General features: G+C 41.0%; 2 protein-coding genes across 2 annotated transcripts in view; both read left to right on the top strand.

The window, feature by feature from the left end:
- The window catches only part of LOC135193086 (betaine--homocysteine S-methyltransferase 1), a 20636-nt gene extending 3117 nt beyond the window's left edge, over positions 1-17519 (top strand). Inside the window, exons 2-8 of the mRNA XM_064176563.1 lie at positions 1088-1220; positions 5682-5800; positions 7848-8039; positions 10070-10217; positions 11577-11759; positions 16218-16446; positions 16991-17519. Coding sequence (XP_064032633.1) covers positions 1088-1220; positions 5682-5800; positions 7848-8039; positions 10070-10217; positions 11577-11759; positions 16218-16446; positions 16991-17165 — 1179 coding nt within the window. The 3' untranslated portion in view covers positions 17166-17519. The remainder of the gene's footprint in view (positions 1-1087; positions 1221-5681; positions 5801-7847; positions 8040-10069; positions 10218-11576; positions 11760-16217; positions 16447-16990) is intronic.
- A 45729-nt stretch (positions 17520-63248) lies between these two features.
- Positions 63249-135828, top strand: JMY (junction mediating and regulatory protein, p53 cofactor). Its single transcript, XM_064140624.1, has 11 exons — positions 63249-64556; positions 84119-84292; positions 98904-99054; positions 100701-100870; positions 104961-105126; positions 108292-108479; positions 122343-122429; positions 124615-124710; positions 125962-126499; positions 128504-128814; positions 132229-135828. Exons 1-10 carry the CDS (start codon positions 63666-63668, stop codon positions 128809-128811), a joined length of 2769 nt encoding a protein of 922 aa, XP_063996694.1. The 5' UTR covers positions 63249-63665; the 3' UTR covers positions 128812-128814; positions 132229-135828.
- The last annotated feature ends 8351 nt before the right edge of the window (positions 135829-144179 follow it).

Raw genomic sequence — 144179 nt, 5'->3', positions numbered from 1 at the left:
ACAGCGTATAGAGTTACAGACAGAAATATACAAGGTAAAAGGTAATACAGAAACACAACTTCCCTCCCAGAAACCTGAGTCCCCAGGAGGGGCTCTCAACTGCCCCTTCACCTTCTCCATACCCCTCTCTATTCTTCCTTGGGACTGGGGTAAGGTTGAGGTTCAGCCAGGGGGTTAGGAAGCAAAGTGGATTAGTCCAAAATAGAGGGTGAGGTTAGAGAGCCAGCAGCCCAAGCAGGAGCGAGAACTACTTTATCTATGTTTTGCTTTTATTCTTATACATCTCAGCAAGCCCATGTGCAAAGTAGACATCACCATTGTTTTCCTTTCACTGCTTGTAATCTAGTTCTTCTCACCAAAACATTCTAGCTAGCTTCCAACTAGCGCAGACATTCAAGGCAGATGCAAGGTTAATGCTGGGGCGCTGTAATGTCTGTAATTTGGCATTTTAAGAGTATTTAAGGGTTGTACGAAACAAATAGGATTTTCTCTCATTTTGGAAGTCAAGAGAAGCAAACCCAGGCCAGTAAAAAAGTCGGTCAGAAAATGGACTCCAGTATTTCGAGATGTATCTTTTCTTGGAAGGAAAATGTTACATACTTACTTGTTTGTGATGCCTGTTGTGCCATCTTGGGTTACCACCTGCTTGTGCTGAGGCTCTGTCAAGATTGCATCTGCAACTGAAGAGCAAACAAGCTAATAAAGAGGTCAGCAGTACTAGGGTTTCATTTAAAGAAGTTTCTCATTTATTTTACAGGAGCATTTGAGGTAGTGTTTTACCTTCATAGCAATGGAATTGGACTATTCTAGTTCTGGGAACTGTATCACAAGTATGATAAAACTGATTAATGAAAAGTGTTATCTAGCTTACATGAACATATTAAAGCTTTATATTGCAAAGTCAATCATCTGCTGTTAATCAAAGAGAATTTCAAGAAGATTTATTACTTACTATGGCTGAAGTGGCTCTCGTAGCCCACAAATATTTGTCTTATTTGCAAATACAGGAAATCATGGCAATAAAGGCAAAGGAGGACAACAAAAGTAAAGAACTGCAATTATTAACCTTTCTTTCTGTTTTCTTCAGGGTATCTTGGAGCGCTTAGACTCTGGAGAAATTGTGATTGGAGATGGAGGCTTTGTCTTTGCTCTTGAAAAGAGGGGATATGTAAAGGCTGGGCCTTGGACTCCTGAAGCAACAGTAGAGCATCCAGAAGCAGGTCAGTTTTACTGGTAAAAGGTAATCCTGTTGTGAAAATAAATGTGGTTGGCTAAATAATAAATATATAGGAAGCTGTAGTAGATTCCTTGATGCTGTAGAACTACACTGTAAAGAACAGTCTAAGAACCTATGGAACAGATGCTTATCATACCACTTTTTCTCGCTCTTACACTGGCCAAGTACTGTCTGGGTAAGAGTAGTGCAAACACAATGACACCTGTCCAGAATGCTTTCCTAATTTCAGTCACATGCAGTCCAGGGAGTTTTTGACATTGATATCCTTGGATTTAATAACATTCAGTGATTTCTCACTCATAAACATGTCTAGTCTGTCCCTAAGCTGATATAAAGTTTAGGAATTAAAGCATTTTGTGGAAAAAAAAGCTGCAGTTAACTATCCATTTTGTTGTATTCTGGTCATTCTAGAACTTTTGCTATAGAACCTTTATATTGTTATAAATCAATATAGTTTGCTCATTAATTATTTCAGGAAAATAGAGAGTTTAAATAAACAATGGAATGGAAGAGGAGGATTTATTGTATCTGGTTCCACTGTGAAACAGGGAATGACAAATCTCATAAAAACCTAAGAATTGCAATAAAAAAATTAATGGACTAACTCTCTTAAAGTGGACAAAGACAAAAGGAGCAACCATTCCATGCCTTCCGGCATAATGATCGTAGCGTTTAGCATACAGAGTGCAAATGAGATACTTTTATCTATTTATGTGTGCTTCATTACAAGAAAGCATTTGCCATAATTATAAGATGTGCTGTTAATCCCAAAAAAAACAATGCAGAACATCCTGGAGAAACATAATGCATTTGATCTGTTTTAGGTGTCTGTCCTTCCAAATTAATCTTCTTCCTTTATACAGAGGAGGCAGAGAGATCTCTGTGTACATCGCTTTGAACACTTCGTTTATATGTCCTAATCCTTCTCAGCCTTCAAGTGTCACTTTATGTGTAGATGGCTAACTTAGGGTCATGGACAGCCTTAGATAACGCAGAGCTCCAGCAAAGGTTTAAAGGGTGATGAGCCAATTTCTTAACTCTTGTCTCCCTAAAAGACATCACATCATCTCTCTGTTTCTCTCCACTCTACATTTACCTGCTACTACATATTTCACCTTGCAAATCATAGCACTTATTCCATACTCTTTATTCACACCTCAAAAGCTCTTGACCTGCTCCCCTTGTGCTTTTGGGAAGTGCAGGTCTCATTTTGGGGGGATGTTAGACAGAGGCAATTGCAGATGGTTTAAACTGGCTAAATGGGTGCACAGGTTTGCTCTAAAGATGTGAGTAGTAGTCATCAGTTAGAATACAACTTTCTAAGCATTGCTATTGATTTGCTATAATGTTATTGTTCATGTCTGTAACATAGGTAAAAGGTTTTGGTATTTCTCTTAAACTATTTATAAATGCACTCTTCAGTGGTAATGTGTTCACTTACTTTTGTACACTGTGCTACCTCCTCTCTGTTACTGCTCTTCGCTCCTGTGTGCTCAGGGACTCTGTTGCTTTGAAAAAAGGTGAAAAGACCAGAAGAAGAAATAGTCTGAGCCAGTGGTGTGAAAACCATTCAACTACCGGACCTCCTTGTCCTTGTAAGGAAGAAGGGAAAATGAGAGAGGTTCTGAGAATTCCAGCTAGGAATTTAGAGAGGAAAAGAAAAAGGGAAAAGTGAGTTCAAGACTGTTATTTCCATTACAGGAGAAGTTTTGCTAGACTGACAAGTTTAAAAATAAGATCTAAGTATTTCTTCTGAGTCAGATCAATGTTGCTCAATAGTGAGCAGTATGCATAGGCATTTATTGCCCACCTCTCCTGTTAGTTTAATCTGTGTCTTTTGTTAAATGTCTAGCTCATGGCAGATTGAAATGAAATTCATCATTATGCATCTGACACATAAAATGTATCTAACCATTAATAATTGTTTAGCCCTATGTGTGGCTGTTATGGTGGAGAAAAACACGAGTGAAATGTTTGAAGTCACACCAAAGTTAAATTACAGGGTGAATTGGGTTCTTGATAGTGCAATCTGCCATGGGCTTGATAACAGTAACAGGGTATTGTATTAAAAACAGTTTGCCTGGAGTTGAATGAGATTCAGGATGATAAAACATCATTCTTTCCCTGAAAATGGAGACTCATTCAAGAGTTTACTGTTCACCTATCTGATAGTTTGGAATATGAAGTTCTGTATTCATGTATGTTTGGTTGTTTCATTTGCTTACCTATGATGCTATCCTTTGTCTCAGAAGGAGACAGATAACCATAGGAGCGAGATAACCATATTTAAAGATCACTAACCACAGTGGTAAACAAATCTAGTTTATTATGGGAATGTCATAGAGCATTTGTGAAAATATTTGTAGATTCCTTTTCCCATTTCCTGCCTAGTTTTCATTAATGATTTTTCATGAAAGACAATAGATAAACAAGCTACAGAACACTAGACACATACAGAGACAGCCCTTTTAGTTGGATCAATACCCTATTTCGGTTCAGTAGGAAAAAGAATATTCCCTGCACTCAGAATGTTTGGACTCTGAGTAAAGGTTTTAAGACTGAAATTTGACCCAGGTAGTTCAGGCATATTTCCAGGGGCTTTTTGAACTGTAGTTCTGCTGTAATCCGTGTTCCTGGATAAGCCTTTGTGACTGCTGGGAGAAGAAGCATTGTGTTAAATTGTGTGGTTACCCAGGGCTGTAATTAGAAATGGAGTAAGATACTAGTAGAGAAAAGCAAGTGACAATACACTGTTACTTCAAGGAAAATAGAAATGCTTGTGTGTACTCAGATTGACTTGAGCAATTCACACTGCCAGCCGACCTTCTCCAGCATAGAAGACCGTCTCTTGCAGCTGAAGAAAGTGACATTAGTCTCATGACACCTTTATAGGCTTTCCGAATGACACAGGTTGTCTGCAGACAATGAGGTGTGATAAGTATTTCCAGGGATAAGGCCTCAGCTACCTCCTTGGGCAACTTGCTCCTGTGTTCCACTACCCTCATGGTAAAGAACCTGTTCCCAAAATCCAATCTAAATCTGCTGTTCTGTAGTTTGAAACCATTACCCTTCATCCTATCACTACAAGCCCTTGTAAATAGTCTCTCTTCATCATTCTTGGAGGTCCCACTCAGGTACTGGAAGGTCCTTATTATGTCTCTGTGGGGCCTTTTGTTTCTGCTGTGGCTACTGCAGGGTACTGCTTACAACAATGAAGTAAAAGCTACCATTACAGACCCTTCCAAAGTCCTAATATAAGGAAATTATCCATCAAAATATTTCCAACTTTTTCTTTAAAACAGTGTTGACACTGCAGTAAAATCATCATATGCTGACTTCTAAGAAGAATTAAGTTTGTGTTACAAATCACTCTTCTGGAGCAAGCTATCACTTTTTAATTAAGAGATGCATTTAGAATTGTAGAATGGTTTAGGTTGGAAGGGACCTTAAAGGTCATCTAGTTCCAACCCCCCCACCATAGGCAGGGACACTTCCCGCTAGAACGGGTTGCTCGTGGCCTCATCCAACCTGGCCTTGAACATCTTCAGGGAGAGAGCATCCAAAAGCTCCCTGGGCAACCTGTTCCAGTATTTCACCACCCTCACTATAAAGAACTTCTTCCTAACATCCAGTGTAAATCTCCCTTCTTCCAGTTTAAACCCATTACTTCTCATCCTGTCATTACAAGACCTTGTAAATAGTCCCTCCCTGGCCCTCCTATGGGCCCCCTTCAGAAACTGGAAGGCCACTATAACATCTCTTTGAAGCCTTCTCCTCTCCAGGCTGAAAAGCCCCAACTCTCATAGGCTGTCTGCATAGGAGAGGTGCTCCAGCCCTCTGATCACCTTCATGGCTCTTCTCTGGACTTGCTCCAACAGTTCGATGTCCTTCTAGTGTTGAGGGCTCCAGAACTGCACACAGTACTCCAGATGAGGTCTGATGAGAGCAGAGTAAAGGGGGAGAATCTCCTCCCTTGCCCTGCTGGCCACACCTCTCTTGATGTAGCCCAGCAGACGGTTGCTGTCTGGTCTGCATGTGCGCACTGCTGGCTCATGTTGAGCTTTTCATCAACCCAGACCCCCTGGTCCTTTTCCTTCCTAAACCACTCTGAAGCTACATAAAATGAAGCTAGGAGGTCTGAAGCGAGAAGAAGACAGGGAGGGTGGCATGAAATACTGAATGTACTGAAACGAAATGGAAATCATTCGTCATTCTTAGCAAAGTGTACTCAAGGAGAAGGTTTTCTTCTCACTCTCAGAATATTAGGTAGGAAAAAATTCTATGCAGACTGGAGCATGTACTTCTACTCTCTCAAAGTGGCTCTTCAAGTAAACACAGTATCATTTATTTTACAGTAATGTTACTTCAATAAGCATTTTCTGTTCCACTAACAACAGCAAAGACTGTACCAACCACCTCTTGTTTGCCTCTTAATTCTTTGCAGTTCGTCAGCTTCACCGGGAATTCCTTAGAGCTGGATCCGATGTTCTGCAGACATTCACCTTTTACGCCAGTGAGGACAAACTAGAGAACAGGGGCAATTATGTAGCTGAGAAATTAACTGTGAGTAAAACTCTGTTTTGGTGGAGACATGAAACAAGTGGCTTAATTGCCAGAGGTTTAGTAGAGAGATTATTGAGTACTTTTTGTTGTAATACTTTTGGCTATACTTGAGATCCAAAGAATAAAACGATGCCATTTCAGAATTTGGGATAGCAAGAAAGAGAAGGTTAAAGGTTAAAAAAAATAACAAAACAGGGCAAGAATGAAGAGAAGAGAGGGGACACCTACACTGTGTTTTCCCCATCTCAGTTTACTGGAGTTTTTATACAAGAAGTATAGGGAGGAGTGAATGCACAGACAGAAAAATCACTGGGAGGGAAAAGCCCTTTAAATTTTGGAGAAACAAATTAACTGCAGAAAATGGTGAAGAATGCTAGTGAATTATCAGTGGCTAGTGAGAATCAGATTTTTTTTAGAAACACGTCTTTCATAAAGTAACAACTGAAAAATCCAAGGTATGCAACGTGGTCAATATTCCTCCTTCTGTGTAAGTTGGTGTTTTCTTACCCCCTACACAAAGGAGCTGTAGAGCCTGGGCATGTTCATGAGTTCTCAACTCTACTGGGACCTCTGGCACAAAAATTTCTAGATGGTTCCTCTGACACTAGATGATGTGCCATTGAATGTTTTCTTTGGTCCTACTGTCTATTTCAGCCTCTGCAGAACAGAAAAAAAATCTCTAGGGGGATGGAAGGAATATCTTTGTGTTTGTGGAGATATTCCAAGTCAGAAGAATCTGGATACTAAAGGAAACACTTGAAGCTTAAATATGAGTTCATACCAAAATGCCAAATATATCTGAATTGCTGTACCTTTACACTGGCCAAGAGAGCCAATAGCATCCTGGGGTGCATCAGGAAAAGTATGGCCAGCAAGTCTAGGGAGGTGCTTCTCCCCCTCTACTCTGCCCTGGTGAAACCACACCCGGAATGCTGTGTCCAGTTTTAGGCTCCCCAGTTCAAGAGAGACAGGGACCTGCTGGAAAAAGTCCAGCAGAGACCCACAAGGATGACTGTGGAATTTGAGCATCTCCCCCACAAAGAGAGATTGAGAAACCTGGGGCTGTTTAGCCTGGAGAAGAGAAGACTGAGAGGAGATCTGACCAATGTATACAAATATCTGAGAGGTGGGTGTCAAGTGGATGGCAGCAATCTTGTTTTGCTGGTCAAAGAAGCAGTAAGACAAGAAGCAATGACTAAAAGTTTCACCTCAACACGAGGAGAAACTTCTCCACAGTGAGGGTGACAGAGCACTGGAACAGGCTGCCCACAGAGGTGGTGGAGTCTCCTTCTCTGGAGACTTTCAGAACGCTCCTGGATGTGTTCATGTACAAACTACCCTAGGGGATCCTGCCTTGGCAGGGAGGTGGGACTGGATGTTCTCTGGAGGTCCCTTCCATAGAATCAAGCAGGTTGGAGGAGACCTCCAAGATCATCCAGTCCAACCTATCCCCCAGCCCTATCCAGTCAACTAGACCATGGCACTAAGTGCCTCATCCAGGCTTTTCTTGAACACCTCCAGGGATGGTGATTCCACCACCTCCCTGGGCAGCCCATTCCAATGGCAAATCACTTTTTCAGAAAGAATGAAAAAATCAGTTGCACTGACTATTTATTTTGTTCTCTACCCACAAAATGACAGATAAAAGCATACACTTAATCACAACAAACTCAGTTTCTAAGGAGCAAATAAAATTCCACTTTTTATAGACTATTAAGAGATGTTAAAGGTAATATGGCTTTGTAGTATTTGACAATAGGATGACTTAGAAGTGGGAAGAAATTTATTTCCCAATGTTTGGGTTTTTTTGGGGGGAGGGGAGGGTTGTTGGTGGTGCTTTCTTGTTTTGGTTGTTTTGCTTTTTTTTTTTTTGTTGTTGTTGTTTTTTTAACACACTGCTCTTCTTAATCAATACTATGTTAAAAAAATAATTTAAATTATAAAAGAATAGGAGGAAGACATGATGCCTGCTGTCTGGTTTTGTAGTTTTTACACTCTGAAATTGTGCATATCTCTGACCAGGTAAAACTGATCTATATTTATACAGTGTCAGAAAGTGAATGAAGCTGCTTGTGATATTGCAAGAGAAGTGGCTAATGAAGGAGATGCTTTAGTGGCTGGAGGAGTCAGCCAAACACCATCATACTTAAGCTGCAAGGATAAAGCAGAGGTTAAAGCAGTCTTCAGAAAACAGTTAGATGTCTTCATGAAGAAGAACGTGGACTTCCTAATTGCAGAGGTAGGTACATAAAGAAAGTACATGCCCTTCAACTTGAACAGTGTGATTTTAAAATGTTAGGGGAAAGCTAGACATCTTATGTTATGCTTTTATGTGAGCAGTATTGGGTGTTTTTCTAAATACACAGCAGCATATGCAAGCATCCTACAACAGGACACTTAAACCAAATTTTCTACATTGCTCAAGTCACACTCTGTGCTGGTACAAAGAGGATACATGATTTTGATCTTGACTAGTTCAGATTTCTTCCCAGATACAATAAGCAATCAATGTAAGATGACTTTCATAGATTAAAATAGTTATTTGGATATAGAATCATAGAATCAACCAGGTTGGAAGAGACCTCCAAGATCATCCAGTCCAACCTATCACCCAGCCCTATCCAATCAACTAGACCATGGCACTGAGTGCCTCATCCAGGCTTTTCTTGAAGACCCCCAGGGACGGTGCCTCCACCACCTCCCTGGGCAGCCCATTCCAATGGCAAATCACTCTCTCTGTGAAGAACTTCTTCCTAACATCCAGCCTATACCTACCCTGGCACAACTTGAGACTGTGTCCCCTTGTTCTATTGCTGGTTGCCTGGGAGAAGAGGCCACCCCCCACCTGGCTACAATGTCCCTTCAGGTAGTTGTAGACAGTAATAAGATCACCCCTGAGCCTCTTCTTCTCCAGGCTAAACAGGCCCAGCCCCCTCAACCTCTCCTCATAAGATTTGTGCTCCAGGCCCCTCACCAGCTTTGTTGCCCTTCTCTGGACATGTTCCAGCACCTCAACATCCTTCTTGAATTGAGGGGCCCAGAACTGGACACAGTACTCAAGGTGTGGCCTGACCAGTGTTGAGTACAGGGGCAGAATAACCTCCCTTGTCCTACTGGCCACACTGTTCCTGAGGCAGGCCAGGATGCCATTGGCTCTCTTGGCCACCTGGGCACACTGCTGGCTCATCTTCAGCCTACTCTCTATCAGTACCCCCAGGTCCCTTTCCTCCTGGCTGCTCTCCAGCCACTCAGTCCCCAGCCTATAGTGCTGCTTGGGGTTATTATGGCCAAAGTGCAGAACCCTGCACTTGGCCTTCTTCAATCTCATCCCATTGGCCTCTGCCCACCTGTTCAGCCTGTCCAGGTCCCTCTGCAGGGCTCTCCTACCTTCCAACAGGTCCACACCTGCTCCTAGCTTCGTGTCATCTGCAAACTTACTGATGCTGGACTCAATCCCCTCGTCCAGGTCATCAATAAAGATATAAATCCCCGATCAACCTCCTGCATAGGCATTCTTATTCTGAAACAACAGTATCATTTCTATTTGGTTTTACTTACTGACTTACTGACTTCTAGAGTCAGTGAACTCAATGGAATTCTACCAGTGTGTCTTGGTTCTAGTTTAAATTTCCCAGAGACTCAAATATAGTTAACAGAACCAATAATACTTTATAGGATTCCTTTCCCTCTCCACCCCTTTTTTCAAAGAATAGGAATTTGACATGGAGAGTAAAAGGTAAAGCACACCCAAACAAAGAGTCTCACTTCTATTTGGAAGTTAAAAGAGAAAACTTAAACAATAAATAAAAGGTATTTGAGGTAGGGGAGTTACAAAGAGGTAAAGGGAAAGGAAAACAACATACTATATATATATATACACAACCAGATTGATGGCAATGGGCTTGTCCACCCTCATGGACTGATGGCCACACGGTAAAACAAAGAGCAGCAGGAACAGGTGGGTGATGCTGTCAAGCAGGGAGCCAGGGCAAGAGGGAACAAAACAGGCAGTTCCTCTGTTTTTATAGGGGCTAGACAGGAAGTGGGAGTGGGCTAACCACTGCACCTGGAGTAGGGCTCGGACCCACCCCTGGGGAGGAGTCAGGAGGACCTGGAGCCTGGGTCAAGACCACTCCCCCAGGAGGATTAACCCTTTACACATTGTGGAACAGAAAATTAGTCATATTGCTGGTGAATTTGGCGTCTGGGTTAATGTGTTTTAGTCTCATGCAGATGAGGACTAAGTAGCCGAGTTGTAATTTCTTTCAGTATTTTGAACATGTGGAAGAGGCTGTCTGGGCAGTTGAAGTCCTAAAAGAATCTGGAAAACCAGTTGCAGCTACAATGTGCATTGGTCCAGAAGGAGATATGCATGGTGTCCCCCCTGGACAATGTGCTGTCCAACTCGTAAAGGCTGGTAAGAATATATTTTAATATGCCCTTTAAAAGGTTGAATCAAAGTGAAGTCATTAAATATTGAGATAAATAGGTATCTCAATTATATCTGATAAAACTTTTGACCTTATAAAAAAGTTTTTTATCTGTACTTTACTAGAGCAGTCTTAAAAAGAACATACGAAAATGCTGCTCTGAAATCCTTGTTGAGCAAGATGGTATTGACAACAGTAGCAACAGGCAGCTGATAATGAATAGAACAAAACCATAAACCTACTCAAATTTGGTTTCAGAGCCAACCCCAGATTCTGAAGACATAATCAGAATTCAAAGTCACTGTGGTAGTTTGAGCTTAGCTAGAATGTTTTGGTGTGAAGAACTAGATTACAGGCTGTGGAAGAGAAACAAGGGTCATGTCTACTTCACTCACAGGCCTGCTGAGATGTATAAGAACAAGAATTCAAATGTAGATAAAGGAGTTGCACTTCTGCTTGGGAGCTCTGGGATGTATTTCTCTCTCTAGCCTCTCTGCCATCTCTCTGATTAATCCACTTTGCTTCCTAACCCCCTGGCCAAACCTCCATTCTTCCTTGGGACTGAGGTAAGGTTGAGAGGTGTGGGAGAAGGTGGAAGGGCAGTTGGGAGCCCCTCCTGGGCACTCAGGTTTCTGAGAGGGGAGTTGTGTTTCTCTATTACCTTATATCTTGTATATTTCTGTATATAACTGTATATACTGTAAATATCTGCTTGTATATTGTGCTAGACTGTAAATAATAAGCTTCATTCAAATTTCCAGAGCCAGCTGGGTGATTTCCAAAGTGTGAGGGAGTGGGTAACACCCAAACCATCACAGTCACCTTCAATTATCTGTTCATGCTTTTAGAATTCTATGGAGCACAGTTCAAACACAGGATGCAAGAATGAGAGGATGAAAAATTAAGCTTTCTGCCTATCAAAAGGCTGTGTTTTCTGCAGGACAAAGGGAAGGGCAAAAGAAATTATCAGGAGCATGGTGAAAGTCACACATGGTGTTGTTATATCTGTTCTGAACAACTTTTTCCTGTGGAGTTAGAACTGAAATCCAAAATCAGAAGCTGTGTTAGAAACCTGCTAGGTATTGGCATATATGGCTGTAAGTAATTAGATTAAGCACTGATAAAAGCAACTGTATGAGAGTGAGAGTTGTGATTCATTACTATAAGGGAGGTAAAAAGAGTGCAGCTGAGTTATAAATGGAATTCAGAGTTGAGACTGGCTGTTGTCCAGCTGACTTGTTTTCGTAATGCCAGTGAAAGATGGACTGCTCTGATTCTGTGGTGCTGCTGCTGAGAACTTTCACCTCCTGGAGATATGTGACTTGAAGTTATTTTCCTCCTTCTAGGTGCTTCTATTGTTGGAGTCAACTGCCATTTTGATCCAGAGACTTGCCTGAAAACCGTTAAACAGATGAAAGAGGGCTTGCAGGCTGCTAAACTGAAAGCCCACCTGATGTCCCAGCCACTTGCTTTCCATACACCTGATTGTGGAAAGCAAGGCTTTATTGATCTTCCAGAATTTCCCTTTGGTAAGACAAGGGGGGTTGGGGTTTTGTTTGTTTGGGTTGGTTTGTTTGTTTGTTTATTGGTTTTATTGTATGTTCCTTTTTACCTCCAGATTTTAGTGAAGCTCAAATACAGTAAGTCAAAGTCCTGTCTCTCATTATTCATAGAGGGACTGCAGTGCAATGTTGGACTAAAGGTCAACCATATGGAGTATTTCAGTAGCATTTTAGCACTTGACTGACAGTGAAGTTACGATCAAAACAGTTAAAGTGCCACAACCTAAACTCAGTTGAAACATACAGTTCTCTCATGCTGTACCTTGTTCAGGACAACTATGAACAGTCCAAAGAGCAAGCACACTAACAACCTTCCATCATTCTAGGTTGTGATATCTATCCCACAAGTCCTATAATGTTAATCTCTATAGGGATTTAAAGTACAATGAATATGCAGAACTACATAGAGGTGCATGATTATTGCACTCATAATGGTTAGGCCTTGCAAGTATAATTGTAAAGATTAGAGATAAGCCTGAAGAGGGAATATGTTATTTGATGTTGCTGAACAATTGGATCAACAGTTTGGAGATGGAGTCACTATGTGCATGCTCAGGAGAAATTCTACAGTGACAGAAAAATTAAGATGTTCTCTGTATATAATATGCATTTAGGGTTTTTTTTCCCACCGTGAGTGTGGAAAACCACATGCCATTGAGATAAGAGAGAAAAAGTCAGGTTAAATGTTTTCAAATTGGTTAGGAAAATGCTTTTATTTTTAGGTATCATGCATTTTTTTTTTCCAAAATCAGACTCTAAGGTATTAAAACATTACAAACTTCAATTTGTAGCAAAAAGATTTGAAAGGGACATGTGACTTTCATGGAGATTTTTAATTCTCTTTACATAAATGAAGAAGAGAGAATCAAGCATGAGCCCGAGGCATTCATTAAATTATAATAACATGTCTGAGTTCTGAAAATATATTGAGATGTTTGGAAGTGTTAGGAATTAATTTAGCCTGTTCATTCCTTCATATAACTCTTCTAATTGCAGAAGAGGTGCAGCAAGTAATCAAGAGAATTGGAGTAATTTTTTGTTATAGTCCTTGGCTTGTGTACTATAAAGAAATCCTTATGAGATCACAGTATCACAGTATCACAGTACCACAGTATCACCAAGGTTGGAAGAGACCTCACAGATCATCAAGTCCAACCCTTTACCACAGAGCTCAAGGCTAGACCATGGCACCAAGTGCCACATCCAATCTTGCCTTGAACAGCCCCAGGGACGGCGACTCCACCACCTCCCCAGGCAGCCCATTCCAGTGTCCAATGACTCTCTCAGTGAAGAACTTTCTCCTCACCTCGAGCCTAAATTTCCCCTGACGTAGCTTGAGGCTGTGTCCTCTCGTTCTGGCGCTGGCCACCTGAGAGAAGATCACAGCCTTCAGAAATTTTGAGTCAGTTGGAGAAGTCTGATTATGTGAATGCTTTCAATATACAGAAGGAGCAGCTGATCACTTGATGGCAGATGAGCAGTTTGGTAAATCATTGGTAAACTGACCCAGTTAACTCTGTCTTTTGCGGAAAACAATAAGCACAAAATGGTATTTAGCTATGTGAAGTGCACATAACCTCTGTACAGGCTAAGAAGACCTTGGTTTCTGTGAAAGCACTGGCCATGTCGTATTGTCAAACTACAACATCTGGGTGCCAGCAGTATTTACTTATCTGTAGAACTTTTTCTGGGTTTCTGTGTTTTCCTCCCTGTATTAATGCAATTGCTCTGGAATGACAGAGAGATGGCGGAGTCTCCATCTCTGGAGTCATTTAAAACCCACCCAGATGCTGTCCTGTACAACCTGCCCTGACTGAATCTGCTGTGGCAGGGGAATTGGACTAGATGATCTCCAGATGTGCCTTCCAACTCCTATCAGGCTGTGATTCTGTGACACCAGTTAAGCAAGGACAATGTTTTAGAAATAAATGTCCCAGTGTGTCAAAGCACACCCAAATAAGAGTAGATACATAGAGAGACTAAATCCAGGAGTGGGATACAATTTTCTCATAAAAAATTATTAAAACATCAGTGTCTTTTTATTATACGTGTTAGTGTAAGTTATTGAGCTACAGATATTTAATTCTCAATAAAGCCAAAAGACAAGAGTATTGACAAGCATGGAAAACAGAACATTAGTCAGTTTTGGGAAGGGAAAAATCCCACAAGAATTGATCTATGTGGCAATTTCCTGTTATGATATACTGTGTGTTTTTTAACCATAGAATCACAGAATGGCTTGGGATGGAAGGGACCTTAAAGATGGTCTAGTTTCAACTCCCTTACCAGGGGCAGGGCACACCTTCTATTAGATCAAGTTGCTCAAGGCCCCATTCAACTGAAACTTGAACACTTCAGGGAGGGAGCATCCACAACCCCTGCAAACCTGTGCCATTGTCTCACCTCCCTCATCATATTTTTTTTTCCTAATATTTAATCTAAATCTCCTCTCTTTCAGTTTAAAATACTTTGTCCTATCACTGTGCTCTTTTACAAAGAGTCCCTCTTCATCTTTCCTGTATGTCTCCTTTAAGTACTGCAAAGGCATTATGAGATCTCCTGAGCCTTCTCTTCTCTAGGCTAAACAACCACAACTCTCTCAAGCTTTCCTGGTAGGGAAGGAGCTTTAGCTCCTTGACCACCTTTGTGGCCCTCCTCTGGACCCACTCAAGCAGATCAATGTTTTTCTAATGCTGAGGACACAATACTTTAAGTGAGACCTCATGGAACAGAGTAGAGAAGAATCACCTCCCCTGACCTGTTGGCCACACTTTGTTTGATGTAGTCCAGGATGTGATTGGCTTTCTGGGCTGTGAGCACACATTGCTAGCCCATGTTCAGTTTCTCATCCACCAATATTCCCAAGTCCTGCTCTGCAGGGCTGGTCTCAGTCCACTCATCACCCATACTGTATCCATGTTTAGGATTGCCCTGAGTCAGGTGTGGGATGTTGCACTTGTCCCTATTGAACTTTGTGAGGCTCACACAGGCCCATTTCTCCAACCTGTCAAGGTGCTTGTGGATGGCATCCCTTTCCTCCAAACTGTCAACCGCACCACACAGCTTGGTGTCATTGCCCGACCTGCTGAGGGTGCACTCAATCCCCTGTCCATGTCCCTGACAGACATTAAACAACAGACCCATGAGGAATGCCACTTGTCACTGGTCTTCACCCATGTGTTGAGCTGTTGACCATAACTCTTTGAATGCAACCATCCAGTCAATTCCTTATCCACTGAATGGTCCACCCATCAAATTCATGTCTCTTCCTTTTAGAGACAAGGATGTGCAGGACACTATCAAACGATTTGCACAAGCCCCTTTGCCAGTCACTAGGAACCTCACCAGGCTGTCACAGCTTCTCAGATAAGATGAATATTGGCTGGGCAGCCTCATGTGACAAGTCCCTCAGGACCTGTGGGTACATATACTGAGGTCCCATAGGCTATGACAGCATTGGTAATGGAGAAGACAAGGAAACACACTATTCTGTTCCCCTGGAGTTTATTTGCTTATAAAGGTATAACATTCTTTATAAGCTACATTCTTACTGCTCAAAATTTGGTACCAATTTAGCATTACTTTCTTAATGTTACTTTCTACATGGTACAAGGAAACAATGAATTTGTTTCTGTTGCTTTCTCTTGCATCTGCAGGACTCTACACAAGGTTATTTCTATTTAAACAGCACACTTCTGCCTTTTTTCCCTCTGAAGTGTGCTTTTCCTCATTGTTTTCACTTTCTGTTCCTTTCTTTTGACAAGGTCCTCATTTCAGCCCCATTATTCCTTCACTCTGCTCATCACAACCTGCAGCTGGATGAAGGGTTCAAAATAAAGATTGCACTCTGACTTAACGCAGAACTTCCCACGTGGAAGTGGTTTGAGGCAGCATGGTACTTAAGGCTGGGATTATAAACTAATTAGGGTGTGGGCTAAGAAATAGCTGCAGACCCCAGCTGTCAGTGAAATAAATGGCTACCACAAGCTGATAGTGGGGAGAAGTGTAGTAGGCATTCTGAAAGAATAATATGTAGGCTTGTTCCTGGTGCAAGTCGGCTGATTGCTTCCTCTTTCAGAGATGGCAGTACTGTAATTGTATTTCACAGGTACTGGAAATGCAGGTGTAACATTGAAAGTACTTCAATACTGCAGCAAAGTACTCTATCAGAATGGCAAGTATGTGACTTTGGGCATGATCAGTCTCAAAAAACATTGGGTGCTGTTTTATACGCTTACCACAGGCATAATTCAGCAGAGCACGGCAGAATCTCTAAGTTAGACCTGTGAAAGTTTGCATCATTAATTCTTACACAGACAATTAAAACATCTACATGCACGCAACTGCTTAGACAGTGTGACTCCTTACCAAAAGATGTGCTGAAATGGAAGACGGTGGAAAATTACAATACAAATGTCTTTGCAGGTCTGGAGCCAAGAATTGTAACCAGATGGGATATTCAAAAATATGCAAGAGATGCCTATGACTTAGGAATTCGTTACATTGGAGGTTGCTGTGGGTTTGAGCCATATCACATCCGAGCAATAGCTGAGGAGCTGGCTCCTGAAAGAGGATTTTATCCAGAAGCTTCTGAGAAACATGGTAGATGGGGTGAAAGTCTGAGCATGCATACCAAACCCTGGGTTAGAGCAAGGTATGTAGATCTGCCCCAGAACGTGCACCCACATACTTCTTGTGAAGACTGGTCCATGCAGCAGACTGGTTTAACTGATGATGTGAGGTTTAAATACCACTCTAAACATTTCACACGTAAATAATTTTGGAAAAAAAAAAAATTTAAAAAGTAAATAATTTTGAAAAAAAGTAAATCTGATCTAGCAGCACACAGAGGTGTGAATCAGCAGTAGGAGAGCTCCTGAAATTCTTACCCTTCTGTAGCATGAAGATTTGATCTGAATTAATTTCAAAGTAATTGATGAATGTTCAGATCAAAACCTGACAGACTGCTGTTAAAGTTCCTGCACGGGAAGTGGCTTTGCAGTGCTGCTTTCAAGGATAAAAAAGTATTTTTAAAACCATGTAGCATTTCACTGACTGCTTGCATTCATACTTCAGCATCTGAATACAAAGCCAGTCTGTGCAAGTTAGAGGGGCCTTCGCAATGGTCATTTAAGTCGCGTTTCCTTTAGTATCATGAGGTGGTGGCAAAACTTCTGAATTTCCTTTTCTTTCTTTAGGGCAAGAAAAGAATACTGGGAGAATCTGAAGCCTGCTTCAGGCAGGCCATATTGTCCTTCGATGTCAAAGCCAGATGGCTGGGGAGTAACTAAAGGAGGCAAGGATTTGATGCAACAGAAAGAAGCAACAAGTGAACAGCAGATGAAGGAGCTCTTCCAGAAAAAGAAGTTCTAATCTGCTGGAGTTGTATCAATGTTAGAATGATTTATCCACAGACTTTCTCATGCTTCATGAGAAAATCTGTGAAAACCCTGTTGATTTATCAGTTAACATGTAATGAAAGGGACAAAATAGAGAAAAAAAAATGTGATTACAGTTTAAATATTTCAAACTTCAATGATTATTTTTTTCCCTCTGGACAAATAGTTTAGAGAATACACAGACAGAGGAGGTTGGAGTCTCATAACTCAGCTTCTTTTAGCTAAGTGCCATTAATTGAACCAGCACAGAAATACATGGAAAGTACCTATTGGCGCAATGGATCTGTAATAAGAGAAAGAGCCACCTATAAATACATTATCAACAGCCTTCCACTCCTGAATCTGTTTTCATTTGGGGATTATGTAGGAGCTTCCTCAGACCTCATTATTTGTTGAGGATTGCTTCATGGACATGCAAGCTGCTTTGGAAACACAATTATCTACAGTCACTTTATTGACTTAAAGACAGCAAACTAGAAAATACATCCTTAGAACTAGAATCAAGAGATAAGGAGAATGAGATCATGGCAGATATTTCTTACATGCAGGAGAAAAGTTCAGTGAACTTTAAGGAAAAAAATATGACTGTTAAGTAACTCGCTTTTCTTTTTGTGTGTGTGTGTCAAGATACCATGTACACAAAAATTACTCCCCTGGAGACTTAAGAAATTATTCTGAAATTAAAAAACAAACAAACAAAAGAACCAAATAAATAAATAATAACATGATGCAAGAGTGCTGTATTCTTCTCAGACCTTAAATCACAAGAGCTCGAATAGAATAACATACAGCCAGTAAACAAGTAATTTTCAAATTAATCACCTGATTTCTGGTTGCCTGATTTGAAACACTTGGCTGTCTCACAACAGTACTTGAAAACTGAAGCTTCCTTAAATACAACTCCTGTTTTTCAAAGCTGATTTGCTCTGGAATCTTAGTTATAAAGTGACAGCAGTGTGCCCAGGTGGCCAAGAGAGCCAGTGGCATCCTGGCCTGCATCAGGAATGGTGTGGTCAGCAGAGCAGGGAGGTCATTCTGCCCCTGGACTCTGCACTGGTTAGACCACACCTTGAGTATTGTGTTCAATTCTGGGCCCCCCAGTTTAAAAGGGACGTTGAGATGCTTGAGCATGTCCAGAGAAGGGCGACGAGGCTGGTGAGAGGCCTTGAGCACAGCCCTACGAGGAGAGGCTGAGGGAGCTGGGATTGTTTAGCCTGGAGAAGAGGAGGCTCAGGGGTGACCTTATTGCTGTCTACAACTACCTGAGGGGTGGTTGTGGCCAGGAGGAGGTTGCTCTCTTCTCTCAGGTGGCCAGCACCAGAACGAGAGGACACAGCCTCAGGCTACGCCAGGGGAAATTTAGGCTGGAGGTGAGGAGAAAGTTCTTCACTGAGAGAGTCATTGGACACTGGAATGGGCTGCCCGGGGAGGTGGTGGAGTCGCCGTCCCTGGGGCACTTCAAGGCAAGGTTGGACGTGGCACTTGGTGCCATGGTCTAGCCTTGAGCTCTGTGGTAGCAGGTTGGACCTGATGATCTGTGAGGTCTCTTCCAACCCTGATGATACTGTGATACTGTGATACTGTGACATGGAAAACCCTGTCTGGAAATAGAACAATTAGCTTAGTTAAGAAAACTCATAGATGTTTGTACACTGAATTTATTGAGAAGAGTTTTCTTAGGAAGGGTATCACTATACTTTGAACCCAGAAAGGACACATTTCATAGGATTGTTGGTTTGTTTTTAAACATCACACAACTTAGATGCTTCTCTAGAATTCTGTCCTATCCATTCTACATTAAAGCCACTACCTTCATGAAAATGTCATTCTCAGAGTGATCACTGAAAGCTTTTACTGGACTACATCTTACAGATATTTCATCAGTTTATTTCATCAGTTTTAAATACATTGACATGGTGCAGTTCAGGAAACATTTAATATATGTCACTTTAGTGGGGAACTTCAGGTGTCCTTTTTAGGCTGGTAAACAGATTTTAGAAAAAGCTGCCTGCTTTCACAAAGCTGAGAATAGGCTGAAATAGGTACAAGATGGAAATTTTTCCTGAAAAGCAGAAGTAGACAAAACAAAAAATGCAGAAGCTTTTAAAACAGAATATTTGGAAAGCATCCATGTGCTACATTAAACACCCTCTTCTTCCTAGCCTCTTCTGGATCTCCTTCCCTGTCAGGGTTTGGGCAGAATTGAGCAGTCTGAAATAATGAGAGTAGGAAGGATAATGTTAGGTTATTCTGATAAGGAAGTGCAGCTGCAGGGCAGTGGCCTTGGGAGGGCTGGCAGAGAGGCTGCTATCTGGAAAAGTTAGCTGTAGTTAGCTGTGCAAGGGGGATTAAGGGAGGTCGATTGGTCAGCTCTGCCTCTATGTGTGTGGACAGCCCATATTCCTGTTATATAACCTATCAGAACTATACACATTGTATTAGCCACTATATAAGCATCACTCTTAGCTTCAGTAAAGGGGGCACTGACTTACGCATCACACTGATGTCTAAGTGTGTCATGCTGGTTCCCTGCAAGGAATCTGAAGAGAGACAAACATGGCACTTCCCAGAGAGAGTGGAACAATGCAAAATCTAAGACAAAAAGGACAGATCTTTGATCACCACAAAAGTGAATGCAACACTAAAGATGTATACATAATAAAGTGGCTCAAAATACAAGCTTCAATTGGTAAGAACGACTTTGAACAATCACTACCAGCAGGCACTGCCTGTGGTGTTGCTACAAAGGATGCAGCTTGACCATCATATTTCCTAAAATCGACTGGACTGATTTTAAACTGTCCAAACATGAAAAAAAATGAAGTAACTTTAAACTCACAACACAGAATATTGAAGAACCATGGTATTTAAGATGATCAAGTAAGACAGGGTGACAGTGCAATCAGTTCTAGAATACTTGCTTCTTTTGACAACATGTCTTAAAAAGGAAGTGAAAGGGACTTTGGAAGCCCAATTCTTGTATTTATTACTCCAAGGAAGGATTAGCTATTCATAAGGCATTGTAGTTGTTTAATCTGTTTGGAAACACAAGTAATGGAGGCCCTTCTGTGCCAGACTGGGTAGCCTGGTTACTTCACTTAATTTTTTCCTAATTTGAATATTCTTTCATGGAACTTGAATTCATTATTACTTTCCAGCTCATTACAGATACAAGGAATTCATTCCCTTTATTTTTGCTGAACTCTTTCATACCTTTGAAGATTTACATCTATTCCTTTTTTTCTCTCTGAATTGTGCAGATCCTATTCATTCACAGAATCACAGAATTAACCAGGTTGGAAAAGCCTTTTGAGATCATTGAGTCCAATCTATTACCTAATACCTTCTAATTAATTAAACCATGCTGTAAGTGACTCATCCAGTCTCCTTTTAAGCATCTCCAGGGATGGTGACTCTATCACCTCCCTGGGCAGCCCATTCCAATGCCCAATCACTCTTTCTGTGATGAAATTCTTCAAAACGTCCAGCCTAAACCTGCCTTGGTGCAGCTTGAGGCTGTGTCCTCTTGTTCTATCACTGGGTGCCTGGCAGAAGAGACCAACTCCCACCTGGCTACAACCTCGCTTGAGGTGTTGTAGAGAGCAATAAAGCTGAACAACTCCAGCTCCCTTAGCCTAGAGACCTCATACAGCTTGTGCTCCAGCCCCCTCACCAACCCTGTTGCCCTTCTTTGGACACACCCAAGCATTTCAACATCTTTCTGAAATTGAGGTGCCCAAAACTGGACACAGGACTCAAGGTGTGGCCTAACCAGTGCTGAGTACAAGGGCAGAATAACTTCCCTGGTCCTGCTGTCCACACTATTCCTGATACAGGCCAGGATGCCATTGGCCACCTGGCCACACTGCAGGCTCATGTTCAGTCAGCTGTCGACCAGTACCCCCAGGTCTCTCTTTACCTGTCTGCTCTCCTGCTGCTCTGTCCCCATCTGTAGCACTGCATGGGGTCCGTGATTCATAAACCCAGAGAGCACAATCCTCCATTAGATCTTTTCCCACAGCTTCCTATCTTTGTGTTTGTTTATTGTGTTTTGGTGTTTTTTGTTGTTGTTGTTGTGTGGTTGGGGTTTTTTTTGTTTGTTTGTTGTTTTGTTTGTTTGTTTGTTAAAGTGCAAGTTAAATTCCAGTGATTTGAAACATGGAAATTGTGATGGTTTGGGTGTTCTCCACACCCCCCCCCCCCTCCCCCCACTTTAGAAAATCACCCAGACTAGACTCAATCAGCTCTGGGAATATGAATGAAGCTATTTATTTACAACTAGCACAATATACAAGCAGATATTTACAGTATATGCAGTTATATACAGTAATACACAAGGTAAAAGGTAATACAGAAACACAACTCCCCTCCCAGAAACCTGAGTCCCCAGGAGGGGCTCTCAACCATCCCTCACATTCCCCCTGCCCCTCTCAATCCTACCCCAGTCCTAAGGAAGAATGAAGGTTCAGCCAAGAGGTTTAAGAAGCAAAATGGGTTAGGCCAAATGGAAAGTAAGGTTAGGGAATAAGATGTTGCTCAGCCAGCAGCCCAAGCAAGAGTGAGTGAAAATGGTGAGACTGTTATCTAATGTTTTCATTTCTTGTTCAGCAAGACTCTGAGGGAAGTAGACATCACCACTGTTTTCCTTTCACAGCCTGGAATCCAGTTCTTCTCACCAAAACATTCTACCCTTCAACTTCAAACTAGCACAGAAATTTAGATCCAGAAGAGCAAACTCAAAATGTTCATTATCTAAAGAAGAAACTTACACTCACAAGGTTGAATGTGGGGACAAGAGGCAGCTGAACAAACCACAAACTTTAGAAACTACAAGCTCTTTGTGCTGTACATGAGAAGATGGGTATGTTTTCAGTCAGGTCTGAAATTTTCCCGAACCCTGTGCAAACTAAGGCCTAAATACCTGCTCTTTAAATGGCCAAGTGCTGGCCTGATTTATTTTTATACCACAGGAAAGCGAAGAGAGAGTTTTTGTAAAGAAGGAAATTTAGGAGTAAGGTACAATATCACAGAAAACCCAGGGGTTTATGCTGTTCTTTTGGAAAAAGAAAAAAGAGTTTTCTAGAAAGCCTACTAAATCTGAAAAATCCTTGTACCACAAATTTCTTCCTAAACTGGTTTGTCTTCTTTTTCAACTCTATACAAAATAGCAGTAGCAGGTTCAGTGACGCTATTTAACCTAAGCATTAAAATAAGGATGTTCTTACATCTGTCTCTTTCTGACTTTACAAAATATCAAACATAAACTAATCTAATTTCATCCTGCAATCTGCTACATTAATTTGTGCTCTAAGTTATTTCAAGTATAGATAACATTGAAATAAGATGGTGTGGTGTTTCTGCCCTGGCTGGGGGCCAAACACCCACCAAAACTGCTCTACCACTCCCCTTCTTAGGTGGACAGAGAAGAGGGGAAAATACAACAAAAGGCAGTTACAAGATAGAAGCAATTTAATAATGATCAGAAGCACAAGCAACAGATAGTGCAGATGTGAAAGCTAAGAGAGAGGTTATTCTCTGCTTCCCATCAGCAGACAGTGATCTCCCTCAGGAAGCAGGGTTCTATGTGTTAATGGTTCCTCTGGAGGGCAGACACCATGGACAAATGTCTTATACTTCCCTTCTTTCACTTTGTTCTTATATCTGAGCTGACACCACATGGCCAGGTTGGGTCAGCTGACTTGCCTATGTCCCCTCTCAAGGTTCTGCCCACCCCTCAGCATACTCTTGGGGTGGAGAAATGTTGGAAAAACACAGCCTGGGTGCTTGTTCAGCGGCAGACAAAACACTGCTGTGTTATCTACAGTGCTGCAAAATGCAGCACCAGAAAGATGCTCTAAGGAGAGCTAACATCAGCTCAGCCAAACCCAATACAAACCTAATACAGATAAAATACATTATTTCAGCATTTTGCCTTATTACAGAAACTTTTCATTAACTTTTCTTTATGTTCCACTTTATTTAATGAGATGGTAACTGGGATAAATTTTACATGAGCTAACACTTGTAGAATCATACTAAATTTGCTCAGTGGTGGATACCTGTGCTGGTTTGAGGTTAATATTTACTCATAGAAATTAAATCCTTAGCTGTGAGCTGCAGAGCCCAGAGAGTGGTGGTGAATGGTGCCACATCCAGTTGGCAGCCAGTCACTAGTGGTGTTCCCCAGGGATCAGTGCTGGGCACAGTCCTCTTCAGCATCTTTGTTGATGATCTGGACGAGGGCATTGAGTCCAGCATCAGTAAGTTTGCAGATGACACCAAGCTAGGAGCAGGTGTTGATCTGTTGGAAGGTAGGAGAGCCCTGCAGAGGGACCTGGACAGGCTGGATGGGTGGGCAGAGGCCAATGGGATGAGACTGAACAAGGCCAAGTGCAGGGTTCTGCACTTTGGCCACAACAACCCCAAGCAGAGATACAGGCTGGGGACTGAGTGGCTGGAAAGCAGCCAGGAGGAAAGGGACCTGGGGGTACTGATAGAGAGTAGGCTGAAGATGAGCCAGCAGTGTCCCCGGGTGGCCAAGAGAGCCAATGGCATCCTGGCCTGCATCAGGAACAGTGTGGCCAGTAGGACAAGGGAGGTTATTCTTCCCCTGTACTCAGCACTGGTCAGGCCACACCTTGAGTCCTGTGTCCAGTTCTGGGCTCCTCAATTCAAGAGAGATGTTGAGGTGCTGGAAGGTTGTCGTGGAGAGGTTTTCTCTAGTCCTCCCCTGTTAGGGGGAGGAGAGAAATTAATTTGAGGTGGTTTTGATTTTTTATAAAATTATATATTAAAATTAATATTTACAAATTTACACCACCCCCAACCACTATGAAATCTGGTTCACTGCAAGTTTATGAAAATAGCTTGGGATATTTATATTTACAGGGATTGATTATTAAGTGGAAATATCAAATTATTAACAATTATTGACAGAGAGAAAGATTTCTTAGGCTTAATGCCTCTTAACCACTCTAGTGTTTGCCCAGCAAGGGCTGTAACTGTGTGTGCTCTTTAGGTAAAGATAACTTATATTACAAAGGTTTAAAGCTTACTTAGGAGTGCTGCTCTTGAGTATTAATCATTAATCACCCTTCCGGGAATCTGTCTCTGCGTGTGCCCAGCATTGGGGTCTTGAGGCTGGCGTCTGTCCCGGCTTGCAGGAATGATAAAGGTTTTCCCAGTCTTCCTAGTCTCTGGGGTAAATAGAGTTTCTCTAACCTTCTCTCCTGGGGTGATCTCTGCCTCAGAGCTGCTGCTTCTGGAAGCCGTGTGTCCAGGTGTGCTAGTTTGAAGCAAGCTAGAATGTTTTGGTAAGAAGAACTAGATAATTGGCTGAAAAAGGAAAACATGGTTGTGTCTCTTCTCTTACAGTCTTGCTGAGGACTGTGGGAACAAGAAATAAACATTAGATAACATTCTCCATTTTGTTCTCACTCTGCTTTTGCCTTCAGACTGAGCAACATCTCATTAACCTCGCTGCCACTAACCTTCCTTCTTAACCACTTGGCTGCACCTTTTTTCTTCCTGGGAACTGGGGTGAGGTTGAGAGGGGCAGGAGGAGGTGTAGGGGTGGTTTGAGAGCCCCTCCTGGGGACCCAGGTTTCTGGGAGGGGAGTTGTGCTTCTGCATTACTTTTCCTTTGTATATTTCTGTATATAATTGTATATATTTTAAATATCTGCTTGTATATTTGCTGCTGTAAATAAATAGCTTCATTTATATTTCCAGAGTCCGTCTGAGTTAACTGGGGCATTTCTAAAAGTGGGGGGGGGGTGGGTTACAGCCTAAACCATCACACCAGGGATGATCAGCTAGCAGGAATTCCAGGTGCAGGAGAAGGATTTGCCCATGTAGCCTCTGACACGGTCTCACAGCTAGCAGGCTGCATTTGCAGGTTTGCAGCCCATCTGGAAAGGGGTCTGCTGGCTCTGGGTCTTTCCAGAGTTGCAGGATAGCTGGCAAGCAGTATTTGTGCTGGGCAAGCAGGGTCTCTGCCGTGCTGCATGGAGATTTAACTCCGTAGCTGAATCAAGATAGCTCTAGGCTTTAGGCAGGGGGTTCTTGGCTCCCCATATATGTATGGCACAGGCATGAATGTGCTCTGCTTCTCAAAGGGCTTGCAGGTAGCTTGACCGCGCCTTGAGATCAATGCATGAGGTCTAAGCCTCTGTAATGCTTGCAGGTGAATGAGGCCTGATCCTGTGTCTAGGCCATTCAAGCAGGGTCAGGGCAGCAGGATGCTGCTGTGGATCAGAGCTGAGTCTAAATGCTCTAAGCTTCTGAACTGGTAAACAGTCTGAACCGTCTGAGCAGACTGAAACTCTGGATGGGCTGAACGTCTGACCACGTGGTGCTGATGTGCACCCCTCTTTAAAGGCTCTGGGCCAAGATTTGTGGCTCATTGGACATCCAAAATGACCAATCAGGTTGACCATAAGCTAAACCTTGCCCCAATAGGCAGCAGAGATATGCCTGGACCCTCCCAATAGGGGATTACTTGAGTAGACCCCAGGGGTACATGGGCTGGGCGTGTGTGTGTTACACAATTTGTTTGCTGCCTCATGGGTCCTGGCAGAAGAACATGTCTGGGCATGCAGAGGCATAGAAAAGCCTCAGTTTTGGGGCTGCTGCCCCTCCACCACAAAAGTGTCCAGAGAAGGGCGACAAAGCTGGTGAGGGGCCTGGAACATAAACCCTATGAGGAGAGGCTGAGGGAGCTGGGGTTGTTTAGCCTGGAGAAGAGGAGGCTCAGGGGTGATCTCATTGCTGTCTACAACTACCTGAAGGGAGGCTGTAGCCAGGTGGGGGTTGGTCTCTTCTGCCAGGCAACCAGCAACAGAACAAGGGGACACAGTATCAAGTTGTGTTGGGGGAGGTCTAGACTGGATGTTAGGAGGAAGTTCTTCACAGAGAGAGTGATTGGCATTGGAATGGGCTGCCCAGGGAGGTGCTGGAGGCACCATCCCTGGAGGTGATGAAGAAAAGCCTGGATGAGGCACTTAGTGCCATGGTCTAGTTGACTGGCTAGGGCTGGGGGATAGGTTGGCCTGGATGATCTTGGAGGTCTCTCCTAACCTGGTTGATTCTATGATTCTATGATTCAACTCAGATCTCCAGATTTATCATGTGAGATATACGTAGGTTGATCCGGTTATTTCTTAAGGGAAGGAAAGAGAGAGGGGGAAGGGAGTTTGGATTGGGAGTCCTCATGGGTACTTTGTTTCTGGGAGTGGTATTGTGTTCCTGTGTTACTTTTAATTTGTATATAACTGTATAGATTTATGTATATATGTCTGTATATTGTGCTAGGCTGTACATATAGCTTCATTCCTTAACTTCCAGCTTGGCTGAGTGCAGTCTGGGTGATTTCATAAGGTGGGGGCAGGAGGAAAGGGGTTACAGGTAATACCCAAACCATCACAATTCCTCTGTTTGTACACAACTCCTGAGACAGATAGCAATCAATTGCATACCAGCTTTAGGAATCCAAGTGGACTTTACATATATTTTGGTCAGCCTCACCTCAGCACTTCTGCGTCCAAATTTGGGTAACAGGACTTGATGTAATCAGAGTAGAGGGTAGTTGCTAAGAAGTGAATTTCAAACTACAGTGAAGAAATGTATGCTTGGAACAGGGAGAAGCATCATCACAGTATCACAGTATCATCAAGGTTGGAAGAGACCTCACAAATCATCAAGTCCAACCCTTTACCACAATTCTCAAGGCTAGACCATGGCACCAAGTGCCACGTCCAATCCTGCCTTGAACAGCCCCAGGGACGGCGACTCCACCACCTCCCCGGGCAGCCCATTCCAGTGTCCAGTGACTCTCTCAGTGAAGAACTTTCTCCTCACCTCAAGCCTAAATCTCCCCTGGCGCAGCCTGAGGCTGTGTCCTCTTGTTCTGGCGCTGGCCACCTGAGAGAAGAGAGCAACCTCCTCCTGGCCACAACCACCCCTCAGGTAGTTGAAGACATCATGATTCTATTAATGACTAACAAAGTCATGCAGCAAACATGCAGCTGTCAAATTAGAAAAAAAAAAATCCTTAAAAGCATAACCAGTTACCTGTGGGTGGTTAAAGACTGGTTTGTAGCATTTGTTTACAAACATTTAAATGTCAGCACTGCAGTGCAACTGAAGCACTTCAGACAACTGAAATAACATCAAAAGCAAATAAAACTCTGCTTTGTAATTTACCTGTTTGCAAATCAACAGAGTGATGAAGAAAATCTGTTCAGCTCAGTAAGGTAGTCTTTGCCTGGCAGCAGGCAGAGTGGAAAGCTTTATGGGTGGAGTTGTGCAAAACCCTTTGACTGATTTTTTATTTGTAATCAACAAACAAAAAGTAAGGCAGCTCCACTCAAGAGAAAAAAAAACAACCAAACAAACACAAACAAACACACACACACCCTCCTCCAACTATATAATTATTTGGGTGATGCAGCAGCGTTCTGCCACGTATGGAAAGGAAGTCTTTTCCTTTAAAAGCACAGGCCTGTATGTAGGAAAGCTTGCCTGTACTCTTATTATATCAGCAGATCCTGACAGCTCTTCCTACAAATCTTCCTGTAGAGAAGCACTTCTCACCACTACTGCAGTACTACAGCTGCATGGAAAGTCAAAGATCATAGAATCATAGAATCAACCAGGTTGGAAGAGACCTCAAAGATCATCCAGTCCAACCTAGCACCCTGCCCCATCCAATCAACTAGACCATGGCACTAAGTGCCTCATCCAGGCTTTTCTTGAAGACCCCCAGGGACGGTGCCTCCACCACCTCCCTGGGCAGCCCATTCCAATGGGAAATCACTCTCTCTGGCAAGAACTTCTTCCTAATATCCAGCCTATACCTACCCTGGCACAACTTGAGACTGTGTCCCCTTGTTCTAGTGCTGGTTACCTGGGAGAAGAGGCCACCCCCCACCTGGCTACAGTGTCCCCTCAGGTAGTTGTAGACAGCAATAAGATCACCCCTGAGCCTCCTCTTCTGCAGGCTAAACACCCCCAGCTCCCTCAGCCTCTCCTCATAGGATTTGTGCTCCAGGCCCCTCACCAGCTTTGTTGCCCTTCTCTGGACACCTTCCAGCACCTCAACATCTCTCTTGAACTGAGGGGTCTATTAAAGCAAAAGCCTTTGTAAAAATCTTGCATTTCACTTTATAATTTCTGCTCAAACTTTCCCTGTATGCTGAAATCTCATCCAACCGCTCTTCAAATAACCACCAGCTCGTAGAACATCTGTGTAAATGCTGCCTCCTGGCGACTCTTTCATGCCTACCAAACAGGGGAAAGTGGAACCTCGGACAGGTTCTCAGGTTTGTATATACAGACAGGAATCAGAAGAGCAATTAATTTCCAAACAGGCTTAATTACATCTGTATTTTTCATGTAACAAAGTAGTGTTTTCTTTAGAAGGACTGTGAAAGCTAATTAAGTCTCCATCTGTCCAACGTTTCAGTCTTTATTTCACAGCCACAACAAAAGAGCTAGACTGAAGTTTTCCTTTGACTACAGCCAGCTCAGCTCTTTAAAGGACAAAACCAAAACCACGTGGCATACAATGTAAACAGATATTTCAAACGGATGCACAAATGGTCCTGTCTCCACCAGAGACAAGTGGAGAAAAAAGCTGGGAGGTAGTTAACCACTAAAAAAACTAAAACTATCTAAACACTGCCTTCTCCTTGCCTCCACTCTAACACTACTCCAAAGCCCTGGCATTAATAGACTATAGAATTTCCAAAGTTTCATTCTTAGTAGCTAAAGAATTTAACTAGATGACCTTAAATCTGCCTACTTGTTAGTCCTACACAGTGAGTAACACACAGGCAAGGAGACACTGTGCATAATTGTCAGTGCTGCACAACACAAAGTGGAGCAGAATTTAGATGATCGGACAGGCATGCAATGCTGCATCCACTGTAGCCAATGCTTTCTGCAAGGCTAGACTTTGCCACCTTTCTGTCTGTGATCCTGGCAAGGGTGCCTAATAATCCAACAGCAGATTGAGCCTACATTGTTTAAACTGTCTGCTGCCTTTCCCGATGCTTTCATCCATATAAGAATTCTTGTCTCAGGCAAGTCATCATTATTCCACCCTGCTTTCATACTGCTACACCTGTGTTTGATGTGACTGGTTCTGCTGGTTCTGCTGGGCAGACAGGACTCTTAAAGATAATTAGTATTTGCACCACTGACCTGACAGACAATTTGCCTTTTTCTTCTCTTGTATCTTTTTTTTTTTTTCCTTCTTCCCTGACCTGAAGGGGTCTGTGTCCCACTCCATTCACAGTGACACAGCAGCCCAAAAGGACAGCATCTGGATTGCCTGTGTATTTGCCTGAAGTGAAGCAATCCTTGAGGCACATACTGATAATACATCTGAATCTTACTTACCAGCTTCTTTCTCACATGTGGGAATGTGGAACATTGCAAAGGTGTGAGACGTGGCCAGGACAGCTCACACACCAGGCACATTTGTCTAGAAAATTAAAAGAGGTCAGCAGATTTGACATAGAAGTTGCATAGGACAACAAAGGCTAAACTGAGGCAGTGTGGTCTGGTTGAAGGAAATAAGTCAGGGAGTTGTGGCCAATGGGATGGAGTCTAATTGCAGGCCTGGATCTAGCAAGAGTCCCTCAGGGGTCAGTACTGGGACCAGTGCTGTTCAGTATATTCATCAATGACCTGGATGAGAGCACAGAGAGCACTGTCAGCAAGTTTGCTGAAGACAGCAAACTGGGTGGAGTGGCTGACGCACTGGAGGACTGTGCTGCCATTCAGTGAGACAGGCTGGAGAGTTGGGCAGGGAGAAACACAATGACACTCAGCAAGGGCAAGTATATAGTCTTGCACCCGGGAAAGAACAAGCCCAGGTGTCACTATAGGTCGGGGACTGATCTATTGGAGAACAGTAAAGGAGAAAAGGACCTGGGAGTCCTAGTTGATGGAAGGTTGAGCATGATCCAGCAATGAGCTCTTGTGGCCAAGAAGGCCAATGCCATTCTGGGGTGTATAAGAAGGGCTGTGGTTAGTATGTGGAGAGAGGTTCTCCTCCTCCTCTACTCTGCCCTGGTGAGGCCACAGCTGGAATACTGTGTCCAGTTCTGGGCACCTCAGTTCAAGAAGGACCTCAGGGAACTGCTTGAAAGACTCCAGCACAGAGCCACAGAAATGATTATGGAAGTGTAACATCTTCCTTATGAGGAGAGACTGAGGGAGCTGGGGCTCTTTAGCTTGGACAGGAGGAGACTAAGGGGTGACCTCATTCATGTTTATAAATATGCAAAGCATAAGTGTCAAGAGGATGGAGCCAGACTCTTCTTGGTGATGCCCAATGACAGAACAAGGGGCAGTGGGTGGAATTTGAGGCACAGGAAGTTTCATGTAAACATGAGGAGGAAATTTTCACTATGAGAGTGACAGAACACGGGAACAGGCTGCCCAGGGGAGTTGTGGAGTCTCTCTCTGGAGATATTCAAAACTTGCCTGGATGCTTTTCTGTGTGATCTGCTATAGGTGATCCTCCCCTGGCAGAAGGGTTGAACTAGATGATCTTTCAAGGTCCCTTCCAGCCCTAACCTTCTGTGATTCTGTAAAGAATTCTAGTCTGTTCATGCTGGACAGAACTGCTACAAACTGACCAATGTGCAACAGCACAGCAGCCCAGACTTCTGCTTCTTACTTCTAATTTTCACCAAAATATTTACCTTGGAGCACCCTGAGGTGTTGTTGAAAACTGTATAAGGAAGTTGTCCTCAACTGAGGATAAAAAGGAGGTAGGAGTATGTCCAAATGGTAACTGCCAACACTTTTCAAACTGTATGCAGAAAATTGGTCAAACAAGGACTTGGCCCTTGGTTCAAAGTTTCATGCATAAATTATGCAGAAATCTTTCACAAACCTGCTTAGCTATTCTGTTTTCACTAACATCTACAGGAAAAACATGGAAATAAATCACTATTTCCTTGGGTTATTAATAGTCAGGCTACCACACAGGTGAGCATTCAATACTGATAGACTAGAGCACTTCACTTCAGAACTCTGTGCACAGTAGAATAGGCAGGGATCACAGCAGACAGACCTTACATAATCTGAGAATAAACCACCTCCCTGGGCAGCCCATTCCAATGCCAATCACTCTCTCTGTGAAGAACTTCCTCCTAACATCCATCCTCGACCTCCGCCAGCACAACTTGAGACTGTGTCTCCTTGTTCTGTTGCTGGTTGCCTGGCAGAAGAGACCAACCTCCACTTGGCTACAGCCTCCCTTCAGGTAGTTGTAGACAGCAATGAGGTCACCCCTGAGCCTCCTCTTCTCCAGGCTAAACAACCCCAGCTCCCTCAGCCTCTCCTCATAGAGTTTGTGTTCCAGGCCCCTCACCAGCTTCACGGCTTCACCCTTCACAAAGGGTAGCTAACCACAGCAGAGACACCTGTAGTAAGGATGGATTGAGTTTAATATTAGGTATGCCTTTGCTGGTCATGGCTCACTTTAGAGTCTGGCTAGTACAGGACCTGGTTTGATACGGTTTCTGGTTAACAAACAGTTATTCTTCTGAAGCATGAAGAGATTTCAGAGTAACCTAGCCTATTCCATTACTCAGCTAGCTAGTGGTAGCTCATAAATCAAAGCTTTTCTCATTCTTTTGTCCTGATATCTTGGCCTTGATTCTAAAAGTAGTGCCTAAAGGTGTGTTGTGCATGTGACAGATTTACCTATGAATCCAGCCCTGCAGGCACCCTGCAGCTGCAAAAGGTGCTTTGCAGATACATCTGGCAGGATATTCTCCACCTTTTTGTTTGTTTGCTTCTCTTCAGAGAGAACCTCTACGTACATGGTATACATTGCTGTAGTGCTGGATTTACAGTTGGACATGATAATCTTAGAGGTCTTCTCCAACCTTAAGGATTCTATGATGAAGCATTCCTAAGCCAGTAAAAATCACATTGATTTACAGGAGCATAAAGTACGTTTTTGTTATAATCTTCTGTGACCTGGTGAATGTAATTAATTAAAATGTTAAAAGGTGTGATACTCACAGCTCAAAATCTCCTTTCATATGAAAAAACAGTATTTTCCATGTGAAAACCTGCTGCCCCTCAGTGGTTTCTAAGAAAACAGACCAATGGCTTTGATCTCTCAGGACAATTATGACCTGGTTATAATCCAGTCCTTTTGGTTAAAAACTAAATTAACAGTTAATTATTTGGTTAATAACGAAACTACAGTGTGACACCAGGGAACAGATTGCAAACAGTGAACTGGCAAGGTGCTCTACTTGTTTCCTGAGCCCACTCCTTCCACCCAGACATCCATTGTCATTTCTCATAGGGTGACAATGAACGTTGATTTAGATGGTAGCTATAGGTCACAGTGAATCCTGGAAATATTAAGGAGGGAAATGCTACAGTAAAGAAATTCTGAAATTATTCAGAAAATTGCCTCTGATATTTAAAGTGTTCAGTGTTTGCAAGTACAGATGGAGCCAACGTGACCTGCAAGCAGTATGCATGACCAAAACAAAATTGTCAGTTGACTAAAGAAAACAAGACTGAGATTCCTCATCTGAGACAACATCTAGTCTAGGCAACCACTACTAGCATGAATAAACAACACAGACATAGCAGAAATTTATGGTAATGAAAGTGCAATTCATCAGAAGAAGCTTATATAATTGAATTACATTTATTTAACCTCCCTTCTTGCAGTATCTCAGTGCTTCTTTTAAACTGTTTAAAAGTGTTTAATTATACAGGAACCCAGTGAGGTAAACAGCTACTGACCATCTATGTTACCTCTTCCAAGCCAAAGAGAAAGAATGAACAGGGCCTACATTCAGACTGGCTCATAGAAGTTAACTTCACTGTCATAAATGCCTACTCCACTGATGCCACTAAAAGCTGAATCTTACAGCCTTGGATAAACAGTGCTGAGCTAGATGCCACAGCAGTTGTGAAACCAAAGGCCTGTACTGATAGCAAGTGGTCTGGATACAGCCCTAAAAAAGAGCTTTTCCATAGTCATGCTGAGTCTGAAGTAGAACAGAAAGTTGACATTGGATGCTTCCCAAGCCCCACAGGGCTGGTAGGAAAAATTCTGTGGAAAGCAGAATTTCTGAAAATAATCTTTTAATGTAGTGGATGTTCTAGGCAAGTCGGAGGAAAGCACAGTCACCTTACCTAGCTTCATCATAAGGCCCTGTAGAAGCTTCTGGCAGATGTTCACAAACTCTCTTTGTCCTGAGATTTCTTTCTTCCCAACAGCCAGTCAGCACTCTCTGCTCTCTGTGACTTTTTTTTCTTTTTCTTTTTCTTTTTTTTTTTTTTTTTCCATTTACAAGACCAAGAGTCTCATTTTCAGTTCAACTGAAGATGATTATAATTGATGTGAATTATGCAAAGCCTTTTGTTGCATTTTCCATTCTGGCACACTCAAAGCCCTGGATCTGAACCATCAATCTGTACTGCTGTTCCAGGTCCGAGTCTGCAAAGCAATCCCATTTATAGTTTGAGAAATCTTTGTCTGGTTGATCACATTAGTAATTACGTTCTGTGTGAGTATAAGTCCCTACATTTAAATTTGAGTCAGTGGATTAATACCATGAGATGAAACTCTCCTTTCGCAAGTCGTTTGCAATCCACAAATAACTCTGCTGAGAGCATAACAAAGGCCCTTTGTGTTATTGCACAGTGGAGCCAAAAATGTTCTTGAAACAAAGTTTGTTTTCAATATAATTACATACAGCTCATACATAAAACAGCTTGTTGCAGCCAAGCCAAAAACGTAGTCCTTTAGATTCTATGAACATCTTCATCTGCCTGTATTAACAGAAACAAATGCAGAGTAAGACTGTTTATATTTCACTGGTTCCTTTCTTTTATGCTATTTGATACATTGCTTCTTGCTTAAGAATACAGCATTGCAAGAATCTTACTGCTGGCACAAATGTCTGCCTGTACAAATGGCCTTGCAGGACTGTGAGTTCAGCGAGTGAATTCAGGACTTTTGGGATAGTGCCTGTTGATCCTGACTGCAGACATATAAATCTGCAGAAAATGTAGCAAGCATACTTTCTAACACTGTAGAAAAGGCTGAAAATAAAGACTTATATTTTATCTTTTAATTTATTTTTCATATATATATATATATACACATAGTGTGCATGCTAAGAACAGGAGGATGTATTCAAACTTTCCAGTGAAATCTTGCCAGCCTAGCATTTTATTTTAGGAACCCTGACCATGTCTTCAGCCATCTCTATCAGCTGAAGCATTCTGTCAGCATGATACATTTAGAGACTTCTCAACAATTAAATAATCATTCTGCACTTGAAATGATGGAAACAATTTTCGATCCCCCAAATGTTGTTGGGAAAACCAGACTCCCTACAAGAAAGCACTATAATTCACCTGGGAAATTTTGTTTGTTGGTCATTTGTCCTCACACCCCTGAATACCTCCATCCTGCAGAGCAATATCTGTAGAGCCACATGCCAATAAGATTCTGATTCTCCATGCTGTTCTCTCTTGTATTTCAGTATTTAATATCTTTCTTTTTGAAAGCAGTAGTGGGAAAACAAATGTTAATAATCCACAGTACCACTCAATTCTTCAGCAGTGTATGTATCTCTGCCACCACACCATTGCAGTTTACATGATTACTGGAAGAATTCCTTTTTACAGGTGAATTTTCCATGGATAGAAAGCCCAGTGAAGGGCTGTTACAGTGATTCATCTCATCCTCATCATTACTCCTACTGAATGGACAGAATGGGTGTGATGGCTGTGCCACAGTGAGAGGTGGAACACACTAAAGGACAGTGCTAGCTGAAGCACTCAAGTTAAAAATAAATGCTGTCCTTCTCTTCTGAGGACAGGTCAAATCCCTGGAGGCCTCAGATCAAAGCAGGCAAGAGTTGTGCAGAGCATAATTAACTTTGGTAAGAAAGCACAACCAGAATGCTAGTACTGGAAAAATTCTCTTACCAAAGGCCTTTTCAGTCTCAGTTTCTGATTATTTTTTTCCCCAAGAAGCAAAAGACAGTTCTGGCCCTGACACAACCTACACAACTGGAGAAGTATGTAGCTATTCTTCCCACCAACAGGCTAGGAAGCTGCATCACCAGAAATCCATAGCCCTCTGATTCTCCCCTTTGACTTCCTTCCACTACTTTGGGAAAGAAAAAGGTTTTTGAAAGTATGCCACATTACTGTTACATAGTCTGGCACCTATCCAGGGCACAGCTAATGCTCAGCCACTACCTGGCCCAGCTCAGTCAGAAGTGCCTCAGCACCTATGCAGGCACCACTCATAATAAAACTACGGTAGTAGCTTTGTACCCTCTGCTGCGATCACCTGCATCTGCTTATGCTCCATGCTCTACTCACTCTGCTAGCAGCAACAACTGGAAGCAAGGAAAGGCATCCAAACTCCTCTTGCATTTCACATACACACAAGCAGGTTACACCAGTCTTGTCTGAAATCAACATCTATACAAACACAGCCTGGAAATCATAGAATTGTGTAATCATATACATTGGAAAAGACCCTTGAGATCATAGAGTCCGACTGTGAACACAGAGGAGCCAAGTCCACCAACAAATCACGTCTCTAGGCACCACTCCACACGTCTTCTAAATACCTCCAGGGGTGATGACTCAACCATGTCCCTGTTCCAATGCTTGATAACCCTTCTGGTGGATAATTTTTTCCTACTATTGATCAATAATGCTAACATAAAATCGTGACATAGGGCATGTAACAAATTCCTCACTGGTTTAGGAGCTTGGCTCTGATAGCAAAAAACAAATCTCTGGAATACTTCCTTCAGTTCTAATAGGAACAAGCGAAAAGAGCATATATTACAAAGGCACATCCAACACAAAATCTAGAAATTACCTGACCATTACTTTGTCTAAGGGCTAAAAAGTGTCAATTCTGTAAAAATGAGTAAGTACAGAAACATAAGCTCCCCAGCCTTGACAGATATCATTGCATGGAAAGTATAACTTTGCCTATTTCATAGTCAGGAACATCACAATGGAACAGGTTATTTTAGTGGTATAAATTAATTAGAAGTCTTCAACAAAAGAAAGAAAGGCTTGCCCCAAGAACCAATATGCATTTCATTTATCATTTCATTTCTAAATCTCTGTAAGTCAAATAGTTGAAATGTCTACTTGTCTAAGCAGTTTCAAACTAGTTCTAAGCTAGGCAGTAAGTTGTCCTAACTGAAATATTTCATTTGAGAGCCAGAGAAAAAGTATATTCAGCCATGAGGAGTTCTGTGCTAGAGAAAGAAAACTATTCCCTATATACATTCAAATGTGAGTCACAAATAGAAGTTGACAAATATCTGATCTAGCAGGGAAGAACCTACAAGACATTCCTTATAAACTTATAATTGAAGCAAAACAAAATCTAAAACTTAAGAAAGGAATTTTTGACTATTGAAACTTTCAACAATGGTAAGAGTGTGCTGAAGCAGGACTAAATGCAGCAAACCTCAAGGTAACACTGCTCTGCTGTCTCAACACACATTATAAACTCTCATAGCAAACTTCTGGCAAAGCTGGCAGCCTGTGGCTTGGACAGGGGCACTCTGGGGTGGGTTAAGAACTGGCTGGAGGGCCAGGGCCAGAGAGTGGTGGTGAATGGTGCCACATCCAGTTGGCAGCCAGTCACTAGTGGTGTGCCCCAGGGATCAGTGCTGGGCCCAGTCCTGTTCAGTATCTTTATTGATGATCTGGACGAGGAGATTGAGTCCAGCATCAGTAAGTTTGCAGATGACACCAAGTTGGGAGCAAGTGTTGATCCGTTAGACGACAGGAGGGCTCTGCAGAGGGATCCAAACAGGCTGGACAGGTGGGCACAGTCCAACAGCATGAGATTTAACAAGGGTAAGTGCTGAGTTCTACATTTTGGCCACAACAACCCCATGCAGCACTACAGGCCAGTGACAGAGCAGTCGGAGAGCAGACAGGTAAAGAGGGACCTAAGAGTACTGGTCAACAGCCAACTGAACATGAGCCTGCAGTGTGCCCAGGTGGCCAAGAAGGCCAACGGCATCCTGGCCTGTATCAGGAACAGTGTGGACAGCAGGACCAGGGAACTCCTTCTGCCCCTCTACTCAGCACTGGTTAGGCCACACATTGAGTACTGTGTCCAGTTCTGGGCCCCTCAATTTCAGAAAGATGTTGAAATGCTTGAATGTGCCCAGAGAAGGGCACCAAGGCTGGTGAGGGGGCTGGAGCACAGCCCTAAGAGGAGTGGCTGAGGGAGCTGGGAGTGTTTAGCCTGGAGAAGAGGAGGCTCAGGGAGACCTTATTGCTGTCTACAACTACCTGAAAGGAGATTGTAGCCAGGTAGGAGTTGGCCTCTTCTGCCAGGCACCCAGTGACAGCAAAAGAGGACACAGCCTCAAGCTGCACCAAGGCAGGTTTAGGCTGGACGTTAGGAAGAATTTCATCACAGAGAGAGTGATTGGCATTGGAATGGACTGCCCAGGGAGGTGATGGAGTCACCATCCCTGGAAGTGCTTGAAAAGAGTTTGACTGTAGCACTTGGTGCCATGGTTTAGTAGATAGATGGTGTTAGGTGATAGGTTGGACTTGGTGATCTTAAAGGTCTTTTTCAACCTGATTAATTCTGTGATTCTGTGATAACTATCTGTACGTCTCTGGAAACTAGTAACACACAGGCAGTCTGGGCCCTAAATTCTATGTCTAGGCATTGTCTGCCTGTAGTTCACTGAAAGCTTCAAACAAAAATAATGAAAACAAATATCAAATTCACTAGATACTCAATGGGAAAAGAAGAACTAGAAAAGCTGACTTGAAATTTTTACTAAAAAATGCCATTAAAGTATGTGTTAGCCAGACAACCCTATGCTTACCAAAAAGCAGCCCCAAAGCAGAATTGAATTCCCTGTGTTTTACCTAGTTCCCTATGACAGTCATAAAGAATACTCTCCAGCTAAATTCCCAGTAAATGAGTTTTAGATCTGTGGGCAATTGCAGCACTTTGCTGAAGTTGCTGGTATAATTATCTTCCACTGAGCCTATTTTGGGAAACGTTTTAGAGGGACCTCTATGTTCAGGGTGGCTAAAGCTGCAGGAAATCAGTCCCACACAGATTAAGCCACGCTGAGGGTGCGGCAGCAGCTGAGCTGTAGAATCCCATGGGTTCTCCTCAAGCGTGGAAAACAACACAGAGATATGGAATTGCTTTGAATGTAGAACAATGTGTGCATATGTAGGCATTAACATGTACACGTGCTTTTAACAAAGAACAGTGAAAATAAACTCTGCAGATGCAGACAAATAAGTTGGCAAAAAAAGCAGGACACAAATGGCAAACCAGGAGCAGGAACACAACCATAAACAGAATAAAAGCAGCTTCTTGGCTGTCTGTGCTGAAAGACTTGGAACTGAGAAGAGAGGAACTTGCTCCTGTTACTTGAGTTCAAGCACACTCAATGAAATATGCTCAGCCTCTCCAAAAAGCCCTAGTCTGCATCATAAAATACCTAGCTGCATCTTCATTTTATTCTTTTGCTGGAAATACCCTGGGAATCCTTGCAAGTTGATAAATCATTCATTTCAAAATGAAGAGAAAAAATAAAGTAAAATTTTCAAGAAGCTGCAAAAGAACTGGATCTAAAATCTAATATCAGGAGATTAACTGGAATGTATCTGCAACTAGTTTGATTTCTGAGGTTTGGTTGCATACTTCTGACATTGAAATAAAGAATCTACTTGGTTTGTGAAAGTTGCACAATATGAAGCCTATACTTTATGTCTATATAAAACTGTTGCATAAAAAAAACCCAAACCACTAGGTTGGAATTTAGTTTTCACGCAGGCAGATTTCTTTAATGCCTTCTCTAATAGCCAAACTGCTACCTCCAAAATACAGATTGAGGTACTGGGTCTGCATGCCCCTTCTTCATCTAATAAGTCTATCAGGAAACAAACTGAACACACATATCAATAGCGTGAGAACAGTTGCTGTTACTGAACAAAATCACTGCATTGGAAAAGAAATATAACACATATACATTATAAATTAATTACACAATTTGCTTGATTTCTGTTAACCACCACAACAAAAAAGTTAAGAAGAAGAAACAGCTCAGTGATTTAACCAGACCCATGGATTAAATTGTGTCTTGGGGTATCTTTGGTGCTCTAGACACAACCACGACTGAGATACAACCTTTGTATTTGTTGAACACTGGAATATACTTAGAATATTTTCCTCCCCATGATTATCACAAGAGTTTACAAGAGGTTGTAAATGATGTCTCTTGCATAGAGATGGCTTCACATTGGAATCAAAAGGATATAAAATGTCTCACAAGCATTGGGAATTGTAGAGAGAAATAAGAAAAAAAAAAGAAAACCCAAAACCGCTGCAGCTGGCAGTGACAATTTCAACATGAAAGCAAATGAAAGTAAAGAGTATGCCAAGACCTATTGCTTTGATTTAAATGCTAGTGATTTTAGAAAGAAGATAAGAAAACAAATTATTTTTATTCCTGTAATTGATATATTAATAATCAAGAGAGAAAACAACATGGAGCTTTAAAAAATATTATAGCCTTAAAGTTTCAGTCCAATTTTCTCATACATTTAAAGTCAAATGTACACTAACAAAAACGCAGTAGAGAAAAACTCTTATTTAATCCAGAAGTGTATTTAGATTTTTATTGGAGCACACAAAGAAGGCCAAGCAACAAGAATACAAGTGGTGGAATCAGGGAGGAAAACAACAACCAAATTAGGAAGAAAACAAATGCAGCAAAATGAGAACAGGAGGAAACAGTGAGATAAACATCTTACCTCTTGCTGCAGTGTTCGGAAAGCTTTTCTCTTACTACTCTTTCACACTCATCATGTCTTCCCAAAGGACTTCAGCATTTCACAACTGTAGAATAATAACTTCATCATAATAAAAATGCATTTGCACCACAGTGTATATCTTTCAACCTTCCTTTTTCTCCACGTGCTCCATCATTGACTGCAGTCCATTAAAACTACTTAGAGTGCATTTTGGAAACATCAGTCTTTCTCAAACAAACTCATCACTGCAGATTCCTACCCACCAATTTTCTGCCCCTCTGCAGCAGCATATTCCATTTCCCTCTAGGGGGCATCTGCCCTTGCTGACAAAATTCACAAGTGATAAAATGTTTTCATGAGGCTAAAGTGGAGAAACTGCTTCTTTCAGGGTTTTACCAAACAGTCATTTGGCGGTTGTGGGTTTTTTTTTTTTTTTTTTTTTTGGTCACAAACTAATTTTTCCTGGGCCTCAAGACTATTTTCTCTTTTAGATTGAAGCCAGATTTTTTTTTCTAGCAGGGGGGTTGTTTAAAGCAATCTTTTAAAGTCCTTTTTTAAAGTCCTTTCCACTCAATCCATTCCATGATTTGTCTTATAAAATTAGATTTTTCTCCCATGGTAAAGAATAAAATGGTTAATGAAGGCTAGCTGATGTTTATCCTGTATACATTCCACCTCAACTAAAAGTGTAAGGTTTCTTTAAAGAAAACACAGTCAGTAGCATAGCAAATCATGGTATCTGAAAAGTTATGCATGGATCTTGAACTATAATAGGAACAGCAGCTCAGATTATCTGTTTATCTGATACTCAGAGGCGTGCGCCCTGAGAGATGCTTAGACAGACAAAAGACAGGCGGGAAACATTAGCACTGAGCAGAGGTAGCTGGCTGTAAAACAGCATTATCTACACAAGTCATAAAAGATCAAAACTAGAGAGTTCTCCAGGAACCCATACAAGGACCACGAAAAGACTGTATGGAAAGCAAGTAGACAGATTGTGACCCTGTGGGGGTTTTCTTTTCTCAGTCGCAAGACAGACCCTGACTAAAGCAGTGCCCAAAGGAGGGGTAAGTGCATGATACTGCCTCTTGCTCCAGCTTCAGCAAATGCAGCTGCTGGAAGACAACTTGTATTCCTGCTCTCATCTTTCTCTCCTTTTCTGCCCCAACACACTCTTTCTGCACTTCTTCCAATGTCTTCAGCTTATGTCTTAGCAGGCTGGATCACTCTTTTTGGCAGCACTGGTGAAGTCTGAAACAGGAAGGCAGAGTAAAGCAATGTCTTTAAATAGTTCATTGCTCATAAAAGCCAAATCTTGGAGTCACTGTGTTCTAAACTCAGTCTCCTCTAGCAATGTTGCACATTAAAGTCAGGAGTGGAAACAGAAGGTACATTTTCTAACTTGGCTTTTTTTTCTCTGTCCCCTCCCATATGTACTTCTCTTAACTTAGTGAGGAGGCTTTTACCATAATAGTAATAACACCAGGTCTGGCTCATCATCTTAACCTCTTCTTCATCCAAGAGGAACAGTTATTCCTACTTTAATATGATATAAGAGGCTGCCAAATACATCAGTTTCCTTTGCTGTAAGATAAAAAATAAAACCAATAGCCACTACCATTGCTATGAAGAAAAGATGGTTTAAAATCTCCCTCAATCAAATTCCCTGCCATATTTTTTTTTACTTTGTGGCTAATAAAGGTTTAAACTTCTGGGCGTTTGTTTGTTGTTTGAAGGACACTTGGGTGTCTCTAAATGCCCAGACTTTTAACTATTCACTATTGTACTATGAGTGGTATAAATAAACACCTTTGACCCTCCTGACTCATTTGTTCCAGTAAACCAGGCTTCTAATTAATACAGGATGTCACTATTATCTCTCCATCCCCCATAGATGACTCTATAAACACTGTGCCATTGTTTCTTCATTATCTTCTTCTTCCCAGCATTCTTCCTCTCGCTGTTTAGTTGCCATTTCTTTGGTTACCTCCCTATCCTTACTGACTTAAGAGCACCAACCATCTCTGCTCTCCTGGGGGAAGAGCAGCTCTTACCCTGATAGCCTTAACTGAAGTGAAAGGCAGTCCTTTATGTTAAAACTCAGAATCTTTAGGTTACATATATATGAAAAAACAGTTCTTCCAATAATGATGAAATGAGACCACAGTGCCTTTCTATAGTCCTTATTCTGTAGCCTAATCCCTTCAAGATTATGGTCTACAGCTATGGTACGATTTGTTACTCTGATGAAGCTTGCCCTTCCATTTTGGCACCACTCTGCCCTATCTTCTGAGTAGCCACTTTCCTTGGAAAGACTGTCATGAACCCCAGGCTCCCAGACATCCCCATTTGTTATTCCCTGCTAATGTCACAGATTCTAGTCAATAAGAAGCAAAAGGACTTCAACCAGTGTTGACACTGCAGAAGGTAAAAAGGTCAGACACAAGAAAAAACTCTTCCCATCACAACAAAAAGAGGAGGAGGAGAGGAAAGAAGAGGAGGAAGAGGAGGAAGAGGAGGAGGAGGAGGAGGAGGAGGAGGAGGAGGAGGAAGAGGAGGAGGAGGAGGAGGAGGAGGAGGAGGAGGAGGAGGAGGAGGAGGAGGAGGAGGAGGAGGAGGAGGAGGAAGAGGAGGAGGAAGAGGAGAAGGAAGAGGAGGAGGAAGAGGAGGAGGAGGAAGAGGGGAGAGGAGGAGAGAGAAGGGAAAGGAAAAAGGAAAGGGAAGGGGAAGCAAAAGGGAAAGGGAAGAAAAAGGAAAAGGGAAGGGAAAGGGAAGGAAAGGTGTCCTTACTTCCTTTCCCCATAGCTACAGTAGTGGCTGTTGGTTTTGTTTTGTATATTATAGTAAGATAAACTGTTATACTTGGCGGCCTTTTAAGTGGTATTAAAACTTTTTGGTGCACCTAATAAGACTGAGGAATCACTGCTGGACATATTAGACAGAAGATGGCAGGAACACCAGGCACAAATGGATTAGTGGATTATGTTCTGGGAGAATGGATGTTCTACCGGATTTATTGAGATACTTCCCAGACACAGTTCCTAAGTCTGTAATAAAAGTAGCAATATCTAACTCCATCTAAGCTGGAGAAGCCCACCCTTAGTTCTGTCCAAGCTGTGGTGAAATCACATTCAAGTCAGGCACTTGGTAATTATTTTTAAAAGTATGATGCCAACACCACCTACGGCCCCGTTGCAGGTTGCTTTTTTTTACTAACTTCTTTCAGATCCCTTCCTCTGCTTCTTAGTGTCTGCTCTGATTGCAAACACGTTGAAAGAAACAGCATATGTAGAATACTTGTCATACTGCTTGGAATGGAAGACAATTCAGGGTAGTAAAGCTAAGCACATACATGTACATAATGTATTAGTATAATAACAATGTAGATTTGAGCGACTGTGGAGACATTCAGACAGCTGAAATAAGGAACTACAGATGAACTATGCTGAAGCTATTTTTTGATGTATGAATGACACTGATGCTTTTGAAATGTCACAAATTCAAAATTGGGTCCTACAGTAAAAACTAACTTTCATTGTCATATAAATGTATTCATTTGCTGTATGTTCAGGAAAACTCCAAATACAGTTTGAGAAATTTGACTCAGAAATTCTGGACTTCAGCAAGGCCTTTGACACTGTCCCCCACAGCAAACTGCTGGCTAAGCTGTCAGCCCATGGCTTGGATGGCAACACTCTGTGCTGGGTTAGGAACTGGCTGGAGGGCCGGACCCAGAGAGTGGTGGTGAATGGTGCCACATCCAGCTGGCGGCTGTCACTAGTGGTGTCCCTCAGGGATCTGTGCTGGGCCCCATCCTCTTTAACATCTTCATAGATGATCTGGATGAGGGCATGGAGTCAGTCATCAGCAAGTTTGCAGATGACACCAAGCTGGGGGCAGATGTGACTGAGTTGGAGGGCAGAAGGGCTCTGCAGCGGGACCTTGACCACCTGGACAGATGGGCAGAGTCCAATGGGATGGGGTTCAATAGCTCCAAGTGCAGGGTGCTGCACTTTGGCTACAACAACCCCATGGAGAGATATAGGCTAGGGTTGGAGTGGCTGGAGAGCAGCCAGACAGAGAGGGATCTGGGGGTGCTGATTGATACCCACCTGAACATGAGCTAGCAGTGTGCCCAGGTGGCCAAGAGAGCCAGTGGCATCCTGGCCTGCATCAGGAATGGTGTGGTCAGCAGGAGCAGGGAGGTCATTCTGCCCCTGTACTCTGCACTGGTTAGACCTCACCTTGAGTACTGTGTTCAGTTCTGGGCCTCCCAGGTTAAAAGGGACATTGAGATGCTTGAGCGTGTCCAGAGAAGGGCGACGAGGCTGGGGAGAGGCCTCGAGCACAGCCCTATGAGGAGAGGCTGAGAGAGCTGGGGTTGTTTAGTCTGGAGAAGAGGAGGCTCAGGGGTGACCTTATTGCTGTCTACAACTACCTGAGGGGTGGTTGTGGCCAGGAGGAGGTTGCTCTCTTCTCTCAGGTGGCCAGCACCAGAACGAGAGGACACAGCCTCAGGCTGCGCCAGGGGAGATTTAGGCTGGAGGTGAGGAGAAAGTTCTTCACTGAGAGAGTCATTGGACACTGGAATGGGCTGCCCGGGGAGGTGGTGGAGTCGCCGTCCCTGGGGCTGTTCAAGGCAAGGTTGGACGTGGCACTTGGTGCCATGGTCTAGCCTTGAGCTCTGTGGTAAAGGGTTGGACTTGATGATCTGTGAGGTCTCTTCCAACCCTAATGATACTGTGATACTGTGAAATTAGAATGAAGGGATGCTAACAAAGGCATCAGACAGGAAATCTCCTGTTATTAACAAAGTCACCAGTGAAACATTCTTTCTCAGAAGGAAATGACCAGCATCTCACTGGAGCGAAAGTAAACAAGAGATGAGGTGACACAAAATTTTTATTAAAGATGTTTAACTCCTCTGACATATCCAGTAAAATCATAATACATTGCAGATAACTTGAATGCATTAGGTGAAGGTCTTGAGTAGATCCATTTCTGTCAGTAGACATATTCAACATTTAGGCTGAAAATGAACAAAATATTGAGAAGGTTTAAGTCCATCAAAGCTTACAGAAAATGAGAAGCCAGTAAAAAAAAGAATGCAGCTTCTAATTACAGAAGAACCAGTGACATTTTAAATAACAAACATGATTAATGCAGGAATTATTTTTCTGTGTTGGCAAACAAACAAGGAATTACACAGTAAAAGAAACAGTGTCCTTCAGTCTTGAACAAATAGAAAATAACATAATCATTAAGAACATGAACCTTACACTACCAGAAAGGATCCTGTGAACATTGCCAAAGAAAAAGAATGAATAGCTACCGTTTGTATCTATTAACAATATTTTAAGAAAAGCACATTTTCTCCCCAACAATATCTGTCTAATAAAGACATCTCTATTTTAAACATTTTTAGTATTTACATATATATATATATATGTTATAACTATGATTATGACAACCTGAATATCTCCAAAAGGAGTCAACATACAAAGTACAGCTTTGGCACAATTAAACAGAAAGGATTTGCCACAGTATAATGACAAGAAATAACCACTAGGAACTTGAATAACCACTCAGAATTCTTTGGAACTTGCATCAACAGTGAAGGATATTAAGATGTGCTTGTCATATGATGCAGTTCCAGGAATAAAGACTGGCTGGGAAAGGTGTCAGCTCATAATTAATGACAAGTACATGAGAAATCATCTATTAAAAAAAAAATATTCCTATGGATAAACAGCTTCTCTGCAAAAGAAAACATGGACACAGCCTTAAAGCAAATATGTAACACCAAAATAAATATTGGTTTATCTTATGTTTGGTATATAATGTTAAAACCAAATAGGTGACTGCTAAAACATACACTAACTGCTTATATTGTCATTAGGTTTCACTTCGGTAATGTCAGGTATGGCGCAAATTTGCTCAACAGATGCTGAAAATAAACTTTGTTAATATGAGAAGCAGAGCCTGAGCTAGCAAAAATGAAGTGCTAACCTCGAAGACAACTCCTGCATATGTTACAGCAGCCAGATTTTCTGAGAAAACAAGGCTTACACAATCCTTACCCATCAGCCAGCATCCCTACCACTTCACACCTAATAATGTTTGAATGTCCCAGCCAATTTTTGCACCGAATTTCAAAACAATTCAGGTTGGATGAGTCTAATACCTGAAGCATCCACAGGTAAATTAATTTTAATAATGTTGAATCACAAAATGATTCAGATCAGATGAGACCTCAAAAGGTCATCTGGTTCAGCTGGTGACATGTAAAAGCACTTTTTACAAGTTTCAGAAAAATGCACCATTAACATACAGATACATACAGAGTTTATGCTTTGCATCAGCTGACTGACCAACTAAGACACAACCAGCTGCATTATCATAGCTTTAGGTGAGTCATAGCACATACTGATGCTTGCCTGGATGGAGTGGCACTTTGCAGGGCTGCTTCAGGACACTGATTGAGGACACAGAATATAAATATGTACGGATATCTACTGCTTGTAAACTGTCTGCCAAAGCCATAAATGCAAGAACTGAGACCATAAGACTCATTAAATGGGCAAGAGAATAAGAGCATAAAATCTGATTCGGGTAACCTTCTAATTTCAGTTTAAAATTTTATTTCTGCATACAAATGAAGTAATTATATGGACATTTTTTTCTATTCTGAAGGGCCCAAACTCAGAAGGTGGATTTCTGTGCGAAGACTTTGAGCTACTGCTTTAGAGGAAAAATATTTATTTCTGAAAACAATAGCTGTTCTCCATTGTTACAAGCTGGATTCTCTTTTGGCCCAGCTATTCACCAGCAATCATGTGACACTAATAAAGAATCAGAGAAACAACCACTTTCTACAAATGCTGAACACTATCTGGGTTCAGAAACGTGTATTGTTTCTAACGTTACACCCTCTTCCATCCCACATCCTTGAACTTGGCTGCTTCACTGCAGAATGCCTGATTAGAGGCTGCCAAACAGTAATGCTCAGTGATATTACAAAAAGAAATAAAATTCCTCTCCTCTTCCTCACTCTCATTTACACTACAAATTACAGCTCCATATTATTGATATCAGACTTTGTTACTCTTCAAAATCTGATCAGGATTTTATCCATCTGCTGGGAGGCATGGAAGCCCATCAACAGATCTGAGCTTCTCTTTACCATGACTATTTCCCTTCCTCAGTGATGGCAGTGGAATCATATGGCAGTTCATCTGAAGATGGAACCACATAAAGATACCATCTGTTTCTCCTGTACTGACTTACTGGATCCCTCTCAAGTATGTAGCAGCTTTGGGTATAACTATGTCTATAGAGAGCAGCTGATGCTATCCAGTATTTCTCCAGAACAATTTAATAAGGATAAGAACTTCTCCACTAAGTAAAGGTAAATGTCACACCTTCTTCTGATGCACAGAGGATAACACCTCAAATCTCCTAGGAGCAAGTGTCTCATTCTGACACACTTTGATATGAACATTCAGGATGAAGGCTTGCTTACACTGTCAGCGGCACGACTTTGATCTTTCACTTTGCAAGCTGATCTTTCACTTATGCCATTGTGTGGAGCATTCCCATAGCACACTGGACAACTTTGTTACAAGACTTTCTTACTAATGCACATTTCTTTTCCCAGTAGAACATACTCTGTCTCAAGCTGTCTCCAGTCTCATCGGATCCCAAAATGCTGGCACATGTCTGCCAAACTATTTCTGCTATGAGTAGCTATTTCTGCCCAAAAGCTGGTTTAAACTTCACTCTAGCCTGCTAACCTGCACTTTACTAGGAGACAGGATTTTCAAATATGCCTAGGAAAATACTCAATGTTAGGAAACATCATACAAGTATTCTTTTTTTTTTTTTTTTTTTTTTTTAATGTTCTGAAGTCTGTTACTACTACTTTTAATCTGCCTTCTGTCTCAGCTTCTGACCCCATCTTAAAATGTTCTGCTCCTGTTGTGTCAATCAAAAACTATTTTTCTAAGATGTTGCTCTTCAAAGGCCTGAGGTATGACTCCACTACAGCCGGAGCTGTGACTGACTCCTGCACAAATGTATACAGGACAGGTTGATTATTCAGAATAGTATAGCTGAAATAGCAAGGAGATTACATACAGGCTGAATTCCTATGGTGAGGCTAGCAAGTGACTCAAAACACACTGAGCATCCTTTGAGACAGTTGAGTGAATAACAAAGAAAATCAGTCAGTATTCATGGTCTTTCTGGACCAGTATGAGAGAAGCAGAAGGCTAAACAGTGGAACAAAACTTTGTAACAGTGTTCTTGTGATTGTAAATCACAGATACTAAATTTGAGCATACTTAGAATTATAAGCAACACAGAGAAAACAATGACATTAATTGTACAGTAAAAGATCAATTTCCTGTCACTCACTGAAGGTGCTCTCTTGACTAGAGATCACATTCATTGTCAGGTAAGACAGCTTTGAAAGTCACAGACAATACACATAACGATGCTTTCTTGGCTGAGTGCACATTTTTGTCACCTTAATAAATTAATTTATTTTCATATTTGAGCTAAGAACTCTCCAGTATTGGCTAAAAATGGAACACTTACCCACAAACCATGTAAATGAGCAATTTATGTCCATTACTCCGTATGGGAATCCAAGAAGAAATAATGTGAGAAGAGAAAAATAATAAGCTGTGTACAAAGTACCACCTTCATTCCCACATCTTCAGGATGCCACCCATGGGAGAGATAGTGGACCACCTGGCCCAAGGGAAAAAAACAAGACTTGAAGTATGTTAAACACTGGGCTGTACATCATCTGTATTATGCTAAGGTGTTGTTTGTATGATGGTATGAGTCACTGCGAGGTGATAGGAGTTACACTTGTTACACTTGTGTTGCTGACACTTGTTTCACACTAGTCTTACGCCTGCACTCGCACAGAATAAGGGGCACCTGCTTCAATCCAAAGGTGGTTGTTGCATGTGTCTGACTACTGACAGCGTCAACTCAGTCTATTCTTAGCCTTCTAGAGTTTTCACCATCCAAACTGTGACCTGCAGACAGCACCGGTTGCGCTTACAATAGTCAGCTAGGTTCATCTCAGCCAATGTATAATGCAATGACATAAAGCCCTGATGAATCTTGCAAGGGTCAGATGGCCTGGAAACATAATGGAAACATGAGTGACTCACTCAGCACTCGGTTTTGTTCCCTCAGACGAAAGGAACAGCAGCTTACTCGTTTATGGGGAATGACAGGCTCAGACATTGAAAAAATAAACAGCTGTAGTGGGCTAACCTTGGCTTCCAGGTGTCCATCAAGCTCTCTGTAGCTCTTTTCCTCAGATGGACAAGAGAATATAATATTAAAATCTCATGGGTTGAGACAAAGACTTTCTCTCACAAAGTGAATAGGAGGACAGGGAACAGAAGTTGCAGTCATTCCACCATATATCATCATTGCTGCTATTTCCTCCTTACGCTCTACCTCTGCTCCAGCATGGAGTCAGTCAGTGGGAGACAGTCTTTCACTAACTTCTCTAATCTGAAGCCTTCCCACAGGCTAGAATTCTCCACAAACTTCTCCATCCTGGGTCCCTTCCATGGGAGGCAGTCTTTCATGAATGGACTACTCCAGTGTGGGTCACCCATGAGGCCGCAGGTCCCGTCAGAAAACCTGCTGCAGCATGACGCCCTCCTCATGGGTCCACAGGTCTTACTAGAAGCCTGCTCAAACCAGGTGCTCTCCATGAGCTGACAGCTTCCTTCAGGGCACATTCCCCTGCTCCGGCATGGGATCTTTCATGGGCTGCAGGGTGGGTATCTGCTCCACTGTATCTCCTCCCCCTTCTTCTTCACTGGCCTTAGTGTCTGAAAAGTTGCTTCTCTCATATGTTCTCTTACAGTTGTGCAGCACTTTCTTTCTTCTTGTCTTACATAAGCTACCACAGAAGTGGTAGCTACACTGCTGATGGTCTTGGCCAGCAGCAGGTCCATTTTGGAGCCTACTGGCACTGACTCTGTCAGACATGGAGGAAGCTTCTGGCATATTCCTGCAGAAGTGATCCTCTGCTACCAAACCCCACATAAACCCAATACAGTGGTCAAAAGCAAAATGGTCTTCATGTCACTCTTTTAACCCAAAAGACAACATAGATTTCTTCAGATAAATCTTTCCTGCAATCAAATTATTTCAATATAGGCCTGGCCTGATCTTGCAGACAGACCAGGACTGCCAGGCTATTAATTTCTCCATCGATATATCAGAGGTAGAGAGAATGGAAGCTCTAAAACTTCCTCAAAACATCTGAACTGTTTTACAGTCATGTGTTCCACCGATTAATCAGAAGGCAGACTGTACTCACTACCACAGGAAGTATAACTTCCTGGGTTAAAACTCATGTAGGTATTTCATCTGTTATAACTCAATGCTTGTTCTGTGGTTTGTGGCCTTCCTGCTTAGTTACAAGTGCTCTTGATTGAGTTGAATCATGGATGTGGCTAAACATATTACTTCCTCTTTCCTTGAATAACATCTTTCAGTGCTCCACCACAGTCTTGATACTCCAGCACAGCTCAGTACTCTGTATTCAGAGTCAAGTAGGCATCAACTTTGTAGATCAATATTTTGAGGAATCTCAAAATACTACCAGTGGAGTTTTTCACTCCTGTCCTCAAAGAAAATATGACTTTTGGGGAACTGCTTGGTAAAATTATCTTTGTTTAATTATGAGATATTAATTATGTTTTACATTTATTTAAAAGCTTATTTATATTTAAAAGTTATTCTTTATGTTGGAAATATTTCTTGCATTTTTGCACTTAAGACAAAAATCAAGTACTTTAAAAAAAAAAAATCACTTTGTACTTTTCAAAGTTACAAATTGTCCTTTGCGTCATCAAGATCATTTTCCCTATTCCCGTGTACTTGGGTGGAGCATGTAATAATATGGTTTCTGTAAACAAGTGAGTTGATGAGTTGCTTATAAACCACTGAACAGAATTATAAGCACTACCACTCCCAAATCATCCAGCCTGCAAGACAGAACTGCTCTAATTGTCTGTCTTGTCACAAACTCTTTTAATACCTACTGTGGAGACTCCTCATAGCTTTCAGGTAATTTAGTGAATTTTTTACTTAGTAGTTATACTTAAAAATTACTTAGAAATATATGTAGAAATTTCCACTGTAACGGCAAGTCTAAATCGAAAAGACAGGAGTTTGTATCATCTAAGATATCAAAGAGGGATTCATTGAGTATTACCAAAATAATTTTTACTCTATTAAGTACATTCTGCCTTTCACTTAGACTAACTTTGCAAGGGTGCTTGTTAGGGTAGGAGGGAGAAGATTAACTTTTATGAATGATTCCTTTCAATGAAAGATGAAAGACTGATTTATATTTAAACAACTAGATCTTCTGAACAGTGTAAGTCAGAGATCACATTACATGTTTAGTTTATCACACATTTGCAAAGCTTACCACACAGTAGTAACTCCACATGTTCCACAACTGCAATACTATTTAGCTGCAGAAATTTTATTTGATTTAGAGCAGCATAAATATCCAAAGTATACAGTTTTCCTCCATAAAACAGACGGACTATCAAATGCATTGAAGCTATACTAGTTCTGCTGCACAATGCAATTCCTTGTTCTTGGAAACTACCCCACATATCTTATATCATAAAATCATGAAATCAACCAGGTTGGAAGAGACCTCCAAGGTCATCCAGGCCAACCTAGCATCCAGTCCTATCCAATCAACTAGACCATGGCACAAAGTGCCCCATCCAGTCTTTTCTTCAACACCTTCAGGGATGGCAACTCCACCATATCCCTAGGCAGCCCATTCCAATGGCAAATCACTCTCTGTGGGAAGAACTTCCTCCTAAGATCCAGCCTAGACCTCCTCCAGCACAACTTGAGACTGTGTCCCCTTGTTCTGTTGCTGGTTGCCTGGGAAAAAAGACCAACTCCCACCTGGCTACAGCCTCTCTTCAAAGCTATCAAAGGTGGGCACTTGCAGAATTTGAAGTGCAGATACAGATATTAGTACAAAGTATGCTTTTGGGTGGATGATTCTTTGCTACTAAGCCATCATAAAGTCAATAGTGCTTTCATGCAACCAGCTTCTTGTCTCGCTTCACAAGAAGATTCCCCAAAATACTCTTATTTTTTTTCCAAGAGAAAAAGACTCCTCCTGACAACAGACATTGCTACTTGACTTACTCACAATTAAACTTGAATAATAGTATCAACAGAAACCTATTTAAAAAGCTTGTTCAGCAGAGCTGTGTTAAGCACAACGCTGAACAGCAACTTCAGGACACCTACAAATACTCCCAATGCTATGGCCTTTGAAGCATGCTATTGAATTTCTTCCATGTTACATTTTGACTACCATAAGTGCACAGCTAGCTAACTGAAAATGTAATTGTCTTGTATTTGGACAGAAATCACCTTGCTACAGGAGTGATTTGGAATTGATCAAACTTTAAATCAGGAATCCCAGATGAGATCTAGCTTTCTCAAAAACACTGTGAGGCCTGAAGTGTGTTTATCCAAGGCGTTCAAGGATTCAGATCCAGAATAGTATAATTTCAGATCAGCCTGCAGCATGCTGTAGGAATCACACACTAGGTGCTGGAATGTTTGTGCAAACATTCAGAGGAGTATTATGTCCTCATTCACAACATCAGCACATAGATGACAATTTAGGCAGTATTTGATGAGATTACTTTGCAGCAGTTCAAGTTTTTCAGTCAACAGAGCTCCCAACTGTCTATGCCCAGCAATTACTAATCCACCTCACAGTTGTCAGTACACATACACAGTTCCATAGGCTTTCATCCCTTCCCCAGCCTGGGTCTGCACTTGTTTTGTATGGAGCTGCTTAGGCAAGCTACTCTTTGTGCTGAATTCAGATTCTGTAGTTTCCTTGTCACAGAATCATAGAACAGTTTGGGTTGGAAGGGACCTTGTGATGGTTTGGGGGTTTCCCCACCCCCCCACACTTTTGTATTTGCCCCAGCTAACTCAGACGGACCCTGGGAATATAGATGAAGCAATTTATTTACAGCTAGCAGAATTTACAAGCAGCTATTTACAATATATACAGTTATATACAATTATATACAGAAATATACAAAGGATAAACAATACAAAAGCACAACTCCCCTCCCAGAAACCTGAGTCCCCAGGAGGGGCTCTCAAACCACCCCAACACCTCCCCCCGGCCCTCTCAACCTTACCCCAGTTCTCAGGAAGAAAAGAGGTGCAGACAAGAGGTTAGGGAGCAAGGTTAGTAGGAGCAGGGTTAATGAGATGTGACCATGTCTAAGGCCAAAGCAAGAGTGAGAAACAAAATGGAGAAAAAGTCTTTCTTCTTCCCAGAGTTCTCAGCGTAACTGTGAGAGAAGTAGACACAATTGTTTTTCATTTCACTGCCCGTTATCTAGTTCTGTTACCAAAACATTCCAGCTTGCTTCAAACTAGCACAATCTACCCCTGTCTACTTCGCTTAGAGTATCGCTGAGAATTATCCTATCTAATCTAAACCAATATTTACACTAAAACAATATATACAAGTTCAGTTCACACTTCAATCAGATGTAGGTGATTCAAAAGCTCAGAACAGGGACTCCCAGGTGATATTTGGTTCGTGCTCACGTGCTGTAGATTCTATTGTAGATTCTCTCAGTGTTGGGCGCCGATGTTACCTAGAACAGAAAACTCCTAACAGCTTATATTAGACACTCTGAATTTAAACTCTCTCAGCTAAGGTTAAATTTCTCTGTGGAATACACTGGATTTCACCATTCTCCTGCATTACCCAGTAGGTGTGACCAGGACCTTCAGCAGAAACCACCCCTCGGACAGGTTTCCCTTCGCCCGAAGGAGAAAATACCCAAACAGTTTTCCCTAACAGATTCTTTTCACGTACAACAGGAACTTTATCACCGTCTACTGTTTGGACTAAATCTGATTGTGCAGGTCCTGCTCTATTTACTGAACCTCTACTATTTACCAACCAAGTAGCTTCTGCTAAATGTTTGTCCCAGTTTTTCAGAGTTCCACCCCCCATGGCTTTGAGGGTGGTTTTCAGCAAACCATTGTAGCGTTCAATCTTCCCTGAAGCTGGTGCATAGTAGGGTATGTGATAGATCCATTCAATACCATGCTCTTTGGCCCAGTTTTTTACAAGATTGTTCTTGAAATGAGTACCATTGTCTGACTCAATTCTCTCTGGAGTTCCATGTCTCCACAAGATCTGTCTCTCCAAACCAACAATGGTGTTACGTGCAGTAGCATGCGGAACTGGATAGGTTTCCAACCATCCAGTGCTGGCTTCTACCATCGTTAGCACATACTGCTTGCCAAAACGAGATCGAGGTAAAGTGATGTAGTCAATCTGCCAGGCTTCTCCATACTTGTACTTTGACCATCTCTCACCATACCATAAGGGCTTGATTCGCTTAGCCTGCTTAATAGCAGCACAAATGTCACAGTCATAGATGACTTGGGTGATAGCGTCCATGGACAAGTCAATTGACCTATCACGAGCCCATCGGTATGTTCCATCTCTGCCTTGATGTCCAGATGAGTCATGGGCCCACCGAGCTAAGAACAGCTCACCTCGGTGTTTCCAATCGAGGTCAATGTCAAGTTCAGAGTTGGTATCAACTTGAGCAATCTTAGCAGCTTGGTCTGCCTTCTGGTTATGTTGATGTTCCTCAGTGGCTCTGCTCTTAGGCATGTGTGCATCTACATGCCGCACCTTCACTGGAGTTCTCTCCAGCCGTGCATCAATGTCCTGCCATAGATCAGCACACCAAATAGGCTTTCCTTTCCTCTGCCAACCATTCTTCTTCCAGTCCTTTAGCCAACCCCATAGAGCATTGGCTACCATCCACGAGTCGGTGTAGAGGTAAAGGATAGGCCAACTTTCACGTTCAGCCACATCAAGAGCAAGTTGAACAGCTTTTACCTCAGCAAACTGACTGGATTCTCCTTCTCCATCTTTCGTTTCGGTAACTCTCCTGGTTGGACTCCAAACCGCTGACTTCCATATTCGCTTGTTCCCAACAAGACGACAGGAACCATCTGTGAACAAAGCATAGTTCTTTTCCTGATCAGAGAGATCACCATAGGGAGGAGCTTCCTCAGCACGAGTTATTTTCTCCTCTGGAGGTTTGGAACAGTCTGTGCCTTCCGGCCAGTTGGTGATCACCTCCACCAGACCAGGTCGGTCAAGATTACCCATTCGTGCTCGTTGGGTTATCAAAGCCATCCATTTAGACCAGGTTGATTCTGTGGCATGATGTGGTGATGAACCTTTGCCCTTGAACATCCAGTTAAGAACTGGCAGTCTAGGAGCTAAAAGCAATTGTGACTCAGTTCCAATCACTTCAGAAGCTGCTTTCACTCCTTCATAGGCTGCTAGAATCTCTTTCTCAGTTGCAGTATAATTTGTCTCTGAACCTCTGTAACAACGTCCCCAGAAACCAAGTGGACGACCACGTGTCTCATTTGGAGCTCTCTGCCAAAGACTCCAAGTTGGACCATTTTCACTGGCAGCCGTGTACAGAATGTTTTTAATGTCCGGACCAGATCTCACAGGTCCCAAGCCCACTGCATGGACTACTTCTCGCTTAATTTGATCAAAGGCTGCTTGTTGTTCAGGTCCCCACTCGAAATTGTTTCTCTTACGAGTCACATCATGCAGAGGTTTGACAATCTGACTGAAACCAGGAATGTGTAGTCTCCAAAATCCCACCACACCAAGAAAAGCAAGTGTGTCCTTCTTACTGGTGGGAACTGCCATGGTAGAGACTTTGTTGATCACATCCTGAGGAATGTAACGGCGACCATCCTGCCACCGCACTCCCAGAAACTGAATTTCTCTGGCAGGTCCTTTGACCTTGTCTCTCTTAATGGCAAAACCTGCTTGCAACAGAATGTCAATGATTTTGTTACCTTTCTCGAAGACTTCCTTAGCGGTTTGGCCCCACACAACGATGTCGTCGATGTACTGGATGTGCTCTGGAGCTTTACCTTTCTCCAGTGCATTGTGGATGACTGAGTGACAGATGGTTGAGCTGTGTTTCCACCCCTGAGGCAAACGGTTGAACTGGTACTGGATTCCTCTCCAGGTGAATGCAAACTGAGGCCTGCACTCCTTTGCTATGGGAATAGAGAAGAAGGCATTAGCAATGTCTATGGTTGCATACCATTTAGCCTCCTTCGATTCCAGCTCGTACTGGAGTTCCAGCATGTCTGGCACAGCTGCACTCATGGGTGGTGTCACCTCGTTGAGGGCACGAAAGTCAACTGTCAGTCTCCAGTCGCCCGTAGGTTTACGCACAGGCCAGATGGGACTGTTGAAAGGTGAATGAGCTTTCTCGATGACAGCCTGACTCTCCAATTGACGAATCAGCTGATGAATGGGCAACAAAGAGTCACGGTTAGTTCTGTACTGTCTGTGATGAACAGTTTGAGTTGCAATTGGCACTTCCAGGTCCTCTATGTCATGATGTCCCACAACTGCAGATTCATCAGAAAGTTCAGGTCTAATGGACAATTTCAATTTATCATCCTCAATCTCTACAGATGCTATTCCAAAAGCCCATTTATGACCCTTAGGATCTTTGAAACAACCTTGTCTCAAAAAGTCAATTCCCAAAATGCAAGGCGCATCAGGACCAGTTACAATAGTATGTGTCTTCCACTCTTTACCAGTTAAACTGATCTCAGCCTGTACCTTAGTTAACTCTTGAGATCCACCTGTGATTCCAAAAATAGATATGGACTCTGTCCCTTTGCAATTAGATGGCAATAAAGTACACTGAGCACCTGTGTCAACCAAAGCCCTGTATTTCCGAACTCTTGAACTGCCAGGCCACCCAATGAATACATTCCAATAGATTCGGTTTTCTCCACTATCCCTTTCCTCCTCCTGGCTGGAGGCAGGGCACCCCTAATGCTGAACATGGCATGTGGGGTGTACACAATGATTGGTGTTGTTGTGAGAGGAACTGCAACTGTTGGAACAATTGCAGTTGCTCTCAGGAGCTGAAGAAGTGACAGCTACTTTCCTGGCATTATTGCCTCTGTTTCTGCCACTCTGCAGATCCCTGACCCTCTTTGAAAGAGCTGAAGTAGGTTTACCATCCCATTTGTTCATGTTCTCACCGTATGTGTCACGCAGAAGTATCCACAGTGACGCACGTGATTGCTGCTGTCTGGGTGGAATTTGTCTCCTCCTGGGCTGGAATTGCCTTGCAGGAGGTGGGCGTCTGTTCCTGACTGCAGAAACATTCACCCATTCAGATGATGCAGGAATGGTATCCTTGACCAGATTGGAAATTGAGGTTGTAAGGTCCTCCTTCAGTTCTTTCATGCTCTCCTTGATGCCATCTCTTATACCATCTTTAAGCTCTGTAGTCATAGTCTTTATGGCACAGATTATACCAGAATGTGACAAGCTGTCCTCAATCTGCCTGAGCTGGTCAGTGAATTCACCAACAGTGAAGGATCTTCCATTATCACTCCTTGCTAGAAACTTACTGGCCAAGATGTTAGCATAGGATGAAGGAGCAAGCTTAATCAGCTTCTTCATGAGACCTGTTCCCAAAGGAACATCATCAGGCTCATGAGTGCCATGATCTCCATAAAGCACTTCCTTCACAGCAAACTCCTTCAGAAGCTTAATTCCCTGCTCAACAGTGTTCCACTTCTTGGCAGCCCATGGCAAATCATCCCGGGAAGGATATCTCATAGCCACAGCCAACAAAAGGCGTGTCCACAAGCTAACCCTACCAAGAGGACTTGCTAGGTGTTTGTCCACTCCACTCTCCTTAGTGAGTGGTCCCAGCTGCTTGGCAGACTTGTCTCCTACCTGCAGAGCATTAGCACCAATGCCACGGCATCTCACTAGCCAGCTTAAGATTGGCTCACCTGATTCCCTTGTGTATTCCTTCCTAACTTCCCTGACCTCTCTGAGTGGATCCTTGGAACCCTGGATGTCATCTTCCTCCTCCTCTTCCTCCTGTTGTTCTGGTGGTGCCGGGCCTAACACAATCTTCCTCATAGCATTCCTAAACTCATGGGAACCATCCTCTCTCCTGGCAGCTAACCTCACAGTGCTCCTCTCACTTGAGTATTGTTGTCTCAGCACATCTACAAGGTCTTGCAGACTAACTGCGTCCTCTTCCTCCTCTTGCTGCTGATCACCAGAGGTCCCATCTCTTACATCCTCCTGCGAACCACTCTTTGTCTTAGCTTTTGCCTTAGCAGGTGCCAGAAGGGCCTGAGCAGCAACAGACTTGGATGTGTCTGCTGGAGGATTTGAATCTTTAGGAGTCTGACCTGAAGGGTTTGAATCCTTAGGAGTCTGACCTGGAGCATTTGAATTATTGGAGGTCTGACTTGGAGCATTTGTATCCTTAGGGGTCTGACCTGGAGCTTGTGAGTTCAGATCTGCCTTGCTTTTAACAGGAGGATTCTGATTCTGGTCTGCTGGCTGGGGGTTCGAATTGGCTGAGCTGGTGTCATTAGGATTTGAACTGACTGGGCTAGCGTTACTAGCACTAGCGGGATTGTTTGCCTGTCCTCCTGGGATGCCTGCCAACCCTGACGTGTTTTGATTGTTGCTAGGAACATTCTGATTTTGGGTATTTGCCTGTGCTCCTGAGGCTCCTGCTAAACTCTGTGGATTGTTGTTGTTTTTGTTATCAGTGTTTATGTTAGTGGTGGGAACACTGGCTGTGTTCCCAGAACCTACAGAGGAGGGTGGAGAGGCTGGCAAGGGGGAAGCCGATGACTGTGTTCCCTTGTTTTGCTGTGAAAGAGACTGCTTCTGAGACACGGAATTTTTCCTAGCTCTTACAGAAACTGGTTTTGAATTTTTCACCAGTAATGCCAAAATTAATATAAATATTAAAACCATAAGAGCCATGATAATACACAGCAACCCCGCCACAGTCTCTTTATTGTAAAAATCCTTGCATGGATTTGGCATTTCAGTTTGGGGCTGGATGACCCTCATGAGAGCAGTAGATAAAGCAGACTCTCGATTGATTGTAACATTATTGACAAAAACTCTTGTAATATCACTAGTAATATTCTCAGTGACACTAAAACCAGCATAACCAAGAATAAAATCACCCCAGCTCCAGAACATGTTTGAAAGCTTAACTTTAGCCTTCTTAAAAACTACATGAAGCAAGAAATAACCAATTTGATCTTTGATCCAGTTGTACACAAAAAAACAGAAAACAGGCCACACAGCAATCCCCACCAAGTACAATAGCTGCTTGATTAGCTTCATCTTAATTCCCAGAGCTAATTTCCACTCACTGAAATATCTAGCCCCACGTTGGGCGCCAATTAAAAAATGTGATGGTTTGGGGGTTTCCCCACCCCCCCACACTTTTGTATTTGCCCCAGCTAACTCAGACGGACCCTGGGAATATAGATGAAGCAATTTATTTACAGCTAGCAGAATTTACAAGCAGCTATTTACAATATATACAGTTATATACAATTATATACAGAAATATACAAAGGATAAACAATACAAAAGCACAACTCCCCTCCCAGAAACCTGAGTCCCCAGGAGGGGCTCTCAAACCACCCCAACACCTCCCCCCGGCCCTCTCAACCTTACCCCAGTTCTCAGGAAGAAAAGAGGTGCAGACAAGAGGTTAGGGAGCAAGGTTAGTAGGAGCAGGGTTAATGAGATGTGACCATGTCTAAGGCCAAAGCAAGAGTGAGAAACAAAATGGAGAAAAAGTCTTTCTTCTTCCCAGAGTTCTCAGCGTAACTGTGAGAGAAGTAGACACAATTGTTTTTCATTTCACTGCCCGTTATCTAGTTCTGTTACCAAAACAATCCAGCTTGCTTCAAACTAGCACAGACCTCCTAAGGACATCTAGTCTAATTGCCCCTGCAGTGAGCAGGGTCATACTCCATTAGATCAGGTTGCTCAGAGCTCCAAGCCTGACCATGAGAATATCTCCAAGAGCGGTGCCTCAGCTACCTCCCTGGGCAACCTGTTCCAGTGTTCCTCTACCCTCATGGTAAAAAACTTCCTTGTAATGGCCAACCTAAATCCACTCTTCTCTAATTTAAAACCATTACTCTTTGTCCTCTCACTGTAGGCCTTCGTAAACAGTCCCTTTCCAGCCTCCTTGTAGGCCCTCTCAGGTCTTCACAGAGTCTTCTCTTCTCCAGGCTGAACAACTCCATCTGCCTCAGTCTGTCTTCATAGCAAAGGTGTTCCAGCCCCTTGATCAGTTTCCTCTCAGTTCTGGCCTGAGATTACATCTAAGAAACAGCTCATACAGGTCTAGGGAAATGATACTGCAAGGCAAAAAAAAGTACAAAGTAACTACTGGAAGTTCACAAACCTACTCTTCACTGGTTTAGTAATTTAAAATCTGATTAAATATTACTGCTTGGAGACTGCACAGGGAAAGCTACAAGTCAAAGTATACCCTGCCTTTACAGTTCCGGCACTTGACCCGATTCTTACCGATAAAATAGGACATCAATTGAATTCCTAACCTTAGGTTTCAGCTCATTAGCAACAGGAAGCTTGTGGCTCTCTCTCCAAAAGCTTATAAAAATGTAGTAATTTTTAGCTAAGTAACTGCTGCTTCCAACAGCCCTCTTGGGTAAGGTTAACTAGGCCTCTCACATGTGTAGTTCACATAGTGGCACTGGGATCCTCCTATTCTCATGTCCTCAGCAGCAGCAAGGCTACTCCCCAGTAGTTCTTTCACTTACTGTAAACTTGCAGAATTGTGGGAATCAACCACAGGTTAGACAGGGTGCTACCTACCCCATTTCTGCTTAGTGATGAAGAGCACAGCTTCCACAAGACCAGTTCAGAGGGCAGTTTAGGTTTTTAAGAATTTATTTTTTGCTGGTTTACTTGGTAGAAATCAGTAACAAATTTCCTTTAACCACCTTTAAGAACAATGTACCAACCTCTGACAAGCCTGTTCTTCGTATCTTTATGAATGGTAAATTATGCACGTCTCCTAACAAAGACGTTATTATGAAAGCTGCACAGCACTCCTTCATAATAGGATTATGAAAAACTGCTATTTCCCTGCAGGTTATTCTGCAAGGACACAATTTTCTCAAAATATAATAGCTACTAAAAGCTGATGGTACAGCTTTTCTGCTTCATGAAAAAAGGCCTGTCAGAAACTTGATTCTTGCCAAGTGATTTTCAGCCAGCTCCTGAATGTTCCATTTATCTAGTAACTGCTTAAAATCACACCATCTTGCCCCTCTTCCATCTGCAAATGTCCAGGTTAGTACTGCTTCAAAAATATCCACCTCTAGAATAATGCCTCTGAAATACTCATTCTTGTTCTTTGTCTGATGAGAAAGTTTGAGTTCATGCTTAATTCTCTTAAACCTTGATATATACACATATTTGAATCTTCCTTGTTTAAACTTTTCTTTCAAGCATTACTAAAGTGGATTGCCGCTTACATTAATCTCCTGAAAATTTGCTCCTGAATCCTTAACATAAAGGGACTACATTTCCTACATCTATGTATTCTTTACTTGCTTGGTTACATTACATTGTGCATAATCAAATAGTTCAGATAATTTTACAGGTGATTTGATCTGATGCTTGACAGCAATAGAAAAAAAAACCCTGCTCTCCAAGCTGTACAGCACACATCATCTCTAGCTTTAGAATACAGACATGGCGCATCCTCTGGCTGCTGACCCATCACTTCCTCCTATTTTCTAACAGCTGTGACTGCATATTCCAAACGTAATTTTCATTCTACTTCACATGAGATGGCTTTGTTAACAGCCAAAGTATGTTTGGATACCCAGAGGCGCTGCTCAAATACTTGAGTCTCCAAGGAGAGGATGCTACTCAACACAGTTAACTTTAGAAAAAGTTGTGAGCCACTCCTGATTCTCTGGCAAATATGAAATGTTTTATTTACCCAACACTTCCTTTATTTGGAACAGGACATGACAGAAGGGGCAAGGCACATTGCCTACTGGTCTTGTTACAGTCAGAAATACTTATTTTAGCTATACGAGAGGAGAAACGAATATTCTGAAGGGCATCAGGAACCTGGCCTTTGGCCTTGGAATTGCAGGTGATTAACTACTTCCAGGCATACTTACGAGAACTGTCTTTCATGTCTTACTGTAACCTACATGCTCTGCAACACACTTGGAAACCCCGGAGAGCACTGTAGGATCTACTGCTTTGCATCAGGACTGGTAAACAGGAACAAAAAAGAGTCACATTTCTGTGCAGCTACCTTCAGTTATAAAAGTACACAATTGCTCAAAACAGGTGTTTCAGAGGATGTCTATGTCTCCAGCTGTCACTACAAATGCTGCACTTTTACAGCTTAGCCACAGCTGCAAACCATGGCAAGCCATTAGGTGGTCTTTAGAATGGATAAAGTTTTGGTTCAACGACTAGCCAGTATTTACTCATACAACTAAAATCAGCTGCCAGACCACCACATCCATTCCTATAACCATGCAGAAAACCACTTTATAATAAAAGTAGAAACAAATCCTCTGCAGGTATTAGTTACCTGTGAAAGGATTTGTTGTCTGGACGGACCTCCGTACTTAAAAATCTTCTGTCAGCTTGGAAGCAGAGTCTCTGGAAAGCAGCACCAGCTGCAGTCACCAAAAGAGTGGGCAGGGGAGCTGCAGTGCACGACCACTAAGGCCAGCCTGGCTCATGGAGCTGCCTAGAAGGCCAAACCGCGTCAGCAAGCGCTGCCTCACAACCTATGAGGAGCAGAGGCCGTTGCTCCCCGACTCATGTCCCCGGGAGCCACAGAGCAGACACAGCAGAAGCATATGCCCCCCAGACCGACCCCCTCCCTTCCTCCCTTCCTCCCTCCCGGCGGCTCCACCCCGCTGCGTTCCCGCGCAAGCCGCCACCACCCCCACCCCACCCCGCAAAGGTCGCTGCCGCCACGTGCCCTTCCCAGCATGCAGCGCGGGGCGGCTGAGAGGCCGCATCAGGCGTCCTGAGGAAGGGGCGGGGCAAGACCCCCCCGCCCACCGCGGGACGGGGAAGAGAGCGGCATGGAGACCCGCGAGCGTGGCCCGCGGAGACGGGGCCCCGCCTACCGCCCTCTGCCGGAGAGATCGGGGAGGCAGCCAATGGGGAAGGCGTCCTGCGGGGCGGGGGGCGGGCATTGGGAAGGCCGCGGGGCGGGGCCCGCGCTGAGTTGCCGCAGCGCCAGCGCCGCTTGTAAACAGATCCTGCCCCACGTGACGCGCGTGAAGTACCTGTGCGGGGGCACCGGGCATTGTCTGCTGCGGCGGTAGGTTGCTGTCCTCGGCAGCGTCGGGCTCCGAGCAGAAAGGAGGTGATTCCTCTCGGTCCTCCCACCCCACGCCCTACTTCCCTTGCCACTCTGGTGGGGATCCAGCACATCCTCCCGCCTCGGCGCACTCCAGTCCCCGCCGCCGATAAGATGGCTGATGGTGGGCGGTGAGGCGGCGCGCGGGGCTGTGAGGAGCCGTTGCCGGCCAGCGCACGGCGGGGCTGGCTGACGGGACAGGAGCGGGGAGGGTCGGGGGTGCGTGTGGGAAGCCGCGCAGCGCCATGTCCGCCTTCACTCTGGAGGAAACGCTGGAGGCCGACTGGGTGGCCGTCAGGCCTCACGCCTTCCAGGAGCGGGAGAAGCACAAGTTCGCCTTTATCGTCGCCTGGAACGAGATCGAGGGCAAGTTCGCCATCACCTGCCACAACCGCACGGCGCAGCGCCAGCGCAGCGGCTCACGCGAACTCCGCCGCGGTGGCCCCGCCGGCCCTGAGGCCAGAGCCACCCTTAAGGCTGGCAGCCCTGCGGTGCGCAGGGACGCCGGTGTATCGCGGGGCTCTTCGCATTCCCGCTCAGAAGCAGGGCTGCGGAGCTCCGAGCGAGGCGCGGCGGCCGAGGCGCTGTCGAAGAGTCCACTGCGCACCAAGAGCAGCCCGGCCCGGAGGCCGCAGCGGGGCCTGGAGGCGACAGGTGCCGCTGAAGAGATCGAAGTGCTGGAGCTAGGGAAGGAGGAGGCGGTCGCCGGGGCGCTGTCGTTGCGGCCTTTGCCTCTGCAGGCAGCTGAACCGGCTGCTCCTGACGCGGAGCCCGGAGGGGAGGAGTGCAGCTGGGCCGGTCTCTTTTCCTTCCAAGATTTGAGGGCTGTGCACCAACAGCTGTGCTCGGTGAACTCAGAGCTGGAGCCCTACCTGCCTGCCTTCCCCGAGGAGCCCTCGGGCATGTGGACGGTGCTGTTCGGAGCTCCAGAGCTATCCGAGCAAGAAATGGACGCTCTCTGCTACAAACTACAAGTTTACTTGGTCCACAGTTTGGATACTTGCGGCTGGAAGATCCTTTCGCAGGTGCTCTTCACAGAGACTGACGACCCTGAAGAGTATTATGAGAGCTTGAGTGAGCTGCGACAGAAGGGATACGAGGAGGTGCTGCAGCGGGCCCGCCGGCGAATCCAAGAGGTGAGACTACCACATGGTCCAGATATTCCCAAGTTAACATTACCTTTTCCTTGGTGATGTCTTTAAATTGTCCTGTCCATCTTAGCAAAACTGAGGAACCATGGGATTAAAAAAAAGTGCAGAAAAAAGATTTAGGAATCTTAGTTAAAAAAAGAGACTTAGTCTTTCCAAGTTGTCTTGGGCCAATTAAAAGAGTATTCTGTATAGTGAAATGTAGATACTTGTGAGCAAAGTTATCTCATGGGTTTAGCAAGATTTTGCTTGTAGATTTTCTTTTCTTGCATTTCTTTGCTTCAGAATATGTTGGAATATTGAGATTTTCTGTTTAGTGGGATCAGCAACATAGGGTGTTTATTTTGACAGTAGGAATTAGGCACTTAAGGCCAAAAAAATCTAGGCTCTACACGTTGTAGGTACTGGATCTGGGGTACTGGATCTGGTGTTTCAAGTGAGAATGATACTGTCCAGTGGAATTGGAGTAGCTCCAAATTTTATTTGGCTGGTGAGTTCTTAAGAGTTGGGAATTTTAAAAGTAAGTGGTCTAGTCCTGCTAAGCATTTACTGCTTTGCTATTACTTCTGTCTGGCTCTGGCAAGACTTTGATGTTTCAGAGCACATCATCTATCTCAAACCATGTACTATTTAGACAAAAGTAGTTGAGGATATTCTAATTTCTAGCATCAATGTGTGCGCTTTTTTTCCTATCTTTCTGGACTGAAGTATATGAGGACCCAGATTTTGCCAGTGTAAAAGGAGAATTTTACACTTGCTTTTATATTTCAGTAGCCTTGGCCCAGAATGTATTAGGATCTATTGTGGTGTGACTGTGTATGAATCAGGTTATGGAATTTTTTTTTTGCAAACACCACCTAAACTGGATGTTTGCATGGATGTTTGACTCTGTCAGCTGCCCACATATATTCCGCAAATACTGTGTGTGTGAAGATGTGTGGTAGTGAATGTTTTTACCATGGTGGGATATGAGCATATTTGCTTGCTGTCTGTGTTGATGGCATAGTTCTGATTTTTTTGGGTAGGATTCTCTGGATTTATAGACTATGAGAAAACTGCATTATCAATATTGAAATCATGATAAAAGTATCCAAGTGTGGCATTGTCAGATAAAAGCATATTTCCAAACTGTCAGGTTGTATAATTGTGATTTTTCTTTTTATCATTTAAAGGGCTGAATCCATCCTCCATAATTTTTGTGTATAACTAGTGATTAGTATAGTAGGCTTCTGTAGTAGTTTTAGTCCAGAAAATATTAAAGCATATTGTTGTCTTTTTTTTGTTGGACTGTATGAATGCTTGGGTACATGTGCTTAAGCTGATTTAGCCTTCAACTTTTTAAAGGAACTGAGCAGAGACATTTCTGTTAAACATACGGAGTTTGGGAACTCAGAACCTAACTCAAAGCATGTGTTGTTTTTGAGGAAATGCTGATTTTTGGAATTACTGAGCAAGAACTACTTGCTTCTTGAAGAATCTGAACTATTATAACAACTATTGGCAAAAATTAAATAATCTATCAATAGGCAATGCCGGCATTATCCGTCGAGATCTCTAAACTACAGCATCTTATTCTCTGTAATGTTCAGAATTTGGTGCAGGCAAAATGGCAGAGCCATTTCACTACAGTACAACCTTTCTTGCCCATGGTAACCAATACAGTAGTGTACGTCCAACTAGTACAGCTATACTATCACTGTAAGTTGTGTGAATTTGATACTTCTTTAATTAAAGATAGTTCATGTTTCAGAAAAGAAACCAATAGAATTACCAGTTCTTTCCCTCTTGGGTTTCTCTTTTCCTTACCTATTGGTGGTTTGCGTCGTTGATAGAAAATGTCTTTAACGAATATTAATATTCTTTGTCATTGCAGTTCTAAGCAATGGATAATGAATACTGCTCAGTATTTCCTAAGTAAAGTTTTTTGTACTTTAAAGAAAACCCGTTAAAACCACATTTCATTTCACACTTCGGTTTACTTTTGCATCTGTACCTGAAGTCTGCCTGTTAGCTTTTTCTATTTTATTTGCAGTTATAAATGATTTTGCCTCTTCCAAGAACATTTTGTGAAATAGTTGAGCAGCATGGATGACTATAATGGTATCTGTAATGGATGTTGGACGTCTTCATTAATGTAAAATTGTGTAAAAGCAAAACAAAAACCACCAACTCCAACCAACCAGTGTACCCCCACTTGCCCTCCACAAACCACAAAACCCAACAAAAAACATCCCCCCAACAAACACAAAACCCCACCCACCCATGCAGAATACAAAACCTGAAGACAATAGACTAATTTAGAACTCCAAGATCTTGTCTTAACATCTTAAAATATGCCTTTGCAGCACTTCATGTATCTCACTTTTCAGGCCAAATTCCTACGTGCAGTTAGAACATTAGGAAATGCTTTCAGCTCCCTTTGATTATATTCGTTATATTCTTTCTCATGATTGTTGTTTCAGTTCCTCTCCTTGGCCAGCTGCTGCTTTCCATAAGTTACATACAAACCAGTTTATTTCACAGCAGTTAATAATTGGTGCTTTTTGTAGTAGTCACTTTTATCTTTGTCTCAATTATAAGCCTTTAATAAGCCAGAAGAATGTTGCAAGTAGAAACAGATCCAAGATGAGGGAAAAAATTCTTGTAGAGGAAGTGTGTGACCTGGAATTAATTCCGTATGCATAATTTGAAAGAGCATGTTGTCATCTTTTTTTTTTTTCCTTTTCTCCAATACAAAGTATTAATTGTGGTCTCGTTTAGTACTTTAATTTATTAATGTAAAAACTTACATTGAAAGGAGTAAATACTGTTTTAAATAATCTTGAAAACTAGTAAACACTTGTTTGGAGTCCATGTTCAGTAAGTTTTCCTTGAGTACTTGGCCAAAGGTCTAAGCTTCCCAAGAAAATACGTGATACCTAATCAGGTAATGACCAGACAAAATGATGTTATTAGCCCAACAGAGAGGATGCCACTGCGTCTTCGTTTGGAATTCCAGCTTCTTTGCAAGTATTCCCAAAATGTTAAACTTTATGCCTGTAAGCTGAAGTAATTTGCCTCTGTACTCCTGATCCTGTCAGTTTCTTGTCTATGCTTCTCATGTAACATGCCTAGAAACTTTTTTTGAGTGTAGCAATAAACAAAATGATTAGGTATTTCTTTGTGCTGTATCGGATAAATGTTGAATGTAGTCACAATCTTCCTGAATAAAAAGTGATGTTAGTATAAACTGTGATTAAGAGGGTTTGGTAGCTTAGTCATTGCAATAGACATAGTCCATTGTATACTTTTTTGTTTACACACTCAACAGAATGTTGTAAGCTTGGGAAGCCTGTCTTTACATTGGATGCCTGCTTAGCATCTTTGAATTAATGCACCTGTTAATCTTGCTGTTATAGCTCCTGATTGCTATAGCAGTCTGAAATTCTAGGCTATCATCTAGAATCTTGAACAACAGTTATAAAATTAGTCAGAGGTTTGTTTTTTCTTTCTTGTTTCTCTGTAAAACCTATAAATTCTAGTATCTGCATCAGAGTTGGCATCTCTGTTCTTTACGCATTCTTTTGAATTGCTTTAATACAAAAACTCAGAAACACTTTTAAGTACATAATTTTGAAAATTCTGGGATGGTCTTATTTTCTGTGGCTAGTTTAAGACTACCTTGAGAGGGAAGACCCACTGATTTTTTAAAAATCTTCTTCCCTTGTAGAGTGGACTATTTTCTTGAGCATGAGAATACAATCGAAAACTTTAATGTTGTGCTGGCTGTCTTATTCAAAGGGCTAGAGAGGATAAGAAAAAATATTTTTCTTTGTAACAACCTGGCATAAGAAGAAAATGCAGGGTTGTGGTTTGGGTTTTTTTTTCTCTTTTTCTTTTTAAAGCTGTTTGGTCGCTTTATTTTATCAGATCAGTATAGATATTTTTTCAAGTTACTTCTGCACAGCTTCACTAGCCATTTTTTTTGTTGTTTTGAATGTATCAAATATTGCTGACAAATTAAACAAATTGGTAAATAATTGATTCAGCAACAAATCATGGAACTTTGTGTTGCTTGCTTTCCAAGAGTGTTATCGCATCTTTCTGTTACATCAGAAAAGCTCAGTAGTATTCATAGGTTATTATTCTGATTTGTTGAATCTGTTCTAATATTTTAGTGATCAGGATCATCTTAGTAACTAGGAGAATTTTATTTCTTTGGTTATATGCATTTGGTTTCAAATTAAGTGTGTGTATTGAACTTTGTATGGCACTCTACCAAAACCACAAGTTTTCCAAAGGTAAGATGACCTGTTTCTGTTCAATGATCTACTGCTAGCCACAGTGCAATTTAAATTGGGATTCAGCATCAGTCTCAGAAATAACACAGAAGTAAATAATGTAAAACGTACAAAAAAAGTATTCAGTGTTCCATTAACAAGAAAACGTGCAGTAGTGTTTCTACAAATATCAATGTAACTTCTTTCTATGCAAGAAATGAAGCAAGCAGAATCCTGTATATTAACTACAGTAGATAGATGCAGAAGATGTGTAAGATGTCTGAGGAGAGAGCAGTGGTTCAGTTTTAACTTTGAGAACACAGAGGATTGAAATAAGATACTTGGTTTTGTTGGGTTTTTTTTGTTTGTTTTTTTTTTTTTTTTCTATTGACATGAGTAGAGCAGACTTAAGACTAATGTTGAGTATTCTGGAAATCCAATCTCTTTTAGTTTGAATTCTTTTTTACATACTTTTAATTCACAGTGTTTCTAGCAAGACTATTTTGATTTAAGTACTGAATCTGTAATGTAAGTTAGTACTAGCCAACATATAATATGTAAGCAGTGGTATTACTTGCTCTGTATAACAGACAAGTACTTGTGTTGCTGTCTCACCAAAGTTATTTTCTCATCATTTATCTTCCTCAATCATCATGTTTTTATTTATCTAATTTGCAACTGGAGTTATTAACAGCTGTCTCTGGTTGTTACAAACATACCCAAAGTTAGTAAATATGTTAAGAGTTTATCATTCCAGGCATTGGAAGTTCACACATGCCTCACTCTGCAAGCATCAAACCCAATAGTAAAGATACTGTGATAAATTTTAAGGTAAGCAAAAGTAAATGTTAACTAGTTCATCCCATGCCCATTTGTGAAATAATAAAGCTAAGCCATACAGATACTTTGTTTTCTATGTTTCATTGAAATCCTGAGTTGTTTTCTGTATGGGTACATCTGTGTTAGAAGTTAAATGCTTCTGATGTGTTACTGCTGGAAGAAGTAGGGCAGAGGTGACTGTCAGTTGAGGTTGCTGGACCCTTGTAGCAGCAAAGATAATTAAATATGCAACAGTTTAATCATATAGTGGACTCGACAGTTTCTGAGAGTCGTTAGAGTACATGTTTTAAAATGACTTCTAGGAATCTAGTAATTAAAAGACATTAGACCGCATCACCATAGTATTTGTGCCTCTTTTCTGGCTGTATATTAAAACTTGATAAGTCCTAAGCAAAATAACTACCTACATTTTACTTGAAAATACTTTGTCTTTTATCTTTCTTCCATTTGGTATCTTCCTGGGTTAAGTGTTTAATCTTTTTTCTATTGCCTTTCCCTTTTACTTCAGCTTTATAGGTTGCATCAAATCGTTTTAGATATTTACAGACTTTTGATTGTAAGTGAATAAGATTTTTTTTGTCAGCCTTTTTGTGTTGTCTCTTCCAGTCCTAGTGTGATACTTACTTCAAAGTTTATTTTTTTTCTTTTCCCCTTTCTACAGCATATTTGTGGCATGTATTCGTAGATAGACTTTTTGCATTGCTTTATTAATGCCTTGTTAGTTTGACAAGAGCTAGCTGAAGATGATGAAAACCATGATTGCACCCGAAAATACTACAATGCTTATGATAATGTCCCTTTCTTAATGTCCACAAATATGAACAGATTATAGGCTCACAAATAAGAGGACATTTGCTTGAAAATTAGATTGTCTTTGACAAATCTTAAGTCTCACATTACAAATAAGAGTCTGTTCTGCTAAATGTAGCAATACTGTTCAATATGATGCTTAGAAAGCTTATATTTAACTTCTTAAAGGCTGAAGACAGCAGTTTGGTAGTCTTGAAGTTCATTTCCTTATCCAAATATGTGAAAGATTTTTTTTAAAAAGGAAGTAAAGTGCAGCATATACTCTGTTTCACTACTAAACTGACATTGTGAAACCATTTGTGTCCTACTGTTGCAGGAGTACTCTGCTGATGAGGGTTTTTTTTGATACCTTCAACATTTGAATTGTTTCATTTCCTTAGATGTAGAGGTAGGTTTTCTATAGATTTTCCTTTGACGTTGTTCTAGGTGATATTCAGCTGCAGCATCTTCATATACCAGAATATTTTCGAGTGTGAGCAACCCATGTAGTAAACACTCTGAAACTCATTGTACTCCTTAGGATTCACAGTACACTTACTTTCTTTGCTTCTAGGGATACTGTGGTGTTAGGATGTATTTTGTGTTTGCCTTCTTGCATGTTTTTTCTGATTTTTCCAACATTATTTTCTTTTGTTTGATTGAATGTTCTACTTTAAGGTCAGTGCCTTTTAAAACTACTTTGTTAATCTAGTAACTTTTTTTTTCTCTCCATTCCTGGCTGAGATAGTATTACCTAGTAAAGTTTAGAATTTGAAAGCAGATTCATTATAACAATTTAATTTTTTTTCTTTTTAATCATGTGGTGGAACACTGTTTACAGATGATTAGTTAGATTTTTGTATTTTGTATATCTAAATATTGCTACCACAGCGCTAAAGAAGGCACTGAAAAGCAGAGGTTTTCAGAAATAGCTGCATCTACATTTTCCCCTCTTTGTGGAGGTTCTTTTAACATTCCTTTTAAAGTATTAATAGAAATGTAACAGTGCAGTCCACCAGGATATTGCTGTTACTTCCAGGATATTGCTGGAGAGAACCTCAGTTGAAGTGAGGGCTCAGTTTGACTAAAGGTACATTGTCAAAACCTTATTTTCAAGAGGTGAAAACTTAATCATAATGAATGAGAGAAGGAAAGATATGATGAAAGAAGGAAGATATTATAGATGGAGAGGAAAGAAGTATGTTGATATTCTTGAGATACATATTGACTAGCTCAGTGATGTTCTGTATCTGAGCCACTGCTAAGAAATCTTGGCTAATGAGACAGTAGAATAAAGGGAAATTCTTTCTTAAATGCATAAACCAAACAAAAATTTCTGTTATCTACTGTTACAGTAGTTTAAAAACTGCGTTTATAGACGAGTGTTTACATGACCTTCTTTTGGAAAAAATGACATAATACTGGTATGAGGGAACTCAATGGGTGTTTTTTCACTTGAATTATGTTAAATAATCAATTAGCATTTACTTGTGATGACTTCCAGATAATTTATGTGGGTCATGTAAAATTAGTAGTAGCACAACTTTTCATACAACAACATTGCATAATGCCTTGTTTGTAGAAGATTTTTCAATAATTAAGAGTCACAGATACTATGTTAGAACCTCTCTGGGCTTTCTAGTTGAACCTGATGCTTGAAATAGAGCTAATTTTGATTAGGATTTTTTTTTTTTTGGAAAAAACAAAACAAAAGATCCCCACAACACAAACAAACCAAAATGAGACAAACCCAACTTGCAATCTTTAAATAACATTGTGTGCTTTATATATCTTTTAAGGAAAATTTAAAGAAGAAACAAATGTGTTAATTAAGTAGTGAAATTTTTGAGGAAGTTACAGGACAAAAATACACTTCTGGAAATTTCTAAAAAGAGCATTGTGTATTCAGAGACTAAATTTCTTTAGTCTTCACTAGTGCAGTATTCCTTTATTATCATAGTGTGTCAGTATTTGAAATTATATTGTTTTGTCACTCAGAATATTTTAACTCATCAGAAAATCTGTATGTGGAAGGAGTTTATAAAAACCCCAAACTACTTGCAATATCAGAGCTATTCTGGAAGAGTTCAAGTAATAGTTGAATTAATGTATACCATTCACCTGTGTCTTCCTGATACTTTATCACACATTTATTTAATTTCTCCATGTTTATCTGTGAATCCTTTTGCATGTGTTTCTCTGTGAAAACAGGAACAAAGCCAACCCAGACAGGCAGAACCACAGTATGCTTTTATGAAAGGAATTTAATAGCTTGTGTGCATGGTGCTTGATGTTAAGAGTACGAGGAAAAATACTGTGCATGATTTGGGATTTCAGGACTTTCTTGTAGCTTGTTTAGCCTTTTATTAGTAACAGTAGGATGTAAATGTGTTCTGTTTGGCTATTCAACTTCTTTAGAAAAATAAAAGCATTATTTTAGCTTAGAAACAAAAATTTTTGTTTAGTCATATTAAGTGCTGCTTCCTTCTTAGACATGCTTTCCCATGATTTCACAACTGTATAAGGTGTCAAAGAGATTGAAACAGTGTTGAACTCTGCTGGTCTTGAGAAGCCATGTGGGAGGGCGTTTGAGTTATCTGTCAGTTATTGTTCAGCGTTTAAAGACAGTTCATCGTCCTCATTGTCGAAGGAAGCTGAAGTAGGTTAGCCTGCTGGTGCTGAAAGAAATGGATCCTATTGCTTTCTGCACTTCGTGCTTCTTCCTGTTTTGTGCTTCTCTGTACTTGCAGTGTTCTAATGCGACTCAGTAAATTAGCCCAAGAGAAACAACAGAAATAGCTATCTGTCAATGCTCAGTTTGTTGAAGTTTTGAGATGTCAAATACAGTGCAGAGAAGGAAGAGGACAGCTCACCAAAGCTGGTCTATCATTCTCTTTCTCAGGTGGACAGGGTGAGAAAACAGGGTGAAAAGCTTCTGGGTCAAGATAAGATATCACATATTACTGTTGTGGGTGAAACAGACATGGCGTGGAGAAATTTATTGTAAATGAAATCGTAGCAGTATAATGAGAAATAAGAATTGATTTTATAAATTACATGCCTCCCAACTCCTCCCTTCTTCCCAAGCTCAACTTTAGTCCTGGTTTTCTCTACCTGCTCCTCATCAGCAGCACAGGTGGAATGGGGATGGGGGTTGTGTTCAGTTCATCATGTGCTGTCTCTTTTGCTTCTTCCTCCTCTGAGGGAGGACTCCTTATGCTCTTTCTCTGCTTCAGCATGGAGTCCCTCCCACAGGATACAATCATAGAGTGACAGTTTCCTTCAGGACACATCCACCTGCTCCATTGTGGGATCTTTCATGATTTTGGGTGGATGTCATCTGAACTATGGACCTTCACAAGCTGCAGAAGGACAGCTTGCTTCAGTATGCTCTTTGCCATGGTATGAAGAGACAATGTGCTTTGGTTTCTGGAGCACATTCACGCTCTCCTTCATTGCCTTTAGTGTCTGCACAGTCTTTTCTCTCGTATTCTTAATTTTCGCTTCTGGATGCTCTTGCAGTTTTCCCTCCTTTCACAAAAATTTTATCACAGAGACACCAATTGTCACTGATATGCTAAATCTTGGCCAGCAATGTGTCTGTGTTGGATCCAGCTGGCACTGGCTCTGTCAGATGTGAGGGAAGCTACTGGCATCTTCTCACAGTTGCCATCCCTGTAGACCTCTGCTACAAAACCTACACCCAATATATCTCTGCACACGTGTATGTGCTCTCTGCATGCAGGTGAAAAGCTGTTTCAGGTAGGATTTCAAGACAAATAATATGGCTTACTTGTTACATGCAGCTCTTGAGAGGCCTAGAAGACACGTATTGTGGAATTGTTCCTTTTTTGTTTCTAGTGTATCATGAGTTCTGTGTCATTTCAGTATTGACTGGGTTTTGTTTTGCATACATGTGTCTCCTTGTTTCTTCATACTTTGAACCTGTTTGTTGTATTTGTGTACATTTGAGCTGCTTATTTTAATTAATACAGTCCTTCTGTAAACACTCATCTAGAAAATCCCTCAAAAAATCTGGAGTGCATCAGCATACACTTATTTTCAGAGGCATTCCCTATCTTCAGGAACATGTTTGAAAAAGTTGGACATTGTGATCGACCCAGCAGATGGTGGGTTGCTTTGTATAGCAGTGATAAAATCTGTGGTTTCCAGATGAGTTTAGTATGGAATTAACTTGTTTGTGTCTTCTTTTAGTCCTAGCAGTATGGTGGGATTATAAGGTCTATCTTTTCTAATGTCAGCTATTCTGTGGTTCTGTGTAGTGCTGGTTCCTCATGCTGGGCAGTTTTCCCATATTTATGCTAGTCAAAGTCTGAATCCATGCTTTGTGTGCTGTTAGATGATTTCTGCCACACAGAGTCTATTTTAGATCTGAATTGGAGAGTCAGACTTTGGTCTGTTACTGGGGCATTCACCTGCTACAATAATGCAAATGGTCTTTCTGTGCTGCAAAAGTGAAGGTAAGGATTGTTGATGGCAATGCAGTTGTGCAAACAGAAAGTCAGATGTCCTGGTGAGGCTTAGACTGAACTGCAACAGGAGTGACATTTAAATAAAGAGCCATGTGTGTACAAGAGAGAAAAGCAGTTTGCATATAGGACAGAGTTCATGTAGTCGAGAGTTCTGTTTAGTACCAGAATGTGTGGGAGTGTGTCTTTTTTAACAAGATTTTTTTGTTTGTTTGTTTAAAGATAGCTTAAAAAGATAATAGAAACAACTTAAAGCTCTTTCTGATCTAAGAAAGTGTGGCCTTAAGTTCAGTTGTTAAAACTTTATGTACAAATTTTATGTGCTCTGGAGCTTTATTTCTTTGGAATGTATTATCTAGATCTCACTGCAGACTACAGACAGCAAGTGCAGCAACTTGATATTTTATTCCTAGTGGAGAGGATGGAGTATCTAAAAACTCTCTGAAAGTAACTGTCCTTGGTTTTACTTGTGATACTAAATAATGCTTCTTCAGTTAAAAAAAAAATCTTTTAAGTTCTTCTTGGAAATGGCAGGCAGTACTATCAGGCTTTGAAGGATCAAAATTAATAGAAAAATATGGTGGCTATTGAAATATTAACTATTATTCAAAAAATACCAAGAAGCCTAGGAAGAGACTGAAAAATATGTTGCCTTTTAGATAAAAATAGATAGGTGTCAAATGGTAGTGTTTTTAGTAAATACATGAAATAGGAATAATAGAGAAAGTTTTTTGAAATTTAAGACTCAACTCTTGAATTATGAAATTAATCTGTGGATTATGCTTCTCTCTGAGATGAACCTGCACATATTTAATACTGTCTGTTGTACTGCTTTTAAAACTGTAGACAAAATATTTTTTGCAAAAATGCAGAACACAGTTCAAATATATGTGCTGTTAAACTGCAAAAAAAAAGAAAATTGTTTCCTGCTGCTTAGAGTCTATCTACATAATGAATACATATATTTTAGGCAACTATTTAGTTGTGAACAATGTAACATCTGTGAAACATGATTCTTAAAATAAATGCAGTATTCAATGGATGTAGTGCTAGTCAGGCCTGTACAGGATGTTACTTTACCCTCCTCCACATGCTTCTTTAAATAATGTAATTTGAAAATTGTGAAAGTCGCAAAATCTGTACCAAGACAGTAGCAGTAAATGAATACCAAACATCTGTACTGAGAACTAAGTAATAAATGGTGCATAAAACATGCCACAAAAATGGTTCATGTATTTTGTGTTAACATCTCAAAACTGCATGGTCTTAAGTACGAGGATGGTTTAGGCATCCAGCCAACCAAACCAGTGTCTTCATTTTACTGAAAGGTCATAGCTGTGTTTTTCATCTTTGTTGTAGAGTGTATTGTGCAGACACTGCGGGTGTGAAAATTGGGACACACACGGTTAAACTACCTGTGAGTCTCTGAAGGGCTTGGTTTGCATTAGGACATTTTTGATTCTGTGGATTCTGTGTTAAACCCAATGCTATTGTTATCTGATAGTCTGAGTATTATCTGGGTGCCAGTCAGCTAAAAAACTTCTTCAGTGGACTTTATGATAAAGAGCAGAAAAACTTCCACTGGGCTGCTTTATAGAGAAAAGTGGGAAAGGTCCTCAATGCAGGTAGTTTAGTACCACCCTCTGCCAGTGCCCCTTTTTAGGGCTGGTGACATTAAAGCAACCTGAACTCTTTATTGGACTTATGGCTTAGTCTAGAAGCGGAATAAAAGCTATCAGTTTCCTGCTCATACCAGACTGCATTGGTTGAAAACTTGGTGATTGATAATCACTTCCAAACAGTGAGAGAGAGCACTCTGACCCTTCTGTGTTTAAACTATGCATAAAGAGTCATAGAATCGTATAGGGTTGGAAAAGGCTGTTAAGATCACAGTCCAACCTTTAACCTTGTTAGGTGGGCTGCCAAATCCTCCATGTTCTTATTGCATCGAATTCTAGGCTCCCAGTTGAAGATGGTCTGCTTGAGAGAGTCCAGTGAAAGGCTACAATGATGAGTAAGGGACCGGAGTGCTGCCTTGTAGGAAAGGCAGAGAGGTCTGGAGAGGAGATCTAATAAGTATATATTAATATATGTGGGCTGGGTGTCAAGAAGGAAGAAACAGCCTCTTCTCACTTGTGCTTTGTAGTAGGACAATGGGGCAATGGATGTAAACTACAGCACAGGAAGTTTCACCTCAATATGAGGAAGAACTTCTTTACTATGATGGTCACAGAGCCCTGAAAAAGACTCTCCAAAGAGGTAGAGTCTCCTTTGGAGACTTTCAAGACCCATTTGGGTGCATTCTTGTGATGCAAGAGAGCCAATGGCATCCTGGCCTGTATCAGGAATAGTGTGGCTTGTAGGATGTGAGAGGTTATTCTTGCCCTGTACTCAGCACTGGTCAGGCCACACCTTGAGTGCTGTGTCCAGTTCTGGGCTCCTCGATTCAAGAGAGATGCTGAGATGCTGGGACGTATCCAGAGAAGGGCAACAAAGGTGATGAGTGGCCTGGAAGAAAAACCCTATGAGGAGAGGCTGAGGGAGCTGGGGTTGTTTGGGCTGGAGAAGAGGAGGCTCAGGGGTGACCTCATTGCTGTCTATAACTACCTGAAGGGAGGCTGTAGCCAGGTGGGGGTTGGCCTCTTCTCCCAGGCAACCATCAACAGAACGAGGGGACACAGTCTGAAGCTGTGCTGGGGGAAGTATAGACTGGATGTTAGGAGGAAGTTCTTGCTAGAGAGAGTGATTTCCCATTGGAATGGGCTGCCCAGGGAGGTGGTGGAGTCACCGTCCCTGGAGGTGTTCAAGGCAAGATTGGACGTGGCGCTTGGTGCCATGGTCTAGCCTTGAGCTCTGTGGTAAAGGGTTGGACTTGATGACCTATGAGGTCTCTTCCAACCTTGTTGATACTGTGGTACTGTGAGGTGGTGGAATTGCCATTGCTGGAGGTGTTGAAGACTGGATGAGGCACTTAGTGCCATGGTCTAGTTGATTGGCTAGGGCTGGGGGATAGTTTGGACTGGATGATCTTGGAGGTCTCTTCCAACCTGATTGATTCTATGATTCTGTGACTTGTGCTAGATTATGTGCTCTGGCAGGGGGCTTGGACAGAAATGATCCAACTGTGATTTAAAATGTATATCATAATTTCTGTGTTGTTTTCAAAACTGAGGTTTTTTTTTGTATTTCTCAATTTCTTCTTTTTCTTATGTAACTTATAAGCCAGATAATGATGTTGATCTTGAAGTAATTTCAATGTAATTTATATATTTTTCAAACTTTGTAAAAAAGTTTAATGTTTAGGTGTTTTTCACCAAAACACTGTCTCAGTGATCCTGTAGAAGAATATGCTACTAAAAGGATAGATATTGAGGTTGTATGTGATGAGTGATTGTAGATTGTTAACCTTCCTACCTGTTTTGAGGAATTTCCCTATTTGATTGCTCATTTCATCACCATTTTCATTCAGAGAGATCTTCATTAGGAACAGGAAATGGATTCTGTACACATCATTGCCTAGGAAGGAAGAATGGTTGCTTACATTTCATTAATACGCATGTTCTGTATGACTTACCTACTCTCACTTGTATTTTTTTTCATTGGAGGTTTGGCATTTCTGAAGGAATTGACGGTTAGGTTTAGAGTTGGGGCAAACCTAGTAGTGCACCTGATATAACTGGACATGGACAAGTCCTTGAAACAATGCACATTTACTTATCGAGCAAGAGTAGGGAAGTGATTGTACCACTGTACTTGTCCCTAGTGAGGCCACAGCTTGAGCAATGTGTTCACTTCTGGGAGCCACAGTATAAGAAAGATGCTGAGGGCCCAAAGCCTGTCCAGAGAACAGCAAATAGGCTGGTGAAGAATTTGGAGGACATGTTGTACAAGGAGTGGCTGAGAGAGCTGGATTTGTTTAGAAGGGAAGGGTAAGAGGAGCTCTTACTGCTTTCTACCTGAAAGGAGTTTGTGGTGAGATTGGTGTTGGTCTCTTCTCCCAGGTAACTAGCAATAGGATGAGAGGAAATGGATTTAAATTGTGCCAGGGAAGTTTAGATGGGATATTTGGAAGAATTTCTTTACTGAAGGAGTAGTGATGTGTGGGAACAGGATGCCTGGGGAGGTGGTGGAGTTGTCATCTCTGGGAGTATTCAAGAAGCATGTACTTCAGCATGTAGTTCAGTGGTTGTGGTAGCTGGGTTACAGTTGAATGTGATCTTAATGGTCTTTTCTAACTTTAATGATTCTGTGATGATATAACCTCCTGTATGCACAGGAATGTAATGAGAATTTGTTACTTTATCCACACTGTTTGCAGTGATATACACGATTTTCACTGAACAACCTATTGACTGTAAGTAGGTACTTAATTTGAGTTTCCCTAGGATGCCTTTGTACTATACTGATGATCATAAAATCCAAACTTCCCTTCGTTCTCTGACATTTTAATTTCAACTTCTGCAAAGCTGTGGTTTCAGAATATCAGAACTGTTGAGTAGGCCTTAAGAATGGTCTGTTGAGGGGAAAAAAATCCGTGCTTTGTATTGTTCTGTCCCTGGAATGAGATTGTTGAAGATGCTCCTTTAAATGGTAACGGATTTTCTCTTTTGTTTTGTTTTGTTTTGTTGTTGTTGCAGCTAGGTTTTGTGCCTTAGTACAGTAGTAGAGTTTTACTATGAAACCCTGGTGTAAATTTATCTAATAAGAAGGTGGTAATAGCTTAACTAAAAGGAAATTAACATTACAGTGTGCTGTAGAGCTGGTTCTAGTAGTGGAGAACCTTGCAATGATTCGGAATAAAGTTTTGTTTTTTTTCAGTACCTTGGCAGAGAAATAATTACAGGTTTGGGACTGCAAGAGGGTTTTCTTATAGTGCCAGGAGGAAGCAGGAGAAGGCAACTCTGTTTTAGGAACTAACAAGAAGAAAGAGGAGCTGAGGGAGAAGATGGCTTCATAGACTACCTGAAGGGAAATTGTAGCCAGGTGAGGGTTGGTCTCTTCTGTCAGGCAACCAGCAATAGAACCAGGGGAAACAGCCTCAAGTTGTGCCACAAGAGGTCTAGGCTTGATGTTAGGAGGAAGTTCTTCACAGAGTGATTTCCCATTGGAATGGGCTGCCCAGGGAGGGGGTGGAGGCACCGTCCCTGGGGGTCTTCAAGAAAAGACTGGATGAGGCACTTAGTGCCATGGTCTAGTTGATTGGATAGGGCTGGGGGATAGGTTGGACTGGATGATCTTGGAGGTCTCTTCCAACCTGGTTGATTCTATGATTCTATAATACATGAAATCCATAAGGACTTAAATCTCAAACCCAAGAGCATCAGGGATGACTTCTGTCCCTTTATTTGCAGGTTATGTTTTGTGTGGTTAATCTGAAAGTTGATAAAATGTGCGGTTTACAGACTGCAAGCCATAAACCACTACTCAGTAACTCTCATTGAGAACTCAAATGCCACAAAATACTACCTGCTGCTTGAGGAGAGCTGAAAGGTGTAACAAATGACCTTGCAGTAGAAACAATTTCCTAAGTGAGATTGTTCAGATAATACATCAAATATCCTTCATGCTGCTAAGAGATGTCACTGGTTGCACACCACGTGTTCCAGACCTTTCATTCCTCCTAATCTTTGCTTGAGAAAACAGTCGGATGACAATCCGAAAATAGCTATTTTAGTGCTTGTGATGGCTCAGGAGTTTCCCCCACCCCAAGATCTGCCAGACTAACTCAGCTGTCTGGAGGTCAAGAATAAGGTTATATTTTACAGTGTAGCACAAATTTCTAAGCGTATATACACAGATATTTAGAACTGTGTATATTTGTAGGTTGCACCTCTGTCTTGATGTCTAGACAAATCCTGGGCCTGCCCAGCTAAAAACAGTTCACCTCAGTGTTTCTGATCAAGGTCCAGACCACAGTTTGTGTCAGCTTGAGAAATTTTGGCAGCTAGATCTGCCTGATGGTTGTGTTGGTGTTCCTCAGTACCTTTGCTTTTAGGCATGTGTGCATTGATGTGTTGCACCTTCACTGGAATTTTTTCAAGACGTGCCTCTCCCTAACTTGATTTATTCTCCTGTTTCCCTTGAGTATTCATTTCTGATTTCCCTGACCTCTCTCAGGGGCTCACTGGTACTCTAGATATCATCTTTCTTCTCTGCCGCTGCTGATGCTTGGCCTAGAAGTCTCTTAAGGACATTGTTAAACTCCTCACAGCCATCCTCCTTCTCAGCAACCTCTTTCATGTAACTTTTCCCATCATCACTATATTAGGGTTTCAGTAATTTAGCTATGTCTCTTAGGCTATATCTCTCTTCCTCCTCTTCCTGTGTGCCAGAGGTGCCTTCTCCTAAATCCTCTTTTGAGTCATTCCTTGGCCAAGTTTTATTTTTTAGCTTGTGTTTTTGCTAGAACCAGAAAAGCCTTGGACTTCCCCTCCAGCAGGTTTGAATCTTTGAGGGTCTGAACTGCTGCCTGGGGATTTGAACTAGGAACAGAGTTAGAAACTGCAGAGACTTGAGCAACATCTGGGCTGGCTCTTTGGCTGTCTGCCATGTTACTGTCAACAGTCAAGACGTTGGGAGCTGTCCCGGAATCTGCAGGAGGAAGTGTCTTTGCTTTGGTAGAGATGGCCAAATTTGCCACGCTAGTGATCGCTGACACCCCCCTGGCCTCCCACTGAAAGAGTGACGCAGCTGCTGTTTTGACAAAGTTTATCTATTTCATGACCTTGGCCAACCACTGTTAATCTCTTCCTCAGAAATCTGTGAAATATGTGAGTTCCATTTCCTAGCTTTTCCAAGCAGCATTATCGCAGCAGACAGATACAAATTTCTAACATGTGAAGCTAATACTAAAAGTATCAGAACCAGAATTATACACAAAAGGAAAACAACTGTATTACATGTTTAAAACTCTCTACTCTCTTTTATGTTGGCCAGATAATTCTGATTGGAGACCGAGAAGAAGTTGTAGCATTTCCCGATTCATTGAAAGTGGAATTGGTAATATTACTGCTAACATTAAACCAAATCCAACTAATACAATAGTCTCTAAAGTTCACAATTGTGGATTTTACTTTTCTTCATGCCATACCTAAAAGGCAACCACCAATTTTGGCTGTCAGTCAGTGATGGAACTAACGAAGACATACAGGGTTAAAAATAGTCCAAACCACCCAGAAAAGCTTCATCTTAACTTCCAAACTTAATTAGCAATAAATCAACTTGAATTAGCCCCATGGCAGGGTGCCAAAATACAGAATGTTGTGGTTCAGGAGTTTCCGCCCACACACTCTAGATTCACAGAACTAACCCAGCCAGCTGGAAATAAAGAATGAAGCTCTATTTTACAGCATAGCACATATTTGCAAGCCTATATACACAGTATATTTACAACTACATACAATTATTTACAATTTAAAAGTAATACAGAAATTTAGAACCCACTCTTGAACCGCAAAACCGCTCAGGAGAGTTCTGAACTAACTCCCTTCCCCCTTCCCACTGCCTCCCTTATCTCAGAAGTCTTACCTGCAGGGGTGAGATGGAGAAGCAAAACTGACAGAAGGTTAGAAGAATTATTAGATCAGGTTACTTAGAGATAGTTAATGCAGCAAGCAGCAGCCGAGGACTGACTGACTTTATTGTTTCTTGGTTTGTATATCCCTAAGCAAAACTGATGAGCAGTACAGACATCGCTATTATTTTTCTTTTCGCAGTGATCTGATTTCTCTAATTAAAATATTGTAATTAGTCTCAAACCAGCACAGTGCTGAACATGTAAATAAAGCTACTATAAGCCTCTGCATTCTGCTAATCTTGACCAATCTTTAGAGCATCAAAGAAAGTCTAGGTAGGATTATGTGGATCTTCAGCAGCAAACAACATTATGAAGAGTGTTTTTTTTCTTGTCTTGTCAGGTAACTGAAACATAGCATAGTATATAAGTCTAATGAAGCAAAAATGAATAGACAGTGTAGTAATTGAGCCTTCTCTTCCTCTCTTTAGTGTCCTGGCTATAAATGAACCAGACACCAAAAGACTGTTGACTAAAGCTTTGCTTTTTTATACACAGTTCCTCTATATAGCCTTTCAGTTGTAATGCTGGATGCAGTTGAGAACACTGAGAAGATTTTATGCAGGATTTGCATTCAGTTTGAAGAGATAGAAGATATGATGCTTTTCCAGAGTGTGCCTAACCTGTGTTAAGTTTAAATAAAAGTGAACAGAGAATTACACTTTTAAGATGTTAATATGAGGAACAGAGACTTAGAAAATTATGTAAAAGGGGAATTAATTTCTGATAAACTTGTTTTTGTAAAATAACATCAAATACTCCTTGTGTCTATGAGATTAGTTTTTGTTAAACTGTTGTGTTTTGTTTTTTGGTTTTTTTTTTGTTTTGCTTTGGGTTTTCTTTAACGGTTAAATACTTCCTACAGCATGTGAGGTCTGTCCAGGCAAATGCCCACAAGAGATGCAAACCAAACATTTACATTAAAAACACATATTGTAGAAAATGTGTACAACCAGATACTGATGTAATGACTTTTTATATGAATTGAAACAAATTAAGTATATTTTAAGAGCTTGTAATACTTAAATTCTTTCATTAAAAATCCCCCAACCAAACAACCAAAAAAAAAAAAAACCCCAGCCCCTCTCCAAAACTCACTGGAACTTCATGCATTTGAAATTTTACACTTAAGTTGTCTAAGCTAAAATGATAAACCAGAAGGCAAAATTACCAGAAATGCAGATCACTGGTTTGGAGTTTTTTTTAATACATATTCTTCTCTTGTGTCTGGAGCTTCACTGTAGTAATAGGGCAGCATGAGTCCAGACCAGATTCAAACAACAAAATGTATGAAACATTTCTGATTACTATGACATAAATTCTTCTACTGAGTTCTTTCTGTGCTCATGTTGGCTACTCTCTAGAGGGTTTTGGAAATTAAAAATAAGATTATGGAGTGCTAATCAGCTTGAGTTAAGGTTGAGACATGCTCATACTTGACTGGCTAAATTCAAGATTCAAATGGGGATTAAGATGTTTTGTTGTTTGATTTTGTGGGAGAGGAAGAATGATTCAAGAGGCTAAGCTAAAAATGGTCTTTAAATGAATGTAGCTTTTAGCAGAAATGTATATTCACTAAAATTGGCATTATTTCTACAGCTTTTGGAGAAACATAAAAACACAGAGAGCATGGTAGAGCTGCTTGAACTGTATCAGATGGAAGATGAAGCCTACAGCAGCCTTGCAGAAGCTACCACAGAGCTCTACCAGTACTTACTACAGCCATTCCGAGATATGAGGGAACTTGCGATGCTTAGAAGACAGCAGATAAAGGTATGGTAAAGGTAACTGAACTTCTTGTTAATGGGAAAATCATGCTTTTCAGTTACTATTTAATGCTTCTATTATACAGTGTATGAAGTGATGGTTTCTCCACTAGATGTTGACTGTATCGTTCTGGTTTCTTCCCTCAGAGGAATGTTTTTGAAGGGTCTCTGACATGCCTAGCTAACTATCACCCATTTAACTTACGGTGTTTATACTAATTTGTTGTGGACTTTAATAGGTAAAATGTAGAACTTTGTGATTACAGAGAATAACAATGACTAATATATAACACAGATATGCATACAGTATCTGCACTGTTGAGAATTATTTCAAAATATTACAGAGGAAGTTGTTTGTAATTTTAGTTTTCTAAGATAATCTGGTAAACCATGAGAAGTCATAGAATCAACCAGGTTGGAAGAGACCTCCAAGATCATCCAGTCCAATCTAGCACACAACCCTGTCCAATCAACTAAACCATGGCACTAAGTGCCTCATCCAGTCTTTTCTTCAACACCTCTGGGGATGGTGACTCCACCACCTCCCCTGGGCAGCCCATTCCAATGGCAAATCACTCTCTCTGTGAAGAACTTCCTCCTAACATCCAGTCTATACTTCCCCCAGCACAACTTGAGGCTGTGTCCCCTTATTCTATTGGTGGTTGTCTGGCAGAAGAGACCAACCTCCACCTGGCTACAACCTCCCTTCAGGTAGTTATAGACAGCAATGAGGTCACCCCTAATCCTCCTCCAGGCTAAACAACCCCAGCTCTCTCAGCCTCTCCTCATAGGCTTTGTGTTCCATGCTCCTCACCAGCTTCGTCGCCCTTCTCTGGATACGTCCCAGCATCTCAACATCTCTCTTGAATCGAGGAGCCCAGAACTGGATACAGTACTCAAAGTGTGGCCTGACCAGTGTTGAGTACAGGGCAAGAATAACCTCCCTTGTCCTACTGGCCACACTGTTCCTGAGGCAGGCCAGGATGCCATTGGCTCTCTTGGCCACCTGGGCACACTGCTGAGTCATGTTCAGCCGACTATCTATCAGTACCCCAACTTTATAACTAGAATTTGTGTGTGAAATGTTTTAATGCATGAAACTGAACTTACTGCATATGTTTTACTGTCAAGCCTAGTAGTGAAACAAAGATCCATAGGTTTCAGTAAAACCTTATGGCTGGGGTTAACTCCAGTTTCCTGCATAGCAGAAGTATGTCTGATGCTTGCTGCCTCAGTGAAATTGGAGATGCAAAAATACAATACTGTTTACACATAAAGAGTGACAGGATAGAAGATGAAGTTTGAATGTAGAGCAGAATAAGAAGGGTATGTTTAGTTGTGTTTTGGGTTTTTTATTTGTTTATTTATTTGTTTTGTTTTAAAGTTCCCTTACAAAAGGCTGGGCTGGATAATACAGTGTTGGGTAAAATTGCCAGTAAATGAAAAGTAATACATGTGCAGAAAGCTGATGACAACCTCCAAAAGTACACATTCACATTTATATGTACTTAATTAACTACTACATGTGAAGAAAATCTTGAGTAATTCTCTGAAAATAGCTTGCCATTCAGCATTTTGAAAGAGAAAAGAAAGGTTCTGAATTACTGTGTGTGTGGGGGAGGAGAGAAACCCAAAATAAAATGGAAAACAACATCATACTTTCTGTATATATCTGTGGTATACTTGAATCTTCAATGCTGCAGTAGTATGTTTTTCTCTCTCAAAAACATACTGTAGAGTCAGAATAGTTAGAAGATGGTTCTCATCCTAAAACCAACAATAACAAAAGGGCCCCTCACTGAACTTGTAGTGTTTTAAAAGAGGCTGTAAATGCAAAAAGTCCAACAATTACACTTTTAGTAAATACACCTTTTATGCCCTGTGGCAGTAATTTACACAGTTGCTATGGAAATTAAGTATATGTATGTTCCAGAAAGAGACTAACTCATCAGTGTATTAAACACAATTCACATTAGCCATCACTTAAGAAACCTCTAAACTCTGTTTAGTAACAGAGGCTGGAAATTATCGATGTATCCATTCCTGGTGTCTTAATTATTGTCGCTTTTTCCCTCCAAGTGATAGTAATAATTACATTTGGAAGCAAATGTCATGAGAGCCTTGGATCTGATTTAAGATTAGGTTATGGGATGGAAATGGTGTGGGAAAATGTAGAGTGTTCATTCAAAACGGCATCTTGATGAAGCTCTGAAAGGATGTTAGACATGAGAAAATACTGAATTCTGTGCCCTAGCAAGGAAGAGAGTAAAGGAGGGTGAAAACTGGACATGTGTAATGTCTTCTTTTATAGTGTTGGAAGTAAAAAAAGGCAAAAGAGCGAAGGCATAGTATTCAATGTAATGCAGCGCAGCCTGTGAAGGGCAGGGAATGGGGGCTTACAATCTTAAAAGATGAAACGTCTTGATTATGATAGTGTAGGTTTTGCAAGTCCATGTTTACTTAAATCTGTAAAGGCCTTGAAATCTAGTATTTGTTTTTCAATTATGCTCTGAAAAAACAGTTTATGTAAGCTTTCTGACGTTATACTGGATCTTGTAGGCCTTTATTTGAATTTATTACAATTATTTTCATTATCCCTCTTCATGAGTATTTACTTGTTTGATCTGATTTCCTCTTGTCCAGTATATGTGTCCTTACTATTTTCCTTTATTTTGTTATATCTGTATATAAAAGTTCTCAACAGTATTCTGTTGAATTTTTGATCGACATGCTTAACCTTTTGTCTATCTGTTAAGCTTTTTTAAATACAAAAAAAGCATCCAATCCACAAACAGAATCTGGCGTGTTTTGAAAACACACTCATTTGCTTTATCAGTTAAGTTTAATTAAACAGAGTTTCCAAATAACCAGTAGAATATGTCTTACTGTATAGCACATACCTACAGACAAAAGGGGGAAAAAAAAAGCTTTGTTTTGAAGATGATCTTTGTTTTAGTCTGGAGCTCAGTCGGTGAAACTGAAATGGCAGTAAAGTTTTTATAATACACATATGGTTAAATAAGGAAGAGATAACTAAGGGTGCTAGTTTAGCCTTAGTTCTCTCACTTGCCCATATAAAATGCTATGTCTTAGTGGATTTAATGATATTTCATATACCCTCTCATGTATAGGTAGGAAAGCAGTTGAATAATACCAGTCATTCATTTTACTCTTACCCTAACCTTAATCTTCTATGATTTTTCTCTTCTGAATGCTTACTAATTTTTCATTATTCTCCATAGTTCTGGAAGAAATGTTGAGCGCTGCACTTTGCAGTATGATGGCATCATTGTTCAGTCTTCTTTTCCTATGTCGTAACTTCTTAATTGGTTTTTAGTTTGTTACTTATTTTATAGTCTGTGGAATCGTATATGTCGTTCTCCAGTATCTTGATTATCAAAACTGCTGTCGGTGTTTCACCAGGTTGAGGCTTCATATGTTTTAAGGAATCTAGGCTTTCCAGTTGAAGTTAGTTTGCGTGTATTCACATTGAAGTCCATGTCAATCTCTATTAGGATAAACCCAGTAAACTTCTAAAGCCTTTTTTTATTGAAACAGATGATTGATTTCTATCACTTAATGTATCGGGGCTGTGTGTATGGAATTATAATGTCTGTTGGGAACTAGTCCTGGGCTTGTGTTAGAAGTTGGGAGCACAGTTGAATTAAAACCTGTAAGACTAACTTTGAGAAGTAACTGAAGAGATAACAAGGCTGAAATGCTTGCTTTCTTCCTACTGTATCCAGCAAGCTGATGGTTGAAATGGGTTATTTGTTCTCCTGGAATTTATTTGAAGGAAGGTAGATGAGTGTTTGACCTGAAAACACTTCGTTATTTAATGAAGCTGTTTCCTTTTTGTATATTGCCTATGTGTGATGGTTTTGGTGTTACCTGCCCCCCCGCACTCTGGAAATCGTCCAGACGAGACTCAGTGGCTCTGGAAATTGAATGAAGCTTTTATATTTACAGCTTAGCACAATATACAAGCAGATATTTACAAGATACATGCTGTTATATGCAGAAATATACAAGTTAAAAGGTAATATGGAAACACAACTCCCCTCCCTGAAACCTGAGTCCCCAGGAGGGGCTCCCAGCCGCCCTTCACTTTCCTCCCACCCGTCTCCCTTACCCCAGGTCTTGCCTTATGCCCAAGGAAGATTGGAGGGTTGGCCAGGGGGGGTTAGGAAGCAGATGGATTTAGTCACACAGATGGCAGGTCAGGTTAGAGAAGTGCAGCCCCAAAGCCCAGACAGCAACCGTGTTATCTATGGTTTTGTTCTTATACATCTCAGCAAGCCTATGAGTGAAGTAGCCATCACCATTGTTTTCTTTTCACAGCCTGTAATCTAATTCTTCTCACCAAAACGTTCCACCTAGGCTCAAAGCAGCACACTGTGCCGTTTGTAGTCCTCCCTCAACTTAATTGGTGTTGTTACATCATGATTTTCTCCTTTCTTGCGTATTACTTGTCCATCTAGGAGAGTAACAAACAGAACTGGAGACAGATCCCTGTGCCAAGCTATACTGTGACCTGGCCTAAGTCAATTTCTGTAAGTCTTGAACCAGCTGCCTGCACAAGGAACCCAGAAATCGTTGAAAACACTTGAGGACTGTTTTTTTTTAATGTAAGAATATAAAACTTAAACTCCTGTAGTTGCAGGACTGTTTCTTCTATCTTCTCACAACAAGTGACCACAATAAGTGTTAACAAAAAGCTCTGGTCTTTTTCAGAGAATGTTTCCAGTGGAAGATTCTTGCCTCTGGTTCATTCCCACTAGCTCATGAGTTAGGTTATGGATGTCCTTTCACTTTGTTACCTCTGAAGACCTAATTTGTTTTCCTTCAGAAACATGTCTGAATGTTGCTTAAATATGGCCTTGCATGTTCCCTTACTCTGAAGCAATAGCTGATGGAAATAAGTGTACATGCTGTGTTGAAGTTATTATCTTCTGCTGTTTCTTTCTCTTTTTGTGTGCTTTCCAACAACAGTTGTTGTGAAAGCTTGTCATAATGTTCTTCATTTCAAAACACGACCTGAAGTAAAGCTAGCAAAACATGAAAGTCTTTGAATGCAGATTTTGTCATCACATTAAAAAAAATCTTAGTTTTAGCTTGAGCTTTGAATTCTCAAGGAGAATAGTTTTCTTAGGAAGAGAAGCTGGATTTTTTTTTTTATTGAGGTAGTCGACTATGTGGTGTAATTGTACAAGGAGATGTTTTTCTCTTTCTTCAGAAAATCCTCCAGAGGATTCTCCAAAACTTTTTGAGGCCCAGTGAGGAATTTTCAGACCAAAAATTGAGTTCAAGAAAATGTCAGGAAACCGAAAAGCCTTTTAGGTTGGGAAAAAATGATTATCAGGGTTTCTTAATTTTTCTTTCTTTACTCTGTCCATTTAAATTGTCTGGTGTCTTCTCTTTGTCCTCTCTAGTGTGGGCAACAGTAATTGAAAAAAATGCATTTCTGTTCAGTGTATAAAATGATTGTTCTCTTTATGTACTTCAGAAGCAAAAGATAGTGGCATCATGGAAGGTATCCACTAGGAAAATGAATCAAAACCATGTTATGAATGCATTGTGAACAGTAGTGGGATGCAGAAGCATTGATGAGCTTATTTTAATTCCATAATGATATTTATTCTATTACCTCAGGGTGATTAAGTATTGAAGAAAATATGGAAAACAAAGTCCTCAAAACTCATGGGCATGTTCATGTTACTATTTAATGTCCACATGTGCATCCCTTTACCTTTTCATTTATCCTACTTAAGAATGTAAAGAGTGGGCATGAAGGTGTTGTTAATGAGAAGAAAAGCTGGTATACATTTTTCATATGGTGCGGCCTCCAGAGGCTGGTTCCCTGTCTTTTCTCCCTTCCTAGTTCCTATGGTAACACACAATTCTAAATAATATCTATCTTCTACATGAGTATACCCAAATTATATTATTTAAATGAAATACTATAATTTAATATATATTTCTGTATTTGCTCTAGTGGCACTTCACTGGACTGAGTCTTAATGGCCAGACATCCATTTGGCAAGGGAAACCGTACATATTTTACCTTGATGCCTCAGTTCCTCATATGTGTGTCTGGCAATTGTCTCTCCTGCACTGAAAGCATAAATACAATGAACAGGAGATTATAGTAATTTTTAGGTATTTTGCACTTGAAAACTAGTAATGCATCTCTCAGTGGACTGGCAGCTGAATTATTTATGCACACAATATGACCATCATTCTTTTTCCATGTTTCCCTAGACTGTGCAAGGTACATGACCAAAAGAGCCTGTTTCTGTGCATGCTGTCTTTTAGATTGTTACAGTTATTTGGTTTGGATTATAAAGATTGATAGTAATTACCTTTGGAAAGGCTGCTAGCAGTATTTCATTTTATACTAGTATTGGTTTGTGTTTTGTTTCTTTTTTGTCATTACATTTCTTGATGTAGAAATTGAGTCAGGTGGAATTCATTGGCTGGATGGAAAGAGAGTACTTTCCCTATGGACAGCACTGAAGCATGTTCATGCCAGTGGAAAGGCTCTTAGAGGCCACAGGGGTGTGTTTATCAGGCAAGCTCAGTAAGTAGTCTTGCACAGGAACACAAGCCTGTAAGAAACATCAGACAGCTAGACCACATAGGCTGCAGCTTGCAGTTAAAAAAAGTAAACTTATCTTTTACTTCTATATAAAACAGAAGAATAGACAGTAGTAACAAGGGTAAAACATATCAAGGTAATGCACCTCATCATTACTGGGTAAGGTTAGCTACGATGATCCGCGGTTGCTGGGAAGCCCTAGTTGCATTGAGGATTTGGAAGACCTTTCGCAACAATTGGGTGGTCCTACTCAGTGCATCCACTCATAGGTGAGGCTTCCAAAAATTGCTGCAAGAGGGTCCAGATTTATATTGTTTAATAAACAAGTTTATGTGATTTTAAATGAAGAAACCTCTGACTTTGTCATCCTTTGGGGTTTTTCTGGAGCCTGGCCAGGGGGAAACCAGGGGAATGTCTTTATCTGTTTGGCTTTGATCACACACCTTCTCTGAAGGTTTGGACCTTGGACATCTGACTTCATGGCTTTGGTGATCTGTCTCTAAACAGGGAAAGCTGAATGTATTCTTATGACATTTCATAACTGTTACTTTGTCTAACTTAGGTCTTTCACTAATCAGATACATACTTTGTTAGTGATCAGATATTAGTAAGCAGCAATAAACAATTTTCATCACAACCTGTCTTCAAGAGCACAGTGCAGACTGTGTTCATTGAATACCTGTCTGGAGCCCCCTTTTGACAAATCTGTTTTCCCCAAAATTAGATTCTCTTATAAGATTAAATACTAGAGTAGACTGATTGCTCTCCTTCCCCCTTGCATCAGAATATCTCTGCTTTAGGTAAAAGACTACACATGTTTGTAATACGCAGTGCCAGGTTCTGGCATGCTGAGAGTTAACTTCCCTGACTTTTTTTTATTCTTTCCTGATTCATTTAACTTCTGCTACACCATGAATAGTCAGAGATACCTTCTGTTGCTAGCAAGTGGCCACAATGTGTTACCCTGAACTTCATTAGAGTTATGAGTAGAGTTACAGAGAAGTAAGGATCACTGCTGCTGGAAATTTATTACTCCAGGAATCAGCCCATGAGGCTGGATCTTCTGAGCATGTGCAGCTATTGCTTGTTCATGACCTTTGTCATTCTGAATTTTTTGCATTGAACCTGTTGTCTCTAGCTGGTGTTAAATGTTTGCTGGACTAATCAGTGTACTCTGGTCTAGCAAGTTGAGATGTGAAAAGAACAAGATTCTCAGTTTAAGGTTTATCCTCAGATCCTAGCAACCCACCTTTTCTAAGGAAGCAGCTGGGTTTTTTCTCCTGTGAAAGACCATTCCCCCCTGGAACTTGTATTCTGTCTTCACCTGTTGAATGAATGCTCCCTTTTAAACAGTAGGAGTCTCCTCTCTTGTGTTTTAACCCCATCCAGCAACCGAATACCACCCTTATACTCCCTCTGGATGGGAGAGAGAATTTGAAGGATACACATGGAAAAACCTGTACATTTGGATAAAGACAGTGTAGTAAGTAAAGCAAAAGATACACATCCAAGCAAAAACATAGCCTCTTCTCACCTACTATGAAGAAAATTACCTCTGTCCCAGCTAAAACCAGCATGTCCTTCCTCCATCATTTTGTGGTTTCAGAGCCAGAAAGTTAACATTGTGTGACCCTTGTCAAAGCTGCACAATACAAAGTTCAAATATGAGCATCATCTACTCCTTGGTCTTTCAGTTGTACTACTTGACACTTCAAGAAGGATTGTCAGTTTACTCATGTTCATAGTCAATAATTCTGTGTTTAACTGTCTGCTTAGATCACAGACTCACAGAACTTCAGAGGTTGGAAGGGATGTCTAGAGATCATTGAGTCCAATCTCCCAGCCAAGCAGGATCCCCCTAGGGTAGTTCACGCAGGAACACATCCAGGCGGATTTTGAAAGTCTCCAGAGAAGGAGACTCCACAGCCTCTAGGGACAGCCTGTTCCAGTGCTCTGTCACTCTCACTGTAATGAAGTTTCTCCTTATATTGAGGTGAAACCTTCTGTGTTCCAATTTGTAGCTTTTGCTCCTAGTTTTATTGCTGCTTACCAGTGAAACAAGATTGGCTCCCATCCACTTGACACACACCCCTCAGATATGTGTGTACATTGATCAGATCTTCTCTCAGACTTCTTTTGTCTGGACTAAAGAGCCTGGGACTCTCAGTCTCTCTTTGTAGGGGAGATGCTCAAGATCCTCCAGTCATTCTTCTAGCTGTCTGATGGACTCTTTCCAGCAGATCCCTGTCTCTCTTGAACTGGGGAGCCCAAAACTGGACACACTATTCCAGGTGTGGTCTCACCCAGGACAGAGTAGAGGGGGAGAAGAACCTCACTAGACCTGCTGGCCACACTTTTCCTGATGTGCCCCAGGATGCTACTGGCTCCCTTGACTACAGGGGCACATTGCTGGCCCATGAAGAACTTGCTGTCCACCAGGACTCCTAGGTCCTTCTCCAATGAATAGCTTTCCAGCAGGGCAGACCCTAGCCTGTTGTTATTCCTCCTCAGATGCAGAACCCTGCATTTGTCCTTACTGAACTTCATAAGGTTTGCCTTCACCCAGCTCTCCAGCCTGTCCAGAACTCATTGGATGGCAGCACAGCCTGATGGATGTCAGCCATCCCCCCATTTTTTTATCATTGACGAACTTGCAGAGGTACACTCAATGCCCTCATGCAGGTCGTTGATAAAGATACTGAACAAAACTAGACCAGTATAGGCTTCCAACTTGATTCTGTGCCATTGATGACAACTCTGAACTCTGTTGCTGAGCCAGTTTTCAATCCACCTCACAGACCAGACATCTGTGCTACATCTCCTGAGCTTATCTACAAGAATGTTATGGGAGACAGTATCAAAAGCCTTGCTGAAGGCAAGGTATATGACATCCACAGCCCTTCTTTCATCTACGCCCTTAGTCATAGTATCATAGAAGGCCATTTGGTTAGTCAAGCAGGATCTGCTTTGGTAAACCCATGTTGGCTACTACTGATAACCTTCTTTTATTCCATGTGGTTAGAGATGGCCTCCAGAATGAGCTGCTCCATCATCTTTCCAGGGATGGAGGTGAGGCTGACTGGTCTGCAGTTGCCTTGATCTTCCTTCTTGCCTTTTTTGAAGTCTGGAGGGACATTGGCTTTCTTTCAGTCATCAGGCATCTCTGTGGTTCTCCATGACATTTCAAAAATGGAGAGAGGCTCAGCAAGGCTGTCAGCAGTTTGCCCTGCCGGGGCCCATGGATTTGTGTGTGTTGAGTTGGCACAAGTGACCTCTAACCTGGTTCTGACACCAGTGTCACCACTGGAGTCCTCTCAAGTTCTGCTCCCTTGCTTCTGGAGACTGAGGTTCTTGAGGGCTGGTCTTAGCAGTAAGACTGAGGCAAAGAAGGCATTCAGCAACTCTGCCATCTCTGCATTTTCAGTTACCATATCTCTTTCCCACATTGTTCAGTAGCAGACTCACCTTTTCCTTGATCTTGCTTTTGTTACCGATGTACTTGAAAAAGCACTTCTTGTTTCCTTTCACCTCCCTGGCAAGACTCAGCTCCAAGAGGGCCTTGGCATCTCTTGTAGCTTCTCTACATTTTCTGGTAATATTTCTGTAATCCTCCCAATTGACCAGACCTTTTTTCCACATATTGTAAACATACTTTTTGAGTTTTCCCAAGAGCTCCCTGTTGTCCATGCAGGTGGTCTGCCTCCCTTACTTGTTTTTTTTTAAATACATTTTTCTTGAGCCTGAAGGAGGTAATGTTTGAATATTAACCAGCTTTCTTGGACTCTCTTTCCTTCTAGAGCCCCACTGGATACGTATAAGTAGGGTTTTGAAGAGGCCAAAGTTAGCCCTCTTCTAGTCCAGGGTTGAAATTTTACTAATCACCCTGCTTTTTTGTCTGTTGATAATAAACTCTAACATGTGGTTACTACAGCCAAGATTACCCCCAACCTTAACATCTACAACCAGTCCTTTAATCTTAGTTAATATAAGGTCCAGCTTTGTGCTTCTCCTTGTTGGTTCTTCAACAAGCTGCAGGAGAAAGCTATCCTCAGCTCACTATGGTAACCTTTTAGACTGTTTATGCTTGACTGTGTGGTCTTTCCAGTTAATATCAAAGTAATTTGCTAAAGCAAAGGCTACTTGGGTTTTCTGTGCCTCACTATGAATGCTGTCAGTGGCATGGATGACATACTTGAGAGTTCAGTTAAAAGAAAGTTGCTTCTCTTTTTTGTTACTTGCTCTAGAGAACAAAGATACATCTGTATTATGCCATCGTAAATCTCCTTAGCTTGCATCATGTGTGAATAATGTTTTGGCAGGCAAAACTTTATGAAGAAATAATACTTCAATGCTTCTTACTCACTTAGAATTGATGCCTAACAAGAATGTTACTCACATTACTCAGTGATCCTGTGTCAATTCTAGCATCAAATTACCTCATCTTTACTGAGGAACAGAAAAGGAAGATTTTTAACTATTGTTTCTTATCCTTCCTCTCAAAGGAACTTGCTTTCTGCAAGAGTTTTGTTTAAATGGAAAGCATTAACTTCACCAGTCGTCATTCACAGTTTCTTATTTGGAAACTCATGTCTGTCCAGTCTTAAGCATTCCCTGTAGGAATCATGGTGCATATGTACTCCATCAATTACATGTTCCTGACCTATCTCGTAAAACCCACTTGTTTGCATTTTTATTTTGCCTGTAGTTCTTTGTAAATCATAGAATCAGTCAGGATTGGAAGGGACCACAAGGATCATCTAGTTCCAACCCCCCTGCCATGGGCAGGGACACTCTCATGGTCCACCCATTAAACCCATGTGTCACCAGCTTGGAGACCAGGATGTGGTGTGGGACAGTGTCAAAGGCCTTGCTCAGATCCAGCTAAATGACATCAGTTGCTCACCCCTCATCTGTTTATGTTGTGACTTGTTCATAGAAGGCCACCAGGTTTGTCAGGCAGGATTTGCCCTTGGTGAAGCCATGCTGATTGTACCCAATCACCTCTTCACTATTCTCCTGCCTCAGCAGTGCGTCCAAGAGGATCTGCTCCATGATGTTACTGGGCACAGAGGTGAGACTGACTGGCCTGGAGTTCCCTGGCTCCTCCCTCCTACCCTTTTCAAAAATGGGAGTTATGTTTCCCCTTTTCCAGTCAGTGAGGGCTGCACCAGGCTGCCAGGACTTTTGGAATAGAATAGAGAGGGGTTTAGCAACCTCATCTGCCAGTGTCCTCAGCACTCATGGGTGTATCCCATCAGGTCCCATGGACTTGAACACTTCCAGGTTCTTCAGGTGATCATGAACCTGATCTTCACTTATGATGGACACTTTTTCCTTCCATTCCCTGCCGTTATCATCCATGACTCCAGGAGTGTGGCTGGAGGCCTTTGCGGTGGAGACTGAGGTAAAGAAGTCGTTGAGAACCTCAGCCTTTTCCATGTCACTTGTGACCATTTCACCTATTTCCTTTCTGAGGGGGCTCACACCTTCCCTAGGCTTCTTTTTACCATTAACATACATGTAGAATTTTTTAGTGTTCCCTTTGACTTCCCTGGCTAGATTAAATTCAAACTCTGTCTTTGCTTTCCTAACCAGATCTCTGGCTGCTCAGGCAGTTTCCTTATATCCCCCCTATTCCAGCTGTCCTTTCTTCCACTCCTTGTAGAGTGTCTTTTTGTGTGACAGTGTGTCCAGGAGCTCCTTGCTCAGTCAGGCAGGCCTCATGCATTCTTCCCTGCTTTCCTCTGTGTTGGTATGCATTGCTCCTGGACACAGAGAAGGTGATCCTTGCATACTGACCAGCTGTCCTGGGCTCCTCTTCCCTCTAGAACAGGGTTCCTCAAACTATGGCCTGCGGGCTCCCCCAGGGTCCTCAGTCCAGCCCGCTGGTATGTACAGAACACCCCCCCATCGCCGGGGGCTGGGAGGGAAACCAAGCAGCCGCTTCCTGCCACTTAATCTGCTCACCGGCCTCCCGGGCAGCCGCCGGGACTGGTCTGGAACCAAACTGTAGTCTGGACCCCGACACTACTGGGCTGGAATCAAACTATCGTCCAGCCCCCGACGAACTATAGTCTGGCCCTTGACAGTGTCTGTGGGACAGTGAGCCGGCCCCCTGTTTAAAAGGTTTGAGGATCCCTGCTCTAGAGTTTAGTCCCGTGGTACTTTGGCCAGCAGATTCTTGAAGTAATTGAAGTCTGCATGCCTAAAGTCGAGGGTTGTAAGCTTGGAATACCTCCTTCTGAGGATCTTAAATTCAACTGCATCATGGTCACTGCAACCAAGGCTGTCCCTGAGCCTCACGTCAGTCACCAGCCCCTCACTGTTGGTGAGAACAAGGTCCAGCATAACACAGCATAATACCTTTTCTTGTTGGTTCCTCTACCATTTGGAAGAGGAAATTGTCATCTATGCAATCCAGGAACATCCTGAACTGCTGATGCCTTGCTGCGTTGTCACTCCAGCAGATGTCAGGGTGGTTGAAATCCCGCATGAGGAGGAGGGCTTGTGACCTGGAAGCAGTTTTATTTGCCTGTGGAGGGCCTCATCTGTTTGGTCCTGCTGGTGAGGTGGCCTGTAGTAGACCCCTACTGTAACATCACCCTCCCTTGTCTTCCCTTTAATTATAGCCCATACACTCTGAACCAGCTCAGCATCCTTCCCCAGGTGGAGCTCCACTGATTCTAGCTCGTCACTGATATAGTGGGCAACGCCTCCTCCTCTCCTTCCCTGCCTATCCCTCCTAAAGACCTTGTGCCCGTCTATCCCTACATTCCAGTCATGGGAATCATCCCACCAAGTTTCAGCAATAGCCACTATGTCATGGCATCCCAGCAGCACAGTGGCTCTTAATTCATCCTATTTGTTGCCCAAGCTCCGTGTATTTGCGTGGAGGCACTTCAGCTGGGCTGGCCCTGAAAATATTGAAGGAGATTGAAATTCCGCACTAAACTACTACACACATTTTTCAAGAAGTGAAAAATTACTTAGAAGGTATCTGTATATATTTTTACTTGTAAAAATCATCCCTCTAAGAAGTGGATTCAGTGGATATGCAGAGGTCGATCTTGAGCAGTCACTTCAAAACCTGTTGTTTGCGGTTCAACTAGAGAGTGAAATTAGTCTTTGAGACCAGACTGAAGTCAAAACTAATATTTGAGGCACTAGAACTTCTGGTTAAAATATCTGGGGATGTACAAGATTATGAGCATTCTTGGATTTGGGGGATTTTATCTGTACTAGTGAGGTGTTTTGATTGATGAAAATGAATGGTGTTCAGAGTAAGGTTTTGGGGTTGCAGGAGCAGGCTTAAATATTTAATTGCTTAGATACATAGTCTGTGCCTGTAGTGATACTTCTTGATGACTTCAAAAATGTGCCAAAAATTCACTGTTTTGGGAAAGAAAACTATGGTTTTAAATTTTAAAAAGAATTTTAAAATATTGAAATATCTTGAGATAGCTGTCAATTCAAAATAAAATTGCCTTGATCTTGGCAGTAAAAAGACTATTTGACTTCCCAGGCACCAGGAAGGGCAGATTTTTTAAGGTTACTTAAAATGAAGAAAAACTTCCCAGATGTTCCTAGTTTGCAATAACCCAACACATGCCTTGTTTCCCGCTTTATTATGGTTGGTGAGCATTAATTTACTTTAGAATTAAATATTTTAGGCTGGAAAAAACTCTGTATGAAGAATGCTTGGTATCTTAAGGTAGTAAGATATTTAACAAATAGATACTGTCAAGTGAAATTTACATGCCAAGTAAAATCACACTTACAAGTTAATACTGCAGTACAGTATTATTACTGTGCTTCTAGAAGACTAAGAATGAAATAGTGGATGTATATTTTCATTGGAAAGGGTTTCTTGGAAGAGGTTATTTTCTGTTGAATACAGGCTATAGTGATTTCCTGGTTGTTTTCTCTCTATTGTTTTTCCTTTCTTAGCCACTCTGCAACTGGTTGCTTTTCACAAAATAGTAACAATTATGTTGTTAATTGTGAACTGATTTATTTTCAGATCTCAATAGAGAATGACTACCTAGGACCCAGAAGAATCGAGAGTCTACAAAAAGAAGATGCTGATTGGCAGAGAAAAGCCCACATGGCTGTGCTCTCTATTCAAGATCTTACAGTTAAATACTTTGAAATAACAGCTAAAACACAGAAAGGTAGTTATTTTCCACTCTTACCAAAGAAAATATGTTAAAATTTTATTTAACGTTCACAAAGTTCTGTGTTTTACTGTGATTAATTTCATCTGTCTTCCATGAGTAAAATGCAGTTGTCATGTACTTGCCATGTATATCTTCACTGTCATTCTTGTACAGTTTTAACTTAAATCAGTTTATTAGGGCAAACATGCCTGAGGGTCACTTCTTTTAGCTTGACTGTGGGCTACTACCGTGTTCATGTCTCACTGCCTTCCCTCCATAACTGTTGAGTTCCAGTTTCTTTCTTTGCCTTGATGATAATTATTGTGCAAGCAAGTAAACAAGCTGCATGTCTGAGAGAAAGCCTTTTTCTGATTAATAGGTTTCGTGCCATCTCCTTGCATGACTGCTGGATCTGCCTTGAAAAGCAGTCACTGCAAAAGTGATTCCTTTTGGTGACATGAAATTTCATCTATTTTGAGAAAGAGACTAATCTAGTTCAAGCATGTTGGCATTAATTTAATCAACTTCAATTCCTTTCCTAGTATGACAAAGGTAGATAGTAAAATTCCCCCACTACCTGACAAAAGTTATATTTACAGCTATTTACCTTTGTTTTCTTGACGTATTTTCTTTTCGTGTACAGCAGTCAGAATTGTGAGGAAAAACACTGAGAAATTAAATGCCTGGAAACTGTTTACATCTATACATCTTTGGTATACATATTGCTTGCTTGTTTTGTTTTGTCTTGAGTTTTGTTTGCCTCCTACTGATCACTGAGTGGTCTTAATAACAGATAAGAGGAAGAACACATGAGAAAGTAAAAGTCTATTTTATTACCTAACAACAGCATGTAATGTGTTCTAGCACTACGAGTCTGAATGCTTTACGTTTAATTGTGTGACTTTTCGTGACTTCTGCTTTGGTAAAGCTAAGTGTGGAATGTCATGTGATTGTTCTACATTAAAAATGGCAGCAGTCTCATGTATTTCCACCTAGATTTGTCTGGGCCTTGACTAGAAAATCTGAATCAGACAAACAAATCCTACTCTTCTGAAGTCTTCCTGAAAAGATTCTCTTTCGTCTTTGCATATTAATATCAGATGATAATTTGTTTAGTTAATTTGAAGCAATCTTGTAAAGCAACCCGCATTTTGAGTTAAAAGACAGATGTTACTTGAATTTAATTCAGTATTCTTGCGGAATTTTAAATGTTAATGGTTCTTCATTCTGCAAATTTGTTTAAACTTAGGTCTGCAATGTAGAAGTTACAAAGAGGAACTGGAGGCTTTAGTCACTGATAATTAGTGCTTTCAGAAGCAGGGGAAAATGTGGCCTTATGGTAGCATTAGTGAGATATTAATTGTCAAGACACCTGAACCAGTGATTCAGGTGTTCAGATACTGCATATTCAAAATGGTCCCTCTGAGGGTAGCAGAAGTTGGAATTGTAATGATAAAACGATCAAGCAATAGGTAATTGCCTATTTACATGAATCCTAAGAGTACTTACATTCTGAATTTGAATGTTACTATATAATGCCTACTCTCTGCTAATAGGACTTTTTATGCTTTTGGACATGAATTTGTGTCGTCTCTGCAGTAGAAATACTAATGACTGGAAGTGTAGACTGGTAAGCTGTCTACCTTTTCTTCCTTCTGTAGCTGTATATGATCGAATGCGAGCAGACCAGAAGAAATTTGGTAAGGCGGCATGGGCAGCAGCAGTGGAACGTATGGAAAAGCTTCAGTATGCAGTTTCTAAGGAGACTTTGCAGTTAATGCGTGCAAAAGAAATCTGTTTGGAGCAGAAGAAACATGCACTGAAAGAGGAGGTAATCTTTTAGCAATAAACAGAAAAAAAAATGCAGAAAACCCCTTAAACCTTAAAGACTGTTGATGTACTTAAAAAAAAAAACAAAGTGACTTGAAAGTTACTATCTTTCAGCTTTTATTATTAGAAGAGTCTGTATTAAAACTCCTACTGTGCTCTACTGTGTTAGACAAAAGGAGCTGCAAGATAGGTGTGGTGGTTGTTGTGTCACTTGGGTTTTCTGTTCACCTTTTACTGGTTAGTCAACCAGGAAGACATTTTTTTGCCATTAATATTTACAGCTCTCCACTGATAATAAATAAAATGACAGTAAGGGATAGGGACAAAATCTGCTGCTGTGTTATCTCCACAGTTCAGATCTCAGAAGCATGGCCACCTTTATAGGCTAGTTTAGACACTCCAGGTGGAAGGAAACTGAACATTAATAAATACACAGATAACTAGCTTCTTGTATTGCTCTCTGTCTCACCTTACCCGGATTATTAAAGCACTCTTCCAGAGGTGGTTTTACTAGCTACAGCTCTTCTGAGGAAAGAGAACATGCATTAAACTATTTAAATATCTTAGCAGAAGGAAGCTACCTTTACTAAATTTTATCATAGCTCTTCAAAAGCAAAAAAAAAAAGCTACAAATTCTCTTTTAACATTTGCTATCATATGAATATTCAGTGGTAAGAACTGACTGTCATATAGATAGATGTTTGTTTGCATTCTGTCTAATCAGATACTTGTTTTCAGAGCACATTGTGTTTTATCAGAACTCAACAAAGCTGGTGGCTCTGTTATGAAAGGGTCCAAGACAACTCATAACTTCAGCACTGTGTAGTTTGGTAGGTGTGTATGCCTGATAGACTGTGCCTATTTCAGGAGCTTGTCTAGAAGACAGCTTGATCTGCAAAGAAGAGAGAGTACATGCAATACCCAGAGCATGAGAATCAAGTTTTCTCCATTTCATTGCTGTTTAAACTTGGAAAGCTGAACCATCTGGTGACTGTTTCCCAGAATGTTGCCATCCATAGCTAAAAGCCAATGAGAGAATCCAGCAGTAGTAGTAGGAAGTATTATTTTGAGTATGTTCACATATTTAGAGCAGCCACACATCAATTTTTCTGTAGCTCATCTTATTTTTCTCCCAGTGGAGAACTCTGAATTTTTGTTAACTGAAATCTTGGTCTGAGTGGTTGTTTTGATGTGCAAAAACTTTAGGGGTTGCGCAGGAGAAAGAGAAGCTCATTGGAGGAGTATACAGGGGCTGAAGGGCTCTGAAATGAGTTTTGAGCTTTTAGGGACAGAAACGAGGAACTTGAGATAGGTGTGCATGGGTACTGTGCTTTTGGATGGTGTATTACAAAGAATAGAGATCTTTGATTCAAAAGGTGATGGGGAGATCTGAAGATCAGCCTCTGTTCTGAAGTGTCTTTTTTGCTTTGACAATGTAAAACATCTAAGTATGCAAAATTAGATGCAACAAGTATGACTGGAGAAGAAGGGTTGCAGTCTTGCAGAGGAAATAACTGCAGAACTGAAATACGTTCTCTGGCAAAACATTTAGCTCCTGTTTTCTGGGCATGGAAGATAAACCCAGGATATTCCTTTAAAAAGTACAAGTGCTGGAGGAGCTAGTTTATGCGAGTTTGAGGTGAAGATTAAAACAATTCAGAGCAAAAACTGTATCTGACTGTTTATGGAGGATGCCATCGCTGTTCAGCAGGTTGTCTATGGATTTTTAACCTTTAGTCTTGAAAGAGGTGAAAGTTTATAAAACCAGTGGTGTGAGCCCACTTGTCAAGCTTGTCCAAGTCCATCTGTATGACATCCGGTTACCTGGGCATGTCAACCACAGCACTCAACTTCGTGTCATCTGCAGACTTGCTGAGAGTGCACTCTATCCTGCTGTCTTTGTCCCTGAAGATACTGAGCAGCATTGGACAAATCCCTGAGGGACATTGCTACTCGCCAGTCTCCAGCTGGACATTGAGCCAGTACCCTCCTTATCCACTGGGAGGTAGATAATCTCCCTATCTCCTGTTTAGAGCAGGTGCTATAGGGAGGCTTCAGAGAAGTCCAGAGAGATGACATCCATGGCATAGTCACTACCTCACAGAAAATTACTAGGTTAGTGAAGCAGGACTTGCTCTTGGTGAAGCCATGTCAAATCACCTCTCTGTCCTCTATGTGCCTTGGCATAGCTTCTAGGAGGACCTGTTCTGTGACCTACCCAGGCACAAAGGTAAGGCTCGTATTACTGTAATTCCCACTGCTCTCTTTACCCTTTTTTAAAAACAGAAGCAATGTTTCCCTTCTTGCAGTCACCAGGGACTTCACCTGAATGCCATGACTTTTAACAGTAACAAATTGCTTAAAATGATGGATAATAGAAAACTAAATAATAGCTATTGATACAGATTTCTAGAAAAACCTAATACAGATTGTTACTGTGACCCACAGGTTAATTATTTTGTAAATGACAGCAGATGAGAATGACCATGATGTTATAACCTGGTAGCAACGCTACTGAGCTTCAAATGCAATGGGTGGTACAGTAGCAGATAGTCTTCAATGTGTCAGATTGGCATTTCCAGCCAAGACGAAAGTGTACTGTACCCTGATAAATGTATACTTTTGCAGATGACCCATTTGTTTTTCAATGCAGTCTTTATGCAAAGACTGTAACTTGCAGAGCTTAGTTATATTTGTATGTCTGTGACAAATAAAACTAAGGAAACACATTTCTGGCCATTAATTATGGTTATAGGGTTACACCTTGAAGCTCTTATCAAGATGCAGAAACATGCTAGCAAATATTTTTTTTAGATGTATAGTTTGCTAGGTCCTGTAGTACCTCTTAGTACACATCTCTTATTAATGATTGAATGTCTGTAATACAGAAACCAAAGCATGGTTCACCAGAATGATAATGATCACAAATCTCCAGTGAAATTTACAATTCAGATGCATTTTTTTAGCACGTAGGGAGCTTGAATGTGGTCCTTGTTCTTCTGCATGTAGGTTATGGAGATGCATGGCTTTCAATTCCCTTCAAAGTTGAGACAGCACCTACATGTTGTTACTTTCTCAGTGCAGTGTTACTACACTGAGAAATTAAATCTTGCTTGGCTGAGTTATACAGGGTGATTTGAGTTCATGTTGATTTGGTCTCCCATCACTTTTCTGTGTCAAACATATGATATGGATAGCCTCTAAAGTACAGCCTTCTAACACTTAAAGGGGGCCTACAAGAAGGATGGAGGGAGACTGTTTACAAAGACCGTCAGTGACACGATGAGGGACAATGGCTTCAAACTAGAGGAGAGCAGACATGTAGATTGGATGGTAGGAGCAGTTTTTTTTACTATAAGGGTGGTGGAACACTGCAACAGCTTGCCCAGGGAGGTGGTTGGGGCCTCAGCCCTGAAGATATTCAAAATGAGGCTTGACAGGGCTCTGGGCAACCTGATCTAGTTGAGAATGCCCCTGCTGACTGCTGAGGGTGGTTGAACTAGGTGACCTTTGGAGGTCCCTTCCAGCCTGAACCAGTCTGTGATTCTCTAAATACTGTGAAGGATTCCATAAACAACAAAACTTCTTGCTTACATTGTCATTGTGAGAGGATCAGTATGTATGGTTATGTCTGTTTCCAACACCTTTCACTTTTATTTTCTCAGTTCAGTTTTAACTGTAGTTTTCTAAATGGTAAGACAACCAAATTTTAGACTTTTTGGACAGATGATAAGAAAATATTAATTATGTATCTTCAGAGGATCAAGTAGCAGAGTAAATGACTGGTAGGGGTGTTTGGCACTATGTACTATAGGATTTGGACAGTCCAAGAGTATAGTCTGGTGTCATGAATTTTCCTGTTATTGTGTAGAAACTACATCAGATATTAAAGATTTAAAAAAATGTGTAGCTTATCAAAACCTATTATCTTTATATGCTCAATTTTAACATGTTATCTTTATACCAAATTGCATCCAGCTGTAAGTCATGGAGATTATTTTCTTGTGCTGAAGTTGTGTGGGTTCTGGATGTAGTTTTGTATTTGGCTATTAATTTGTTTGGTTTTTTCCCCCTCTCTTTTATTTTTTTAGATGCAGAGCCTGAAAGGTGGTACAGAAGCCATAGCCCACTTGGACCAGTTAGAAGCTGATTATTATGATCTACAGCTTCAATTATATGAAGTGCAGTTTGAGATCCTGAAATATGAAGAACTGCTACTGACAGCACAACTTGAAAGCATCAGGAGACTGATGTCAGGTGCTCTATGCATTTTAATTAAGTCATAATCTGTAAATGATAATTCTCTCCCAAATGCCTAGTAAAGCCTATATGAATTAAATGAGAATAGTGGATCTTCTAGTGTATGTATTGTTAAATTAAAATTTACACCTGTTTGTAAGGCATATGCATACACATGCAGAAGTTTTGGTCTGCTTCTCATTATTTGTGTTTGAAGTAAGCATATTACTGTGTAAATTTGGGAAAAAGAAATTCAGGAAAGAAGAAATATCTTAGTTACTGCATATGTCTCATTAAGAATTTGCATTAGTATTATTAATTTCTTTAAAGTGATTGCAGGAATACCTTTTGAAAACCAAACCGGAGTCCTTATTGTTGTCTCACTGATTTAGAGCAAACCTTATGTTTCCAGAAGCTTGAACCTTACTGTAAATGATGCTTTTAATTCACATGAGCTCTGCTTTTAGTACATTAGCACTTTCATAGCAAGTTTTATTATAGATGGAGAAGTTTCCCAAGAGAGATTTGAAGCCAGACTGTATTGCAATTTGCCTCTGGAAACCAGAAAGCTTAGGTATCACAGCTTTTTTTTCACTATTGTGTGAATCCCCTTTTAGGCTTTTGGTGGCAACAACTGTAACTGCATGTGTAGAAGATGAGGTCTGAAAACTCTGTAAATGACTTGAAAGAAATGTGTCACCAGTGCCTCTGTAGAGAGCTAGTTACTTCTTCACAGGCAAATAGTTTCTGTGTTTGGAAAAGCAGTATGTCTTGCTTACATGATGACTAAAGGAAGTCTCTTGAACAGAAAGTTGAGAAAGAGTGTGTATCAAAATCTTGATGTAGTGATGGAAAACCTAAGGGTCCCCTGAGATTAAGCATGCTTTAAAAACATGGTAGGCTGTTTCCACTCATCACTAATGTTTTCACCAGATATATGAAAAAAAAAACAAACAAACCCCACAACCTTAACCAACAAATCTCCCAGTTACCTATACAATTAACCCCTTCCTTCCACCATGACAACATAGCAATTCACTATTCTGACTTCCTGTGATGTTCTAAATTAGTAAAATATTTTTTTAATAATACACCCAAAAGTTCTTGTTTGGTTGGTTGTGGGTTTTTTTTTTTTTCTTTTATTAAAGGCAGCTGTCTACATTACCAGAAGTTACTGTTTTTTAACAACTCTTAGATACTATTCTGTAGGATAGAAATTAAAAAATACCAGACTTAAAATGTGTGTTGAGTTTCGTTCAAAGGGTGAAGACACCTCTTTGGACTTAGGTAGAAAATAAATGTGAAGAATGTTGATGCTGAAGTGGCTACTTACCTGAAAGAGTGTTCAACACCAAATCGGAATGAAAGCATCTAAAAATACAGATTTAGTTGGTTTTTTTTTCCTGTGCTGTGAAAGAGAAAAGAATGGTCTGTTGCATCTTCTGTTACGCTTTGAAGTGTACTCGGCAGTCAGTAAAGCAATAGCCTTTTAACTGCTAGTCTGTGTGATTTGAAATACTTGTGTCTTAGTGACTCATAGAGGCAGCTTCTGTGCTCCACTTTTTGACTGTATTGGCTCTGTAGAGGAATTTCAGAGATTTTTGAATTTTATTTTGATTTGAGGGACATCAGCAGTACTGCTAATAAAGTCTCAACAGATTTTTTGAGAGTATAATTTGATTTGATTGTGAGTTAGTGGTGGACTAGAAGAAAACACATTTTCATTTGCAAATTCAGCACGTTAGATCTGAAAAGTATCAAATGATAATAGGTTGTCATATTCTAAACAACAGTAGTAAATTTCTACTGTCACCAAGCAAATACCTGCTCTGAAATTTGCAAAATGTAAATTTATTGGGTTAGAATTTTAAAGTGTCTTACCATATCGATGGTATTTGTACATCCTTGAGACGTGGTTTTGTGTAGGATGCACTTGTAAATTCCTGTCTTTTTCTCCACATGAAAGTGTTATAAATTTATATTTATGTATAAAAGAATTTAAAGAATCTAGCAGGTCTGGTTTTACTAGCTTTATTTTAAAGTTAATACAATGCTGTGATTTCCTTTATGGGCCAGCCATGTCTTCTGCTGAGCTGAAGCTAGCGTAACTCTAAGGATTTTGGAAGCAGCAGAGACTACACACACACATAACATGAATTGACAACGGCTTTTAAAATGGATAGTGTACGGAAGAAAACACTACCTCTTTCATCAAACAGTCTAGTAGAAGGAGGAAGTTATGGTCTTGAAGTAGTTGATGAAGTCAAGACCGCTGTATCTGCCTGTTTAAGCCAACAGTAATACATATCCCTCTCAGTGTAAAATAAAAAATATCCTACTTGGTATGCTGGTAAAAGAAGGAACAAGAGGCTTTTGCTGCTGGTTCTTCATAACATTCTGCAAGGATTTGTAATCATCACTCTGTCCTTCTTGGAGGGAAGTTGGCATACAGACATGAGTTCAGTGTCATTGTGAATATGCCACTGAGAAGGCTGAAAATCATGAGTGTTGATTAAAATACTAGTAATGATGTCCTTTTCAGGCCTCTAATGTTCTGAAGGGTTGCCTTGAAGTTACCTTTGCTTTACTGCCTCTGAGCAAAAGCAGTAACTGGGAGGTCAGAAATCTCCTAAGAGAGGATCTCTTTGGCTCCTTTCCAACCCCTGACATCCTGTGAACCTGTGATTTTTGATGTTCTGTCAATTGATTCCCCATTTATGAACTTAATTATTATTTGTGACAGAAAAATATCATGCCAAAGACTTCAGACTGATTCTGTATGTTATGAACTTCTCAGTGAGGATCAGAAGGTGCTACTGCATGTTGTGAGAAGATGCTATTGCATATTAGTTAATAGACCCAAAGACATGTGAGAACATAGTGGTGAAGTTAGGCTACAGACACAAGCATATATTGACAGTTACATTTGTTTTTTAATGCTCTTAGCTTTCTGTATGCCAGACTGCTTCATTGTTATTTGATTTGTATTCTTCATACAAACTTTAAAGGCCTGTGATGTTTTGCTGTTTAGTGCTTATTTTACTGACTTTTAGATAGTTCTCTTAAAGGACTGTAGAGTTCTTCTACATTAAATCTTGCAACTGAGAGTTTTTGTTAAAAAAGAAGGTGGAACAAATATGAACTACTGATTTGACTTTTTCATTGCAAACATCTTTAAAACAGAAAAGAGAGATGAAGTGGTGTATTATGACACTTACGAAAGTATGGAAGCCATGCTGGAGAAAGAGGATATGGCAACACCTATACAGTTACAGAAAGAGGAGCTGCAGAAGTTACAGCAAAAAATTCGCCAGCTGGAAGCAAGACGTGGACGTATTTCAGCCAAGAAAGCCTACCTCAGAAATAAGAAGGTATTATTAAATGGCAAATTCCTGAACTAATTAGCAAATTTAATAAAACTTCAGAACTTCAGATGTACCTTCTACTTCCCACAAACTTTTTGTGGGTTGTATTTGCTGCTTAATAGAAGTAGTTTTAAAGAGTACATGATACATTAGCATATATTACTATGTGTTTAAGATTTAATTTACTTTTTAGCTTTAAAGGAACCTTTAATTACTTTGAAGTTAACAAAGAAACTTGTTTTTGTTAACTAATCAGAATAGTCTAAGTACATGTCTAAAAAATGTCTAAAGTACATGCTGAAGTGCATATTTTTACAGAGAGTAGTTCTGTATATTTTCAGAAGAGCATTTTCAAGCATATTTTCTCACTGAGTTTTCATTCTTGTACCTTATCCTTTTTAACTAATGTCGTGTGTCTCTGATACTCTATATTTAACAGGCATACATGAAATCCAATATGTATTCTTAATTTGTGAAGTCAGGTCTGCTGTTTAGGGCCACTTCCGTGAGTTACATGATTAGGATGTTGTGCAGGAATTTCTTACAGTATAGCTAGTGTTTTGAAATTGTGTATCAAGTGCATGTAAATATGTTAATTCCTTTTTCGCAGAATGACTTGTTCATTGTTCCCTAGCAGTTTGTGGTTACATCAGTATGTATCTTTAATGAGTAGGATAGCTTCATGGGTAGAAAAGACCCTAAGTTTTTAGACAGCTCTTCAAAACTTTCGCTAGAAAACTTCCTTCTAGATTGGGACCAGGGGTCAGTGTGTTTGAAAGTTCCCAGTCATGTCTCTTAATGTGGGAGATGATCTCTCTATAAATAGTTCTAGCAGACAGAAGCAAGAGTAATTGAGTTTGTTTTACCTGAATTTATATCAAGAAAAAAATAGCAAGAAGCTGGCTTTTTGGTACTTTAAAGAATAAAACCTCTCTGTCATGTTGTGCTAATTAACTAGATAATTACGCTACTTTTGTCTGAATATGAGAAAACATTACTGGCATCTTACAGTTTTGACAAACTCGTTTAAAAGGGACAGCCTGGTTGTAGTTCCTATCTTAACCCTAGGGGAGTTAACATGTAAAGAAGAAATCAAGAAGCAAGAGTAGAGATTTTTTTAGCATGCCTTCTTATGTGTATAGTAAACTAGTTGCCTTCAGCTGACTGATTTGTTTCAAGGTTATGCTATGACAAAATACCTTGTTTAAGATGAAGAAATTAGTTCTAAGCTGTAACACTTGTTGCAGCATGCATACTCATGCACTGAGACTTGTCTATGGTAGTATTGCTCATCTTAGTTTGCATGTGGAGATAATATAGTAATGTCTGTTCAGCATTGTGCTGTAAGAATATGGCTATGCTGCTTTCAGCAACTGAGATAAAGTCTCCATGTGGAGCTTTGCTGCTGGGCATCGTAGTACAGACATCACAGTGCTCTCAGAACTGGTTCCAGCTCTCTATTGATTTCATTGCCCACTGTAGCTGTATCAGAAGTTGAGTGCCACAGTGATACACCTAGCTTTCAGCTTTTAAAGAAAACTCAAGACAGTGTGTGTTGAAACTTGCAAGAGTAAATTAAAATATTTTTATTCATTCAAAGCACAGGCAGAATTTGTTGCCATGTGCTGTTTTGTTGTACTCGCTGGGCAGAAAAGAAGACAGTAATTCTGATGACTGTTTATGTTGGAGGTATTACCATAGCTGATCTTTGTTATTGCCAAATAACAGATAGCTCTCCCAACTTTACTAGCAAGAATGGTCCCTCAATATTTTTATTTTGAGTGACCTTTCTAGAGATGTTGTAAAATGTTGTAATTGAATGAAATTTATAGTGTCTGGTGCAGGTAGTTTTACTTTACAAAAATGGGAAGAAAAAAAGGGTTCTTGCTCTGAGGAATCTGCAGTTTAAGTTAAGCATGCAGAACAAAGACACAGATGGGATGCTAAAGCAGACTCTTAAGTGGTGAGAATGAGTGAGTGCAGTGATGATTGCTAAGTGGAGAAAAGAAGCTTTTGGGGATGCATTTGGAAAGTACATATGGTAATGTATCACTTTCTTCAAAGTCTATCTGTTTCAATTAAGAAACATTTATTATTGAACTGATATGGGAGTCTAGTTAGTGCTTTCCAGTTTGGATTCCTGAGCATGGTTGTTTCAGCAAGGAAGATCTGTAAAACAAGAATACTATTTTGGGTTGTGTTGCTGAGGTTTTGGTGGTGTGGTTTTCAGTTTGTATTCTCTTCTTCTATTTTACTTTATCTCATCAGGCCACTAGTTGAAAATTAAAAACAAGCTGTACACTGAGTGGTGTGTATCACAGTCTTGTGATCTGCTTCAGAAATTGCTGTCCTTGTTCATTATTAGGTTTTTGGCAGCTGAAGAATCCTTTAGAAGAATGCCTCTTTTCTGGCAGCAGATATGATTAAGAAAACAATAGGAAATTATTCTGTTATCAGTTTTTACTTTTCAGGAGAGCTCATTGCATCATACAGGTATTTGAAAACCTTTTCTGTGGAGAAGATAACATGGTTATCAAAGGAATCATTTATTCTGTGTAGAATAAGACTGTAAGTAGTACAAATACAGACTTCTGTGGCTGTAGACTCATAGAATGTCAGGAGTTGGAAGGGAACTCTAGTGGTCATCTAGTCCAAACCCCTGCTAATGCAGGTACATGCGGACCAGGTTGCACAGGATCATGCCCAGTTGAGTTTTGAAAGTCTCCAGAGAAGGAGGCTCCCCAGGTTTTCTGGGAAGTCTGTTCCAGTGCTCAGTCTCCCTCAAAGTAAAGAAAATTCTTAAGTTGACGTGAAACCCCATTTGTTCTAGTTTGTACCCGTTGTCCCTTGTCCTACCACTAGCCACAGTGGAGAAGAGCCCAGCCGTATCCTTGTGACCTCCACCCTTTGATATTTATATGCAGCAATGAGATCTCTCAGTCTTCTCTTTTCCAGGCTAAAAAGCCTCAGGTCTCAGTTTTTCCTTACGAGAGAAATGCTGCAGTCCCCTAATGATACTTGCAGTCCTCTGTTGGACTCTGCCCAGTAGTTTCCTGTCCCTCTTGAACTGAGGGTCCTAGAACTGGACAAAATAGTCAGGTGTGGCCTTACTAGACAGAGCAGAGGAGGAGAACTTCCCTCAACCTGCTAGCTGCACTCTTCTTAATGCAGTGTGGGATACCATTGACCACAAGGGTACATTGCTGGCTTGTGGTGAACTTGTTCTCCACAGAGCTGCTTTCCATCAAATCAACCCCTAATGTGTACTAATGCATGAGATACATTCTCTATTCTGTTTTTCAGAAGTCCCTTCCTTGTTTTTGCAATTGATACCTTGATTTTTTTAATGATGTGGTCAAATATTTATACCAAACCTGTATTTAGAAATGTTTATTTTCATTCAATTGTCATGATGAGAAACTGAGCTGGCATTTTTTAAGATGTAAAGTTTTACATCTTAGATTGATGTTCTTTCTTTGTACTACAAGGAGTATAAATTCTTTATTTTCCTACCCCCCCCCCCCCCAAAAAAAAAAAAAAAAAAAAAAAACCAAAACAACAAACCCAAAAGTACTTGCATTTGTTGATGACAGTGAGTTAGTTATTCAGAAATAAGATTTTAATAGTGATCTCACTGTTTTTCCTATTTCTTGAAGCTAGCTATGAATTTTTAATGCAAGGTGTTGTTATTGTTATCTCAGTCTACCCCCTACTGGCTGCACAGTGCTATTAATTAGAAAATCATGGAACAAGCAGCTCTTTTATTAGCAAGCTGGATTTGTAGTGCACTGTGAAGGTGAAAAACGTGGTGTAGCAGGTGTCTAGAAGAATATATTAGGAAGAATAGAGATATGAAAAAGTGGAATTTTTTTACACCCACGAAGAATGTTTCTTATCATGACCAGACTGGAAGAAGTAGCTGGTTGATGAAGCTGTTTGGGATACATTCATAATGCATGCTTTGATCAGGGAAGCTTCTTTACATACTGTGTTGTCCATATAACAGGACAACTTTACTGCTTTTCAAATATACAATTTAAAGCAGAGCCAGTGACCACATGGGTGTCATGTAGATGGAGTAACAGCTGGCATAGGGTTACTTGATATTGTTGTCATAATCACTAGGCTTTCATGTTATTGTTACTACTACAGCAATAACATGAAAGTATAACTATACAGGACACTCAAGAGTAAAATACAGCTTGTGCACATGGTAAGCTTACTGAATGAGAAGCCAACCTTTTAACTGGATGCTTTTCAGTCTGAAAGCAAGGCTCACTAGAGCAGGTTAAATGACTACTGCCAATGTCTTCTATGTATGTTACCATGCTGGTTTGAAGCTAATTGGAATATTTTAGTGAGAAAAATTAGATTATAGGTTGTGAAAAGGAAACAGTGGTGATGTCTACTTCACCCATAGGCTTGCTGAGATGTATAAAAACAGGGACACAAACAGATAAGACAGAGTGTGTGTCTCTCTGTCTGTGTGTTTCTGCTTGGATCTGTTTACTTCTTCTGCTTCTAACCTCCCTTGACCATCCTCCAGACTCACCTTGCACATAAGGCAAACCCTGGGAAAAGGTAGAGGGGCAGAAAGAAGGTGGAAGGGTGGTTGGGAGCCCCTGCTGGGGACTCTGATTTCTGGGCGGGAGGTTGTGTTTATGTATTACCTTTTAACTTGTATATAGCTGTATATATTTACCAGATATTGTAAATACCTGCTTGTATATTGTGCTAAGCTGTGAATGTAAAGCTTCATTCCTTAACTTCCAGCCAGCTGAGTCTAGTCTGGGTGATTTCGTAACAGTGGTGGGGCAGGTAACTCCCAAACCATCACAGTGACATGTTACTAGTCTTCAGTATGGTATTATATGCAGTGATAAGAGTTGAAATGTTTTCTCAGTTCTCCCTTTTTGTCCCTTCTAAGAAGTGCAGTTTGATACTGTGAAATTAGTCAGATCATTAAAATAAAAACTAAAATTACTTCTTTATGCTTTCTCAATTCCATAATGTTGGTCAAGATCTTCCTGAAAGTGTAGATTTCGCTAGACATAATGCTCTTGCTTTCATAGTGATGAAATGGAAGAATCATTTCACATACATATGCAGCAAGCTGAATGAATCTCATTCACCTATTTATTGTGTGTGGGGTGCTTATTTGTTGGTTTATTTTCAACTTGTCATCTGCCATAATCATCCAGGTAGTTTTATGTAATGCTGTTACTTGGCTGACTGTTTCCTTTATCCTTTTGGTTTTTTTTTTCAGTGACTTTATCTTGTCTAGAGGTAGAACCACACATTTGTCCCTATGGAATTGCAACCTTAGTTTTCTTTTAGACCATGTCTGTAATTACTTGCAATTATTTAGATTTCTATTTTTGTGCTGCAACAATTTTTCATCTCTTTCTAGTCATTTTTGGTATTTGAAGTTACAAAGATTTAAAGTACATTGCAAAAAAAGTTTTATGAAAGTATGTGTATGTATGAGGCACATAAAAAAAACCCCAACCCTAGCATATATTTTCTCATTATTATATAATACTTTTCTACATCTCTTAATATATTAATAATATATCTTAATATCTCAACATTTTAGAAGATTTTTAACTGAACTTAACACATCAGTAGAAAATAAACCATAAAGTTTAATCAGTTGCATTACTACAAAAAAAGACTTTCATATTCTGAAGATATTGCCATGTCTTTGAAATGCAGGAATAAAGTAGTGTCTTGGGTTCAAATGCAAGTTCCCAGAGACTCTTATAAATTTGGTAGACCCAATGACAATTTATAGAATTTATAGAGTTTATAGAGTGCCCTCCCCTCCTCCCCCTCCTTTCCCCAAAAGACAGGGAGAGAGATAAAAGGTAGGGACACCCCAATAAATCAATCTCACTCGATTTGGAAGTTAAAAAGGAAAAGTTTAACAATAACTTAGAAAAAAGGGATTGGAGGTAGGGGAGTTTACAAAGGATGAGGAAGGGAAAACAGCAAAATACAAAACAGGGATGGATACAACCCGAGTAGTGTGATGGTGTCTCTGCCTCGTGGCTGGTATACAGTATCAGTGTGTGTGTGCGGTCATGAACGCAGGTAGTGAGCAAGAGGGCGAAAAGAGGAAGAGACAGGAGAACTCCTGCCTTTTATACCGCAGGAAGTGGGGGGAGTGGGCTAACCATCACCTGGAGTGTGGCCCACCCCTGAGGAGGGGCCGAGACCCCTAGGGTCAGGTTCAGGGTCACTCCCCCAGGAGTGTTAACCCTATACATTCCACCCCTTGGTTAGACCACTTCCACCTTCCTAAGAACAGTCTTCTTCTCCAAAGATGGGAAAAGTGTCCTTGGGTTAAGAGTTCTTTTTAGTCCTTCTCAGTCCCCGGCTGTATCTCAAGGCGATGTGCTCCTCTGGTCCGGTGCAGGTTGCTGAGATGTGAGCAGGGCAGGAACGGAAGAAAAGTCAGTGAAAACAGGAACAGTTCTTGTTGGAACTCAGGAAAGTCTTTTTCCTCTGTGAAGAAAAAACATCAGGAACAGTCTCTCTTGGTGTCTGGCATCAGGGGAACAGGTGTAGATGAGCTGGCTGTAGACATCCTCTGGAGGGAAATCAGGAACAGTCTCTCACTGCAGGGCATCAGTGACGAATCAGATGCAGGGTTCTGGTTGGACGCCGTGGTGTGATGCGATGTTGTAGGACTCTGGATAGCTGCTGCTGTGATGTAGGTTCTGTTGGACGCCGTGTAGTGGTGAGGGTATAACTACAAAAACAACTTGTAACCCCTTATGAACTATAATACAAGTATTGCACAACTATGATACAAGTATTGCACAATTATGATACAACTATTATACAAGATAACCTGAAAGTATCTGGAACACATGGAATCAACTCTGAGATTTCAAAACCTTTTCAGCTAAAGAGAGGTTTCTCTGAGGGACACACTCGATAACACCAGTTTCCATCATCACCCAGTATGTGTGACCAGGACCCTCTGCAGATACCACCCCTTTGATAGGTTTTCCCCCACCAGAGGCAGGAGCAACCCACACAGTCTTTCCCAGTAGATTCCTTTCACAGACCACAGGAACTCCATCTCCCTCAACTGTGGGCAGTAGGGCAGACTGAGCAGGACCAGCTCTGTTAACTGATCCCCTGCTATTCACCAGCCAAGTGGCTTCTGCAAGGTGCTTCTCCCAGTTTCTGAGAGTTCCACCTCCCATAGCCTTCAGGGTGGTTTTCAGCAGGCCATTGTGTCGCTCAATCTTTCCTGCAGCTTGTGGGTAGTATGGGATGTGATAAACCCATTCTATCCCATGCTCTTTTGCCCAGTTGCTTACAAGGTGGTTCTTGAAATGGGTCCCATTGTCTGACTCAATTCTCTCTGGGGTACCATGTCTCCACAGGATGTGGCTCTGCAGACCCAGAATGGTGTTACGGGCAGTAGCATGAGGTACTGGGTAGGTTTCCAGCCACCCCGTGCTTCCCTCCACCATGGTTAACACATACTGCTTGCCACTACGAGACCGAGGCAGAGTGATGTAATCAATCTGCCAGGCCTCCCCATACCTGTACTTTGACCACCTTCCCCCGTACCACAAAGGCTTCATGCGCTTGGCTTGCTTTATGGTGGCACAGATGTCACATTCATGGATAACCTGAGTTATGGCCTCCATGGATATGTCCACGGATCTGTCTCGGGCCCATTGGTATGTGGCATCTCTTCCTTGGTGACCAGAAGAGTCATGTGCCCACCGAGCTAAGAACAGTTCACCTTTGTGCTTCCAGTCCAGGTCAATCTGGCAGATGTGGGCAGCCTGGTCAGCTTGGTGGTTATGCTGCTGTTCTTCAGTGGCTCTGCTCTTTGGGATGTGAGCACTGATGTGTCGGATTTTAACTGGCAGTTTGTCCAGGCGTGCAGAAATGTCTTGCCAGAGATCAGCAGCCCAAATAGGCTTCCCTTTTCTCTGCCAATCATTTCTCTTCCACTCCTTCAGCCACCCCCATAAGGCATTTGCTACCATCCATGAGTCGGTGTAGATGTATAGCATTGGCCACTGCTCTCGTTCTGCAATGTCCAGGGCCAGCTGGATGGCTTTCACCTCAGCATACTGGCTGGATTCACCTTCTCCATCTCTTGCCTCTGCAACCCTGCGTGTGGGGTTCCAGACGGCAGCCTTCCATCTCCGCTTGCTGCCTACCAGGCGGCAGGATCCATCTGTGAAGAGAGCATATGCCTTTTCCTCCTCAGGAAGGTCACTGTATGGGGGGGCTTCCTCAGCCCGGGTCACTGCCTTCTCTTCTGCTGGCTTTCCAAAGTCAGTGCCCTCTGGCCAGTTGGTGATGACCTCCACAATGCCTGGACGCTCGAGAGTCCCCATCCTAGCCCTCTGAGTTATCAGAGCCATCCACTTACTCCAAGTGGCATCTGTGGCATGGTGCGGAGTCGAACCCTTCCCTTTAAACATCCAAGTCAGGACTGGAAGCCTTGGAGCTAAAAGGAGTGGTGACTCCGTCCCAATCACCTCAGAGGCAGCTCTGACTCCCTCATAGGCAGCTAGGATTTCTTTCTCTGTGGGGGTATACTTGGTCTCTGAGCCTTTGTACGCCTTGCTCCAGAACCCGAGTGGGCGGCCTCTTGTCTCATCAGGAGCTTTCTGCCATAGGCTCCAGCTAGGACCATTCTCACCGGCTGCTGTGTAGAGAATGTTCTTAATCTCTGGGCCGGTTCGAACTGGTCCCAAGGCCATGGCATGGACCACCTCTCGTTTGATCTGGTCAAATGCCACCTGCTGCTCAGGTCCCCACTCAAAGTTATTCCTCTTTCTTGTAACGTCAAAGAGGGGTTTCACAATTTGACTGTACCCGGGAATGTGCATCTTCCAAAAGCCCACAAACCCCAGGAAGGATTGTGTCTCCTTCCGGTTAGTGGGTTCCACCATAGTGGCCACTTTATTCACCACATCCATAGGGATGTGGCGTCGGCCATCCTGCCATCGAACTCCCAGGAACTGGATCTCTCTGGCAGGCCCTTTCACTTTGCTTCTCTTAATGGCAAAACCTGCATCCAACAGGATATTAATGATCTTCTCACCCTTCTGGAAGACCTCCTCTGCTGTCTCACCCCATACAATGATGTCATCGATGTACTGCAGATGTTCCGGAGCTCCACCCTTCTCCAGTGCAGTCTGGATGATGCTGTGGCAGATTGTAGGGCTGTGCTTCCACCCTTGAGGCAGTCTGTTCCAGTGGTACTGGACTCCTCTCCAGGTGAAGGCAAACTGCGGCCTACATTCTTCTGCAATGGGGATGGAGAAGAAAGCATTAGCAATGTCAATTGTGGCATACCATTTGGCCTCCTTCGTTTCCAGTTCATACTGTAGCTCCAACATGTCAGGCACGGCTGCGCTGATTGGAGGAGTCACTTCATTCAGGCCTCGGAAATCCACCGTGAGTCTCCACTCCCCTGTCTCCTTTCGCACTGGCCATATCGGGCTGTTGAAGGGCGAGTGGCTCTTGCTGATGACAAGCTGCTGCTCCAGGCGGCGAATCAGCTGCTGTATGGGTAGCAGGGAGTCTCTGTTGGTGCGGTATTGCCTGCGATGAACTACACGAGAAGCAATAGGTAACTTGACATCTTCCACCTTGTGGGTACCAACCACGGAAGGGTCATCTGACAAGCCAGGCATGATAGACAGCTGCTCTTTGTCTGCAGTCTCTACAGCTGCTATGCCAAAAGCCCACTTGTTCCCCTTTGGATCTTTAAAGTACCCTTCCCGGAGAAAGTCGATCCCCAGGATGCAAGGTGCATCAGGGCCAGTTACTATGGAGTGCTTCTCCCACACATTCCCGGTGAGGCTTATCTCAGCCTGCAGCACAGTCAACTCCTGAGACCCCCCTGTGACTCCTGCAATTGTAACAGTATCTGTCCCCCTGTGGCTGGAGGGGATCAGAGTGCATTGGGCACCGGTGTCTACCAACGCTCTGTACTTCTCGGCTTCAGAAGTGCCAGGCCATTTCACAAACACGTCCCAATATACTCTGTTATCCCTGGCCTCCGCCTGGCTGGAGACAGGGCACCTCTAATTCTGAGCAGTGTGGCTGCATGAGGCACATGGACCTGAGTTACTGGCTTCACCACCCCTTGAGCGAGAGCGCTGCCTGCGGGACACTGGGGCAACCCCTCTTCTGGAGGAGTTATTCCCTGTGTTTGTCCCCTGCAGTTCCCTTACCCTGGCCCATAGAGCTGAGGTGGGCTGGCCATGCCATCTATCCATGTTTTCCCCATGGTCACACAGTGTTCTCCAGAGTGACCCCCTGTGTGTACCCTGTCTGCTCTGGGCTGGTCTCCTGCGGGGAGGAGGAGGAGGAGCACGGCGGCGTGTGTTCCTTACAGCTGAGACTTGCACCCATTCTGAAGGTGAAGAGCAGTCATCCTCTGCCTTCTGCATTTCAGAGAAAGAGGCTTTCAGCTCGTTCATTTCTTGGGTGAGGGTCTCTACAGTGGCAATTAAGGTTTTCCTCGACAAACTGTCTTCAAACTGTCTTAGGTCATTCACAAACTCCCTGATTGTGGGAAGGTTGTTGGGGTCTCTGCCCAGCAGCAGTGCTCCCAATGTGGGGGCATATGTGGAAGGGGCACACTGAGTCAGTTTCTTTAAGAGGGCTGGCTTCATGCGGACATCATCAGGGTCCGAGGGCCTCTGGTCGGCTCCATAAATTATCTCTTGAACCGCCATTTGCCTCAGGTATGAGATCCCCTGTTCCATATCTGTCCATCTAAGGGGATGGAAAATCATGTCATCCTTAGTCGGGTACCTGTACCTCACAGCTATCAGAAGCCTGGCCCAAAGTGAGTGGGTACCATCGAGCCTTCCCAGCTCCTTATCCACACCTCCATCCCTCGACAAGGATCCCAGCTGTTTCGCCTCCCTGTGATCTAGGTCCACTGTTTCTGCTCCTGCATCCCAGCATTTCAAAAGCCAGGCTAAAAGGGGCTGTCCGTTTGCCCTTGCATACTCCTGCCTTATGTGCCTGATTTCCTTTCTGGGCGTGGAGCTGATAAGGATCACTCCATTATCAGGTCCATTTCCAGCTGGTTGCTGTTGCTGGGGGGTGCTGGTTCCCGAAGAGGTCCCTTGCCCTGGATCGGTATCTGCGGGAGGGTTTTGATTTGATCTTGCGGGCCGCGTCGTAATTGGCGCCAGGTGAAGGGGGCTGGGCTGAGGGGGCAGGGTCCGGGGGGCTGCCCTGGGCGGGACCGGAGGCGGAGTTCGGGGCGGAGCCGCGCTAGGGGCGGTCTGCCCTGTCGCCCATCCCCCGCAGTTGCAGCTGGGGCAGTGAGGACCACCCCTCCCCCTAAGCACCCTAATGGCGGCGCCCACTCGATATTTCCACGTGTCCCAGTTCACCGCTATCTTATTAATTCCCAAACCCACATTTACACACAGTGAAATAACAGCTATCCAGTACCATTTCTCGCCCAAAATATCTGGAGCTTCTGTGCTCCAATGCATATACTCAGATTGATTCCATGTTCCAGAAACATTTCTAAACACAGTGATATTACTAACAGAATTCAGGAAATAGGCATAGACTCGGGCAGGCAAAAGCTTAGAATATTCCCAGAGCATATCAATGACAATCCAGAAGACATGGTAACTTATAAACTTTAACAGCCAGCCCCAAAACAGACATCCAAATGCGTTAATGATTAAGACTGTCAGAATATCCATTTTTTAACTTCCAAATCTTCTCTGAAAGAATTCTTTCTACCTAGCCCCACGTTGAGACGCCAAATAAATTGTCTTGGGTTCAAATGCAAGTTCCCAGAGACTCTTATAAATTTGGTAGACCCAATGACAATTTATAGAATTTATAGAGTTTATAGAGTGCCCTCCCCTCCTCCCCCTCCTTTCCCCAAAAGACAGGGAGAGAGATAAAAGGTAGGGACACCCCAATAAATCAATCTCACTCGATTTGGAAGTTAAAAAGGAAAAGTTTAACAATAACTTAGAAAAAAGGGATTGGAGGTAGGGGAGTTTACAAAGGATGAGGAAGGGAAAACAGCAAAATACAAAACAGGGATGGATACAACCCGAGTAGTGTGATGGTGTCTCTGCCTCGTGGCTGGTATACAGTATCAGTGTGTGTGTGCGGTCATGAACGCAGGTAGTGAGCAAGAGGGCGAAAAGAGGAAGAGACAGGAGAACTCCTGCCTTTTATACCGCAGGAAGTGGGGGGAGTGGGCTAACCATCACCTGGAGTGTGGCCCACCCCTGAGGAGGGGCCGAGACCCCTAGGGTCAGGTTCAGGGTCACTCCCCCAGGAGTGTTAACCCTATACAAGTAGTTTGTGCTTTTGCAGTTACAAATTAAATGGATTAACTCTCCCAGATGTATTAATTAACTGTTTTCATTAGGGAAGAAAAGTTGCAGAAACACTGCTAATAAAACAGGGACAAATTTCTGCAGAAACTTAAGCTCTTCTTGGTTCCTTGTACATGGTAGCAACATTGGTGGTTCTGCAGTTTTAGAAACATTCAAGATAGCCTGATATTTCTGTCCAGTGCAGGAATGCTACCTTCCTTTTAAATGTAAACACAGTATGACAGTAGTTGGCTTGAAGGAGAACATAGTTTTTCAGCATTTCCAAGTGTGCAAAATTGTGGACTTTCCTTATCCCCCTCCCTTCTTTTTTAGTGCCTTTTTTTTGCCACTACTGTAGTATCTTGCTTGATGGATGATACCTCCTTCAGCTGCCCAAAGCAGTGTTTTCACTCCTGTCTGGCTCCACACAGCAAACCAAGTTTACCGATGTCTGGGAAGCCTATTCTTAAGTGTTCAGGGTGCTTCCTAACATTGCACCTTTTACACAGCCGTAAGGTCTGTTTCTAACAACACATCAGACTTTGTTCTAGTTCAGTCTGGTGCTTGTACCAGACCTAATTCATTGCCTATACCATCTGATTTCCTGACTGTTGATGTTGTCCTGTGAACTTGCCTTGTTGCTTACTGTAAATTCCTGCACATGCCTTTGTAACTGTTTCGTAATTCAGTTCTTTTTATGTTACCTACCTGATGTTTGAATGTCTTCCTGTTTCTTGTTATCTGTTGAAAGATGGCCTGGTTTGGGTTGTTTCTGGTTTGTTTTTTTTGTTTGTTTGTTAGTCGTTGTTGGTTAGAGGATTATCGTTGTTGGGGTTTTTTTATGTGTTTTGTTTCTGGATTTTTTGTTGTTGTTCATTTAGATTTGGGGTTTGTGTGTGTGGTTTGGGGTTTTTTTGTTTGTTGGTTGGGTTTTTTTGGTTGGTTGGTTTGTTGTTTTTTTTAACCTGTTTTTATTTGCAGGCAAGGTAATAAGTAAGTGTTTTTAAAGTAGACATTACTTGGTGGACTACGTATAATAACTACACCTCTCTGTACGTGCATAACATTGTACATTGTAACAACTTCTTTGTGCTTGCAGATGGTACATGCAAAGGATGCACTGACATTTGTAAATGGGAAGCTCTCTGGTTGTGTAAACAGAATTATGCTGGATATTTGAGAGTTATTAACCATATGTACAAGTATATGGAGTTACACAAGCATTTTATGAAGTATTTGACAAATTGTTCTTTGTTGCCACTATTGTACTGACTTCAGTTAGGTGTTACTTTTATGTATTCATATGACAGTCAATAGGTTTGGTTTTAGCTGTCTTGATGTAATTTCCGGGTTGTGGTTTTATAGTTACTAAAATTAGCTTATTTGAGATAGCGCAAAAGATGGGGAAAATAAAAATGACAGAGCCTATTTGCTAAATATGACATTATACCCTGTAAATTTATATTTTAAATTAATATTTTATGGATTACATTTTATGTCTCTATAGGAGATCTGTATTGCAAAGCATAATGAAAGGATCCAGCAGCATCACCAGAGTGAGGAGGAATACAAAATGCACCATACTGTGCAGCTAGTAAGTTTGAGTTGTCTGCTGTTGAGTTTAGATTTTAGTTAATACCTTGTGTTCCCTCCCATATGTTAATTAGGAGAATGATAGCTGTTTTTAAAAGATATTACATATCCCTTAACTTTGAACCATTGATCCTATATCATGTTGTGCTGGTAAGTAAGGAAGATATAGCTGTGTTAGGAATCTAAGCAAATAAAACAGTTGTTGACTGCTAGGTTCACAGTCATAAGTGATTACTGCTAAAGTTAGGCTGCATGCCATTTGTTACCATGTGTGCATAGATGATTCTAGACATCTCTGAATACAGCATCACATATGTTGAGTAAGGAATACCATACACCTTTTTTCTTGAATCTTAGTAAGCTTGTCCTTTTTTTTCCACTCTGTAAAAGAAGGAACTTGAACTATATTGTATAAAGATGTAGTTCCAACTGTATGCTCCACAATGCTCTGCACAATCTGATCACAGAGAACAGTTTAGCTATTCTTAACTCTTCTGCTGAGCAGAATGGACTTAAAGAAATTTCAAATTCTGAGCTAGGTCTTGAGAGCTGATACAGTATCAATATTTAATAAAGATCATTGACAAAGATGCATTGAAATCCAAGTCTTTTTAATTGAGGCTTCAATTACATTAGTGAAAGTGATTCTGTTTCATCCTTATACATTTTTAACATTGATACATTTGTCCAGGAAGTCAGCTGCATAATTTATTTTATAAAAAGGCTACCTGTCAAAGACAGTTCAGATTGGCAAATTCTTTCAGGAACTTAGAAAAATACTTGAATTTCCACACTGCAATTCTTAAAGCAAAGGAGTTTGCCATATGGGTTGTAGTCTGTATTGCACTCTTGACAATAAGCCTTTACAACGCTGAAGGACTTTCTTGTTTCTCAGACCCTCAGAGCTTTTTCATTATTTCAAGGAGTTGCCCACTTGCATTATATAGAGTGTTGCACTATTTTTTTAGGTCTTTTTTTCTGTTAATAATGTGACTGAAACTTTTTGTTATTACTGTGAAATTTTTTTTTTGCTATTGGTTTTCATGAAGAATTTTGAAACCTTAAGGATGTCCAAACTGGAGACCAAGTAAGAGTGACCATATCACTGTTCTTGTTTAAAAACAAACAAACGAAGCCCAAAAAAACCACACGCACACAATAATGCCCCTTGAGTTTGACTCAGGAAAAGTTTGATCTAGTTACATACATGATGTGGGTGTGGTAGTAGAGCTGTCCTTTCTTCTTGCTCTATTTTTTTTTCTTTATGCTTATGTTTAACTTCTTTTCTCTATTGCTGTTATTTTTATTAATTTTTTACTACATACTTTTTGTCCTCTTCACCTTTTTATTTTTCCTGTCCTTACTGTTTCTCAGAGATGTTCTCCTCTTCTTCTCCGTAATGCTTCCTCTCATTTAACTTCTTTCCATATCACAGGAGTTGCCATTTATGGAGGTCACCAGTACTAGCTAAGTGTCTTCTAAAAATGTCAGGCAGGCACATATTGCTTTTGTGTTGACTAAATGACAATAAAAGTTCACAAAATTGATCAAAATTTTTAATTTGGTGATGAAAATGAGCTTTTAAAAGTAGCACTAAACATTGTGACTCGGTTAAGAGTTAAATCTACTGTTTCTGCTTGGAGATTTTTTTGTTTATAGTCACCTGTCTCCCACTTTGCCTGACAACTTCGAACTTGTATGCCTCGTTTTTTTGTCACCGGATAACTATCATCCCCTTTCAAAGATGTGTGGTAACTTTGCTGAAGTTTTGTGAAAATGGATGACTAAAGGAGGTGTACTTTCAATTAGATAAGATCCACGAACAAGAACTACAACTGGCTACTTTTTTAATGTAGTGGAGCTTTTTCCATGATAATATTCTGTCACATGACTGGCTGTTTCTCAGTTTTGAAGGTAACAAGTCATCAAGCATTCCAGTTCTAGACTGAAATTCTTGTTTACCAAGCTTTGCATTTCTTTGAAGTTATAAACCAGGAAATGCATAGTATTTTATAAGAGGAAGACAAAGGTTAAGATTTGAAATGAAAAAATGTGTTTACTTGAGAAGTAGACTATCATGTAATTCGTAGCAATTGGCAGAAGGGTTATTTTTGTTACTTCAAAAAAAATTATGTTAAACATGGAAAACATGTAAATACTACAATGAATGGTATTTGTTTTCTCAGAAGCGAGATCAATTGCAAGATGAAGAGGAAAGAAAAAGCTCCTGGGTTAGCCAGGAGCGACAAAAAACGCTGGACAGACTCCGAACATTTAAACAGGTAACAGAAGAAGAGTTTTTCTTTCCCACTGGTTTCTTTTACAAAAGAAATCTTTAGTCATTCTAGGACTATGAGCTATTCTCCTTCATTATGCAGTTAATTGTTCTTTGCAAAATTCACAACCAAATATGGCATTAGTGGTACTGAATTCCTCTGGCCCTTGCATTCCTAGTGCTGGAATGGATTTCTGTTCATTTGTACATCTCCATCTTGTGATGAAACACTCAGCAAACCTTCCCAAAAGAAGCATAATCTAAATGCTATGTCTGACAACGAGTGTTACATCTCACATACTCCCACTACCAAAGAGCAGCTGCCAATACATGCCGTTTCTTATTACAATGTTAAGTGTCAAAGACTGGATAGAAAATAGAATGAAGGGAAGAAAAGAAAGGAGTGAGACTGAAAGAAAAAGTATTAATCGGTGAAGATTTTCTTCTGTTTTGCTGAATGGATTAAAATATATGAGAAAAGTTTCTTTACTGGCAAGCTTCCTTGCTTAGTGGCACACTCTTAGTAGCATCCTTCTTTGCAAGGTTTTTTAATTGCTTAACATTTGTTAAAGTAGATGAACCAGCAACTATTAATAAATTGACTTTGTGTGTGTTAACATTGTTATGCTCTCTATTGCTTTAGGCCTACAACAAGTATATAAAATATATTAGACCTGTCTATTTAGAAGCAGTTTGGGTTTTTTGCATTAAAATGGCTTTGCATTAAGCTAATATAAAAAGACAGATATCAGGCAGCAAATTTAGGAACAGAACTAAAAACAGTTTGTAAAGTCTCAAAATGCTTTGTTTTCAAGAGGTACTTTTCTCAAGCAGTATGATTCGTATCTAAGGCCTATCTATCAGGGAGGACTTCATGGCAGGAGTTAGCCACTGAATGGGTTTTAGAAAAGGAGCAAAACAAGAAATATTAAATTTTACTTTACAGAAAAAAAACAAGTTTGAATGTTTCTAGTTTATAATATAGTTCTTTGTGAAATCCTAATTCTAACCCTTGTATGTCCCTGACCAGACAAATTGCACAGATATTGTGGTTTAACCAAGAATAAAAATTAAGGAAATTAATAATTTTTGCAAAAAAGATGAGTACGTATTTACTCTGTTTGGACAACCAGAGCAAAAGTAATGAAAATGGAATGTGAATTCAATTTGTCAAAGACAAAGCTAATGACAGGTACTTAGAACCTAGCGTAGCATGTTGCATATACTTATCTAATTGTCTATAACTTACTCACTTTAGCGGTACCCTGGACAAGTAATACTTAAATCAACCAGGCTACGACTAGCTCATGCAAGAAAAAGAAGTGCAGCCAGCTCAGTGTCCGATCAGCCTCAATCTTTGCCAGCAACCGTACAAATCCAAGAGAAAAGTGAAGAGGTGGAATTGGAAAGTGCAGTTCAGCCTTTGCAAGTGCAAGAATGCACAAGCTTAGAACAACTTCAAGATATCTCGTTACCTCCCAATGGTGTTACCTCTGAACTGCCTCATGTTAGTTCTCTACTCGCCAGTCATGAGCTTCAACCAGAAACTGTGTCTGTAGTACCACTTCCACCCCCTTTGCCTCCACCGCCTCCACCTCCACCTCTGCCCTCCAAGGAAGATGCCGCCAAGTCCTTAGAGAAAAGCGACAGCTTTGTTAAACGTCAAAGTGAGGAGAAGGGAGTCCAGCACTCTTCTGGTATCCCTCCAGCACATCTCTTTGACAGCAGTCAGCTAGTCAGTGCCAAGAAGAAGCTTAAGAAGACAGGTGACCTAGAAGGTTTACAGAGGAGGAGAGGTAAGGTTACAGTTTCTGTATTTAATTGCAAGGCACATCAGGTCCTGTATATTGCTCTGCATTCCTCTGATCACTCTATAGAAAAGTGTATGCTGTGATTCATTTGTTGTTATTAATGGGAAAGTTGGAAAACTAAATCTGTGATCATTCATCAGACTATGTTAATATATAGTTAAAAGATGAAACATTTCTTTGGAAACAGGAGAATGAATAGAGCAAGTGCCTGATCTGGATGATCTGCTACAACTTGTCGATTCCATGTAGCTTGTTTTGAACTGGTTATCTTCTATTCCATATATAAAATAAAGAGAATGGCAGTTATGTTTGAAGAGAATAATCGCTGGTGTTCCATGAAATGGAGCAAAGGTTTTATTTGCAAATCAGAGACAAGATTTTCAGAAGTGCACAGGTGAACTTTTTTACTGGAAGTCACTGAAACACAGTATGTGGAATGGACCTTGATTCACATTTCTGTATTGCAGTTTTATTACGTATTTTACAGTATTTTATTAAAAATTCCATCTGGCTTTGTCAGCTGCAACTGAAGAAAATATTCCTCCATTGACATCTCCCTTATTCAGATAAAATAAAAATTAGAACTCTTCATTAATCAGACAGAAGTAAAAGTGTTTACCCTGTAATTGTCCTTAAATGGCTGAAACCCTTGAAGCAACAACATAATTGTAGAATTGTTAAGTTCTTGTGAGTCTTTCAGGTCACAGATACAGAGTTAAAGTGCATTGTGAGGTTTTTTGCTCTTGCTGTGCCCCATTTTTTCCAGTAGCCTTATTGCTTATGTTTCTGATACCTCTTTTATGTTGCAGTCCTACGCAAAGCACGTATTGTGTGCAATTTGATTGCTCATCATAAAATGACAAATATGAAATTAAATTATGCACTTCCTGGTGAGAGTATTGTTAATCTCTGCAGCAGCACTTCACCTGCTGGTCTGTATTCCTTGAGATGTGCCAAGTCTGTTGGCTTGAGAGATTTGTGTCTATATGGCAGGTGAATATTTTTAGTATTATACCTTCCTCCTCCTGTGTTCTCCTTTTATTTTCTTTCTTCTGTCTATTCCAATTTCCTGGCCACCAGTCTGATGTACAAAGCCCACTCATAAAAGCAAGACAGATTTTAAACTTGTTTATTCTGCAGGTTATGCTCTTACTCAGTTCATTTAAGCCTAATATTCTACAATATAATATATATACATTATACAAATTAAAACTGGAAATGGGTATTTGTCTATTGATTAATGTGTGGTGTGTTGTATGTACTAATGTATGTGAGCTGTTTCAAACTGTTGTACTTAATTATTGTGCACTCTCTAGGATAGAGAGTTTACCTATCTGTAGCTCTTCGAAGAGTTGAAGGTTTGGGTTTTTTCCCAGCAAACAATGAGTTTCAGATTGGTGGTAAATGAAATGTTTGTGATAAAGGAAAGAAATGCACATGGACAGGCTGTGACTAGGTGCTCTTACATACATGAATCCAGAGCAGCAGAAAAATGCATGCTGTTACAGTTGACTGTACAGCTGCTAGCCAGACTGGTGTGTAGTTGTAGTCATACAGTAGGTAAAATCAGTCATAACAGGCAAATGCTGAGAATGGACTGCACAATCCAGTACGTAAGATGCATACTTACATACCAGAGCTTCAGAGTCAAGAAAGACAATGAAATAAGGACTTCCATTGTGTTTAATTCATTGTGGCTATTTTGATTTTTCATGACTGCAAACACAAAAGCCACCTGGCCAAATAGTTTCACTACCTGCCTGATAGGAGATTGAGTGGTTTCAGAGATTAGAATTGTCTGTATACATCAGTTCTGATGCAGTAATAGGGAAGATAAATTTGGAGGCTAAGTGGTATTTGAGCTACTGTTGTAGTGTGGGACTTAATCACATTAATAATAAGCAGCTACTTTTTGGTCTATAGGAAATATAAATGAAGATAAATAAATTATAGTGAAAATGATACTGAAAATCTTTTGATTTACTGCAGTGAGTTCCCCAATGGATGAAGTGCTGGCATCCTTGAAACGTGGCAGCTTTCACTTAAGAAAAGTTGAGCAGCGAAGTCTCCCTCCTTTCCCTGACGAAGATGATAGCAATAACATCTTGGCACAGATCAGGAAAGGAGTGAAACTGAAGAAAGTGCAGAAAGATGTTTTGAGAGAATCCTTTACAATTCTGCCGGATACTGACCCTCTGACAAGGAGCATCCATGAAGCATTGCGACGAATTAAGGAAGCATCACCTGAATCAGAGGATGAAGAAGAGAGTTTGCCTTGCACAGAGTGGGAAAATTAACCTGTAATTAAACTATATTCTTAAATAGTATTTGTTGAACACTTTCTATACAGCAATAGTGTTTAAGCCTCAGGTTGTGCATGCTAGGGGATTTAATATGAATGTCACTAAACTCTGACAGGGTAAAACATGCTCATAAGAATTTAGTATCAATGGCTTTTCAAAATAAATTAAGCCTTTTATTGTTCAGATAACTCTGCTAAGTATTGACAAGACCAGTCCTATAAAAAGCTTTATTTAGTGAATATGAAGGGACTGTTTGCAGTTTACCAAAAAGCTTTAAAAATCTTTTTAAGTAACAAAACAACACAATCTGTCTTGCGCATATCCTGTACTGACTCTTTCTTTGCTCCTGACCTTCTGAAAATTTACCATGTTTATCACTTTAGACTGAGTAAAAGGCCCAAGTGACAGACAGTTAGATTTGACTGCTGAGCACATTCAGATCTCATTGGTTACCTTTTGTGGCTGACACTCTGATAGTTTGGTTTCAATTCATAAAGTCTCTGCCTTAGCTGAATTTCCAGACTATTGAAGGTAAATACACAAATCTCATTTACACTTCTGTTACTCTATGAATTCCACAAACTTGCATTATACTAAGGTAGTGTGCCTGAAAACATAGTCACTAGACTTCAGCAGGTGAATGATTTCAGAACAAACCAGAAACTGGCAGGAGCTTAGTTTTTAAAATGTTGACAGTATAAGTAGCATGAAGAGATCAGAGGGCTGGAGCACCTCACCTCTGAGGACAGACTGAAAGAGTTGGAGCTGTTCAATCTGGAGAAGAGGAGGCTCTGAGGTGACCTTATTGTGGCCTTCCAATGTCTGAAGGGGGCCTACAAAAAAGCTGGGGAGGGACATTTTAGGATATCAGGTAGTGACAGGACTAGGGGGAATGGAGCAAAGCTGGAGATGGGTAGGTTCAGGCTGGACGTGAGAAGGAAGTTGTTCAGCATGAGAGTGGTGAGAGTCTTGAATGCGTTGCCCATTGAGGTGGTTGAGGCTCTGTCCCTGGAGGTGTTTTAAGGCCAGGCTGGATGGGGCACTGGCCAGTCTGATCTAGGGTAGAATGTCCCTGCCCATGGCAGGGGGGTTGGAACTAGAGGATCCTTGTAGTCCCTTCCAACTCTCACTGATTTTTTGATTCTTGATAACATCAACAGCACACACCACTACTCTTCTGTGGTGTTTTTTTCCTGCTGCTAGCATGTGGATGAACTTAAGTCTTTGTGAAAGTTCCCAGTAAACCTAAAATTCAGAGAAGAGAGAGGTATGACAATCTATTAGAGAGTTTAAAAATCTGCTTAGAAATCAAAGGCTATTTCCAAGAATATGGAGGATAAATATTTATAGTCCTTGCATCATGGCTAGCAGTAGAAAAAAAGATAACCTTCTTGGATGTTTACAGTCAAGCATTTCTACCCTGGTTAGTTATTACTGTAGGTGGAAAGTGAGTGGATAAAGCTGTCTAGAAAGTGATGGTGACTTAGCACATCATCTGCTGGATGTTATGATTATCAGATACTGTGTCTCAGATGGTTCCACTGTTGTGCTATTTTCAGATAAGAATATTTAATTTTTTTTAAAAGGAAAAAAATTGTTGCTTTAGTTCCTCCTGAACTGGCCATTATCCATACTAATGATTTAGTACTGTTTAATTACAGCATACTCTTTCCATTCCATACCAATTGTACTGCTGATTTGGGAGCTGAAAATCTGGGAGTGGAGGTGTTCTTAACTATTGCTGAAGCTCAAAGTGAAAATAGTTTTGTTTGGATGTGACTTTTATTCTATATTTGTATACTGAGAACTCCCACAGCCTTTTAGAAATCAACTGACAGCTATAAAACAAGACAACCCTTGAAATTAACTTTGCTTTGCAATTACTATTTTTATTTCCTAGGTAGCTGAGCAAATTTAACCTTTGTGATTTGGCTTTTATGATTTTAGTAAATCTAACTTATTCTTTAGGACTCTTGTTTGCATTTTTTAGCAAGGACTCTTGTTTGCATTTTTTAGCAAGAGTGCTCTTTAGTACTGTGGATCAATTGGTAAAAAGAAAAAAGGGAGAAGGAATGGATTGTCTAAGAGTGACTTAGAAAATTTTTAATCTAGTTGGTGAGCTTTCTAAACATTTTCCATACTATGTAAATAAGTTGTTCTACTGTTGCTGTCTTTTGCAATCCCACAGAAGCAGTGAGGTCAGAGTGCAGGTTGAAAATCACTGTCATGCTAATGCACTGGTTCTTGTGTCCCTTTTAAACAGTATACAGTTTTGGCATCTTTCCTTTCCAAGGATGCCCTCCTGTCAAATGCTGAGAAGGCACAAAATCACTTGGACTTAAAGCAGGGTGTAGTGTCAGAGTTCTGAGTGTGTGCTCCTTGGAGTTCTTGCCACATGTGGGACATGACAACATGTAGACTGGTTACCTAGAATGTATTACACAAGAGTGATGTCCAATGAAGGTCTTATTGTAGGAATTGCAGAACGGTGTTTTTTACTGTGATGTTTTCCATTTGATACCGTGCTTTAAGACTGACCTACTAATTTTCAACTCTAAGTTCTGCATATATGAAAAGTAGTTGCATAGAGACTGAGGTTGAAAACTGTTATACAAAAGTATATTGGCACACAGGTTATAAACTTTGCTTACAGGTCCTTACAGGCCAAATGTAGTGCAGTTATTGGTCTTAAGAATGAAGGCTAAATATGATACAATGACATAAATTTGTCAGGCATCAAAGACCATCTTAATGTGTGTGCAAGTGGTATTAACAATGTCCACTGAAGTGGTTACAGTAATTACGGAAGTGTAGACAAATTAAATAGTAACTGAGTCCTTTAGGAGATGTAATAATCTCTTGGATTAAAATGCTTGTACATAAAGTTACAACTGACTTTTAAGAACAGCTCCTTCCTTGCAGACACGCTAATCTTTTGAGGCATTCTATATATTGGAAATGCAGCTGAACAAGCAGTGTAAAGATGAAGTGGCTTCTGATTTAAAAAATCAGAATTGCTGGTTGAAGTATCTCAGGCCTATCTGTGTATGTGTATGTAACAGGACACCTAAATTACTATTGTGCAGTAAGAGTGCTCTAAATAACGTGAAACCTGGGTTCCAGAGACTGACAAAGTAACAGATAAGAAACCAATTTTTCCTCTCTGTACTTGTCTTACCCAGTGTTTTGGGCCTCTTGTATCTTTAATCTGTGTCCACTGCCAGTAATACCAGAAAGCAAAAGAAAAATCATATTCTGTATGTCCAGTGTGTCATTACCCTAGGGGCAATGATAAGTTTCTTGAAGACAGTGGTCAGAGTTGCATGTTGGAAATGCCTAATGCATTAATCAGAGAGTATTTGTACAGCTGTTGAGCTTTTCAGATGTTCCTTTTTCTCTTCTCCCAAACAGGTGATTCACAACCACTGATATGAGAAAAGAAACCTCAGTTGAAGATCACTTTTCCTCTTCATTTCTGAAAATTCAGAGCCAGCAGTTATGACCATCAATTCCACAGGAGGCTTTCTTTGGCAAAGAAGTAGTATTTTCTTTGGCAAATAATTCAGTATATGGGGAAATGGCCTGAGATGTTAATTTTCAGGTCACTTTTTTCTTTAATTTGTTAAAAAAAAATCTGATTTGGCAAAAGGTTGAGTTGTTCAGATGTGCATTTTATATAATCAAGAATGCCCAATTCTTAAGCACATTTTATACCTGCTTTAATGTGTGTGGCCTCTTAGGTGAGGGGAGCATTTTGAGAGAACACTTGCTGTTACAGGAACTTTGAGATTCACCTGAGACATCAAACCAAGCTATAAGAAATCCTCTTCATTGCATCAAGTATATCTACTTCAAAATCCAAGTAAATGGCTCCCTGCAAAAAAGCCTGCTGGGTAGCAGTGTGATAGTCCAGAAAAAGCAGAATTCCTAGTTGCACTACAGTAGCTGAAATTCAGTAACGTGCAATTAAGGCTTCTTCTTTGGTTTGAAGAAGTGTGTCAGAATGAAAAGTAACAAGTGACTGCAGCACAATGAGAAAGGGGAGATTGAGTTGAGTACATATTCCAGAATGTGTTTCCAACAAGATACATTTATATACTGCAGCACCTTTTTAGAAGGTCATTTGTAGTCTGATTATTTTTTTTAAAGTAGACAATTCCGTGCTTTTAAAAAAAATATGCTGAACCAAGGTAGTTATACTTTCATCATTTGTTATAAGAAGCAATATTTTATAATTTCATACTTAAAACTATTTTTCTCTTTTGGTTCAAAGTAGCTTTTGATTAAGCAGCCTTCTTTTAAAAAGATCCACGTACTTAAACAGACTTAACAATTCAGTAGTGAAAACCATACTTCTCTTGCTAGCTCTCTCTGTTCCTAGTGGCTACAAAAAGTATTTGTACTTATGTCTCAAAGCCTCCTGACTGAAAAAAAATAGTTCCCTTTTGATTCTGACTTTTTTTTTTAAAGGAGACTTAATAACTTCCTTCATGATGTATGCTTAGAAGCAAACCCTAAACTTCATGGCTAATGGCTGCAGGCAGCTACTCTTGCAATACCACAGTGCTGAGAGGTACAAGTGGCCTCGTACCACATAGAAAATCCATGTGACGATAAAGTCAGCCTGTTAAAATTCGTACAAATCCTGATTTTTCACTAGAGTCTTATTTTTACTAGCATGACATACATGACTGTGTTTCTCGAACACGGTCCCTGTCCTTTTGTGTAGTGTGTTTCTCTTGTGACAGATGAGCTACTTCGTGGATTTGTTTTTTTTAATGTTGTGTTGGTGTGGTTTTTTTTAAGTGGAGTTAGGCATTGCTGCTGTCATATAATGGAACACGTACTGTATTACTTTTATAATAAGATAATTCACTTTTTGCCATTTACTGACATAAAGAGGAACAGGGGAACTTAACCTTAGCAATAGAGTCGTAGATTGATAGAATGGTTTGGATTGGAAAAGACCTTAAAGATACCTAGTTCCCATCTGCTGGCATTGGCAGGGACACCTTCCACTAGACTAGGTTGCTCAAGGCTTCATCCAGCCTGGCCTTGAACACCTCCAGGGAGGGGGTGGGGGGGCGCACCCCTTTAGTTACTTGGGCTATGTAACCTAAAGAAACCTCAGCTCTTGCACCCTTCAGTTGTTCTGCTGTGGCTGTCCTGAAATTAAAGCTCTGTCAGACATCTCAAAAAGATGTCACTTTCTGTCAACAGGCATTTTCTTAGCCTTGTTGCCTTACTTAAAAAATTAGTGAACATTCATTTTTAAGCACCTTTGAATAGCATTACTGCAGAGCTGTATCACTTTTCCTGTGCTAGCTGTCAGGTCTGTCCTTTCCTGTCCCAAGATCACCTCTGTGAAACACCTGATTTGACTCTGCAAAGATCTGTAACTACACAGTGACTTTTTTTCTCTTAGACTGTTTCACTGAATCCTTAGTTACATGGTGTGGTTGCAAGCTGTCTACATCTGTGTTCATGCAATTACAGCAGTTTCAAAGTTCATCATCTGGCATTGGCTGTACCATAAAAACTGTGGTATATTTTTACTCAACGTTTGTCTGTACTTCCAGTCACACCACATGTTAAAAACTGAGGTAATGGAATACATTTTTGGAGTGTGATACAGTTAATCAGAAACTTAATGCTAAATTAATAGTGGTGATGGAGCAACTTGTATGTAATTTTTTTTCCTGTTTTCCAGCCTGCAGTTTTATTCCTTAGATTATGCATATGGGACACTAGCAAAATTCCAAGCTGAGAAGAAAAAGTGTAATTTTAAAGTGCAGTGGTCCCCTTGCAGACATTTCTGTCCACAGTTTCTCTGTGTTGCAATTTATCTAGATAGCTCCATGCTGTACCGTACTACAGCTTTCAGATTTGTTTGCCGTGTAATCTGTCATATTTGCCTTGAAAAATGTGTGCATGGTTGAGGAAAAATTACTGTCCTTCATCTGTTTTATATTTAGCTGAAATCTTAGATTCCTGCAGTAGCATAGCTTATAGAAATGGACCTCTCATACAAACAAGTATTTTGTGCACACACAAAAGTAATTACGCTGAGCATAGCAGTTTGTGTCAGTTTACAATCTTCAATGGCCATCTTCAGTATGGATAGTAAATTCTTTCCCCATATCTTGCTAAAAAATATAATTCTGCTTTTTAAATTCTTCACGTGTCACTAGATGCCACAGTTTCATATAACTCACTATTTTGATGTAAAAATTGTGCATATGTAGTGTGCAGGCTTACACATGAAATTTCCCTTCCTCTCTCTGTAATGTTGCAGTGGGGATATAGCCACAGCAGCAAATGGGGAGAGCTGGGGTATACTTACAGGGGATCTACAGAAATCATGACAGTCCTGCATTGAGTGTGGCTACTCCATAGCTGAGGAAAGTGATAGTAATCATCTTGGTCCTTTGAGACATCTTCAAAAGGCATCGTGGCAGAAAAACTGCATAAACACCTGCCATGGAAGAGAGCCTTCACAAAGGACCTTTTTAACTATTGCTGGTGTTTCTCAGTTGTGGCAGGACTTCATTGTTGTGGCTGTGTTGTTACGTTGCTAGTAGTTTATCTTGAGCAGTCTGTCAGCTTTCAGGCTTTTTCCATTTTAGGAACTTTGTTCAAATTAAAACTGTTCTAATGTAGTGTAACTATCTAGTGAGGTAAACAGTTGGAATGCATAATGTTTATTGTACAAATGCTTATGTGGGGACTGAAAAGTCTTTTATGAGTGGGAACAATAAGTTAAATACTCAATTTCTTCTACAATAAGCAAAATGTAAGGTAAATGGCAGTAGTCTTGTGATTAGAAATGGAACTTGCATCAACATTAATTCCCTGCTCGTTCACAGAGGTTCCAGATCCTTTACCAATGACCAATAGTCTTATTTTGTTACATGTATTTTTTGTTTTTCATATGCTAGTTAAGTTACTTGTCTAGGGTAGGTGAAAGCCTTTTTATTTTTTGTAAATGTAACTTTTTAAGTTTGTTTTTTTTTAAAACAAAAGAAAAAACCAAACAACTGACAGTCTGCATCCTATGACAGACACCTGTAAAATAAATGATTCTGGTATTGTGTGTTCTTTTATGGCTGCATCAGGGGATAGAGCTCAACATACTTCAATATTTTAAAGAATAATTTTGAGCATAAGCACTATATTCTGTAATGTTTAATATAAAAAAGGTGCATTATTGAAGGTGCAGCTTATTAAGGACACAGAAACTTCTATTGGTTAATGTTACCCTTACTGTGTTTGCACTGAATATCAAGAGTGTATGTAAATCAAGTCTGCTCACATGTGTAATTAGACTATTTTGTAATGCTTATGTAATTAAATTACCTGTTTATACTCCTGGTAATGATTCCATAAGCATGAACAGTATGTTGTTATGTGTAACACTACAGAATTAATGTTAGGAACAAGCGAAGCTTCTTGCAAAGAGCAGGAGTAAACAGAAGCACCTTACTGGGAGAATGCATTGCATGATTTCAGTGTTGCAGGAGCTGACAGACAGGAGGTCATCCTAAACTTGACTGCAATTGCTCTTTGGTGTAATAAGCACATTATCATACTGCTATCAATCCTGTAAAAAGTACAGCAGTGGCTATTTTTAACCTATAAATATACTGTAATTTAAATTTTTCCTATGAAACAAATTTATATTTAATTACTGCCTAATACATAAATACTTAACATTAGAATTTTTAGGAGGGCCAGGGGTGGGTGGGCATGCCAGTGTACTTTTGGGAGGGGCTGTTGTATATATGGGTTTGGGTGTAGGTTTGGTTTTTTTGCATTTCCCATTCAGTTTGACTATTAATCCAAAAATCCCAGCTCTGACTGTGACCTGACACTTCATGCATCATTGCTGTGATTCAGGTCTTACATATTCTGTGGCCCAGAGCTTCAGAAAAGCTCATCTTTTTGATAAAAGGTCGCCTTTCAATTCTCAAATGTGAATGCTCTGATGTACCTCCAATGTGGAAAAATGACCAAGCAATGAATTCCACTCTGCAGAGTTTCTGATGTTAACATAGAATATTATTTAAAGCTGATCTCTAAGGCTATTAACCAGTAGTGTCCTATTTGGAACAAGTAATAGGGATGGTGGTTGTTTTGCTGAGTGTAGTCAAACTCTGCAGAGATTTTATTAACTATTCAGTAGTTTGCTGTAGACTAGCTTAATTTTCAACTTTAGAAACATTTTTTTAATTTCTGAACTAGGGAATAGCTATTAAGATATAGGAGTATTGGGGATTAGGACACAGCAGCTCCCGGTGTTTCACTGTGGTTGCTACGTGTTTTTAATTTCATATTAAATGTATACAAATACATCATCATAGGATGAAAGCGTAAGGAGTAGAGATGGCTGCAGGTTGTCTTGCATTAATGAAGCCAGTGAAGTTTAATGAAACTAACTTCTTTGTTAAGCTTGTTGAATAAATAAATAATCAAAAGAAAACCGATTTGCCATCCGCTAGCTTTGTGCAATATTATTGGTAGATTCAGACACTACTACTAGCACATTGTGCTTGGCTTCGAGAAAGTTCTTTAACTCCATTATATTCAGAAGGACATATTAAATGCGTATTTTATTGTAAACAAGTCTGCAAATTTTACAATGCCTACAAATGCTCAATGCTGTAACATAATAAACAACAACTATGCTTAAAGGAAATGGCAAAAACTAAACAAACATTTCTAGCAATACCTACAAACTTAAAAAGGAAAAAAAAAATCTGCTTTTTGCTCTTTTCTTTAGTACAGCCTTTCTGCAATGCAAGTTTATCGTTGTGTATTTTACTTTTTTTTTTTATTATCACCACTCAAATTTAAACCTGTACACAAAGTACTGCACTCATCTTGTACATGCAATGTAACATCATACTCACAGTTTTGGTGCTTTAAAATTATTCCTTTTTTCTTTTATTTTTTTTTTCCTTCTTTATTAAAGGATATTTATTTGACCATTGTCTGGTTTTGAGTATCAACCAACGTTAAAAACCTTTTTTTTTTTTTTTATTAGTACAGTTTGGTTCTCATCCAAAAAAACAAACCAAAATAAAACAAACACACAAAAAATCCCTCACAGAGTTCATTTAGTTTTCCATTGTTAACTCCTCAAGGTGAGAGTTGTTGCTTAATGACAGAGGGTTGTGCCTAAAGTATGTTGCAGCAGGGAGTAGTTTCATGTAGTATAACATCCGTGTAACCTTAAGTCACTTAAACAATTTAGGTATCACAGAAGAGCCTTGTTCTTAATGAAGGTTAGTCATTCTTAAATACAGATCACACTTACTTTCCACCTCTTTAAAAGACAGAATCACTCCGTGAAAACTGGTAAAACTTCAAACCCAGAAACACTAAAAGCTTTGCTTCCTTATTTTTCTCTGTAGTTTACTCATGCAGAACTAGCTGCTGGCAGTGCTATTACATGGAGAAAGTCCCTTGCTATAGGTGACAAAGGTGGTATCTGAAAAACTCACATTAAAAGCATTTGATTTGCCCACTAATTTTCTGGGTGTATAACAGTGTAGTATTTCAAAGCACCCTAGATTGTATGTGAACAACTCTGATACCTTAGGAGTACCTTTTTGAGTGTCTTCAAGAGTTTAAACTCCTTTACTTGAGGAAGGAAAATCACCCGAAATAGACAACTGACCACTGATCATGAGCCAGATGAGTTGCCAGCTGTTTGGGGTTTTTTTGATCATTTGCTTGCTTGGCTTTGTTTTGTTTTCCTACAGTCATTTAACATTAATTCATAGAATCACAAAACTGTTTTGTTTGGGAAAGACCTTCAACATCACCTAGTCCAACTGTCAACCCAAGACCAGCCTGACCATTAAATCATGTCCAAAAGTGCCATGTCCACGTTTCTTGAACCATCTCCAGGTATGGCTACTGCACCACCTCAGCTGGGCAGCAGAGCAGTGAAGTCTCCTATCGGCCTCCTTTTCTCCAGACTAAATCTGGTTCCCTCTGCCACTCCCTAAGCCTGTCACCACTTTTGTTGCCCTTCTCTGTACCTGCTCCAGCAACGCAATGTCCTTGTTGTGAGGGGCCCAGATCTGAACATAAACCTTACAAAAGAGATACCTTTTTCCTTTCACTCCTGGGTTTCTGGCACAAGAACTATGACAGGGGTAAGTGCAGGTAGATTCTAGGCATAGCTGGTCCCTTACCATGGGAGAAAACAAATAATCTATTTCTGGTACAGGAACTTTGTAGTGCCAATACAATCCTAGGAAACAAGAAAAAATGACATTTCTAACAGCAAGGTGGAATGACTGCATTTGCAGTATGAATCTACACTGCAAAATGCCTTAAGAAAAATCCGAGACCTGTCTGGCTCAGGTTTTCTACTGATGCTTTTCACTTCTGGTGAAAAGTGGCTTACACTATTGATTCTGGATTGTGGCAATCCAGGTGGTCTGTTCCTAATGTTCTTACTGTGCTCCTGGCAGTGTGTGTGGACCCGGTGTGGGTGCCTTCACATGTTCTCTGCAGGAGAAACTTCTGTTTCAGAGTATTTGCTCCCATCAGATGGTGTCTGCTTTGGGTCTGGCCTCAGCAGCTACATAGCTAACTTTCTACAAGTTGGAAGTACATTTAATGCATGCATCAGAACTGCAAATTAGTGAATACATCTGTGGGCACACTTTGAAGGCAGTGGTATGCTGCTCAGAATAAAGCCTACTGTGCAACACAAAGAAAATAGGCAAGGGGTAGAACCGTCACTTTTTTCTCTGTATTCATTACATGTCAGATGCACACAAAGATTCACTGGGCCACAGTCAAACTGGGAGAAGTAAACCTCACCTTCATCACAGAAAGCAATAGTTTTATGTAGGGCTTGATTCTGTTAACACTGCTCAATACCCAGCAGAGGGGTGGCACAGGAAGAAGAGATGTACAAATGGAGAGCGAGTTTGTCAGATCTCTTCCCCAAAAGCTATGGACTGTTCCTGTTCTCAGTAGTTCTTACTGTTGGTTCCCACTGTAGGGGGAAGCTTGTTTGTTGGCTTTGTTCTTCCTACTGAAGGAGGGAGCTTACACAAATCCTGGACATCTTCAGTATTTTTGGATTGCCAAACCACTCATGTTGCTGCCACTACCAACGCCTAAGCTTTAGGCTCACATCACAGATCTCTTACTAGAGCATACTGCTACAGTTTTGCCACTCTTTTCATCTTTTAGGAGGGAATGATGTAATTAACAATAAAATAGCCTGTGTGGACTCCAGGTGGACTATGTCAGCTATTAAACTGTTAAGAGTAACACTTTATGACACAAAAACAACCCCACAGGTTTTACCAGGAGGCTCTGATTGCCTCATAAACTGCCTTGCTCACAGAAGTGCTGCAAGTTTCTGTCCAACTCTCCATCTTAAAAAAATGCCTACCTGGCTTGTTCCCACAGAGATGCCCTCCTGCCCTTTCCCCCTTTGCACTGGGACTTCTTAGTCTCTTTCTCTAAACGTTATGCAAATCTTCAACACTGTCATGCTGTTAAGACTTTTGCCAGCTCAGTACACCTCCAGTGAAATGTTGCCTCAGCAGGAAGGGGTGCTGGACAAAACCAGCATTTCCTACCTGTGCTGTTACAGCTGTTGCTTGTCTGCATTAGTGCTGGCTTTCACTTTCATTAACTTACTAAAACACTGAAAAAAAAAAAAAAAACCCAAACAAAAGGACTTGAGTTTATGATCACTCTCTGTATCCATGGTCTTATCCCTGTGTTCCTAGCGTATCTTTGTGCTGTCTGTGGGATGTTGGAAACGCTTGTGCTGGAGACGAGTCACTTCTGTTGCCTTCTTTTCACTCTCCTCGCTGCTGATGACAGTAGACTTAACTTTTCCTAGACGTCTTACTATGCCCATATGACTTAGATAAGGCCAAGCACATTCATGATCTTTCAAACAGAATTCACTGTTTTATTTTAAACAACTTCTCTAATTTGCATCACACTGCCTCTGGATATTTCTGTTTAAAGCAACAGGAATAAGGAAAAAAAGGAAAATCATGCAAGTCATACAAAGCATTTATAGTAACTATACTTCTTTCTCAGTACTTCATTTTAACCCCATCAAATTTCAGTAAGAATGTAACTGAGCTCTTAGCAGACAAAGTCATCAATGCATGCTCTAACTGCCATGCACGTTAACCATACAGTTTAAAACAACACAACAGACATTTTATGACAGCCTTTTTCTTTTCTCCCATGTGTGAGTAAAACGACTGTTGAAGTGGACAAAGAATCCACCTGCACACTGGTTTAAAAAATACAAGTTGTTTTGTTTTTTTTTTTTTTTTTAATTTAATTAAAACCTAAAATTGATACTTCATTTTTAAAAGTGCTTTCCTTTTGTTGCTGGAGCACGTTTGCCTGTGTGATTTCTGTAATAGTTTGCTGAAGGTTTCTACTGACAGAAAGCCACAAATGATGCATCGCAGTTCCTACTGGTCAAAAGCTTCTCAGTATCAAACTGTTCTCACGGGTGCTTCACCTGACCACTACCACTGTATGAACAAATTGTTTCCACCCACTCTGTGTTTTACCTGTTCCATCATCACAACCCCACTTGCTCTGTCACTCAGCTTTAAACTAGACTCTGCCTGTTGGTCAGCCTTGGCATGGTCTGGCTATTTACGGGCCACTCTTATGGTGCCCATGGTGAGCCTGCAGGATGAAGAAAAGCTGCACACTGGTGAGTGACACTTGGAGGATGTCTATACTGTCTTTCTGATTAGAGATGTGCAGGACTTGTTCTCAGTCAAAGGTAGCATTATTTAGAATGGCTGAGTAAATCTCTGTTCAGGAGATGAAGTTTATCACTTAAAGTGTCTACTTAGGCCATGTCTTCAGGGAGAATGTGAGCCACAAGTTGTCTACCAGGACATGCTTCACTTAGATTTCTAGTAAAACTAACATATATTACATCTATGACACATGTAAATACTCAAAAGCAGTTACAGTTTTATGTCGCTATTATGTCACATTTCAAGAAAAAAAACCAACCAACCCTTCAAGTCTTCAGCAAGAAACTTTAAACAGAAATTGTGTCTCCCAACCAGGGTTTGTCAAAACTGCACACTTGGCCATCAGGGATAACCCTGTGTTCTGGTCCCAGCCTTCAGCTGCCCAACAGATCTGAAGTCCTCCTGCCTTTCAAGGCGTAGATATAGACAAATCTGCTGCAGGACCTACTGAACACTCAAGCTTCTGAGTAAGGAAGTGTTTGGTAGCCAGGACTAGCTTGGTTAAGTGACTGCAACATTTAGCTCCTGCTCCCAGCAGAGCTTGCCCAGTGAAAGGAGCCTTTCTGCTTCCAAAGATGGTTTCCACTAGACAGTCAACATGGCATTGCAATAGCAAGTATGAGGCTTCCTTAAACAAATTCTAATATACTGAAACACTGCAAATTGGAATTTCTTGTGTGTCAAGACCTTCCAGCCAATGAAGGCCTGATCCCTTCACAAGCCACTGCCACCAGCTAACTACTTTCCAAGTATCTGGACTCCAGCTTTTATTCAGTGTAAGGCACAGCTATGCTTATGCAAGTCATGGAGGTCAGCGCGAACCTTCCTCAAGCAGGGATTCCCTCTTCTGGTGCAGCACGTGGAAAGGGAGACTTAAAATGTCATGGTGAGTTCCACCTTCATCTAGGAGCTATTCCTGGGCCCCAGGGGCTGGCTAAACTGTTTGATTTCATCCTGTAAGTAACCTCTCCTCTCTGCCAGGGTTACAGAGGGGACTGCGTGTTTGGATGTACCAAGAGTCACGCTCCAGTGTTATTGCTTCTTGTAGGAATTTTCTATGTCTGCAAAGCAGTCATCATCAAGACAGAACACACAAACTTCTGTTTTCTGAAAATACTTGCATGGCTCTCTGTCTTAGCCAGTTTTGACCCAAAGTAACTCCTCATGGTATGCTTCAGTATTGCTTGTTTAAAACATCCCTGATGCATCCTCATTGTCTTTTCTCTTGGCTTCTTTGGCTGGCTTCCTCCTTTGCTGAAGATAAAGAGATGTTCATGCAGAACAGCCAGCACTCCATACATACAGACATCTTCTCTGTGGTTTGTTTGGGTTGATGCTGTGCCTTGCTGCTGAGCAGTGCACTGGATGTTCCATCTGTCTCATTCTGTAAGCACTAAAGGAATTTCTTCACATTTATGGTGAGAGGTGGGGGAAAGGTGCTTGCGTCACTCAAACCAGCACACGATTCTTCTTCTCTAGAATGACATTTCCCCTCTGTTTTCTACTCTTGCCAGCATTATCTCCAAATGCACAGAATGCTCTGGAGCAAAAGTGCTTAGCTGGTAATGATGGGGCTACAGTTTGAACCCACAGCTTCTAAACAAAGGACAATTCGCCCTCCAGCATTGCTTCTCAGACAGGGAGTGCAGCAAGTGCAGCCACGTTTGAGGTAGCTTCCACAAAGCTAGCTGGGTGTAGCAGTGAGGCTGAGCAGTGAAGACTCAGCACAGGATGCTCACACTAGAAACTACTGAAGTTGTTCAACTGTCCTGCCTCCTCTCACTAAGTGAAAGTCAAACAGAGAACTGGTCCTTTTCACTGATGGATTTCTGGTTCCCATTGCTGCAGATTCCTGAGAAAGAACACTGCTGGAATTACAGAATTAACAGTATATTCAGATGCAATAAAAGTAGATTTAGCTTTTGTATTTCCACTCACAGGTAAGGGCTCTGATGTCCCTCTTTCAGCGAAGTGCAAGATCATTTTGCTTCTCTTTTGTTTTGCTGTCATCACTTCACAGAATACAAGCTGGCCTCAGAGAATTTCAAAGGTCTTGTTCCCTCTCTAAAAATCTTAAGCTAGCAAATATCTGCATGACTGTATTTAACTCAAAAGAGGGAAATCCATACACACAGATTATACTTAAACATACCTTGTTACTGTAGCTCTTCCTCTCCCTTTAGCACCTGGATGCATGTACTGTTGTGAAGGTCCTGGACTCTGCCTCCTCTTTGACCTACTGGGAAAAATTTCTCCCTCTTCAAGAATTACTGCAGTCACAGTAATGCAAGTGACTCTTTCAAGAGAACTTCTGAGTTGCCATTTTCAATCTAGTGGAAGCCAAGGCAGCTGATTCACTGCTGGATCCATGCAGTGAGGTAAGACTTGGTGGAGAGCAGATGAGAATCCCCAGAGCAGGGACGGATAAGGTTTGAAACTACTTCAAGTTTAAAAGAAAGGAAAGTATACCTCCAAAACCCAGCTCAACACTTTGTAACACACACTACAGGTGATAGGAACTGATGACAGGAAAGGATAGGGAGTGTTATCAACCACCTCTGATGACTAATACAAATACCAGGC

The sequence above is a fragment of the Pogoniulus pusillus genome, chromosome Z, assembly GCF_015220805.1.
Source record: "Pogoniulus pusillus isolate bPogPus1 chromosome Z, bPogPus1.pri, whole genome shotgun sequence".
Lineage (NCBI taxonomy): Eukaryota > Metazoa > Chordata > Aves > Piciformes > Lybiidae > Pogoniulus > Pogoniulus pusillus.
The sequence above is the reverse complement of the archived record's forward strand: the minus strand, read 5'-3'. Positions and strand labels throughout refer to the sequence as shown.

What these genes read in the sequence shown, in the direction of transcription:
- JMY (XM_064140624.1), top strand. Translation starts at nt 63,666, where the DNA reads ATGTCCGCCTTCACTCTGGAGGAAACGCTGGAGGCCGACTGGGTGGCC. An exon ending in TTAGAAGACAGCAGATAAAG is followed by an intron (nt 84,293 to 98,903) that starts GTATGGTAAAGG and finishes ATTTATTTTCAG; the next exon opens with ATCTCAATAGAGAATGACTA. An exon ending in CCTACCTCAGAAATAAGAAG is followed by an intron (nt 108,480 to 122,342) that starts GTATTATTAAAT and finishes ATGTCTCTATAG; the next exon opens with GAGATCTGTATTGCAAAGCA.